Here is a 125785-nt window from a genome sequence, read left to right as displayed (position 1 = left end):
CGGGCAGATTGTGAACCCCAAGGGCAGAGACCTTGTCTCAGCCTGCACGGCTCCGTCCTCACTGGGCAAAGATCTGATAGTACCAATTAACGTCAACAAGGCTTCCTCGCCGCCTGGGCCTGTCCCGAGGCTTTGTTAATTAATACCTCTATGGTCCCCTGGGTCCCTGGAATGAGAGGTTTGGGAGTCCTGGAGAAACCGACTGGTTTCATCCAAAAGGATCTTTCTTCCCCAGCATGAATACGGAGACTGGGGCTGGCATCGGCGGTGGCATGGGAAGTGGGATCTAGAACAGTAACAGCTAACATTTACTACACTCACTACACGGCAGACGCTGGCCCAGATGCTTTAAATATGGCATCCCACTTAATACCCACTTGCACCCCAGGAGATAGGAACTTTACAGAGGGGCACCCTGAGATTGGTCCGGGGTTCTGTCCAAGGTCCACCTCTAGTGTGGCAGAATGCAGGACTGCAGCCGGGCCATCTGACTCCAAAGTCTAGGCACCTGCTCCTGCTCTCCAGGGCCGTCTGGACTTACACCCCCTGGGCCCCCACCCCAGCCACGGCCTCTTGCCCAGGGCCAGGCGTTCACTCTCTACTGGGTCCCACAGAGGGGCTGGCAGAGGGAGATGTCCATGCTGCCTCAGCGCTTGGATCCCTCTCTCCCAGCTGTGACTTTGGACCTGATCTTGGGCTCCCTGTTCCCGCAAAGGGCAGGCCACAGGGGGGTGGGGTAGGGCAGGGACAAGCCCTTCCCCTCTTCGGGGTCAAGAGCCTAGAGGAGAATCAACACCCTGTGCCCTCCTGGACAGCACTGGCCTCTCTACTGGGGAGATGACTCCCACCTCCCAGAAGAGCAACGGGGTGGGGGTGGGGGGTGGGTTAAGCTGGCTGGGGCATTATCCACACGGCCAAAGTCTTGCCCTCGGGAGCCTGTCTCCGGCATGACTATGGGGCAACTTTGAGCTGACTTCAGATTTCTAGGAACTAGAGAGAGTGTCTCTGGATCGTTGGTGGTATCACTCAGCCTCCCCCCAGATTTCTGGCTCGTGTAAATGTGGGCAAATGCTGTAGCCCCGGAATGGGTAGTATACTGCATGGGCTGTGGTCTACACTGGCTCGACGGCTTTCTAGCTGTGTGGCCTCGGATAAGGGACCAACCTCTAAGACTTAGAGCCTCAGTTCTTCGTCAGTAAAAGGGGCATAATAACTCCTATGTCATCGGGTTGGGGTGAGGATTAAATGAAGTTCCGTGTGCAATGCCCCTGACTTCCACGCACACCTCTGCCTCTTGGTCAGGGCCGGGCGTTCACCTCCACAGTCGGGCTGGCATCCAAGGTCCTGGGCAGAGGGGAAAGTCCACAGAGTGGGAGGTCCTGGCTGCACAGAGATGTCGGATAAGAGCCACGCAAGGGGTGGCAGTCTTGCTGTAGGTGTGTCAGCCGTTGGCAACCTCGCCTCATATGTATTCATTAGGGACAACGGAGGGCAATTCGGGGTGACGCTTATAGACCCCAATCAGAGGCACCGAAATCCAGAAAGAACCCCAGGGCATCTCTGGCACTCCTGCTTGCACTTCAGCTCTCCCAGTTCCCCTCCTCCTCTCCCCTCCTCCCTCAGGCCGGCTTCCAGCACCCCCTCCCTCCTCCTCCCTGCTGTCCACATCTGGATTTAACTAGGAACAACAGGCTTTCTGTGAATGCCTCCACCTTCCCCTGCCCTGCCGTCCTCTAGTTCAGAACTTTGGTTCTCACGGGGCGGGGGTGGGGCGGGGGCGGGGTGGTGGATGTGGGGAGAAGGGGTCAGGGAAAGCCCAGAGATCTCTCTTCCCAAACCTCTAGTGTTGGGGTGAAACCCGTACAAGGCCTCCACCCCTCCCCGTTGTCCTGACTCTTAGCCATTCCCGGGGTTGGTCGGGGTTCACCGAGGTGCCTGGGGCGCTAGCTCGAAGCTGGAGCTGGCAGTCTGCAGGCACAAGAAAGGGACTTCAGTCCCCCAGCCTCCACCTTAATCCCAGGCCAGGGAGCACGGCCACCCCTCCCAGCCAGAGAAGTCCCGCTGGGCTCCTGGAGGCCAGGCAGTAAATTGGAATGCAGCAGTCACAGTTGAAGGCAGCTGTAACTCTCATTAAAGTGACATCAACCCCACCGCAGGAGGATGCTGTAAATCCAGGGAAAGGGGGCATTCATCCAGGGAGAACCACAGAAGCAAAGGAAAAAAAACCATAAATAGAGGAGACGTGGTGTCTGGAACTAATGACAGGGCCCCGCCCAAGGCCTCCGAACTGGGGGTGGGGAGGTACCCCAGGCTCAAGGAGTGGGGTGGAGGTCTCGAGGCAGGCCCTGAGCCTGGCGAAGTGTAAGGGCACAGCCAAAGCCCTCCCTCTGGTTGATTCTCCTCTGCCCTTTCTGCCCAGTCTCGGGCTGGGCCTGGGGCTGGGAGCAGGGTTGGCTTACGTCCCTGCGGGAACCGCGGGGGACAGATCTCACTGTTCACGGGCCTTCTCAAGGGTAAGAGGAGCAGCTGGCCTAGGCCATTAGAATTATTTTATGGGGGAAATAAGCTGTGGGTCAAACTCTGGGCTTAAAGCTGGGCACCGGGTTTCAAATCCTGACTCGGCTACTTGGTGTAGATCTTGGGAGAGTGAGGGCATCTTTGGAAGCCTATGCTTTTCATCAGAAGGACGGAAACGGGGCGGGGGGGGGCGCGGGGGGCACCTGGGTGGCTCAGTCGGTTGAGCGTCCAACTCCAGCTCAGGTCATGATCTCGAGGTCCGTGAGTTCGAGCCCCACATAGGGCTCACTGCTGTCACTGCAGAGCCCGCTTTGGATCCTCTGTCCCCCTCTCTCCGCCCCTCCCCTGCTTGCACTGTCTCTCTCAAAAATAAACATTAAAAAAAAAGAGAGAAAGAAAGGAAAATGGAAACGGCCACCGTACCACACAGGCTTGGTGGAGGCGGGGTCTGGCAGTCTGAAGACACTGTTTGGCCAATGACTAAATGAATCGACAAATCCCTGTAACCACGGAGGCTGGGATTTCTTTCGGATCGATTCCCTTCTGCCTGAGTCTGGTTCGGCCAGTGATTTGTTGAGACCCCTCGGGCGAGTTGCTAACTTTGGTTTTTTTTTTTTTTTTCCCCAGGGCTTTGGGTGTTTCCCCCTAGCATATGAAGCCACTTCGAGATCAGGAGGTTGACTTTGGGGTGGGTGGTAGTGTAAACAGTAGAAGCATGACCCCTTTGTCGGGGTCTGTGGAACAGCCCAGGTCTCAAGGGCCCGATGAATAGTGGGCTTCATTCCAGAACCTTCCTCTGGATTCCCTCCTCACCACCTCCACCAAGATCCTCTGCTGGGAGGCCACACTCGCCTTTGCTCCGTAGACCAGCAGTCAGTGGTGCTGGCGGCCGCTCTATTCTGAGGAAAGGTCAAGGCCACCATGCTCTCTTGAAGGTTGAATGCAGGAGAAAGAGCGGGCCGGAGAAAAGTGGGCATGTTCTTCTTTCCCATGCATCAGAATCACCTGGAGGGCCCATTAAATGGCAGAGGGGGTGGGAGAATTCTACCACCAGAATTCTGTTCCGGCAGGTCTGGGGTGGGTCCCAACAAGTGCATTTCTAAGCAGTTCTCAGGAGGCTGATGCTCAGGAGCCTCTCAGGAGGCTCAGGTCAACCCCCAGATGCCAGTGCGCACGCCTCCAAGTCACCCGGGAGCCTCGGGGACCAGCGTTCACAGGGTGCACAGAGAGCTGGGCTGAGGCCGTAGTGGAACACCAGTGCTGTGCCTTCGACGAGCTCCCCGGGCCATCGAGGGCACCGGTGTGGACGTTCAGTTTCCTTGGAGGGCCTCCCTCATTCCCTCCCACCAAAAAGGGTTAGTGGGAAAGGGGGTGAGGAGAGAAAAAAGCAGGGATTACATCGGGCATGGTGGTCTGGACAACAGGCTTCCGAAATGCCCAGAAATGACGCCGGGCTTGGTGAAGGAAGGATGATTCACGTCTGTGGAGAGCCAGACAGACACGGAGGGGCACAGGCAGTCCTGCCGATTTAAAGGACACTTCTGGGGTGCATCTCCCTCCAGGGAGAGAGGCTGATGATGGATGGATGTGGCAGCTGAGGCTTCTGAAGTGTCAGGAGTGGGGGTGGGGTGGGGGAGTGGGCCAGGAGGGCCACCTGCTTCGCCAGCAGGACACAAGGCACTCACAGGAAGCACCCCAGGGCACCGCATCTGCCATTTGCTGCCCGGGCACCCCCACACCTGTCCTTCAACCTCTTGACAAAGCCAGGCCCGCGTCCGAACCCCCCCTCCGAGGACAGCGCCCAGGGGCTCGGGACTCGCTGTCTGCACACCAAACGCACTTCGGATCCTGTAAGCAGCTGCTTTCCCACCAGGCTTTGGAGCAGAGCCTTCCAGGCCCTCTGGGGGGCGCCGCGGCGATGGCGATCGAGTTTCCTCACCTCACCAAGTGACACGTTTTGTGCCTCCAGCAGGGAGGGGGGGGGACTTAGGGCATCGTGTGCTCCCACAACTCCAAAAGGAGGGCAGAGAGGTTACTGGATTCTACTTAAAAATGAGAAAAATGGGGCGCCTGGGTGACTCAGTCCGTTAAGGGTCCAGCTCTTGGTTTTGGCTCAAGTCAGGATCTCACGGTTTGTGGGATCGAGCCCCACATTGGGCTCTGTGATGACAGCACATAGCCTGCTTGGGATTCTCTCTCTCCCCCCACCCCCCGGCCCTCTCTCACTGCCCCTCCCTCCCTACCACCCCCCTCAGAGAGAGACAGAGAGGCAGAGAGAATGAGAGACAGAATCCCAACTGTGAGATCATGACCTGAGCCTAGATCAAGAGTAGGATGCTTAACTGACTGAGCCACCCAGGCACCCCAATAAATAAGCTTTTTAAAAAATGAGAAAAATGAGCATAAAAGAAATGAAAGAACTTGTCCAAAGCTGCATATCTAAGTAAGAATTTGGGCCCAAACAGGAAGGGCAGGCCTCTCGTTCCCAGTCGGCCTCTCTGCTACAGGGAATTTAACTCCCTCTTGTCACTGGCATCAGGCTTGGGGTAGGAGGAGAGAAACGAGAGGCCGTAATAGTGGGTGGTGGGGCACAGGGCCCAGAGCCCCCTTCAGGAGGGAGGCCCTCGTTGGGAGGCTCGCAGCTCCGTCCCTGAAGGACCACCTCAGCTGGAGCGAGCTCTGTTGCCCAAGGTTGTGTCCCCTCCTGAGGTGGGCGGTGGGCTAGTTTCCATCCGACTCCAGATAGACATGAGGTACAAGGCCGGCCCCCTTGCCTCAGGGCAGGGGCATCTCTGTGGGCCCCCCAGCTCCAGAGTGCCCGCTGGCTTGGCCCAGGCTTTGGCTGCCACTGTGTCCCCCAATCCCCTTTCCACCAATCTCCTTCTGTCCCCCACAGGGGTTCATCCCAACAGCACCCCCATAAGTCATGAAAATCTCTTAGAGCGTGTTTCCCGGAAACTTCAGGCAGAAGCGGAAGGGAGCTGACATCAGCAGGATGCTTCTTGTTTCTTTTTTCTTTTCTTTTTTTAGATCGTCTCATTTAATGTAATAAATCTACGACATGAATGTTTTTGCTCTTTTATTGTTGAGGAAAGGTTAAAGAAGTTGTCAAGGGCCGCCTGGGTGGCTCAGTCAGTTAAGTGTCTGACTTCGGCTCAGGGCTTGATTGAACTCACGATCATGAACTCGGCGTTCGTGAGTTCAAGCCCCGTGTTGGGCTCTGTGCTGACAGCTCAGAGCCTGGAGCCGGCTTCAGATTCTGCCTCTCTGTCTCTGTCTCTGTCTCTCTCTCAAAAATAAATAAACATTAAAAAAAAAAAAAAAAGTTGTCAAGACCGAATAGTATCTGGCAAAGCTGAGGCCCCTGCCTGGACTCCCGGGGCCTGATGTGGTTGTAGTCGGGGAGAAAAGGGAAGTTCAAGGTCAGTTTGCTGTCGCAGCAGCAAACCCTGTCTTACAGATTTTCCCTTAGGCCCCCCCCCCCCCAGCGCCCCGGGCATTCTGGAGATGACAATGGAAAGACTTCTGTGTCTTGAGGCCTGGAACCAGGTCTAGAGGGAGGCCTTATGCTAGACCGTCCCCCCAGGGGTGGAGCAGCGGACAGCACCCAGTTCTGATGGGTTTTCTGAGCATGACTAAGCCTCCGCATCCGTTTGGAAAGTGGCTCATTTGAGCCTGCCCTGGCCCCTGAAGATTCAGAATACATATTTACAGTTCACGTAAGTAGCAACGAAAGTAACCCTTTTATTTTACAGTTCACGTAAGTAGCAACGAAAGTAACCCTTTTATCTTTTCCTCTTCATCGGGTCCTTCCACTGTGAACTCGAGCTGCAGAAGACGCAACCTTCCCCCGGAAGGTTAAGAGCCAGGTGTCTGAAAGCGACACCTGCCGCATACACCCCGAGGAATTAGAAATCTCTGTTCCTTAACACAGCCAGAAACTCCTCTGGCCTCAGTAATGAGATGGGGGCCTTGAAATGAAATGGCAGCCCCCGGGTCAGGCGCTGCTGGGGCATGAGGTTGGCCTTTGCCCAGAAAGGAACCAGCTGCGGGCCTTGGTTTCCTCACCTGGTGGAGAATGTCCTTTCAGCCACAGGGGAGGCACATCTGTGACTGCTGTCTTTTTCTTTTCCGTTCTGTTTAAAAAAAAAAGCCTTTGTGAGAAAAAGCCTGTGGTTCCGTCTGTTTTCTCTGAGTGGTTTGTTAGTTGAGGTGTTTGCGTGCTGAGCAACGCGCACTCTTATTTTCCTCCTTAGCAAAACATTAATTATCTCACCCGGTAACCTTTCTCTCGGGGATTTTTTCATTACCACCCCCCAAGCTGTGGGGGCACCGAGCAATTTCTGGATTTCCCATCATCTCTGCAAGCTGACTGCAGTGTCTAAGGAGACAGCTGTCCCACTTGGCTGGGTGCAGGACCTCCTACGTGCCCCAAGAACACCCGGTGATGGCCGCTCTCGCGGCGCTGCTCATGCTGGGTGGGAACCCTCTGTTTACATCGCTCATCACCCACGAGGCTGTGAACATACTCACTTTTTTTTTTTTTTTTAACTTAAATTCAAGTTAGTTAACTTACAGTGTAGTCTTGGTTTCAGGAGTGATTCAGATCTTACGTATGACACCCAGGGCTCATCCTGAGAAGTGCCCTACTTTTTTTTTTAAAATTTTTTAAAATATTTATTTTTGAGAGAGAGAGAGAGAGAGAGAGAGAGAGAGAGCAAGTGAGCAGGAGAAGGGCAGAGAGAGAGGGAGACACAGAATCCAAAGCAGGCTCCAGGCTCTGAGCTGTCAGCACAGAGCCCGATGTGGGGCTCGAACTCACAAACCGCAAGATCGTGGCCTGAGCTGAAGTTGGACGCTTAAGTGACTGAGCCACCCAGGAGCCCCAAGAGTGCCCTCCTTAATGCAACACACTCACTTCTGTATTCCCAGCCCCCCAGATCAGTGCCTGGCATGCTGTGGTGGCCCTAAGAAGGTCTGCTGCAGAATCAGGTGAATGAATGAAACACGAGACTGTACCGCATGAGTTGCTGGGGTCACAAATGAGCCTCCCTGTGGCACCCCACAGCCCGCGTCTCTTGCCTCTCTGTATAAGCAGGAGTTGGGGTCCTTTGCTGTTCCTGGCACTCGGTGAGTCCCATCCTCTGTGCCTGCCTGCGGCCATTCTCAGCTGCCAGCCAGCCGGAGCATTCACTCGGGAGCCCGAGGCCTCTTCCCCAGCCTCCCTTTGGATGGAAGAGAGAATTCAGGCCCCGGAGTCTGGGGATGGAGGGACCAGGGAATAACTGCGGAGCCTGGCAATGACTTGCCATCAGCTCCTTCTCTCCCGGTTTAAAGATTAGGCACCTAAGGCCCAGAGAGCTGGCTGTCAGGTTCAAGGTTACCTAGCTGGGGGGGTGACAGAGCTGGCACTCAGGCCTAGCAGTTGTGAGACACAAGAGCCTCCTTAATCCTGAGTGTGGGGCCTTTCTGGTCCCTCCTGCTGCCGCTTCCCCTGCCGCCGGGAGGAGGGAATGGCTGGCCTCTTTTCCCATGTGCGCAGCGCAAACTCCTGTTTCCAGCCTCATTTGATCCCTGAGCCTTCCCTCTGAAGGGGGCCGACTGGTGACGGTTGCCTCCGTTTTGCAGATGAGGAAATTGTGGTGCAGAAAGCCGGGGTAACCGGCCCAAGAAAGCAGAGCTGGCCAGTGGCCGAGGCGGGGCTGACGTTCGGTTCTCAGAGTCTGGAGCTTGTGCCCCTACCGCCATCCTGTCCAGGAGCCCGAGGCACCTGACTCAACCTGGCTCCAGTGGAGACGTGAGACTCTGCCCTGCTCCAGCAGGGCTCCCGGGAGTTGAGACCAGAACCCAGGATCCTGCCTCCACCCAGGGGCTCTTCCTGCTCTAGGACTGGAGTCTTCAGATGGCTCCATTTGGGATGGTGGGTCTTATCAGGGGGCTTGGCACATGCCATACAGCAGGCTGGGGTGCCAACAATTCTGCAGAGTGCCCACCTGTACGTCCAGGCCTTCTTGCAAGGTGTTTGCTGAGATAAAACCTCCCTCCAATGGGAGAAAGCCTAAAAAGGGACCCCCTGCCCCCCTCGCAGCATCCTACTGTGGGGAAAGTGGGCGGGTAGTCAATCTCACAAAAGGACACTCTTTCAGCCCCCACCTACCCTCTGGCCTTGAAATCGCCTGTGAGCTATTCCCCAGCAGCAGAGACACTGGGTGCTGGCTTAGTCCACACTCAGAAGGGGGAAAAGGGGGGGCTCCCAGGACAGGGTGACTGATAAGGCACTTCCCTTTTGGGGCATGCTGGGCCCGCACTCCTCATGTGTTCTAGATAAAGGCGCCCACGTGGCTGTTGCACATAAATGTGTTTTCTCCAAGATAATAGGACTTCTGCCTCATAACTTGCCTCCATCTAAGGTTGGTTCTTGCTGGCTGGTCTCAGGGTGAAGCTAAGGAGAGGAGACTTACCTGAGTTTATCTTGCTTATTGACGATCTGCTTCTGTCTGTCCCACCCCTACAATGTAAACCGTAATGCTATGATAGGTTTGCGTATAAACGAATGCTAAAGGTCATGTACTTGAATCCTGTTACTATATAGTTTAGCTATTGACTGGCTACTCCTAAAACCCAGATGCCCCACAGTCAAAGGAATTTTGCACTTTCAGTAGCTGGTTCCGGGGCCTGTTGGTCTGTTCACATCAGTGGTTCCCCATTAGGGGAGTCGTCTGAGTCCACATTTGTCAGCCTGTGCCTCAGAGCTTGGCCCCAACTTCCTCCTGCCAGGCTGACCTCCATGTCGCTATGCCCTGCACTTTAGGCTCTCTCCTTCCCTTCCCCCCTTCCTCCCCTCCTTCCTCCCTTCCTCCCTTCCTCCCTTCCTCCCTTCCTTCCTCCCTTCCACTATTTAAAGAGCTCCAGACCTTAAGTGCAGTGGACCTGTTTTCACTTAGCCTACGTGACATGGGTGGAGCCAGAGAAAAACAGATATGCAAATAAGCAAGGTAGGGGCACCTCAGTCGGTTAAGGGGTTAAGCATCCCACTCTTGATTTCGGCTCAGGTCACAATCTCACACAGTCTCACGGTTCCTGAGATACAGTCCGCTTAGGCTCCGGGCTGACAGCAGGAAGCCTGCTTGGGATTCTCTCTCTCCCTCCCCTCTCTCTCTGCCCCTCCCCCGCCCCCCCCCCCCGGAAAGAAATGAATTTTAAAAAATGAAAAATAAAAAACCACGCAAGGGAAATTCAGGTAAGTGCGGTGAATACAATGAAAAGTGTGATGTGGGGTGGGCGTGAGCCCGAATTCTCTGCCCTACCCCCAAGACCCGCACAGGTAAGTGTTGCCCAGGAAGCCCAGCCCACATTCACCTCTGGAGTGAGCACCCTTTGGCGGGGGCAGACAGTGGCTTTCCCTACGGTCCGAGTCCCATCCCGCAGCCGAGCTCTAAGCTTCCCAAGGGTAGAGAGCGTGTCTCCTCCAGTTCTGTGCCCTCTCACTTGCCCAGCACATGCCAGGCACAGAGGAACTGCTGCGTCAATGTGCAAGGGTCTCTCCTAGCTCAGAGCAAAGAGCAAACAGGGCCCAGCCCCCAGGTCACTGGCTGAGAAGAGAGCCCCTTCTATGCCCTGGAGAGGGACTGTAAGGGGCGTAGTTGAATGGGAAATTTCATCCCTGGGGGTGGGGGATTTAAACCAATCCCAAGTAATTGTCCGACAGGAACAAGTCGAGTTTGTTTAAACGTTTCAATAGTTTGCCTTGATGCACCCAAGAAGAGTATCATGCCTGTTTCTTGGCTTGGAAAGGTCTGGAACTGTGTACGGGGGCGGGGGTAAATGGACTTGGAGGCAGAGGAGGGGGTGGGTGTGTGGGATCTCTGCGTGGTGGGGTGGGTGTTCATTTTGCCAGAGCATATCGTTGGGTCTGTGTGCGGTGGGGCGTTGGTGTGGGATCTGTGACCGTGCCTGAAATACTGGCATAGGACGAGTGTGTGTGACGATGGAGGGTGTGTGGTTAGACGTGTGGGTGACAGCGTAGTGGTGGCTCGTGTCCATGTGTATGTGAAGTGTCCCCCTTGGTGTGCTGCCAGTGCTGTGGAGGGTATGGACGTGTGCTAGAGTGATCTTCCAGAAGGCAGCGAGGCACGTGCCCAGGGCCCCTTGCGTGAAGGATTCCGCACGCTCACAGAGAAAGGGCCAGGGAGAGGTGGAGCAGTGGTGGTCTGGGCTCTTGGGGGCCCTGGAAGCTGGGACTTCACCCTCCTGGGTGGTAGCTGGGGCTTTATTAAGAATTAGAAGCCACCAGAGAGAGCCCTTCCTGCTCCGCTGGCCCTTGGGGGGACACCCTGGCCTCTTCAGCTTTCCTTTGATTTATGATCCCTTCGTTTCAAAGCCCTATCCTCAAACACCATCCCCAGTTTTTACGCTCCTACCCAGAGCAGACACCAAAACATTTCTGTTTCCTCTGGAAAAATCCTGGGAGGTCTGTTTATGGCTGCCGCAGAGCAGCACACATCTGCGCGCGGTTTAGCTGGGACAGCTGGAAACTCAGGATCTGGAATTTTCTGGAATTCAGACCGCACTGGCGCTTCCCCGCTTCCCCACAACTGTCACACCGCAGTGAGTTCTTGTGCCCAGAGGCAGCCCTCTGCTGGTCCCTGGACGCCCACGCCCACGTATGCGGATACACTCTTGGACCCAACATTTCAGTTAACGCACGGAGGCGGGACAGGGATGCCCAAGCACGCAGGCATTGCTGGCACTTTCTGAGAACAACCTCAAGCACAGCTTCCCCAGGGTACAGAGACCCACTGACACACGTAGGCTGGCACCCCCTGGGACCCGTCCACACGTATAACTCCTCAGACGTGCGGGACAACACATGCTGACTCACAACTCCCACACGAGGACGTGCGAGGCACCCAGAAGGTGTGATTCACCTTCAGCCACCTACAGAATCCCACCCTGAGCCAGTCTGCTTCAGGCAGCACCTGTCCTTCCAGGTAACAGGATAGGCCCGCCCTCCCCTGGAAGGGTCAGGTACTTTCCAGCCCGGGAATGCCCAGGCTTCCCCATCCTCTGCGCCTTCCCTCACAGAGGCTGCCCCTCACCTCTTCTTTGGCTCTGGGCACCCTGGATCGCCTATTCCTTGGGTCTCCCTGGGCTGCCCTCGGCACCCACGTGCCTCGGGCCTCAGCCATCTCCTTGCAAAGGGCGCTTGGATTTCATGTTGCTCTGACACCGGACTCTCCCGGCCTATCTCTCTAGGGCTGACCGGGCCAGGCACAGGCCACCCTCCCAGGTCCCAGGGCTCGGGCCATCTGGGCAGGCAGGGCCTCCAGGCTGTTGGGAGTCCTGGAGGCAGGACTGGGAACAGGGAAGGGGGCAGTGCTCCAGGAGCTGGCTGGGGAGGCAGAGGAAGGTCACTGTGTCCTGGGAGCCATAATGAGATGTGCCAGGCGGGGCTGAGACAGGGGGCAGCGCCCAGCCGTGCAGGGGTTGACCTGGGCTGGCGAGGAAGGGGCCAGCCGGTCCTGCTGCTGGGGCTTCAGACTGTTCTCAGACACAGGCCTCGAGGAGAGCTGGGAGCGGGGCCCGGACTGAGAGGGGCCACCATTCCTGGTGAGGGCCCGCAGAGCTGCCTGTCTCCTGCAGACTCCTCAGTCTCCTGTGACTCTGGCCCCTCTTCTCTGTTTTTGCTTCCGATGCAGCCTACCCAGGCACCCCGGTGGGCTGGCCTGGGACTGAAGCGCCTCCCCAGTGTCCCCACCCACCGCGTGCCCCCTCTGTAGGGCAGAGCAGGGGACCTGACCGGAGCTCTTGCGTTCCTGCATGCCTAGATCTCTCCAGAAGCTCCATGGGTTCTGGGGCCACTCATTTCAGCAGCCCTCCCCCTCCCCCTCCGCGCGCCAGAAGCGTCCCCATTGCCGACCCCTCCTCCTGCCCCTTTCATTCTTTCGGGCCTGTTCTCGAATCTGCAGTTGCTTCCTCTTCTCCCTTAGCCAAACCAGGCCTCCCAGATTCCAGCAAAGCTTCCCCGGAATTTGCTCTTTAGGGCAGATGGGGGTGGGGAAGGGGGGCAGGCAGAGGAAGAAGGAGAGGGTAAGTGGGAAATAGAAAGTGGAAAGAAGCAAAAAGAACTGACTTTCACTCGGGCCCAGGAGGGGAGGTGGGGCCGGTTTAGTGCAGTGGCAGGATGCCCAGCGACTGGGTGGCCAGGGGAGCAGGTGCGGAGGGAGCAGAGAAGGAGCTATGCTCCCCGAGCCCCCCTTGCCTTGCTGGGCAAGGCTGCGTTCTAAGGCCGCACCTGGCCCACATGAGGACAAGACCTATGAACTCAGCCTCTCCAGCAATGTGTCCCAAACTCTTGATTGTCTCAAGCAAGACCAGGATGCCCTAGGGCTCCCAGTGTGGGGACCCCTGGGCCTGGGGCGCTCTTTCACCCCCTCCATCTGTACACAGGGCTGTGGTGGTGCCTCCACGTCCAAAGAAACGTCCAGCCTCGTGGGCCTTCCCAGTCCCCCTTGGAGCCCTCCCTCTGCCTACAAGGGCAGGCTGTCCACAGACCCCACTCTTCGGTTCCTGCTAGCACTTCCCGGACGGCCCTTCTCAGCGTCCTGTCTGTATTCTACAGATAATCATGGAGTTCTCTAACCTAATCATGGGTTAGAAACCCCCTCAGAACTCCGATGGAAGCCTCAAGCTATTCTCCCCCTTCCCTCCCCCCCCCCACATTGTTTCATATTTGGGAGATAGGGGACAGTTTCTTTAAGGCTTTTGCATCTCAATTTCTTAATTGCAAATGGGAGCTTGCATTTAACCCCTCCCCACCGGGAGGACACTTGTGAGGTCTGCATCTGCTGAGCACCCAGCCCAGTGCCCGGATAACAGCAGGAAGCTAAACATTAATTCCCTTCTCCTTCTCCCCGCCTTTTATTCTTCCAACACTAAGCCAGAGGAGAGCAAGCCTACCCTATTGCCCTGGGACAAAGGAATGATGGCTTGGATTCAAGGGCAAAGTACAGGAGTTTTTGATTAACTCAGGAACACCATGGACTTCCAGCTGCTGTAGGGGTGGGGAAGGGAGGGGGAGGTTGCTGGTGGGGGAATGTAGGAAAGACAGTGGGAAACTCAGAAATCCACAGGGGACCGGAAGGCAGGAAATGCTGAGGCCAGGGCCTTCTCCAGCCTGGAAATGAATGTCACAGCCAGGAGCAGAGTGCTCTGAGGCCCTGCAGGAGCCCACCCGGGGCCTGTCCCTGAGCCTCTTTGAGAAGGCCTTGAATACCTTCTCTCCTCTGCTCCTGTCTCCCACCCCCATTCCTGAATGCATCAGAAGACTTTCTTTCTGGAGCAAGGTCATCCTGGCTTTGGAGGGGAGGGGCTGCTCACCAGGTTAGGTCAGGGCTCCTGTGGACCAGAGACCTGAGGGCACTGGGTGGGGGGTGGGGTGGGGAGGGGCCCAGAGCTCAGAGAGCACAGCACTCCCTGAAGAACCCCAGCGTGCTTACACCCCATCTGATCCATCAGGGAGCCCCTCCTCCGCTTCCAGGCCAAAGGACTGTCATCCAGCCCCAGGGAGAAGGCCAACTCTGTCGTGTCCTTGACACCCAATATTCCACACGGTGGCCTTCCTGATTTCTATCTTGAATCCTTCCCGCAAATCCAGTGGGCTTCTTCTGGTTTCAAGGAGTTATTCATGATATCAAGTAGGCAGTTTGTGTTCCCCCTGAGGATCAACCAAATTTGGGGAAGATGCTAGGCCGCCGGTCTCCACCCCCTTCCACCAACTGGAGGCCCTCCCTGCCTCCTCCCCACCCGGCCACATGGGAAAATCCCCAGTGAGCCCTTCCAGCCCTGTGAACGAGGCCACGATTCAAAGGCAGTGGGCAAGAAGGAGACCACATAGAGCAGCCAGAAAGAACCAGCCCTTTGTGCTAGACTGGGGTCCGTGGGGGGATGAGTGCATTTTTGGCGTATTGAGAAAGATTTCTTTTTTATAATGAGCAGGGGAGGGGAGGGAGGGAGGGAGGGAGGGAGGGACGGAGAGGCCCAAGGCAAGACTTGGGAGAAGAGAAGTGAGGAGGGGCGGAAGGAAGGCCGGCAGGGACGGTACCAGAGCGCGTGAAGCCAAGGGCCAGAAATGCAGACAGAGGGAGGAAAAGGGCAGCCCTTGGGACCGATGCGAATGGTGCATGGCGCCTGGATAGAGGTCCGCCGAAGAGAAAGGTGGTGATTTGTGTGGAGGCGGGGGAGGCGGGGCGGTGTGACATGAAAATGCCAAGAAAGGATTTGACTTCGTTGTACACGTGGGAAACCAGACTCAAGAGGGACGCCAGGTGACACCAGCCAGGCCGACTGAGCTCTTGGAGACACTGGGCGGCTGTGCTGAGTGCTTCGCCAGCAGCCCCTCATGGAATCCTGGAGACCAGCAAAGGAGGCTGTCACTGTCCCCTCCTTACGGGGGCAGAGCCGGAGGCCCGGAGAATGAGGCTGCGTGCCGATCCCTGATCCAACGTCAGCCAGCTCAGAAGCCCTGGGCGGCTGGACCCACAGAGCCGGCGGCGGCTGCTGGGGGGACACGGTACGAGCCAGGGGGAGACAGAAAACACAGGGGCGCCAGCCGATCGTGCCTAGAGACCGCTCCTGGTCCCAAGACAGTAAACATACGCCAACTGTAAAGCCAAGCCTGGGTCCCTCCTTGAGGGTCAGTTCAGAAGGTCCCACACAGCGTGGATAGAACACACCGCCTTCCTCCCGCCTGCCAGCCTTTCCCTCCCACTGGACTCCTTTTGAGAAGAGACCGAGGCTGTTTTGCTTTCTTCAAATGCTCTGTGCCCCCCAGGGCCTACGAAACACCTCTCCCCCTCAGTTCTCTGGAGAGCAGACAGGAATGAGGGTCCTCGGAAGCCCCGCCCCCGTGGCCCCACCGGCTCACGGCCTCTGGTTTTCCCTCTGCTCGCTTGTTGTAACTGCCAGTCCTGTTTACACATTCGTCTCACCCAGGGACCGCCTTTGCTGGCCTCTGAGAGCCGGCCACCTGGCCCTGTGCGGGACACAGCTGAACGATGGTCCAGGCAGTGTGCAAATACTCGGGTTGATGCATTCACAGACATTTTTAGAGCACACACGTGGTTGGTACTCGGAGCGTGGAAGGAGTTGGAGAGCGAGGCACAGCCCCTATTGTCATAGCGCCCGGCCTAGCTCTGGAGGCGGATGAGTGAAACAGTAATTAGCTGCAGGGTCATGGGGATGATTGCAGGGGTCTTAGGGGTTGAGGAGCCTTAGGAGTGGCAAGTCCCTGCGGGCTTCCCGGAGGAGGTGGGGACAGACAGCCTCTTGACAAAAGAGAGGATCTCAACTCTATCAAATTCTGGAGGATTCTGGTTTGCTATTCCCCTTTCCTGGCCTTACCACTCATTAGAAAACACAACAGCCTATTCATTTGTTAATTTATTTGCAAAAATCCTTATTGCCTGCTAATACGTGTCAGGCACAGTGCTGTGCTGGTGTCTGGGAAGCTCCCAGACCAGGGAGGGAGCAGACAAGTGGGCAGGCCATGATGCCACAGAGACCACCGTGGAGTCCAGGCCAGGGTGGCCCTGGCATTAACCCTCCCTCCCATGGCCATTTACAGAGGACAGGGGGCAAGTAAGCATGGGATCTTCGACCCCTCCTCGGCTCTCAGCCTCCAAAGCCCTGTCCTGGCTCTGACCAGCCTGGTCCCTTCAGGAGGGAGGGGCTTACCGTCTGGGGGTGACTGCTCGGTGGGGGCTGGGCTGTCGGCTGTCCCCTAAGAAAGTGGGAACAGTGCACCTTTCCTCCCAGGCTGTGTGTGTGTGGAAGGTCTGGATGCTGGTTCCCTCGCGTCCCTAGCTTTCCTGCAGGCAGGTGCGCCCTTGGGAGGTAAGTAAAGGCAGTCTTGGTGCTCAGAAAGTCTCTCCTACACTTCCCTGTCTCCTTCCTCCTCCTTCCAGCTTCCTGTCTCCCCCTCCTCCTCATTCATCCATCCCTCTCCCCCTTACCTTTCCCCTGCTCCTCCACCTCCCCCCGCCCTCCCCCTACCCTCCCCCTTTCATCTTCTCCCTCCTCCTTCTCCTCCTCCTCCTCCTGCTTTGCTCCCAGGAGCTAATTGCTTGAGGGGTGAAGACCAGGTCGACTCGTGAAAATTCGGGTCCATTGCCATGGTGATGCTAATTCAAGCTGAGTTCAAAGGAAATTGTTCCACTTAAAACTAACAAGCTGGAGCTGGGGCCCCAGGAAGGACCAGTGCCAGGAGGAGCAGCCCCGAGCCCAGAAAAATAGGAAAAACAAACCCTTTGCGAGCTTCTCCCCCACACTCCTTCTGGGTCCTGCACACCCGCCTGCGGCCTCCGGACCGGCCCAAGCCCCAGGAAACCCGAGAGGTCACTGCAGGGAGCGCCCTGCCTCAGGTCCAGGCCGCCCCAGCTACCTGGGAAGCCCTCCCATAAAGTCCTTACACAATCTCCCTCAGCCTGTGGTTCCGGGGCTTAACCACCCTGGCCCTCGGAGAGTTCTTTGCCCATCACACGAGCTCCTCCCACTGCTTTCTAATAAGCAGGGTTTGGAAAGTACCAGGAGTAAAGTAACAGGTCCTCCGAAGTGCATGCTCCAGGCTAGAACTGTTCCAACACTCCATGTCTATGAACACACGACCCGCTGGCTGCGGGTGGTATTATGGCCCCTACTTTCTGGGTGTCCAGGGATGAGAAAGCTTGCAGGGGGAGAACCACTCAGAGCTCGTTCTGAACTCAGCTAGTTCTGGCTGATTTAAGGATTGCCACTGAAGGCCTTGAACTGGGGGGTGAGGCTTACACAATAAAGAGGGGGAGGTGTTGGTTCCAAATTACCAACGAGTAACCTTCTGGGCTTTCACTCAGTCCTTCTTCCCCGGTCCCCAAACATGATGCCTGCACCTCCTTCCCTGCCAGCTCATGTCCCTCTCGGTCTGGTGGCCTTGTGCATGTTTCTTCTTTACTCTAAGGGCACGAAGCATGTCTTGTTTGCCTGTAGCACCGGACTGGCCCAGAGTGGGGTCCGGCTGGCTGTCCTCTCCCTGTCAGAATGCAGAATTGGAAACCCAGCCTCTTGGGAGGGGGATGGTGCATTGAGGTCCACCAGGTGAAGGGAACCCAAGCCCCCTGGGTTGAGGTCCACCAGGTGAAGGGAACCCAAGCCCCCTGGGTTGAGGTCCACCAGGTGAAGGGAACAGAATTGAAGACCTGTTGCATTAGGAGCCTTCCCTGGAGGACTCTGCAGTTCTAGTCCATTGGCAGGGGCCAACACCAGGATCCTGTCCTTGGCAATGCCCACCTCTCTACTCTGACCTTCCAGAAGACCTCCCTCCCTTGCCCAACCCTTAGATGTTTTCCTTCACCCTAAACTATCTAGTGACCCTTCCACATATTAAAGAGATACTGGTTGACCAGGAGCAGAAATTCCTTGAAGGCAAAGCCCGTGTGAGTGCTGGTGACACCAGGCACAGGGTCAAGAAGCTTGTAGGACGGCCTCCTATTTAAAAGAATGAGTAACCTGGGGTCTGGCTGCCCTCTGGGGGAAGGATACAGGGGTTAGAAGGCTTTAGATCTGCTCTCTCTTCAGATGTGCTGGGAAACCTCGGGAAGCCTCCTTACCTCTTTGTTCCTCGGTGTCTTCAAGTGTAACAAAAGGATGCCCATCCCTGAGCCACCTCACCGTCCCACCCATGGGAAGAGGAGAGTCATGACTATAAATGTGTGGTAGCATCCCACCAGCATCCAGACCAGCACACCCCCCCGGGGGTGGGTGTGGGGGGCTGTGGTGGCGAGTTGAGAATCATGTCTGGCCTGTGGCCCGCTTACACTCTCTGGGAAGACCTCCCCACCCCACCCCCTAACTGTCCTGAAAGGAGAGTTCAGCGCCTGTGGATCACTGAGGCAAAATCCAGGCAGGAGGGAGGAAGTGAGTCAGCATGGGGGCTGGAGAAGGCCCAGGGCCAGGCTTGCACTGGCTTTGTACTCCACTCCCGTGCCTTTCATCCCAGCATCTCAAAGCCCCTTTCAAGCTACAGCAGCCCTGGGAGTTGGGTCATTATCTCAATTAACAGGAGAAAGCTGGGGCCCAAGCCTAGTGGAGGCAACTTTCCCTTGAATGAGGCCTTGACTCAGTGCCCAGCGAACCCAGGACCTCCTAAGCCTAGGCTTCTGCCTCAGGCTCTGGGCTGCAGGGGGTGTTGTAGAAGGAAGCAAGAGCTGGGCTGATTTCCCCTTGCCTGTCCCTTCCACGAAGAGAGGGCTGAAGTCCTGCATGAGGACTCACAGGCTGTTTGCAGGGCTGGACTCTCCCAGGGCACAGGGCGGTGGGCGACCCCTCCCGTCTTTGTTGCGAGTGACGAATGTGCGTAGTTGTGCTTTTCCAAGTGGGAGAGATGGGGGACGGGGTGGGTGCACAGCAGTCATCAGAGAATCTGGGACTAGGCTCAGCCGCCTTGGGGGAAGATCTTTCATCCTGGGGAAAACATGACTAAAGCCCCAGGCCTTGGGGACCCCAGGCTGTTGTGGCCGGTTGACCCCACTGAGTTTCTCCAGCCTGTCGCTGTTAGAGCATTCTTTGCAGCAAATCAACCGATGCTTGTCGAGGGTCTTGTGCATCCTGCCTGAGACAAACCGATCAGAGTCTCCACTCAGCTGTGCAATCCTGGGTAATCGGTTTAACCTCTCTGAACTTCAACTGCCTCACAGGTTCCTTGGCTCCGTGTCTGGGATGCAGGAGATCCCAGCCCTAGTAATATTGCAAGGAGAATTGTAGAGCACGGGGGCTGGCAGGAATCTTCCCTGCAGGAACCAAGCACAGAGAGATGATGTGGAATGCTCCAGGCCACACAGCCAGGAGTAGAACCGAGGTGTCAAGGGGAAGCCTTCGAAGGGCGTCCGTTCCTGCCCTTCCAGGCTTGGAGGAGGCAGCTTGCCCGCCTGCTGACTCAGGCTGAAGAAAGGCTGAGCTGTTGATCTCGGCAGGCTAGAATAGGAGAGGGAGTGTGAGGGTGGGGTGTCGTGGGGAAGCCGGGGGCAGAGGAGAGTCCAGGATGTTTCACAAGGAAGGGGTGGGGAGGGAGGGTCCATTTTAATGAGGCAGCAGAAGAGGAGAGGGGCCGGCTCCCTGGACAGAGGCTGCCCGCCCCCATGATGCTGGGCCACGCTGCAGGGATCAAAGCTGCCCTGGGCATCGTTCTCTGGGAACGGTGCAAGAATGCTGGGCCCGCTAACGCCTGAGCTTCTCACGGGCCCTGCTTGATGGCACTGCCTTGGGTTCTCTCATACCCAGCCCATTGCCTTCTCTACGCCTCCAGCTCGGGTTGCTGACTCATCCACTGGGTGGAGGTCCAGGGGCGCCTGTGGCTGCAGACCATCCATCTCATCGACGCCAAACTTCCCTCCCTGGCCCTTGGTGTCTTCCTGGCCTCAGCACGACCACCTCCTCCCTTTGACCTTGAGCATGGCTCTGGACTCAGCCAACCTTGTTTGGCTCGGTAACCTCAGCGTCTGCCCCTCAGTTTCGCCTTTGGCCTTTGCTTAGGCCTGCGATATGAGGACAGCGGGCCCGGCCCTTCCCCTACCCTGGACCTTTTCAAATCTTCATTCCAGATGGACTCCTCCCAAGTCCCGCCATTGGCCTCCCGTGTGTGAGCCTTCTTTCTCTAGGCTTCTGTGTCTGCGGTGGGCCACAGGGAGGACAGCTGGGGCCAGGAGGCTCAGGGCTGTCTTAGGTTTGCCCATCCGGGGAGAGCTGGCTTTGGTTCTGGCCCGGGGGGCTGGGGGTGAGAGCAGGAAGAAACATGGCGGCAGAAAGGCAGCTGGGAGAGTCCTCTTGCCAAGTCTGGAGGACACATTAGGGTGGGGATGGGAGGAAAGGATTCTCAAGAGGGAGGGGAGCTGGGCTCGGTAACAAAATCGTAAGGAGAAAAGAATTTGAACTTTTTTCTGGGGTTTGTGAATTCTGGAGAATGGTTTCTTTGCTATGACTTCTTAGACTTATCTGAAGTTCTCAAACATTTTCCCATTAGGGCCTCCCAGTCTCTCTCTGCTCAAATTCCCCTACTCCCCTTCTCCTCCAGCCTCTGGCTCAACATTTTTCTTGAGCCTTTTGCAGTCTTTGGATGGGCATAACATCCCACACTTTGCAGATGAAAAAAAACAGAGCCTTAGAACGATCTGGTGACTTACTTACAGACTCACAGGCAGTAATGTTAGAGCTGGGTAACTGACCAGGTCCACTTGGCTCGGAAGCTTATGCTCATTCCATTACACCCTCATACAGATGTGCAGGGTGTGTGTGTGTGTGTGTGTGTGTGTGTGTGTGTGTGTGTGCATGCGCGTGCTTTCCATGTCGGAGTATGTGTGGTTTCCCAGAAATCCTTAGAAAATTGTTTACTGGTCTCTTCTTCCTCCTTCCCTTCCTCTCTTCCTTCCTTCCTCCTCCTTCTTCTCTCCTTCTCTTTCCTTCCTCCGTTCTCTCCCTTTAGATGGTGTAATGGGGTCTCTTTGTTCATGGCCTGGTTTCTTTCTAGGCATTAGAAAATCAGAAATGCTGGAATTTGCTTCTCTGCAGCTTCAGGACACCCAGCACCCAGCCCCCAGCACCCAGCCCAGCCTCAGGAAGTGGGAAGTGCTTTTGTAACGCTTCCCGGGCACATTAGCAGTCTTAGCACGCATAGCGGCTTCTAGGTGGAAACATAACATTTTTGAAAAGGGTAAAGTGGAGAAAGCAGGAGGGTCAGGAGGCCTGTGTTCCATTCTTGACTTGGTCTTTTACCAATTATATGACCTTCGGCAAGTCTCTGAATTTCAGTTGCTTTTTCCTTAACTGTGCTTTAGGGATAACAATACTATCAACCTCCCAGGAGTTGAACGAGAAAAGATAATGCACATTAACACGCTTGGTAAACTGTAGAGGGTCAAGTTATTCGTACATATCCACCAGGGGAATAAGGGATGCCCGGATGCATTTCCCCCCTAGCATCCCAGTGGTGATATTACGGGACCAGTATATTCTCCATAGCCCAGAGATAGGATCTGGGCTATTCTCCATCCTCAGAGTTAGGATCTAGCTGGATGGACCATTCTAGATGATAATTCTTATTATGGCAGAATGAACTACCCGGTGGCCGTGACATCTTTCATCAAGGGGGTATTAGAAATTAGAACAAATCTAATTAGTCATTGTAGATGCTGAGAACACTTAACAACTGATGTGGTAACGCTTCGACTGTAAGCCAAGCTCAGGAATGAGTGATGCTTTCTTAGGTAAATTAATGCTGGAGTTACTGTTTTATAAGGGCAGGGTCAAAGACAAGCTAAGAGGAAAAATAGCCCTTCGTCCTATGAGACCAGACCGTGTTGGTTCTGGGAAAAGAACAAGTGCTCATCAGGACTGGAGACATGTTTGCTTCTTGGCTAATGAGGACACTGGCCACAGCTCCCCCATGGGAGATCCACTAGCAACTGTTGCCAAGAGGAGAGTCTCCATGAGCATCTGGCTAAATTCTAGGCCATAAACACGACGGCTTTCTGTGGGGAGGGAAGGAGTAGGTCCTTGAAGGACACTGGTCCTTGACTTGATGGAAGGGACTCTAGGGAAAGAATGGAAAATTGAGAGACAAAGAGATCTGGAGGAGAAGGGGACAGAGCTGTGTCTCAAGGCCAGTGACCGTTGCGCCGCCTTTCTTTGTTGGTGCTTGGAAACTAACAAGTTAACTTTCCCCCAATGTTGTGTTGCTGTTAAGCTCTACCCTGAGTGACACAAACAAATTAACTTCGCACATCTCCACTTTAGTTCTCTGTTTGACCCGAGACACACTCTCTGGGAAGAAGGTATTGAGAAAAGGACAGAACTCTTTCTCCATTTTCTCGCAGGGGATTTTGCTGAGAAATCTGGAGGACCACGAGCTCCTGGTGGGTCACCAAGTAGAGTCACCATGGTTACTGGCAGTGGAAGATGATTCCAAGAGCCAGTAGTGTTGGAGATGACCGCCCCGCCCTACTCATTCAGTGGAGAGAGCGCATTCCCTGATGGCTGCTCACAGACTGGAAAGGAGTAACTTCTGAGAAGCCTGAGTACCATCATATGCTCAGTCTAGATACAAATATTCCTGAATACTCGCTCTAGCCGCAGATAGTTGGATTGGAAACAGGCCCAATAGGTCACCTTGCCCCTATATAACTTTTGATATATAATTGTCCTACTGTCTTATATAGTAAGATATCCCTATATCTCCAGGGATCATGAGACTATGTATTCTTTCACTCATCCATCCATCCATCCATCCATCCATTCCATCCATCCATCCATCCATCTATCCATCCATCCTTTATAAAGATGACTAAGAGAAAGATCCTTTCCTTTAAGAATCATGGTATAGTCTTTTCAGAGGCCCCGATGCCTAACTAACAGGAGTAATTTCTAATCTCTAATCTAGATATCTAACATGATCTAATGTATAAATTCTAATGTCTAACTTCACGTCTTTGCGTTGTAAGTAAAGTCATTCACTCATTCACTTCTGCACAAATTCATCCTACAAATATTTTTGCCTGTGTCCTCTGCTCAGAGTGTATTTATTGGCAGGCGCCCCTCTGTTTTGGACATCCTGCCTACCTTTCAAGCTCACCAGGTACATTCCAAGACTGGGAAGTGAGCCGGCATTAAAAATGTGGTCAAGAAAAGCTCAGTTGTGACTCTACATACATTCAGACAAAATGGAGCGCTCACAATTCCTTCTGTGTCAGGATCTCAGAATACCTAAGAACACGATCATTTCCAAGAGGGAGCAAGTGTGTGTTGAGGGTTTCATCCAACTGGCATAGGGCAGGTATAGGACAACTAATCATTGGCCTTGAAACGTTTTCCAAAGGAGCAGGTAAGCAAGGTTGGCCTTTCTGCCTCTGTCTGAACCTGCCCCCCAGCCCTTCCCTTGGGTTCCTAACTCCCCTCCCCTTGGATCCTCTCAGCTTCCACACCTTCCTCTCGAAGTGTAGGGGGTGGAGAGAGGTGGGCTGAGGAGTGGGACAGGAATACCCCTGGAACCTTCAGTCTCTCTCCATTCATCAAAGGGGGGCTAGCCGGTTGCTGGAAGGAGTGGGGGGGTGGGGAAGAGAGGGAGAGTGCTCTTTGGGCTGGGAAAGATCCAGAACTCTCATTAATGTCTGACACCTCCAATAAAAGCTGCATATTCCCCAAAAGCGAGTTTTGAAAATCTTAGACTCTTTGAAGCTTGGTGTTTAACTGCCACTCCTTCCAGCAGTTAATAGGAAACCAAGCCCCTTGGCTTGCTCCCACGGCTCCTACCTGGGGCGACCTTGCTCCTCCAAGCATTTGAGGTCCTCGTAGGCCTCTTGCAGCTGGGCACGGAAGGGAGTCCTTGTTCCTCACAGAATGAAGGGTGGCTGAGGTGGAAACACCCTTATGGGCTGGCGTGGGTCAGAGCAGGTGGAAAGGAAGCGGGGGGAAAACTTCGGGAAATTGGAAGGGGGAAGATGAGGGATGCGGCCGAGCCCAAGCAGCTATTTTTCCAGACTGGCTTTCCCTCCCTTCATTTCACTGAAAAAGTAGCACATCTCCAATTGCTAAAATAGGCATGTACTTAAGGGTAAGTCCTCTGTTACCTCACACCATCTGTCTCCCAACTGGGAAGCAACTACGATTAACGGCTGTGTTGTGTATCATTCCGAAACGTTCTGTGCTTTATTTGCATCTCCTTTTGGCGTGTGTGGGAAACAGGAACATATTATACGCGTACCTTTCCACGTATGATTTGTTCTTAACAGCGTATCTTACAGATCTTCCTGCACATCGATTTCACTTATATATACGTATATTCATTTATATACACATATACATCTACTTCATTCTTTGCCTGGTATTATATAGTATGCATGCGCCCTGATGCATTTACCCCGTCCCCTAAGGACAGTCTTCAGTTATTGCAAAGCTGTATGGACAGCCCTCTGCACACACGTCTGTGCAAATCTAACCGAGGGTAGATTTGCAGAGGAGGCACTGTCATGTCAGAGATATACACCTTAGGGTGATGGGCATGGCTCAGGCTGTTTTCTGGCTGGCCAAGATAATATCCAAAATGGTGGGAGAATTGGTTGTCAACCCTCCTTCCGTCCCCCTTCCCCGTCTGGGATACCAAGCGGGGATAATTCATCTCTGGCTTTGGGATGCAGGAAGAGAGAGCTGTTTCGTTTTTGTTTTTGTTTTCCAGAATGGCCCATCGCCCTCAAGATGTTTGCTTGGGCTGCGCCCTACTGGCTTCCCCTGAGCAGAGCGGCACTGGAGAGGGAATCGGGCTGTCAGGTGGGTTCCTCCTCAGAGGGGAACCACTAGCTGGCCTGCTTCCAGGGAGCTCCGTGGGCTTCCGGGCTCTGTTCACCAAACTGCAATAATGCCGAGATCTTTTGCGTGGTGGATCTAATTTTTCAAAGCCTTTTGTAGCCAACATTTCATTCCATTCCAGCTGTGAGGGAGGCCAAACAGGTATTGTTGGTTCCGGGAGGAAAGGACACCCAGAGAGGCCGTGTGAGGGAGTGTGGTCAGGAAGAGGGTTGGGATACTAGGGTTCAGGTCCGGCACTGAGTGGTTAGCTGTGTGGTCTTGGCCTCTGTGGAAGCTTTTGGACAGGATGGTCTCCGAGCTCCTCACCATCAAGGATATGGGTGGATTACTGTCTAAGGTCTGCAGTTAGCTTGGGGGCAAGATGGCTACTCACATTTCGCTGGGCCACATGGTGGTTCACCCATCACACAGTGGCTCCTGGCTGGTACCTCATGTTGATGTGGCTTCTGTAGAAAGAGCAGAGGGTCTCTTTCTCCTGTGAGTGATAGCACATCCTCTCAGACGCCTCAGGGGGTGGGTACTGTGGGGCCCGTGAAGAGGGGCCCTGTACTGCAGGCAGGAAGGCACAGCAGGGGCGGAAGCTGATGCAATCGGTCCAGGCTGCGAGGGAAGAGGCCCCACCCGGACCCTTTCAGAGGCACCGTGGGGAGAGCCCCCTTCCCCATTAAAGCCCCTATAATTCATGCCATCTGCCCCCTATAAAACCAACCAATCTCCAGAGTCTGATTCTCCAGATGGCCTTGGGACCTAATCAAAGCCAGACCCACTCTCTGGCCTCTTCCTCTCCTACTGGTCTGTTAATAGCCTTCAGCCATCCAGCTCCAGGCCCCCCCTTAACCCCTTCGTCCCTGCCTTCCTCTGGCCCCCCGATCTCTGTTCTGCTGCCCTTTCAAACCACTGGACTGCGGTCACATGGAGGGAGCCATTTCGAAGCCAAATGTGATTCTTTGGGCGAGTTGGCTAGGTTGGGATCAGGAGGCCCGGGCTTCTCCCCCGTGGCCACCGGTGACATGCTGTGTGGCTTGTGGGGCCTCAGTTTCCCTATCTTTGGCAACCAACATTTAAATTGTAATAACAAGCTTACATCATGTTTTTCACCTACTTAACCTCATTTGATCCTCCAAAAGGAGAGAACTATGCGTCTTCTAATTACCCTCCCAGGGAGAACTTCAGGAGAACACAGGTGGTGGAGACTAGAAAGCAAAACCGAGGCCACCAGTTACTCCGTCAGACTGGGCAGGGGTCGCCAAAGCAGGTGGCAGGAGCCTCTCTCCAGGCCGGTCAAGGCCCACCATGGGGAGGGTGCAGGATTTCCTGAAAAAATCCGATCCTTGAGCTGCTGACCGGAACCTGAGGAGGTCACCAACTACCCAGGGGTCCACAGGATGCGGGCCCACCCAGAAAGTGACGCGCCCTCCAGGCCACTCAGCTCCACCCGGCAAGGTGGGGGTGTGGGTGGCACAGACCTTGTGCTCATAACAGTCAAGACCAAACAGGGGTGGGGGGCGCCGGTGGGGGGGAGGGGGATGGATATGCTAACCAGGAGCACGAAGGATTTAGGCCAGACCCATGGAGGGCAGTGTCAAAGTCAGCCTGGGCCCCGCCTGGGTGGCTGGTTGAGCAAGGGCGTGGAGACACCCTGTGGTCAGAAGGAGGAACCACAGTCCCGTTCCCTTTGGAAGGTGGCGGGGACAAAATAGGAAGGAGGCTTATTTGAGCTCACGCCTGTGCCAGGCAGGTACTTGGAAAGAGAGCTCATCTGCTCACCACAGCAGCTCAGGCAGGTACTTGGAAAGAGAGCTCATCTGCTCACCACAGCAGCTCTGGGAGGTAGCTATCCCAACGCCTCCTTCAGCGTGGGACTGTCCACCTTATAGCTCCGCGACTCACCAGCTGCGTGATCTCGGCAGCTTGCGCAACCCCTTGGATCTCGGTTTTCTCACCTGCGACACGGGAGACTTCGGAGGGTTGCCGCAGGGGTGAGGGCAGGGTGCTTATCCCGGCATCTGGCACGCACGAAAGGCCAAAGCCAGGCTGGCCATTTGTAGAGGGGTTCCGTCATGCCCACTGTCACGCAGCCAGGAAGGACTTACACAGCAGGGGTCGAATCCAGGTTTCTGCCACTCCGCCCCACAAAAAGCAGCAGAGCTGGGACTGTGGAGTGTTTGTTCTAGGTTTATTCCTGAGATGAAGTGGGTAGGAGCTAGAGCTCATTTGGGGTGGGGGGTGGGGGTGGGGGTGGTGGGCAAGAGAGCTGATTGGCCACACCTGGCTTCCTGACCAGCCCAACTCAGGCCACTGAGGCAGAACCAGAGGTGGGAAGAGGTGGGTTACCAGCCCTCCTCTTTCCCTTCTCGGCCACTTCCCCTATATTCCCCCAGGACCAGGTGCCTGGCACAGGTGTGGGGTGTCTCCCTTGCATTTTATTATTTTATTTTAGAGAGAGCAAGAGTGAGAGAGACAGTGCGAGAACAGGGTAGACGGGTAGAGGGAAAGAGAGAAAGAGTCATAAGCAGGCTTCACGCTCAGTGTGGAACCCGACTCAGGGCTCGATCCCACGACCCTGGGATCATGACCCAAGCCGAAATCAAGAGTCGGACGTTTGACTGACTGAGCCACCCAGGCGCCCCTCTCCTTTCCATTTTATTTATTTATTTTTTTTTAATTTTTTTTTCTTTTTCAACGTTTTTTTATTTATTTTTGGGACAGAGAGAGACATAGCATGAACGGGGGAGGGGCAGAGAGAGAGGGAGACACAGAATCGGAAACAGGCTCCAGGCTCCGAGCCGTCCATCAGCCCAGAGCCTGACGCGGGGCTCGAACACACGGACCGCGAGATCGTGACCTGGCTGAAGTCGGACGCTTAACCGACTGCGCCACCCAGGCGCCCCTCTCCTTTCCATTTTAAAGAGGAGATCGATCATAGGCTTGGCCAATTCAAGTGACCTGGGCAAGATGGGACGGGCACAGGGCAGAGCTGAGACAGGGCCGTGACTACCTTTTCATCCCTGAGCTCAGGCACTGCTCCAACTACCCTATCTCCAGGCTGGGGCTTGGGTACGCCGTGTGCTTCCTCCGAGGCCATCCTCCAGGCCCTCCCGATCCTACCTGGACGCCGGCAGCAGGCTCCTAATGGCACTCCTTCCTCACCCACCTTTCTTCCCCACTGTTCCGGGCTCTCCAAGGAGGATCACCAGGGGATCGTTCGTGCGGTGGGGTGAGCGTAGGCTTGTGCAGCTGTGAACCCTTCTGATGCCTGAGCTGTGTTCGGGAGAACCGCCCCTGCTGTCACCCCTTGTTTTCTCTTTCCCCGCAGCCAGGGGTTGTGTCCTGCTTCGATTCAAGGCCCCGGGGTGTGGTCGTGGCTTGGTTGGGCTGGGATCCTGTCCCCAAGAGCCACGGTGGAACCTCACCTCGAAACATGCTAGAGCCATTCCCAGGAGCCCAAGCCCCCGGGCCAGTGTCTCAGCACACAGGTCCCAGCTGCCTCCCTGGCTCCCCACTGCTGGGACCCTTCAGTCTGACATCGGCAGGGCCGGTCCGAGTATAGGCGTGTTCCTGCGTGTCTGTAATGGATAAGGGGTTCAAGGACGTGGCCACAGCACGCCTGGCGGCTCAGCCCAATGGGTCACTCCTGGCGCTGGTCAGGCAGAAGCTGTGGGACATCAGATTGGCATCTGGTGGCCAGGCTCCTGGACCTCAAGTCTGATGTTCAAGAGCACTTTCTCTCCTCAGCTTTATGACAACCTTTCCTGGGCCCAGGGCAAGGGAAGAGCATAAAGATCAGGTCTTCATCACCTCTCAGGTCAGAGCGTGAGGAGTGAGCTAACGCCAGCAGGAGGGATTGTAGTTGGATTCCAGGAGAGACTTCCTGGGTGGAAGATGGATCCCTGGTGGCACAGAAGCCATCATTGCCTGGGCCACATTCCGTGATAGAAGGTAAAGGAAGGGACTGTTTCCCGGGGTGCTCAGATGACCACTCAGAGGCTGGTCCCGTCGACGATCATGTCCTCATGGACGCTGTGGCCACAGCGGGCAACCCAGGCTTTGCTTCGTCCTCGGCTCTTACATGTCCTGGACACATCGCAGCCGTTCTCGGTTTCAACCCGTGTAGCCAGTGGGTCTCCCCAGGTTCTTGTCTGCTCTGCCCACGTGCCCTGACCACGGACTTGCTGAGAGCATCGATTCGGGCCGAGAGCTGGCTGTGCAGGGCGAGCTGGGTTGGGTTGGACGAGGGTGAGGTTTCTGTTCACCCTTCCAGGGGCTCGGCACACGAGACGCTGCTTCAACAGCGACCCTGAGTACTATCTCAGAGCCAGGCAAAGACAGCCATTCCCACGCTGCAGTGCTGGGGGGCTCTGTAGGGGTGGGTCTGGTCAGTCACGGTGGGTGGGCTCTCTGCCCTGAAGCTGCCTAGTTAGAGCCCATGAAGCTCAGGGAATCTCCCATGAGAAGCACATTTTATCTATCCGGGTCCCCTGCACCTGCTCACTTCTATAGCTGCAAGATGTGGGGCAGGTGGCCTCCCTGGGCTCCAGATTTCTCATCAGGAAAATGAAAATGATAAACGCACACCCCCCACCCTTGCAGAGGGTACTTGTGGCATTAAATGAGTACATCCGGTCACTCAGCAAGGCTTTCCAGTCCTGCTCTGTGCCAGGCAGTGGTTGGTGTTAGGGATGGGAAATGAACCCATGCCCTGCGGTGCCTGCCTGCAAAGAGGGGGAGGAGACCCAGGGCAGGGACACAGACCCAGAGACAGAAACCAAGATACATTTCCCTGATGAGGCTGGGCATAGAGCCCCGAACAAAGCACACCACCAGCGGATATTAACTAGCTGGACTGCCGTTTAGAACGAGCACCGCCTTTATCTTTCTGGTTACCTGGCTGGACGGTGGATTTCGCAACAGCCCCTTTGCGTCCTTGGTCAGGTTGGTCTCCCCTCCCCCTCCTCCCATGCTGGACAGAACCTATGGAGCTCAGGCCCCTGCCACCCCCGGATGCTCACTAGAAACCTAAACCAGGTCCCCCATTGGCCGGCTGCGGGTGCCCGAGGGCACACATAAAGCCCATTCCAGCGCTGGGCATGAAACAGGACTTTGTGCGGGGGGGCGGGGGGGGGGGACGGGGGAGCAGCCATCAAAGCCCAGCAGGCCCGGGCAGGTCTGGGAGGCTGAGAGCCTGGGCCTCGCTGCCTTCCCACCGCTCCCACCTCCAGCCGCCTCCGCCGCCGCACTGGTTCGGTCTCGCCGCACGGGGGCGCCCGCCCGCGCACCTCTGCCCCCTCCGCTTGCGTCCTTCCCAAGTTCCACTTCACGGATGGGGATAAACACTACTTCGCAGCGCTTTACCGCTTTCGGAAGCAAGTTCACTCGAGTTACTCATTTAATGTGCATCACAGACCGAGGAGGTATTAGGATGGCTCAGGGGTGCTGACCGGTCCAAGGACCGCATTCATTCAATGAGCATCTGCTGCGTGCCAAGCTCTGAGGATGCAGGCTGTGAACCGTCTTAGGGTCTTTACCCCAGGAGAAAGGACTTGGGTCTTTTCCCCGAGAGAAATGGGAAGCCATGAAGGGATTTCGGTTGGGCAGGCATGTGAAAGAAGGAGGCTATGGCCAGCTAAAATTTATGTTTCAGAAAGGTCCCTCTGGCTGCTGCATGGAGAATGAATTGGACAGGGCATGAGACACTGTGGGGAGTGCAGCAGGAGGCTCTTGAGAAGTCCAGGGTGGTGACGGGGACAGATGCAATGCCCAGAATGACATACGTATGTGGGATTCGGCCCTTGGTCCAGCCCCTCCTCATTTCTTGTACCCACCTTAAGCCACCGTGTGCCTGGCTGGACTACATGTCAGGCCTTCTTCAAAAGGGTACCCACAGTACCGTGTGTGTGTGTGTGGGGGGGGGTATCACTGAAATTTGTAGTCTGTCCATTGTTTTCACATTCTGAAGCTTGATTCTGTCAGTACACCTGGAGGCAATGGATCTCCAGGAAATTGATTCGTGATAAACAAGCAGGAGACTGAAATAGAAAGCATAATAACAATGCAGTTTGCACTATTTTCACAGGTTGTAAGGCATCCTCACATCATATTTGGCAGACTCAAATATTGAGGGGACACACACACACACACACACAGCTGTACAAAGAAAGTTATTACTGTAATGAAGGTAAAGCAGGTGCCGTCTTGGGGTCTACCAAATATGCTGCTTCTCTGGGATGCTGATTAAGTTTTTAGGTTTCTCTGTGAGCTTGTATTCAGAACACATGTTGGTTCATCCATCGTTGTAAAGTGTCACCGGGAAGTCCTTAGTGAGGCCCAGTGAATTCCCCCTACCCTCCCACAGAACATGCTTCTCTAGTGCCTGAAATATCCCTGTTCTCCCCCAGGAGAAATATGGTAGGTCTCCTCCAGGAACTGTTGGATCTCATGGAAACATCTGTCCCTTCTTTTTCGGCCTTCCTGCCACTCCACCCCTTCTTGAGGACCACAGTGTTGAACTTGTCAAAACACACATAAAATGAAATAGAAAATCAAAGTAGTCCTATACCTATCCGGTACCTTGGATTTGTGCTACGAAACTTCATCAAGGAGATTCCAGGCCTGGATGATTTCACTGTTGGGTTTATCAAACATTTAAGGAAGAAATAATACCAACACTACACATAGTCTTTCAGAAAACAGAGTGAAGCAGGAATATTCCTCAAGTCTTGTCAGGGTCGCACATAACCTGGCGACCCAAATTTGACAAAGACGAGAAAACTATATGTCACTGTCTCTCATAAATATATATACAAAAACCTTTAACAAAATACTTACAAGTTGAATCCAACTATACATATATAAGTGGATAGACAGTGTATTAACAAAATATTCACAAATTCAATCCAATAATATGTAAAACATATCTGACTATACGAGGTTTATCCATTTCATATTTGTAGATCAATTGTTATAACCCACCTCATTTACAGAGCCAAGGAGAAAATTCATTTGATTATCTCAATGAATGCACAAAAAGCATTCGACAAAATCCCACCTGTTCATGACAAAGACTCTCAGTAAACGAGGAAAATAAGAGACTTTCTCAATCTGATACAGAGCATTATGTGAAACCTATAGCTAATGTCATCTTTCCTGGTAAAGGACTGAACGCTTTCCCCATAACATCAGGTTGTCTACTTGCATTAGTTCTATTCAACACCGTACTGGAAATCATAGTCAATGCAATAAGGCAAGAAAAAGAAATTAAAAAAAAAAAACACAAATTTGGGGTAGGAAGAAGTAAAACGCGTTGTTTTCACAGATGCCATAAGAGTTTACATGGATAAAAACCTTACTAGAACTCATAAGTGAATTTAGCAAGGTTGAAAGCTACAAGGTCAATATAAACATGTGGATTGTGATTCTACATCCTAGCAGCAGACAATTGGAAAATGAAAAATTCTATTTGCAATAGTATTATAGATAACAAAATACTTAGGAAAGTATTTTGACCAAAGATACGCAAGAACTGTGCACTGAGAATTACAAAACATTGCTGAGGGAAGTTAAAGAAGACCTAAAAAAATGAAGAGAAATATAATATTTGTTAAGACCCAATATTGACAATATGTCAGTTTTGCCAAGTTAATCCCTAGATTTTAATGTAATTCCCATCATAATCCGAGAAGGCTTTGGTGGTAACATTTTATAGGCTTATGCTGAAATTTATATGGAAGTTCAAAAGAAACAAAATAATCTTGAAAAAGAAAAACAAAGCTCAAGAATTTATAGTAGATCACTGTAAAACTTACTATAAAGCTGTGGCGATCAAAGCCTTGTTGTATTGGCATAAGGATAGACAAGTAGATCAATGGAACACAACAGAGGTTCTAGAAATAGACTTGTACTTACACAGTTAATTGATTTTGGATGGAGGTTACCAAGGCAATTCTATAGAGAAAAGAAAACCTTTCAGCAAATGGTATTGAAACAACTGGGCATCTTTGTCTAGACAAAAAAATAAGCTTTGACTCCTGAACCTTATATCACATATAAAAAAATTAGAGTCTGTTGGAACATAGACCTAAATATAGCAGTTAGAGTTATAAAGTTTTTTATTTTATTTTATTTTATTTTATTTTATTTTATTTTAGAGAGAGAGTGAGCATGAGTTGGGGAGAGGGGGGAGAGAGAGAGAGAGAGAGAGAGAGAGAGACAGAGAGAGAGAATCCCAAGCTGTCTCCACGCTCAGCACGTAGCCGTAGGCAGGGCTCGATCCCGTGACCCTGGGATCATGACTGGAGCTAAAATCAAGAGTCAGAGGCTCAAGTGACTGAGCCACCCAAGTGCCCCTAAAGTTTATTTATTTATTTAACGTTTATTTATTTTTGAGACAGAGAGAGACAGAGCATGAATGGGGGAGGGTCAGAGAGAGGGAGACACAGAATCTGAAGCAGGCTCCAGGCTCTGAGCTGTCAGCACAGAGCCTGACGCGGGGCTCGAACTCACGGACCGCCAGATCGTGACCTGAGCCAAAGTCGGACGCTTAACCGACTGAGCCACCCAGGCGCCCCCCTAAAGTATTTTTAAAGCAAGCATAGGAGAGAATATTTTTGAAATCCAAAGGTAGGCAAAGAAGTCTCAAACAGGACCCAAAAGTCAATAACCATAAACAAAAAAATAATAAATTAGTCTTCATTAAAAAAACAAAACAAAACAAAAAACCCACGGAAAACAACTAAACCCAAACTGTGTTCATCACGAAACACTTCCGCTTTCAGCTTGGTGATCGGCGTCACAGACACCTGACACCTTAGACAACCAGAGAACTGGACAAAATATATAGTAAATATTTCTTAGATATTAGACAACAGTCAGCACAGGGCCGTGATTCCTGAGAGAAGGGAGACAAATGAAGTGAAGTTTCATTTCCTGGAGGCAGTTTCCAGGTCACAGAACAGAGGGAGAGAGAGGCTAAATAGAGGCCGGTGGCCTCATCGAATTGAGGAGAAAGTGACTGGAGTTCAGGGGAGCCAAGGACTTGCAGGCGACATGCCAAAGAGGAGGAAGCTACACAGAAAGAGAGAGCTCTGGAGGTCTGCAGAGGGGCCCCTTCCGTCTTTGGCTACGGATCCATAATGTGTGGGAGGAAAGGGCCCCAAGCTAGGGAAAGGATCACCAGAAAGGAGGGAGCCGAACAATTTCTGGAGCCCACACAGAACTTGGAACTTGTACTCTCTCCGGCCAGAGTGGAGAGACCTTACCATAATGGGACGTTGGGTAAAATGCTCAGAAGGGTATGGCCTTAGGAGTGGGGCTAAATTAACTCCGGTCTAAACGCTGCTGTGGGTCCACTTTAATGAAGCTTAAACACAAGGCTTAAAAGGCTCCAACTGATTACAGGTCACTTAACTGTGCACCGGGATAAAGTGTAGCACTACTTAAAAGCGTGCAACAAAAACCACCACCCATCACATAAAATTTACAATGCCTAGCATTTCATAAAAATTTCTAAGCATAAAATGAATTAGGAAAATGCAACCCACAAGCAGGAGATAAATCAACCAATAGAGAAACATACATAATAAAATTAGCAAACAAGGGTGTTAAAAGAGGTATCGTAAAGAGGCTGCCCAGGTTCCAGAGGGAGGAGGAAGACACGAACATAATGTGAGAGAGGTGGATAATATTTAAAAAACCCACATGGAACTTCCAGAGATGAAAATATCTGAATATCTAGTATGTGGAATAAAAAATAGATCAGAAGGGATGACTGACAAGTTGGATACTAAAGAGGATCAATGAACTTGAAGATTCAGCAGTATCCATTGTTCAAAATGAAGCTCAGAGAGAAACACTGGGAAAATATGAACAGAGCTTCAGTATCTGTCGAACAATGTCAAGCCGTCTCATATGTGTGGAATTAGCATTCCATAAGGGGGCAGGAAGAAAACCAAGAAATTCATGACTAAAATGTTTCCAGATTTGATAAAAAGTGTGAGACCACAGATAAACCACCCCCCCCCCGCAACCATGAACCCAAGTAGAATAAAACTAAGAAAAATGACATCAAGGCACGTGAACAAACTAGGAATAGAAGGAAATTTACACAATCTTCAACAAAGGATGTCCGCAAAAAACCTACAGCTAGCATCGTACTTGGTGAGAGGTTGAATGTTTTCCCTCTTAGATCGGGAACAAGGGAAGGATGGGATATCTGTCATAACTATTTCTCACCTTCCCCCGTTTTATTGAGATACAATTGACATATAACATTATATTAGTTTAAGGTGTACAAAATAATGATTTGGTAAATATAAATATTGCAAAATGATTACCACAATAAGTTTAGTTGACATCCATCACCTCATATAGTTATAATTTTTTTCCTGTGATGAGAACTATCTACTTTCTTAGCAATTTTCAAATATACAACACAGCATTATTACCTAAAATTTTTAAAATTAACTAAAAATTTTTTTTTGTTAACGTTTATTTATTTTTGACACAAAGAGAGACAGAGCATGAGTGGGGGGAGGGCAGAGAGAGACAGGGAGACACAGAATCCAAAGCAGGCTCCAGGCTCTGAGCTGTCAGCATAGAGCCCGACGCGGGGCTCAAACCCACAAATCCTTGAGATCATGACATGAGCCAAAGTCGGATGCCTAATCGACTGAGCCACTCAGGTGCCCCCTTTTTAAACTTTATTTTTGAGAGAGAGACAGAGTGCAGGTGCAGGAGGGGCAGAGGGAGAGGAAGACACAGAATCGGAAGCAGGCTCCGGGCTCTGAGCTGTCAGCACAGAGCTCGATGCAGGGCTCGAATGCACCAACTGCAAGATCATGACCTGAGCTGAAGTCAGACGCTCAGCCAACTGAGCCACCCAGGCGCCCCAACAGCACGGTATTATTAACTATGGTCACCATGCTGTGCATTCCATTGCCAGTGCTTACTAGTACTATAAGTGGAAGTTTTACCTTTTGACCACTTTCACCCATGCTTTTATAACTTTTTCTTTAACAGTGTGCTAGAAGTCTTAGCCACTGCAAAAATTTAAGAAAAGGAAAGAAAGTGTAGGTTGTTTTGAAGGGAGGAGTCAATATGATTATCCGTTTAGGAAAATCTTAAGGAACTCATAAAAAATCGAGGATACTAGAACTAATAAGTGAGGTTAGCAGGTTGCAGCATCGAAGTGTAATTTACAAAAATTAATGATTTTCTATTAGAAATTAACAACTAGAAATTTAAGTTAAAATAACATTTATAACAGCATAAAAACATGAAGTATTTAGGGACAAATTAGCAAAAGTTATATAGTACACTGAGAAGTACAAGATACTGCTGGCAGAAATTAAAGCTCTAAAAAGAGAAATTAAAGATCTAAATAACATGCATGGACAGAAGACTTGATATGGGTAACAAGTCCTTCTTCCAAGTTGATCTACGGATTTAACGTACTCCCGGTCAAAATCCCAGCAGGTACGTTGAGAAATTGACAAGCTGATTCTAAAATGCATATGGAAATGCAAAGGACTAGAATAACTAAAAACAAAACACAAAACGAAAAACAAAACACGTGAAAAACAAATAACAAGGTTGGAGAAATTACTACCTGGTTTCAAGACTTATAGTAAAATTTCAGTAAGACAGTGTAGTGTGGTATGGAGTAGAACATTTAGACCAGTGGAACAGAATAGAGAGTCCAGAAATATATTACCCATAGATGATTAATTGATTTTTCACAAAGATGCCAAGGTAATTCAATGGGAGAAATAGGACAGTCTTCTCAACAAATCGTCCTGGAACAACTGAAAATCTAAAAACTAAAAGCAACGAAACAAAACAAAACAAAACCTTGTCTCATACCATAGACAACAATTAACTTGAAATGGTGGGTCAGAGATTTAAACTCTTTTTGATCTTGGGTTAGCCAAGATTTTTTTAGATAGGACACAGAAAGCACAATCCCTACAAGAAAAAAAAAAATCAATAGATTTGATTTATCAACATGAAATTTTTTTTGCTCTTTAAATGACACAGCTAGGGCGCCTGCATGGCTCAGTTGGTTAAGCATCTAGCTTCGGCTCAGGTCATGATCTCACGGTTCGCGGGTTCGAGCCCCGCGTCGGGCTCTGTGCTGACAGCTCGGAGCCTGGAGCCTGCTTCGGATTCTGTCTCGCTCTCTGCCCCTCCCCACTCACACTCTCTGTCTGTCTCTCGGTCTGTCTCTCTCTCTCAAAATTAAATAAACATTAAAGAAATTTAAAAAATAAAGTTAAACATATTCTTACTGTATGACCCAACAAACCTACTCCTAGGTATTTACCCAGGGGAAATAAAAATAAAGACACAAAGACATTTATGTAAGTATTCATAGCAGCTTTACCTATATCAGCTGCAAATGCAAATACTTAACTGCCCATCAAGGGGTGAATGGATAAAAAAATTGTGGATTATCCATGCAATGGATACTACTCATCAATAAAAAGGAACTTAAAAAATTTTTTAAAGATTTTATTTTATTTATTTTATGTTTTAAATGTTTATGTTTGAGAGAGCATGAGTGGGGGAGGGGCAGAGAGGGAGGGAGACAGAGGATCCGAAGGATCTGACAGGGCAGAGCCTGATGCAGGGCTTGAACTCACAAACCCTGAGACCATGACCTAAGCTGAAGTCGGAAGCTTAACCAACTGAGCCACCTAGGTGCCCCGAGATTTTATTTCCAAGTAATCCCTATACCCAACATGGGACTCAAACCCACAACCTAAGATCAAGGGTCACATGCTCCACCACTGAGCCAGCCAGGTGCCCCAAGAGGAACTTTTATTTATTTATTTATTTATTTATTTATTTATTCATTCATTCATTCATTCATTCATTCATGAGAGACAGCTCGAGTGGGGGAGAGAGGCAGAGGATGAGTGAGTGAGAGAGAGAGAGAGAGAGAGAGAGAGAGAGAGAGAATCTAAAGCAGGCTCCAAGCTCAGTGACGAGCTCAATGTAGGGCTCAATCCCATGACTCTAGGATCATGACCTGAACCGAAATCGAGTTGAACACTCAACCGATTGAGCCACCAAGTGCCCCAAGAACTTACATAGGCAACGACACGGATAAATCTCGAAGGCATTACACTGAAAGAAGCCAGACGTAAATGATTACATAGTGCCAGATTCTATTTATATGAAATTCTAGAAAAGGCAGAGCTATAGTGTGAAAAAGCAGATTGGTGATTTGCAGGGGCGAGGGGTATGGGATTCACTACAAAGGAGCACGAGGGAACGTTTTGGAGTTCTACACCCTGCTTCTCATGGTGGTTACAGAACTTCACACTTTTGTTAAAAACTCAATGAATTGTTCACTGAAATTAGTGAATCTTATGTGAATTATGCCTCGATAAATCTGACAAAAGGACACCATTAAGAAAACTAATAGGCAGGCCATAGATTTGGAATAAATATTCAGAAGACATATATCTGATCAAGGACTTGTTACCAGAATATACAAAGAGCTCCTATGATTCAATAATAAAAAGACAAACAACTCCATTAAAAACAGGCAAAAGGCTCGAACAGGTGCTTCAGAAAAAAAGACATGTGAATGCCCACGAGCATATGAAACATTGCTTGACATCCTTGGGCATTACCGCGATGCACATTACACACCCACTAGCACGGCTAAATTTTAAAAGCCTCACAAACACCAAACATGGACAAGGCCGTGGACCAGCTGGGATGCACGCACATTGCCCGTGGGAATGCGAAAGAGTGCAATCTCTCTGGAAAAACTTTTGACGGTTTTTTCTAAAGCTCCACATACGCCCACCCTTCAGGTAATTCCCACTTTTAAGAAGTCGTCGGCTTGTCTGATCCCTCTGGAGGCTGAGCAGGACGGGCTGAGTCAACGCCAGCCTCCTCATGCCACCATCACCGGTTTAGTCAAACCAAAAGGAGAAACGAACAGTAGCTTCCGGCAGTGACAAATGAACAAGGTTGGAGCTGAGGACCTCAAGTTGCTTGCTTTTTCCCTGTCGACCAGATGACTGGACCTGTCTCTACTATCTACGTATGCAGCTTGGGGTTTTTAATTACGTTTATCTCAAGATGTCTCTTTATGTGTTTACTTTAACATTTTTTTGGTTAATGTTTATTTATTTTTGAGCGAGGAAGAGAGAAACAGAGCACGAGTTGGGGAGGGGTAGAGAGAGAGAGGGAGACACGGAATCGGAAGCAGGCTCCGGGCTCTGAGCTGTCAGCACAGAGCCCCATGCGGGGCCTGAACTCACAGACTGTGAGATCATGACCTGAGCCAAAATCGGATGCTGACTGAGCCACCCAGGCGCTCTTGTGCTTACTTTCTAAAAATCTTTATTTATTTATTTTGAGAGGGAGAGAGAGCATGTGTGGGCATGTGCAGGGGGAGGGCAGAGACGGAGGGAGAGAGAGAGAATCCCAAGCAGTCTCTGTGCTGCCAGGGCAGAGCCTGACGTGGGGCTCGATCTTACGAACCGTGAGCTCAGGACCTGAGCACAAATCAAGAGTTGGATGCTTAACCTACTGAGCCACCCAGGCGCCCCTGTGTGTGTGTGTGTGTGTGTGTGTGTGTGTGTGTGTGTTTAAAGCCTGGGCTTTCTCAATACCTCTTTAAAGGTTTTTTTTTTTTTTTTAATTTTTTAATGTTTATTTTTGAGAAAGAGAGACAGAGTGTGAGTGGAGGAGAGGCACAGAGAGAGGGAGACACCGAATCTGAAGTAGGATCCAGGCTCTGACCTGTCAGCACAGAGCCTGACCGGGGGCTCAAACTCACAGACCGTGAGATCATGACCTGAGCTGAAGTCAGAGGCTTAACCGACTGAACCACCCAGGTGCCCTGCTCTTTAAAGGTTTTTAAATCATTTTATATCTGGTGAAGTTGAGATTTTTTTAAGAACCTCACTTTTAACTGGTAATAATAGTTTACAATTTGATTTTAAAAAAAAGCCAACAGCAAACACCTGTCAATAAAGACCTTAAGTAATAATAACATAAAGAGATTAGTTTGGGGTGAGACTGACGGGGAACGAACAGGAGAGAATTTTCCAGTGAGATATGGTAAAGTACCATATTATGACAGGGATGTGGGTGAGTTGGGTAAAAGATGTATCAACATCTTACGGTGAATATTTGTACATTTCAACGCATGCAAATTTTTCTAAAAACCAGTAATGTCAATAATAAAAGTTGAGTGGGCGAAAACATAGTGAAAATACAGAGAACGGCACAGCTTGGTAATTGTTGAAGTGGGGCGATGGGTATATAGGGATCTCAATTATACTGTTATGTTTACACTGTGTGCTTTTGAAGGTCCCCGTAATAGGAAGTGAAAGAAAAGGAAGGAAAAGGGTAATTACACCTCGCGGAGCTGCTGTGCGGGCCTGGGAGACAGTGCTGGGGAAGGGGTTTTGTAGGCTGGGAAGTACGTTTTGACGTTGGCTTTCTCCGCCGGATCCGCCTCCCTCCCCTTCTGGAATCTGCGCTCTCGCTCTCTCGCTCTCTCGGGGGCTTGCTCTCTGTGCTGCATTCTTGTTCCGCTTCGTCCTTACTGCTGCTCTCCGTCCAGTTCCCCTTTCTTACCCGCCTAGCTGCCTCCTGGGTCAGGGTGTTGTCTTGACCCTGTGGCTACGCAGCAGGCAGCCTGCTCCCTGCAACAGGACGGACGGGCTGCCTTTGCCCTGACATGTCTCCTCACCGGGCCTCCCTGAAAACTGTCAGATTTGAGGGGAATCTGAGCCGCGTTCCCAGCGCTGCGCCCCAGTGCACCTCCTCTCTGGGTCCGCCCTGCCCCACCCCGCCCTCCGTCGGGGTGACTTGCCTCATTCATGACTGTTGTCAGCATCTCAGCCCTTGTGGCCCTGATTGTTCTTGCCACGAACCAGCTGAGCGCCTGGCACCGTTCCGGAAACCTCAGGCTCCAGGGCAGGCCCCACAAGACACCTACAGTCTGCTCTCTCTCTTTTTTCCTGCTCTAACCATCCCTTAACTCAGCAGGTATTTACTGGGCACCCGCTGCGTGCTGGGCACCGAGTTAGACACTGGTGGCCGTAGAGACGGGCTGGCGGCGGACGTGGAGGAACAGATGGCTACTGTACGGTGTGACAAGGACAGCCACCGGGGAACCAGGAGGAGCTGGGGAGGCACAGGGAGGGGAGGCACAGGGAGGGGACGCCCAGCCTGGACCCGGGGTAGCAGGGCTCAAGAAGCGGTTCTCAGAGGAAATGCCGACGAAGCTAAGATCCAGAGACGGCGGCATACGGCAAAGACACAGCATGTGAAACAGCCCCAGAGTGAGACCTCAGGGGCAGGGCCTTCTGGAAACTGCAGACAGTTCTGTCTGGGCAGACTCTGAGGGTGCAAGGCGGGCCCGGCCGGGAGATGAGGCCCGGAGGTCAGCACCCCTGCCAGAAGCGGCCATACCCAGCCGGCCTGCGCACCCCTTCCCCAGGGCACTGTGCTTCTGCCCAGATCGGTGGGGGGGACTCCCCTGGAACAGAGCAGGACTGGAGTAGGGTGATGCTGAGCTGGCACCTGGGTGCTCCTCCTCTACATCCTCCCCTCACCAGCCCTCCCTCCAGAGAGCCCTCAGGCTGGGCAGTGACTCAGGCAGAGCCTGCCTCACCTTCTCCCCTGGGACTTACACCTCTGTGGGGCCGGGCAGCCTCCTCTGCCCCCTGTGCCTTTCGGGGAGTGCTCTGGCTCTGGGTCTGGTTGTGGCCCTGTGGCTGGTTGCAGTCCCGGTCCCGGTCCTGCTTGGGGCTCTGGATTCTGGGTCTGGGTCTAGTTCTGGCTGTGGCTCCTGCTAGAAGTCAGAGTGTATTCTGGGTGGGCGGTCTGGGCCCTAGTTCCGGTGAGGCCATCCACAGCAGATTCTGGCTTCCTGGCCTCCTCCTGGGGAGGGTCCTCCCCCACCCCTGAGCCAGGGGCAGCCGTGCAGGGGAGCAGGCACGGAGGGAATTGACCTCACAGAGGTAACCGTGAGACTCTAAAATCAGTTCGCGTGCTTAGCTTGGCAGGAAGAAATTAACCGTATGGTTGAAGGGGTTAGAATCCGCAGTCCGATTACATGGAGTTCAAAACCCAGTTCTGCTGCTTATTAACCGCGTGACCTTGGGCAGGTTACTTAACCTCTCTGTGCCTCAGTTTCCTCCTCTGCAACACGGGGAGAATGAAAGCAGCCGCTTTGTAAGATTATGGGAGTATCGAGGGAGATAATCCACCTAAGGGTTGAGCCTAGGGCCTGCGGCATGGTACATGTTTAGTGAATAATGATAGTAATGCTATTTGTTAATATTATCCTGTCCGATTCCTCTGGTGGACAGGTGAGTGACCCTTGTTTGCCATCTGCCGGGGGGTGTCACAGGGATTTATTGCCTCCCTCTGTGGGGATCAGAGAGCTGCAGACTGGGGGAGGGGGCGACGCCCATCATCCTCAGTTCTTTGGGGAGATGTTCAGGTTTGGCACCTGGGATGTCTTCACGAGTACTTCTCAGTCTTCATTCCCTCGTCACTAAGACGGGGACAATGTTATCTTACGGGTTGGTAGTGAAGTTCAGCGGTGTGGCATGGATAGACTCAGCACCGGGCTGAGTCCCAGCTCTGCTGTGTGACCGTGGCAAGTTGCTTCACCTCTCTGGGCTTCTGTGTTCTGTCTCCTCATCCGAACCATGCACCACATTCCAGGGAGAGTTGTGAAATCAGGGCTAACCTACTGTGGGCAGAGAGCCCACAGTAAAAAATAGTGGCTAGTATTGTCTTTCTGATGACAGAGTTGGGGAAGAAGCTTAGGGGTCCAGGAGGGAAGTGGACGTACGCGCATGTCCCTTGGGAGAGAGCGTTGCCTGCTGCAGCCTCAGGATGAGAAGTGCATTCTATTCCCCTTGAGGTCCTTCTGAGATGTTAGCACTGTCAGAACCCGAGCAGGTTCACGTTTAATCTGCGTGGGAGGGATGGGAAGGCAGGTGCCTCCCGAGGTCCCGGGAGCAGCCTAGGGCACAGGTGTCTTTCCGTGCCGGTCCCTGCTCTGCGGGGCTTGAGCTGACTGACCCCTCCTAACCTCTGGGCCAGCCTCCCCACACCTGTTGGGTCTGCTCTCAGGTTTTCCTCTTTCCTCCTAGTGTTCACCATTCTGGGGGAAATGACTTTCTAGAAATCGGACAGCAGGGAGGAAACTCGGGGGTCACCCAATCCATTGCCAACCACAAGGCAGGTCTGAAAATCACCTTCCCAAACCCCAAACCCTCTACAGGAGTAGATGTTATCTCAGGTGAGACAGACACTCTGCTGGCCGACTCCCGTCCCCCCAGCTGTGCTGCGAGCCTGTCCCCTCCTGTTTGCCCTCTGGAGAAGGGGAGAAGAGCTGGCCGGTGCCTACATCCAAATAACCCTCCTTGGTTAAGAAGGGTGTTATTAAACCACCCCTTCTCCAGGCTAAATAATCCCAGCGCTCTTCACCCTTTCCTCTCCGGTTGTGTTTTCCAAGTCTTTAATTATTTTCACTGCCCTTCTCTGTGGGCTGCAGCCCTATAATCATAGAATTTCAGAGCTGGAAGGTACCTGGCAGATGCATGGAACAGAGCCAGGTGCAAGGCCTCGCCCCACCCAGGCCGGGGGCGGGAAGGAAGCCCAGCTGTCCCCTAGATAATTTCCCCTTCCTTATTCTTCCTCCCACAGAGGAAAGCCCTGCTCGTTTTCCCTTAAAGCGATACATTAAACAAAAACCTTGTCGAGCAGTTTTTGTGAGCTGTGCTCCTTGTGGACATTTTCACCATTGTTACCTCCTTAATCTCTCAACAGTCCTGCCAAGGAGCTATGATTCGTCTCATTTTGTAGGCCCAGAACCGGGCTCCAGGGGATTAAGTAACTTGCCAGATTCACACACCAAGAAAGTTCCAAGCCTCCTCCGCCCAAACTCCCTCCGGCATGTTACTGGCACCCCAACCCGGCTGCACCCGCAGGCCCTTAGGGAGGCGCCCCTCTCATGAAGAGCCTGTCAACCCCACCCCCCCCCCCCCCCCGGGGGACCAGAGCTGGGCCGCAGCAGGAATCGGCCAGGGTTTCATAGAGAACCAGAACCTACAGGATATATATTTATGTAAATAGATTCATTTCAAGGAATTGGCTCATGCCATCGTGGGGGCTGGTAAATCCAAAATCCAGAGGGCGGGCTGGCAGGTCGGAGACTCAGGCTGGAGCTGAGGGTATGGTTTTGAGGCAGAATTTCCCATTTCTCCAGGAAACTTCAGTTTTTACCTTTCAGGGCTTTCAACCGATTCAGTGAGGCCCAGCCACATTATAGAGGATAATCTTCACTTAAAGTCAACTGGCTGTAGATATTAACCACGTCTACAAAATCCCTTCACAGCAGCCCCTGGATTAGTGTTTGATTAAATAACTGGGTATTATAGCTTTGCCAAGTTGACACATGAAACTAATCATCACCCCCTCCTTTATGGGTGTTTATGGGGAGCCACGGGGAGAAGCCAGCCTGATCCAAAGGGCCTTTTCCACGGAGTCCCAGGCAAGTGCCAAGCGAGGGAACTTGGGGATGGCGGATCCCTCTGTGAACCTCTTCATTTTGAAGGTGTCCTAGGTCAGGGTTATGCCGCCAGATCCAGACCTCACCGCTTGCCCCTGGGGAGGCCCCTCCTTGCTTCTGCTTACTTGAGAGCTACAGTTAAGGCCCAGTGTCTGTTCAGGGGGGGAGGAAAGGGGACGTTCTAGAGTAGGAGGAAGGGTAAGAACACTGTTGCTTGAGCCCTGAGGACCCAGTCGGCCAAGGGCCCTTGAAGGAGGGGACAGTGTCGTATTTTCTCTGCGCCCCAGGCTGAGACCATGGCTCACTGTGTGCTACGAGTGTCTGTTCCTTCCCCTTCTATTTCCCTCCCAGGTGGAGGCCTGAAACAGCCTAGGCAGGTAGAAATCAGTCCTGGTTTTAAAGTTGTTGTTATTGTTGCTGTCTTTCTTGTTTTCCTCTTCCTTCTCCTCTTTTTTTTTTTTTTTTTCAATTTGAGAGAGAGAGCGAGAGAGAGGGAGAGAGAGAGAATCCCAGTGCAGACCCTTCCTCGGGGCTCAGTGCCACGACCCTGGGATCACGACCTCAGCTGAAATCAAGAGTCAGATGCTCAATTGACTGAGCCACCCAGGCACTCCTAGAGAGTTCTTCTTTAAAAAAAAAAAAAAAAAAATTTTTTTTAACATTTATTTTTGAGACAGAGAGAGACAAAGCATGAGTGGGGAGAGGCAGAGAGAGGAGACACAGAATCTGAAACAGGCTCCGAGCTGTCAGCACAGAGCCTGACATGGGGCTCAAACTCACGAACTGTGAGATCATAACCTGAGCCGAAGTCGGACACCCAACCGACTGAGCCACCCAGGCGCCCCTAGAGAGTTCTTAATATACAATCTAAACCCCTCCAACTTCAGGATAAACCCCCTACTATTAGGCTAGCAGACACGAGAAAATGAGACTTGAGGAGTTTTCTATAAAGTTTTGAACCACCACAGCCTTCCTGCTGTTATCTACAGCTAGAGGCGCTCCCAAAGGACACAGATGCCGAGCGGCCAAAAGAACCACAGGACCGCCGGGGCTGGACCAGAGCTGCCCCCTCACGGATGCCACGGTCCCTCATCTCGGCCTTTGCTGAGCTGGAGGCTCAGTTCCTCATCTGCGGCTGAAACGTATAGACTAAGTTAGACTCAGAGGGAAAAACAGAGAGTATCTAAGACTGCGGTGAGCTGCCCCGGAGCTTGATGCGGATGGCCGAAGGAGGTGGAGGCAGCTTTTCGCTCGCCAGTCTTCCGGAGGACGTTTCGAGACAGAGTCTTGCTCAGAGGCAGCGGCTCCCTCCCAGCCCTGGGGTTTCAAGGAAGCCGGAGGAGTTTTAACTCCTCGTAAGGGGTTTCCTCTTTCATCTGAAGGTGACTGGTGAGGGAGTCAGGTGTTACCAGGCCCCAGCTGTGGGTGGGGGAGGCTGCTCCACCCGTTGAACCCAGGGAGGCTTCTTAGGAGGGGAACGGCTTTGAGATGCCTCATGAAAGAAGGCCAGGAGGCAGCTTGGGGTTGGCCAGTAGGTGGGCGTGGGAGAAAGGGACTCGGTGGGGGCTGGCTGGGCCTGCCTCATCTGAAGAGACGGACTTCACCCCAGCTCCATAAGGATGCTTCTCTGGAGGCCACACCTGCCTGCTTTTCTTCCTCCCAAACCTGCAAAGGCTAGAGGAGGGGCTGCAGCCGAATTCCACCCTCACCTGGTGTAGGGAGAGATGTTGCAGCAGGAGGGCTTTAAGCTAGGCTGGGGGGTGAACAGGATGAGACGGGAGATGACTGACTGAGGGGGCTCCCGGGATCCCTTTCTTCCCAGGCCTTTAAAAATCAAGAGCTCCCTTTGTAGCCAGCCCCCACTCCCAAGCCGCAGGGGTGGATGCATCGGCCTTTGGGGGCTTTTTTGCCAGTTTGCACGTGACACATAGGCCCTGCAGGTTATCAGGAAATGTGTTTTCTTGGGACTTGGGCAACTGGGTTCAGAGTTGCAGAGGGGTGGGACCTCGGGCAGGTGGGGTCGGGTGTGTTTAGGCCCTTTGGTGGGCACAGAGGGCAGAGCTGGAGCAAGGGGTCTGGGGGGGGGGGTTCTGGGGACGATCACTCCCCATGGAGGGTCCTCAGTGTCCATCCCAGACCTCAGCACTCGAGCGGGTAGAAATCCTTGCCTCTCTGGTTCAGCCCCACCGGCCGATGGGCTTGGGGAAGTGTGTGAAGGCTGCAACCAGTCCGGGAAGGACAACTCCTTCTTTGACTTCTTCCCCTGAGAATGTCTTTTCAGCCCCTGGATTCTGGGGACCCCCAGGAGACCCTACTGTCCACCAGGCATTTGTAGGGAGCAGTCCCCCAAGGAAGGGAGGGGTCTGGGACCCCTGCTCAGGGGGACCAAAAAGCCAGTCCCCCAGCATCGACTGAGAATTGAACCAAATAAATCTCCTTGGAGCCACGTCAAACGCTGCCTCGGGCTGGCCGGGGAGGGTGCCCCTGTGCACGGGGAGTGGGGAAGTGAGCCACACTCAGCCTGCTGGGAGGCACAGGCCTCTCTCAGCGTGTCCTGGGCTTTTCTCCTCCGGGCTTCCCCGAGCCACTCACACAGATGTCTCTCATTCGCCGTTCACACCGAATTCAAACAATTGACTCACTGGTCTGTTTTCTTAACAGACTGGCTGTAAGCTTCCCAACAGCGAGGTCTGGGACTCTCATTCATGTCTGTGTGATCAGTCCCTGTTCAGAGCCTGGCACATGGAAGAATTTTCGAGAAATCTGTGTGAATGAGTGAATAATTGGCGACATTGGGTGGTCCGAGCTAAATGCCTCTAGCAGGAGAGACAGGGATGTTCCAGGAGCTCAGGGGAGGGAGCCATCCCTGAGGACCAGCAGTAGAGGGAAAGGCTCGCGGAAGAGATAAATTAGCCTTGTCTTCCATTGCCTTGAAATCCCTTGAACCTGTCTTCCTCCCCCAGGACAATTGAGAGCGGCATTCTCCAGCATCCGTCTTTCTATCTTCCCTCCTGCAGTCAATTTATCTACTTCAATCACCCACCAATCCTCTGTGATATGCTGGAACCGGCTCATACTGGCTTGGGAGCCAATAGCGTGCCTCTGTTCCCAGAACACCTTGTGTTGGTAGCTTGGAATCGGCCAGGGTGGGAGAAACCGGCAAATGCCACAAATCGGTGCTTTGTCACCCTGGAGGAGCCAGGGCTAAAGTTTGTCAGTCCACTTACCTACCCACTACCTACCCTCCTCCTTCCTTTCTTCCTTCCTCTTACCTCTCTGCTTCCCACCTATCTTCCTTCTTCCCCTTTCTTTTCAATTATTGTATCCAATGTGCCAACTATCTACTCATCCCTCCCACCTACCCATCCATCCACTGTCCGCCCATCCATCCATCCATCCATCCAACCACCCACCCACCCACCCATCCACAAGCATCTACTCTGTGTTGACCTGTTCCCAAGGCTCAAAATCTTTGCCTAGACTCCTAGAAGACAGGTGCATGAGTTCTAAGGAATAGCAGACACCCACTAGCATGGCACCCCCAGTTCAGCCAACACTGATGTTGGATCCATAACCGGAATGCTTGGGTGCTCCTCTTCTCCTCCTTGCCCTCCCTGCTCGTTCTTCTCCATAGGCCGTTCTCACAGGGTGGGGGAGTCACTATCAGGGGAAGAGGGACGGACGTGTCCCCACCCAACAGTCCCGTACTGCTCTTTCTCTACCTCTCCCTCCAAGCCTCAAGCAAAAGCCCAGGGGAATTGGGCCCGACTTTTTGAGAAACGGTTCTCCACCCCAGAAGGCCCAATGAGCTAGCTAACTTACCGGTGAGTAAAAACAAGAGGGGGTTTAGTAGGGCTTGGGAACGGAGACATCAGGTAAGAAGAAAGCCCCTCATGAAGCCAGCTCTCTCCATCTCCAACACTACCCCCCACCTCTTCTTTTTAAAAACAATTTTTTTTAACATTTATTTATTATTGAGAGACAGAGACAGAGCATGAGCAGGGGAGGGGCCGAGAGACGGGGAGACACAGAATCTGAAGCAGGCTCCGGGCTCTGAGCTGTCAGCACAGAGCCCGACGCGGGGCTCGAACTCACAGACTGTGAGATCACTACCTGAGCCAAAGTCGGATGCCCAACCAATTGAGCCACCCAAGCGCCCCAACATTAAAAACATTTTTTTTTTTTTTTACAAAAGGATGAGTACATGTCAATAAATCTCCACACTATTGGCTCCCAAGCCAGTACGATCTCGCACAAACCGCGAGATCGTGACCTGAGCCGAGGTCGGACGCTCAACCGACAGAGCCACCCAGGCGCCCCTACCCCCCACCTCTTCTTAAAACTCTGGCTGCTTTGTGAAAAGCTTGTCTCTGCTCTTGCTCCCAGGGGCTGTTATTGCAAAGGATTAGCTGTTCAGCCTAGTGAGCCAAAGGGGCAGGGCCCCCAGAACTTGACCTGGATTGTAGGGAAAGGAAGGGAAACCCACTCCCCTCCACACAGCCCAGACCCTGCCACCCCCACCACACTCACCTGCCGCCACGCCCCGTCCCGTCCAGCCTCGGCGAAGTACAGCCCTTTCCTCGATGGGGGTGTTGGCTTCCCAGGACCGTGGCAATGGGTTGCAGCCAGAGGTGACCCGAGAGCATGTCTTGGCAGGAGCTGAGGGTCCCCAGTGTTCCTGCAGGTGGTCAGAGAGAGAAGGTGGTGGCAGTCATCTTTCTCAGTTTGCTCCCTGAGGTCTGTATTTATATGACGGTCATACTCAAACAGCTCCCTTCTGAGACTGAGTTTCACCCCTCACTGGCCTCTTTTCGGAGGATATTTTCTGTGGCCTGGCCCAGAAGGGGCAGGCAGATTTTTTTTTTTTTTTTTTTTTTTTTTTTTTTTTTTTTTCTGAGCCATACAACAAAACTGCTGTGGAGACAGGAGGGTGAAGGGTTTGGGGCCTAGGGCCTCAGCCACCCGGCCTGCCGCTGCTTGCACCCCCCTCATGACTGTTACTCTGTGTCTTAGTCCACACAGGTTCTGACCTGCTCTGGTAGCAATAACATAAGGGCCAACAAATACCATACGATTTCGCTCCTATGTGGAGTTTAAGAAACAAAACAAACGAGCAGAGGAGAGAAAAAAAAAAAAAAGAAGAAGAAGGCAGAGACCAAGAAACAGACTCTTAAGGAAAGAAAGTACTGGTTACCAGAGGGGAGGTGGGGGGGGGGATGGAAATAGGTGACGGGGACTAAGGAGTGCACTTGGTTTGATGGGCACTGGGTGATGAATGGAATTGTCAGATCACTCTGCTGTACACCCGCAGCTAATATCGCACTACTTGTTAACTCTGCTGGAATTAAAATACAAAACTCCATAAAAAAATAACTATTAAAAAACATGAAAAAAAGAATACCAGTGGGGGGGGGTAGAAATAACGTAAGGGCCGCGTGCATCTCGTTCGGGCTGCTAGGATAGGCACGACTTCTAGAGGTCATCTTCCACTGAGACGTTCAGGCGGCTCCGTGACACCCCGGCTGAAGAAGGAACATCGGCAGCTCAGAGGCCTTGGGTTCGAATCTCGACTCTGCCACTTGACGTAGGCCAGCGAATCATCTTCTTAGAACTTCCGTTTTCTCACCTATTAAATAGGGTCATTGGGGTGCTCTGGGTGGCTCAGTTGGTTAAGCGTCCCATTTTGGCTCCGGTCATGATTTCACGGTTCATGAGTTCGAGCCCCGCGTCAGGCTCTGCGCTTCGGATCCTCTGTCTCCCTCTCTCTCTGCTCCCCCACCCCCCCCCACTCTCTCTCTCTCTCGAAAATAAATGAACACGGATAAATAAATGAAAAAAGGATCATCGAACAGGTCATGGTGGGGTTGAAACGAGCTCATGTAGGCGATATACCTGGGTCGATGCCTGGAAGTTGGCAAGTGGGGTTCAGTAATCAGTAGCCACTTCGCTGCCCATCCTACAGTCCACCTTTCCCCTTAAGGTGAGAAGCAAGTTCGCCGTCCCAGGGTGGGGAGTCTCTCCTCTGAAATCCGGCAAATTACAAGGCTATTTGGCTTGTGTGACCCAATTAATAGCCCTCTGTCTCGCGGGCCTCTGCAGACACCTCACCTTTCGCCCCAGGCGCCCCTTTGGCTCAGCAAAGCCCGCCCACCTGCGACGACAGAGGCCCCCCCACTTCCTCGGGAGAAGACGGTGCTGCGTCGGAAGGAAGCAGGCCGTGTGCCTGCTGAGCTGTGGAAGATAATTAAACCAGGGGAGGAAAAAGAAAACAAAAACCCAGGTCCTTTAGAAATCAGGTTAGGTATGAATGTGCAGGGCGTGGCCCCCTGTATAATTAGCCGCTCTGCTGGCTCTGGGAGCTGCCTGCTCCTCCTGGGCCCGTTGTGTCAGGCTTGGGCCTGCTGCCCCTCCTCTCCCTCCGCTCCTCCTCCTCCCCCTCCTCCTCCTCCCCCTCCCCTGTTCCCTATAGGTGTTTCTCTGGGCTCTGCCGTCTGTCCCACTCCCCTCCGAGACGCCGGCCCGAGAGGTCACCCACCTGCAGCCCCAGCGAGTCCCAAACACGCCTGCCCAGTGACCCGCCATGGAAGCCGCGGATGCCTCCAGAAGCAACGGGGCCAGCCCGGAAGCCAGGGATGCCCGCAGCCCGCCGGGGCCCAACGGCGCCCTGGAGAACGGGGCCAAGGGCGAAGGCCAGGATGCCAAGACCACCAATGGGCACGGCGGGGAGGCGGCCGAGGGCAAGAGCCTGGGCGGCGCCCCGAAACCGGGGGAGGGCAAGAGCGCCCTGTTCTCGGGGAATGAGTGGCGGCGGCCCATCATCCAGTTTGTCGAGTCCGTGGACGACAAGGGCTCCAGCTACTTCAGCATGGACTCCGGGGACGGCAAGAGGTCCCCCTACGCCGGGCTCCAGCTGGGGGCCGCCAGGAAGCAGCCCGTCTCCTTCGCCGAGAAGGGGGAGCTGCGCAAGTCTATCTTCTCGGAGCCCCGAAAGCCCACGGTGTCCATCGTGGAGCCCGGGGAGGCCCGGCGCAACAGCTACCCCCGGGCCGACGGCGGCCTCCTCCTGCGCTCCAAGTCGGGCTCCGAGGAGGTCCTGTGTGACTCGTGCATCGGCAACAAGCAGAAGGCCGTCAAGTCCTGCCTGGTGTGCCAGGCGTCCTTCTGCGAGCTGCACCTCAAGCCCCACCTGGAGGGCGCCGCCTTCCGCGACCACCAGCTGCTCGAGCCCATCCGGGACTTCGAGGCCCGGAAGTGTCCCCTGCACGGCAAGACCATGGAGCTCTTCTGCCAGACCGACCAGACCTGCATCTGTTACCTCTGCATGTTCCAGGAGCACAAGAACCACAGCACGGTGACGGTGGAAGAGGCCAAGGCCGAGAAGGAGGTAATTTGCTGGGGCCTCTTCTGCGCTGGGGGCTCCCAGGGTTTGGGCCTCGAGTCTCGTCGGTCCCTGGCTCTCTCAGGATACGTTTCTTGCCCCTCTGCGCCTGCAGGCTGGGGGGGCAGAGGCAGTTCCCTCATGCTCTGAGGCCTCTGGAGACAGGGGCACTGCCTGGATGAGCAAACGGAGGGGCAGGAATGACTGAGGGCCTGACCAAGGTCATAGGATAAATTCAAGTCTGATCAGAGAATCAGTGCTCAATCCTGAGCTCTGCCTGGCTGGGGCGATTCTTTTTTTTTTTTTTAAATTTTTTTAATTTGAGGACCCCTGGGGCAGGGGTGATGGGGGAGGGGGAGGGCATTTGGGGGCCACTTAAACGTTCTTTTCTTCTGGCTTTAGAGCTTGCATTTGCAGTACGGAGGCTTCTTGTTGTTTATCTGATCCCCGGGCCGGTCTCTTGCCGTCCCCAGTGGCCTCCTTTGTCCTTCTCTCAGCTGGGCCAGTCCTGCGTGCTTTGTGTGGTTGCGTGTGCACGTGCCTATGCTTGTAGGTGGACACTACTTGGCGAGGGTTGGAGTCTGCGTGTGGGCGGGATGTACGTATATATGCGTGTGTGATATGTGCGTGTGGGTGTTTAGTGCATATGTTTGTGTAGGTGATGCGTAAGTGTTTGCATGGGTTCTGTCGACGTGATTGCGTCTGGGCTTCCACGGGGAGGAGCAGAGGCGTGTGGAGGCTTGTGAATGTGCTACACCTGGGGAAGGTGTTCTGGGCCAAAGGCTCAGCTGTGGTTGCTGCCCCTAGCCCCGTGGATGCTGCGTCCTGCTCTCTTGTAACACCAACACGGCGGGTGGCCGTGGACAGCCTCCCCCCCGGCGTGAACCTCCTGGTGCTCAATGTGGGGGACTTGACCTTCCTCAACAGCTTCTGTGACCATCCAGATGGGGCAGCCCGGGACTCCTCCCTGCTCAGCCTTCCTGACCTAGAGTTGGCCGATTACTGTCTTCCTGCACCCCTGGTGCCCACAGCCCTGGGCAGAGAGAGACGGGTTACAAATGAGGAAAGACCCAAAGATCCTTTTCAGAGGCCTCGTTTAGCCCAGGGAGGTGTTTCCTGTTTCCCGACGCCCCGGACCCCAGCCTGGCTTCAAGCCTCACGCTGGGAGACGGGGCTGGGGCGGAGCCGTGGAACCCGTCCTTTGGGAGCTTACCTGGGGAACCACAACAGAGCAAGGGCATCATCCTCATCCACTGCAACCGAAACCCTGCAGAGGGTTCTGGGAGGCCTGACCGAGGTCCAGCCCTGGGGTTTGCCTCTCGTTAGCCGTTGGACTGTGGACAAGTCCCTACCGCTCTCTCAGTCCTGGTTTTTCCATGTGTGAAACCAAGGTGTTGGACTAGACTGGTGATTTTCAAATTCCCCCATGGAGTCCTAGGATTCTTGGAGATGTCTTTGACACCTCCCCGACAAGGAGGGGGGCAGATATTGGTGCCAAGAAGGCAGGGGCTTCCGGCTCCCACTTCTACAAGCAGAATACATTCTTATTTATCTGTTTTATACGTAGGGTTTGCCCGCAAAGTGTGTCTGAAACAAAAGTATCACCTAAGAAAAGTCCAAGTGCCCCTGGAGGACTCGAGGGTCTTGGTCAGCCCTCTGTGGAGGCGCCAGAAACTCAGAGTTCACCTTCCAGTGCTTGGGGCTGCCGCAGGACTCAGAGACACAGCCCTCGCCCTTGAGGGCTCACGATGTAGGTCAGGAGGCAGAGCTCAGACGCACAAACAAGCCTGGGGAACATCCGCCCAGTTACACAGAAGCAGCCGTAGATCAACATCAACTTGTAGAGGGCGGAATGCCAGGCCAGCTGGACTGTAGCAGTCTCCTCTGTCTCCTCCTTCACCTTGCAGACGGGGACACATGCCCAGGGAGAGGAAGGGATCTGTGCCAGCATGTAGAGGAAGAAGCCCCCTGATTCTCTTCCAAGATTTGAGAGCAACTGAGAGGCAGGGCATTGAGGGGATGGGATCCAGGATACGTGTGCTTTACAGGGGCTTTCAGAGGAAAATGTCTGATCCGCCGGAGTGACTAACGGTGGGAACTTCAGACAGCGTGTGTGTGCGTGTGCACGAGCGTGCACCAGCAGCCAAGGGGGTAGGCAGGGAGTGGTGCGGGCCAGCCGGGAGGCTGAGCTGGAGCACGGCTGTTTGTCTAGGCCTGGCTTTGCTGGAATGTCAGACGTGGGGACGTTGGCACAGAGCGGGGTTAGTGGGTTGATTGATTGAAATGAATAAGCGTGTCAATCCTGGCGTCCTTTGGAGGCATCCCCTGCAGACCCAAACGTCAACCCACACACAGGTTTTTTTTGCAAGGAGCCCCGTCCAGAACCTGTTCTGCAGGCCGGCTGGTGAAGGCCCAGGTGAGGTCATCTTAGAGCTACCTTGAATGGTTGCATTAGGCTGCAAAGGACACCCAGGGCTGTGGGGGTGCTCATCTCCTGGGTTTCAACTCTCCCTGGAGCCTCTGAGCGGAGGCAGTATTGGGGAAAAGGCCACTTGATGCGGAAGCATGACAGTCCTTCCTCTGGTGGATCCAAGACCAGAATGTTCTAGTCCCGCTCCACAGATGTCCTCCGGTCTGCCCTCCTGCCTCTGGACGGGCTGGAGTAGGCCGATGAGATTACATTGCACATATCCCTCCTTTTCTGTGTCTCAAGGCCCGCCTCCTGCCTTATCCCAAGTCCCTCCCGCTGCATCGACACCGGAGGGAGGACTCCTCCTGGCCCATGGCTGTCTGCTCGAGGGTGACCTGCCTGGCCTCTGCACCACCAGCTGCGTGGCCCTGGCGTGGGTCTGGCCTGGGCTCTGGGTCGGCAGCCTGGAGAGGCATGAATGGGGGAGCACTCGCCTGTGGGTGCCGAGGGGAAGCAGTTTATCCTGTGAACTATTTGGAGATGGGAAGAAAGGGACCGGCAGGTGGCAGGAGACGCATCCGTTTTTATGGACACATCTATGCACCAGATGTTTACATGTTAGTCCTGACAACAGCCCCACAGGGTATGGGCTTTTGCATCTATTTTATAGATGAAGACAGGGGCTTGAAGGTGCTAAGAGACTTACCTGAAGTCACAGTGCAGAGCGGCAAAGCTGGGGTTCGGACTGTTCCGGTGACTGTTTGCTCGCTACCATTTTTCAAAACAAAGTTTATTTATTTTGAGAGAGAGCGCAGGAGTGTGCGAGCGACAGGGTGAGAGGGAGACAGAGATTCCCAAGCAGGCTCCATGCTGCCATCACAGAGCCCGACCCAGGGCTCAAACCCACAAACTGTGAGATCAAGACCCGAACCGAAACCAAGAGTCAGGTGTTTAACCGACTGGGCCACCCAGGTGCCCCTCTAGTATTTTAAACTTTGTTTTCAGGTGATGGCAGGCCTTCCGGGGGGGGGGGGGGGCACTGGGCCCAGTGGCTCCCAACAGCCATCCTTAGGTTGGAGTCACCTGGCGGGTGAATCATGACACTGCTCCCTGGGCCTTTCCCTGGGAGGTTCTGGTTCAGGGGTTTGAGGCCTGGGATCTTGTATTTTAAGTCTCCCTTGGGGATTCTAACGTGGAACCAGGTTGGGAGTCAGGGATCACGTCCAACATCACCAGGAGGAAACTGAGGCCTGGACAGGCGGGCCGACGTTCTCAAGGGCCCGCCGCTGGTCTGGAGCCAGCCTGGGTGGTACTGTGTCTGCCCCCAGTCGCCCCTTCCCTGTCCTGACACCCGAGGAAGCAGAAGGGACAGTGAGCCTCAGTGAGACAGACTAATGCTGGGCTGTTTGACATCTGGGTGGAAATGGGGAAATCCATCCAGCATTTCAGATCCTTATCCAGATAATTACCATTTGTCTGAGAGTACAAATTTGGCAATTAACTGGCTCATTTGGCAAATATCAGAGCCAACGGCCCGTGCGGTCAAATCAAGCCAGAAGAGGATCACAGCCTCCTCGCCCCCTTCCCTGGGGGCATGCAGGTCACGTGTCCAGGTGAGCGCTCGCTCGGGTGTGTCTGAGGGCCCCATCGGATGGAGGCACCGGCTGCTGTGCCATCACTCTGCTCTCAGGGAGACCTCTGGTCCCCCAAGGCCAGAAGGATTTGCAGGCGGGGTGGCTTACCCAGTGCCCATCCCGGGCAACAGAGCGGGAGGCAACCAGACGAGTGTAGGAGAAGGGAACAAAGGAGGCATTTAGGGACAGGCCTGGGCAGGGTGGAGGGAATGAACCGGGAGTAGGAGGAAGTGATGAGGAAGGTGCAGACAGCGATGGAGGGGTGGGGAGCTGAGGCCCCAGCAGCAGGACCGAAGGGGAAGGACGCTGTCCCCGAAGATGCGGAGAAGAGGCTGCAGGTGAAGGGGCCACATACTACGACCTGAGTCCTTTGTTGTATCTTGGCCGCAGCCGCTTTCTAGTTGTGGGAACTCGGGCAAGGTACGTCATCTTCTTAGGCCTTCGTTTCTGAATCTGTGAAATGGGGTGACACCAGGTTAAAGGAGACAACGCCACACGTGTAGGTGATATTCAATAACACAGTTAAGTGTCGTTCCTCCTCCTAGTGTCGTGGGGGAACCCAGGATCGCGGAGCCTTCCTACGTTATCTTATTTCCTACATCCCGCCTTTTCCAGCTTCGTGCAGCCCTGCTAAGCGGGCAGAAACTGCCAAGGGCCACGCAGATGCTGGCTGCGTCCCCAGGGGTCTCACCCCAAACCCTCCTCTCCGAAGAGCGTAGCCCTCATCCCAGAGGCGAGCAAGGACCATTCTAGCAGCACAGGGCTCCCAGGCCAAGGGCCCTTCCCTGATCCCGCTGCGTCCTGCAAGTCTGGTCTTGCGAGGCCCCCTCCCAGCCTGTGTCCGACTTCCCCAGTGCCCCAAAGAAAGAAGGAGACTGGTCTCTCCTCCGCCCTGAGTCTCCCGCCCACTGCTGCAGACAGTGTGGCTCCACTTGTGCCCCTGCCCTCACATGTTTCCAGATCCGCCGCCTCCCCCTCCTCCCCTCTGGCTCTCCTCGCCACACCTCTCTGCCAGCCCCGCTGCCCTCTTCCCTCCTTCTCTTCCGCAGGATGGGCTTCTAGGGTCCGCCCTGGCCCCGGCTCTCCATCGTGCTAACCCCTTCCTTCTTACTCCACGGTTCTTCCACTCTCTTGGCCGGCGAATCCACGCTTGTCTGGTGAGACTTCTCCTCACCTGCAGGCCCCAGCCCGGCCTCATGTCCCCCCTTCCCGCCACAGTGGCTAGCAGGTGCTGCTGGCTGCACGTGACTCCTCTGGCCTTCACCTTCTCTGGTCATACCTTTTCCCACTGGCAAGGTCGGCCTTCCCTCATCCCCATTCTGCTTTCCCCAGGGTCCCCCGGGCTTCTGTTCCCCACGATGCAGGCCTCTGTGTGTGCACCCTTCACTGTGTATCCCAAGGCCGCACCTGCGGTCCTCACCTCTGGACACCAGCTAGGCCCCACCTGATCGCACTGTCCGCCCCCCCCCACCCCCCCACTGGCCTGTGCCCCGCTGGCCTGCTCGCCACACTGCACTCACTCTGCCAAGCCTGGCCTGAGCGAGAGCGTCCGGCACGGCTCCTGGTCCACGGAAGGTGCCCCACACAACACGATGCTGGGCCACAGGCCGGGGCTCTCTCTGTGCCGGGCACCTTCTGACAGCTTCACTGTCCTGCTCCCAGCTCTTCCCATGACCTCCTGGGGGGCAGGCCTCTTGTTGTGTCCACGGAAGATAGAGCCACCGAGGCACGGAGCACTTAAGTCGCCTGCCTGGGGGCGGCGGTAACTGGATCCAAATGTTTAGACTTGCAGTCCCGTGCTGTGGGTGGGCTCCCTGCTGGATCCCTCAGCCTCGTTCATGGGAGGGCTGCCCCTGCCCCCCACCAGCCACAGGCCCGGGGGTGGGAGTGAATGCACTTTCCTTCTCTGCTTTCCTGTCCATCAGGCCTTGTTCTGGGGGTGCCGAGGTAAGGGAGAGAGCGCCCAGCCAATTCCCTGCCTCCAGCCAGGTCAGGAAGTGGCTTCCAGCTGTCCCCTTGACCTCGGGCCTCACCCAGCAGCTCTCCCGGGATGGGCAAGGTGCCTGGCACAGACCCATTGTCCAGACTCTTGTCTCTTCCTATGACCCAGGTCCTTCCAGGCCACTGGATCTGCTCTACTCTCTGTGGCCTGGGCTCTCGGGCCCTGCATCCTCAGGGAGCGCGAAGGCTGAGTCTCCGTGTCCACAGTGGGGTCTTACTCCTTTGCTCCCCCACCGCGGTGTCTATCAGCTCCTGGCTTCTCCCCAGCCTTTTTCCAGAGACCAGGCCGGACCCTGTCCTCAACTTCCTTCATTCTTTCCTCCGGACCACCATTTTCTCTCTCTGGTAATGGCGTTTTCCACATTATGGGATTTTCAGCCCATTGCCGGTGGAGCGGATGCTTACTGAGAACTCAGAGTCTCCTTGCCATGAGGGTGCAGGAGCGTGGGCAGAGAGCGGGTGTGGGGTGGGATCAGGGGCCAGGGAGCTCCACACCTCCTGCCCCAGGCCTTCCCCATCTTCTCCACCAGCTCCCTGGCCCTCTGGGCACCCTTTCCAAGAAAGCCAGGGAAGCTGTCTCCACTACCAATCCACTCCCCTTGGGCATGTGCTGAGGGACTCCAGGTGGCCTCCTGTCGTCCGGGTGGAGCACTCTAAGTGTGACGTGTGGCGAAGTCTATACCCGGCTCAGGACTCCGTGCCAACGGAGCTCACATTCCCAGCGGTTTGTGGCCTCCTCATCTTGACTCTTCTTGTGGGTTCCTCAAAGAGGCAGCTGGAGAAAGGCTTGGAACTCTGTGTTCAAAACCCAGGGTAGTGGGGTGACCGCAAGCACCCCAAGGTATTCTCAGATGCCTTAGTCTTCCTGCCTGTTGGGTGGAGATCACCCACCAGTCTTCTGAGCTGGAAGGTGCTTTGAGAGCACTGGCAGGGGGCCCAGCAGAACAAAGAGGTGCTTCCTGGCTTGGCCTAATCGGCTTGGCCTTGGCTTCATGCCTCCCCTTTCGTCTCTGTGGTAGCTGCTTTCCAGAGAAGGCATTTCCCCAAATGGAAGGAAAGTATTATCCATACTTTCCATATCCATTAGAGCTCCCCTCCCAAGGCACCTCTCCTTGGTCCCTTTCCCAACCCACCCCAGACCCCAGCAGCCTGTGCCCTCCCCTGAGCAGGGGTCCCTGGAATCTCTGCTTGTCTTCTCTTATCCTTCCCTCCACCCCCCTATCACTGCCTCACTCACTGGTCTCCCCTTCCTCCTCCAGGGACCCTGAATAGAGGTCCCCATCCTGCCCAAACTGCAGACTGCACTCTCTTTCCTGTAAACAGGTTTATAGCTGTGCCTGTCCAGACAGGAGTCCCCGCTGGTTGCGCCTGGGCTCCTGCTTGCAACACAGGCCCCACGTCATGGCACAGAAACGTTGCACACTGTTACTGCCACGGGATACTCCCTGGGCTGGGCTGGGCTGGGCTGAGCTTGGCTGGGTCCCTTGCTCCCCCCAAGCTTGAAGGAGACAGGAGCTTTCTTCCCTCTCCCCAGTGGCCACAGGTCCATTGAAAGGAGGGGGAACCCCATAAACAAACCTCCTTCCTGCTCACTTTGGGCGGACAGACCTGGCGGAGGTTTAGTCCTTATAGAGACACAGCTGGGATGTCCAGCCCCCGAGGCCAGAGTTCATAGCAAAGTAGTGTTTGGCTTGTTGCTGGATCCCTGATGAAGGGCACAGTGCCTGGCATACCTAGGGTCCCGATGAATGTCTGCAGAATGGAGGCCAAAGGGCTGGGTGGCGAACCTTGCCCAAGCCGGCCCCCTGGATGGGTCCACTCCTGGATTCTCTGGTGCTCCTCCTCCCTGACTTCTCCAACCTTGGCTCCTTCCCTGCAGACAGAGCTGTCGCTGCAGAAGGAACAGCTGCAGCTCAAGATCATCGAGATTGAAGACGAAGCTGAGAAGTGGCAGAAAGAGAAGGACCGCATCAAGGTGGGCCGCCTCCATGCCTCAGCCTTGCCGTGGGCTCACCCCACCTGTCCCACCTGCGAGGAGCCAGGCTTGGCCCCCATCTATGCTGCACACTTCTTCTGGCTCCTCCCACCCCTCTGGCATCCCCACCAGTTCCCCTTCTAAGTCTGGGCCAGGCATTTGGGTGGGATCTTGTCCATCACCTTGTGCTCATTTGACATCATCCTAGCAAATAAAGTCCCTACATCAACCGGTCCTCCAGGGCCCTCCATTGTCTGGTCTGTCTACCAGACCACCCGGCCACCAAATGCATGACGTTGTCCTTTGACTTGTGCCAGTATGGCTGGATGTATGCCTGCCATGGTTTGAGTAACTACCAACCACAGTCCGAAATCACTGACTCTTGACCCTGGCTGCATAAACAGCCCATCAATTCACTTTCTGAATGATGTTTGGTTCTAGCTGAGTTTCATAGAGCACAGCCTGACTCATGGGGGAACTTCTGGGTCTCTGGAATCGCCCAAGGTTGGAATGATGGCTCTAGTCAACCCACCCAGGGAGGAGTCACAGATAGATAAGGAAGAATGGGCTGTAAAAAACCCTGGCCATCTCTGTCAATAGATGATGTCAATGGTGCCTTTGAATGAGATTCTTAACCAAACAGGCTTGCTGGGTTGGGGCAGTAGAAATACCCTGCCTGTCTCTGATTCTGGGTTGGGAACCTAAAGATATATCCCTCGAGGGAGTTTCTTTTTAATTACGGAAAGCCTTTTTTCTTCTCTCCTCTCACTCTGGACCCAGAGCTTCACCACCAACGAGAAGGCTATCTTGGAGCAAAACTTCCGGGACCTGGTGAGGGACCTGGAGAAACAAAAGGAAGAAGTGAGGGCTGCCCTGGAGCAGCGGGAGCAGGATGCTGTGGACCAAGTGAAGGTGATCGTGGATGCTCTAGACGAGAGGGCCAAGGTGCTGCATGAGGACAAGCAGACCAGGGAGCAGATGCAAAGCATCAGTGACTCGGTGCTATTTCTGCAGGTAACAAGGAATTCCTCCACCATTCAATCCCTCAATTCTTCCATCTGCTTTCCCAGACCTTCATCCAGCATCCATCCGTCCATCATTCATTTATCTACCACCCATGTGTCCATCCATTCACCCACCATCCATCCATCCATCCACCCACCATCCATCCATCCATCCATCCATCCATCCTCCATCCCATCTGCCCATTTACTTTTTCCATCCAAGCCATTTTCCTGTCTACTCTAAAGATGGCACACAAATATCACCTTGTACCAACTTCAGTTGATATGTACTAACGTTGCTTCGGGCTCAGTAGGAAAGAGTTCTGGGATTGATTAGCGATGCCTGCTGTGGTTGTGGGGGAGTGGCATGTAAGCGCTACCCATGTGTTGTCCTTGATCTTATCTGTGTGTCTATTCATCCACCCATCCTTCCAACTGCTAGAGTGTTTTGGGTACTACAGCATGCCCAGGACTCTGCTAGGTGCTGTGGAGAATAGAAAAGTACAAGATATGGTTTTTGCCCCCCAGGAGCTACAATCCAGCTGGGAAGATAAGATGTGTACAATTAGAGAGCAATATAGAAGAGTGTGTAATTAAATGATAAAGCATGTGGTTTGGAAGATAAGTTCTGTGGAAGCTCTGGGAAGGGCAAGCAGGCAGGAGTAATCTAAGACAGCTTTGTGGAGGAGATGGAATTTGAACTGGGTCTTGAAGGCCCAGAGAGGTTTGAGAAAGAGGAGGGACCCTCTAGTGAGGGGGAAGGGAGGGGAGAAGCACAAAGCGTGAGGCAGGCTTGAGTATGGCACGTAAAGGTGGAGGTAGTGCCATGGCTGACCCAGAACATTGTAGAAGTTCCTTGCATTTCCTTAGTGCTTTCACTCCCAAAGATGCTACAGCTTGTGTCACTCTCATAAACCCCTGTGAGGTAGGATGAAGTGTCCAGTTGTGGAAGTGGGAACCGTAGAGTCGCATATCTGACTACCAGCTCCATCAGAGCTGTTAGCCTCCGGTGGAGTTTGGTCAAACCCTTTCATTTCACGGAGGGAGAAACTTATGAGGACAAGTGTGGCTAGTTGGTAGCAGAGCTGTGTCTTGAATCCAGCGCATTTGGCTCCGGGTACTGAGTCTTCCAGCTGGACTGAGAGCCCCCTGCAGAGGAGCCCCCCCCCCCGCCCCCCACCAGCTCCCAAAGACCTAGAAAGCTAATGGCTTCTTTCCTTCCTTGGTAGGAATTCGGTGCATTGATGAGCAATTACTCCCTCCCCCCACCTCTGCCCACCTACCACGTTCTGCTGGAGGGGGAGGGCCTGGGACAGTCGCTTGGCAACTTCAAGGATGACCTACTCAATGTGTGCATGCGCCACGTTGAGAAGATGTGCAAGGCCGACCTGAGCCGCAACTTCATTGAGAGGAATCACATGGAGAACGGTAGGTCCCTCTGTGGGCAGGTCGCACGGCCACGGGCACTTTCCTCTGAGGCCAATCCCTGCTGCCCGGGCTGGCACCTAGCCAGCCAGCCCCTCATTGTTCCAAACCACCCATCCCACCCGAGGGATTCGGGGATTGTAGGCCTCCATTGAACTTGCTGCCAAGGTCATGCAGTGATTACAAGGGCCCTCAAGGGCAGCGAACGTCTGGGCACTGGCTGCACAAATGCCTCCTCTCTGTGGGTCATCCATCAAACTCAGGGATTAATTTCATTCAGGTCTACATCTGATTATGGAGCTCAATCCAACAGCTGTGTGGGAAAGCAGATGCTGCCATTTGTAAGGGCCAGACGCTAACCTGGTGGCTTTGGAGACTCCAGTAGACATGACCTAGAACCGCATCATGCTTGGAGGGAGAGCTTACCTGTCACCATGGCTACACTGAGTGGTGTTGAGCCCAGAGGCTAGACCTGGCCTAATGGGCTGGCTGGGGACAATGTGATACATGTGTCTCAGTGATTCACCAGCTCCCCTGAAGTCAGCTTCTCTTCTGAGTCATGCTGTCCCCCGCGGAGGCCAATTGAATCATCTCATAGAAAGCCTCCTCATCTGAGAAACTAGTCCATTAAGTCTTTTCTCACCAGCCCAGCCTAGTCCTTTCAGGGCCTGAAGCCAGAGCACTTTCTCCCAAGGCCCCACCCGGTGGCCCGGGCCCAACACAGGGCCTTAAGGACACTTCTGGCTCCAAACAGCCCAAAGGAAGTGAGTGGTCCCTGTCTTTTGTCTCCAGATGGAGCATGTGATTCTTTGGGGATGAGAAGGGGATAACGGCGTGCAGATGTGCTGAAGTTTAGGGGGGCATCTATATATGTTGGTGATGGTGCCATCACACGGTGACCCTGTGAAATGTGAGGGACATTCAGTCACACCTGAGGGTTCTTGAGCCGTTGCCGCAAGACGATAATTTGGCTTCAAGAGGCATTCAGATCCTGAACTCCTCCTAATGACAATGGTGATGACACTGATGGCGATGGCTAACAGTGACTGAGTACTCCCTGTGTGCTGGCCTTATGGGAGCTCTCCACTTACCGCAGCTTATTTTCCATGCTGGATGGACTGCATTTCACAGACGAGAAGGCTGAGGCTCGGAGGAGCAGCTTTCCGAAGGGCACACAGCTAAGCAGGGGATGTAGTTAGGATTCACACTCAGCTACTCAGTTTTCCACGTCTTCCCCTCCGAGAAGCTGCCGCTGCTGGTGGCTGTGCAGAGGGGTCGGGGAGCGTGACGATCACGGTCCCTGGGGTAGGACCTCGAGGGCAGAGCCCCTCATCTGAGGTCTGGCCAGACCAACGAGGGTGGCCCTGACTGGGTCAGGGTGGCCTGTGAGCCCTACCGCCCGCCCGCCCGCCGTGCCATTTCTAGGTCATGGCCGTGCTGGCCATGGCCTCTGTGCAGGTGTGGCCCGGTGCCCGGTGCAGAGTGTGCAGGGAGGCGCTGCTGATGTCAGTAGCCCTGCACCTGTGCCCGGGGCCCTGGGCCTCCACGTCGGTTCTTGGTCGCTGCTGTGTTGTTGTTGGGAGTGTCCCTGGCTAGGGCGGGGTGGCCGGGGGGAATGGGTGGGTGGCCAGTGAGTCAGACCTCCTCTCCTCCCGGATGCCAGCCTGCCCATCAGACCAGGGACTCAGCCTTGGGCCCGGAGACTAAGAAGCACCAGATCGCCTTCATCCGGGGCTTGCCATGGTGGTGGAAGGGTGGGTGGGGGCTGGGCCAACACCTAGGAGGGCCTACTGTGTGTCGGGCCCCTGCTAGGACAGGTGGTGGAGATACAGGACGGGGGTCTGAGCCTCCTCTCGTTCCTTCTCTTGCCCCGGGGAGAGGGAGAGGGAAGGGCAGAGGGAAAATAGAAGATGGGGAAGTGGCGAGAGGAAGGAATGGGGTGGGGAGGGCGAGCTTGGCTCCACAGATCTGTTTGGGTTTGGGGGTTTACTGGTGGGTGGGGGTGGGGTGGGAAGAGTCAGTGCCCCTCCCATTCAGCTCACTCCCCTCTGCGTGCCTCTGCTCAGCCAGCTGGATCCCTGGCCATGGGGGTCAGCGCGAGGACGTCCTTCCATCCCCTCGGGCCACCAACGGTGGCTGGGACGAAGTGAGGAAGCGGGGACGAGGGCTCCCACCCCAACGCTGCCCTTATGGGCCATGTGACATTGGGCAAGTGGCTTCACTTACCTCCTGAGCCGCAGTTTCCTTGTCTGTCACATGAGGGTGTACACAACCAAGAAGAAACGGAGATCGGCAGCGCCTTGTCAACTGCAAGGTGCTGTCCCTGTGGCCTTACTGCCAAGGCTCAGTCCAGGGAAGCAGATGTCCCACTGTAGAGTCTCTCTCGCCTCCTGGGAGCTCAGGAGCAGAGGGCAGGGTGTTGCCTTCTCTGAGGTCGGAGACTCTTGCCTCTCCCTGGGACAGAGGGGCTGTGGGCCGACTCAGCAGAGCCCAGGGATGCCCCCAAGGGCCGGCTTCTCCTCTCCACCTGCCCCTCTGGCGACTGACCCCTCTCCTTCCCAGGGGGCGACCACCGCTACATGAACAACTACGCTAACAGCTACACGAGCGAGTGGAGTGCGCCTGATGCCATGAAGAGATACTCCATGTACCTCACGCCCAAGGGTAAGGGAGAGACCCTGCCGTTGCGGGCCACGGGCCCGGAGACTCAGCCGGGTTCCGCCTTGGTCGAGTGACCGTCACTCGGTTTGCCTCGGGAAGTCCTGGAATATACCCACTGTCCCGGTAGAGCCTCGAACGGTGCCCTCTTTCACCCTCAGAAGCATCCGGGTTAGAGATAAGTTGCTGGCACCCTGCCCCTCATGGCTTCCCTCCCCTCCGGAGGGTCCCTGCCTCCAGTCCGAACCCTTCCTTGCCTTTCCTCCCGGAGGGTCCCCTGGCCGCTGTTTTCACCAGCGGCCGTCTGCCAGGCCTGAGCCGTGTTCTGCTCCCGCTTGAGTGTTTGTGGTCCCGTGGGCGGCTGGCTCCTCCAGAGCCATTCTGCTCCTCAAGGGCAGGGAGACCGACGGCTGGCTCCACATTGCCTCACCTCTCCCTCCCGTGCCTGCCGCCTGGCCCTCCCTCTCTGGGCCTGGACGGTCCCAGCCGGGTGGGGGTATAGGCCAGAGCCTGCCTGTCCTCGCCCGGGGCGGTAGGTAGCCTGTCGCATTCTTTTGCACTAGCAACAAACCACAGTAATGCCCGTTACGTAAGCGTGGGTGTGCCAGGCCTGTGGGCCCTCAGACAGAAGGTGTGTGAGTGGGGGTGGGGGGCGTCGGGAGAAGAATGGGGGTGTGGGGAAAGGTGGGAAAGGAGACCGGAGATGTGGGGAAGGCGCAGGGAACTGGGGAGGGGGGGGCCTCCAGGCCAGAGCGCTGATTCACACACCTCAGACACACACACACACACACACACACACACACACACACACACACACACCATGGGAAGGGCGTAGGGGATTTAGAGAGATGAGCTCAGCGGGAGAAAACTCTGCGCTCCACCCAACTTGAAAACAACACCTGGGCTCTGGCAGAGGCATGGCGAGGCAGCTGGGCACCCCGGGTGCCCCCTGCCCCACATTCCTGGTGAGGCCTGCCCCTTCCCCTCCCGGGGCTCTGTCCCAGGTCTGCCAGTGGCTGAGCTGCACTAACCAGCCTCCCCAGCGTCCCTTGCCCAAGCTGGTCCCTCTGAGGACCCCGGTGTGCATCGATCGCTCCCCTCGGCTGGCCCCTGCTGGGCTCCCCTGCTCTGTGGAAGACCGAGGAGAGTGTGGGTTCCACCGTGAGTCTGGTCGTGGGGAGGGGAGCAGAGCAGGAACAGGGGTGGAGGGAGGAGCACAGAGCTGCCAAGGGGCTGTCCCAGAGCCAGGACCTGGTGACCTTGGCCTGGTCACTGCCCCCTCTGAGAGGAGACAGATTAGGCTCAGATGCTAGGAAGCCTTTCAGCTTGTCACTGAGTCAGGCTGTGACATTTGTAGGTGGAAGAAACAGGTTCATCCGGTGTCCCCGCCCCTGCACGGAGGACAGGAGGAAGGAGGAAATTTGCCCTCCGGGAGCTCCCAGGCTCAGGGTAGAGGCAAAGGAAGGGCCAGGGAGAGTTGGCAAGGGGATGGGGAAGCAAGGCCCACCCGAGGGCCACTGGCATGAGTCTGGGGGCCCCGGGGCAGTGGGCTCGGGCAGGGAGACTTCCCGGCGGAGGTCGGCTTCCAGGCCCCCCGAGACGGGCAGTGTGCTCAGTAAAGAGGCGTGGCTGACAGAGGGCACCTGGGTGAGAGGAACCACAGGCACAGGGGTTTAGAGAAGGACCAGCAGGTGCTGGTTAGGTGGGAGGGGAGGGGCCGAAAGAAGGACCCTGGCACATATGAGGAGTGTGTTTTCTTCACCTGTGACGTGGGGGTATGAATCCCAGCCTGCCGTCCTCTCAAGATTGTGGGAACCCGAATTTGGAGGTTGCCGTGCAGTGTAAGGTCTTGTCCCCAGAAGGGGAAGCACCCGAGAGGTGTTTGCGGGCACCCGCTCACCATCTCTGGAGAGCTCTCGCTTGGCCCAGGGCCTGATGCCTGGGCCCCCTCCACGGTTGCCGTGATCCTCCTTCCTCAAGGGCGCCTCATTTCCTGGCCTCTGGGGTCTCATTCACACAGGGGACTGGCTCAGGAGGGAAGTGTTGGCTTTTCCAGCCTCTGGTGACCTTCAAAGCCCCCTGGATAGGGTGACCATACGCCCCAGTCTGTCCAGGTTTACACCTGATGTTCTTGCATACTTAATAGCCCTCCTTCCTTCTCAAGTGTCCTGGCTGGAGGGCAGATTAAGTGACTGCCTATCCTAGACCCAGAGGAGCTCGGTGGTGAAACCCAGGTCCTGAGACAGGCAATGGGGGCTGTTCGGGGACAAGGAGTCCCATATAACCCCCAAGTCAGGAGCCATGGGCCTGCCTTGAACCAGACCCACCTTTCTGCAATGATGGTTCCTGCTCGTCTGCTTCACAGGTGGGGCCAGGACATCGTACCAGCCAGGGTCCCCCAGCCGCCTCTCCAAGGAGACGAACCAGAAGAACTTCAACAATCTCTATGGCACCAAAGGTGAGAGAATGGCCCAGTGTGTAGATGGGCAGGGCCCGTGATGTGGGGCGAATGTGGGGGCTGAGGCGGGCTAGGGGCCCAGAGACAGGTGGGAGGGGGCCTGCTGAGCTCAGAGTGTGTGCGTGTGAGTGTGCGTGTGTGTGTGGGGGGGGGGCGGGTGTGACCTCATTAGTTGGGCTACGGAGAGGCAGCCGGGCACCTGGGCATCGCTGAGTCCGAACGATCTTCCTCCCCCTGAAGGGTGAGTCAGGGAGACTGGGAGCTGGGGTTAGGTGTAGAAGCTTCCCTTAGCAAGCATGGGGACACAAGGACCTGAGGGGGACCCGGTCCTTTATTGATTTGGACACTTCTGCACGGAGAAGTCACGGTGGTTAAGACAGACTAGTGTAGCTGTAAGACCCGGAGAAGGTGAACTAGGGGTGGAGACGTGGCTTCCTCTGGGAGAGCTGCCAAACACAGAGACTCCTCTGCCTGGTGCACCGAGGGCACCGTCGTGCCAGGGGTAGGGCCATGCACCCCAAGAACCCAGGTTCCGGGAGGCTCTGAGGTGCGTGCCAGCCATGTGCAGGGAAGGAGGGGATTGGGGCATCTCCACCAGAACCCCCACCTCGGATGTGGCACCGGGAGGTCTGAAGAGGTGAGGAAGGGGGTGGGGGACCTCTTCGGTGAGGACATGGGCCCTCAGAGATCTGGCGGGTTGGAGGGTCAAGGGCACCCGTGGACAGGGCACTGGCCAGGCCTCTGTGTCGGGACTGGGTTCACACAGTTACGACCACATGCATGGTAGACGGTGCGCTCCCAGGCAGACGCTGGGTCTGTCCGGCTCACTGCTGCAAACCTGGAGGGGGGAGCTCAGCAAACACGAGTTGAAAGAGAGGAGGAGTGGAGAGTGGACAGAAGAGTTGCAAGAGTGTTAGGAGTGGATCCAAACAAGTGGATGAAAGGGTGTGGGCCTCTGGCCCCTCGGAGCTCTGGGTGGGTCTGCTCCCCAGGGGCCATGCTGGAGAGCCCTCCTGAGGTCCCCTTGGCAGGGGCTCACGGTGGGGTGGGCAGGCGGCCCCAGCCATCTCTGACCACCAAGCCCCAACGTCAGCCCCAGGCAGGCAGCTGTGGGAGAGGACCACCAGGGAGGGGGCTGTCCGGACTGCTGAGAGGGAGGGCCCGGGACGGCTGCGTCGTCCATGGGGGGCTCTGAAGCCCCAGACTTGAGCATCCCCATGGTGCTCCTGCCGTTCTTTCCGTGCCCTCCCCGCTGCCTCTCCTCCTCTAGACTACGGGGCATACTTCCAAACGGACACTTGTCCCCCTGTTCAACTTGGCAAGCAGAGTTTCAGGAGTAGCATCAGCCGTTTCCGTCCCCGGGTGTTCGCATGTGTTTGTATTTATTTGTTCTTTCGTTCATTCCTCCATCAACCATACAAGGAAATCTTCTAGGAACCGGGCTCAGTGCCAGGTGCTGCGCGTGATGCTGGGCCAGACAGGCCTGCCCCCTGGCCCCATGGAGCCCGGGGGGGGACACAGACGATGAAACTTGCCATTAGGACCCAGGGGGACGAGGGGTGCAGGGTGACGTGAAGCCTGGGGCCGAGGCACACGCAGATTTGGGGGAGTGACAGGGAAGCTGACGTCAGAAGATCCAACATATTTGTTGAGGATGGGGAGCAGGTCGAGTGTCTGTGCCTGGGGCGCTGGGGGAGCTCAGGGGTAGCTTGGATGGAGGGTGGAGTGTTGGAGAGGAGAGAAGGGAGGTGAAGCCGGGAGGTGGAGGTGCCGGTGAGTGTGGGGGCGGGCGGCCCAGGAAAGTGCTGTGCACTGATTGAGGACTTGGCACCTGAGTCCCGGCCTTGAGGTTGGGCAGGGACGTGCAGACACCTTGTGGTTTAGCACGAGTTTGATGGCAGGAAGGATTGGCAGGAAGCGGGTCGGGGGCTGGACAGATTGGCAGAAATGGTCTCGTCCTGCCCTCTGAGCCCCCACACGAGGCTGCACGGGGGGAGCACGGGTCTGATGCCTCTTCCCGTGTCCTGCCAGGTAACTACACCTCCAGGGTCTGGGAATACTCCTCCACCATTCAGAGCTCTGACGACCTGCCCGCCGTCCAAGGCAGCTCCTCCTTCTCCCTGAAAGGTGAGCGGTCCCCACCCTGCCCTACTTTTCCCGTCACTCGCTGAGCTCTATGCTGGTCTCTGCTCCCTCCCTCACCAGCCGCCCGCTCTGTAGGGCACAGACCCCCGGCTTGAGAGCCAGGGAGCTGCCTCCACCCGTGCCTCTGCTGTTAGAGAAGCACGGGCCACACCAGCGATGGCCACTAACGATGAGCCACATCGTCAGGACGTGACCATGCCATATCCCCACTGCCACCCCTGACATCCCCAGGGTGCTTCCGTCGGGCCTAACTTTGGAGTCCTCCCGCTGCAGAACTTGGTTCATCCGGCGACAGCCGGCCTCAGTTGACTCGAGAGCCCTGTGGCCACGTAGCAGCTGCCAACACGCTGCAGAGTCAGAGTCCTGTGAAGCCTTCTTTCGCAAAGGGAGGACTACACCACTTCTAAGGCCTCCCGAGTCTGACTCTGCTCCCCAGAATTCTTTGATGAAGCTGAGCGGTCAGTGACTCATGTCCCCTGAGGTTGGCCAGGGCCCTCGTGTCTCTTCTGAAAGGCCCCAGGGACAGCTCTGTGGACTCCGGTCTAAGCCCGTCTGTCTTCGGACAGGCATCTGGCCCGGAAGCAAGGATAAGCAGGTTGGCCAGAGTCAGGGAGGGGGAGGAGAAAGGGGCTGTGCAGGGCAGCACACCCCCAAACTGTGGCCTCCGAGGGTGGCTTTATCAGTCAGCTGTCCCTTCCGGGCTGGAATCCCAGCCTGTACCCAGGCCTGGGATTCTTGGAAGGACCAGCTCCCCTTGCTCGCCTTCCGGAGGGTCCCAGCCCGCAAGACCCCCACGGATGTCCTCTCCCCGAGTCAGGCCCAGGAAACCGGCACTTGCCCTGGCCTTGTCTGCCTCTTAGCACATCCCTCCCTGCTCTCTGGTCAAGCCTCTAGATCAGAGGCCACCAGTCAGGGAAGACAGTCACCCTCCGGTGTGATTTGGAGCTTTCAGGCTTCCCTGGATCCCCCCATTGGCCTGCAGTACCTCCCCTGTCAAAGTCTTGGCCCGAGGACAACCCCTCCTCAAATATACCGAGCCCCAGAGGAACAGCCCAGGAACATCTGTGGTCCCCTTCACACGGATCAGCCCATCCCAGCCGGTAATGGCCTTGGATGGGGGTTCTGGGCAGGTGCCTGCCTGTGTGCAAGCAGAATCCGCACACTGTGCCCCCCCAGCCCTCCCCCCCCAACCGCCGTGAGGGTGGACCCCACCTGCACCTACTCCCGCGGCCCTGGAAGGAAGCAGAGATGCTCAGCGCTGCCTGGATAAGGCTGCCAGAATAACAGCGCCCCGGGGTGAGCTGTGACTCCCTCTGGCCCCTCCTGGGACCAGGCCGTGCTGCTAATGCCTCTCTCTCTCCCAGCAGGCACTGGGAAAGTCCCCTATCAGTTCACCACCTCGGGACAGGCCACCACAGAGTTTTCCAAACCCCTGGACGGCAGTGGGCTGTTTAAAAACAATCCTGGTACCTGCCTGTTTTCCCTCCCCTTGTCTCTCCCACAGCAGGGCAGACGGGACATCCTATGGGGCTCTCTGCCAGTTCTAGAGGACCCTGGTCCCTCCTCCCCAGAGTCCCCTGGAAGAGGGATGCATCCCCGCACCCTCCCTAGCTCACCTTTTCCCTGGACTTCTGTCTGCTCTACGAGGCTGGTCTCCTGGACCACACCCCCCGGCCCCACCCCCATCCTCCCCTCTCTCATGGCTGGCATGGGTTTTTCTTTCTGGGAACTGAGAATCGAGATCTGAATCCCCCCCTCTCTCCATCTGCCACTCAGGACCCGTGGAACCCTCTCTTTCCAAGGCTTCCCCCACCCCCAGATGCGGGGAGAGACCTGGCTTCTCTGCTCTGTCTCCACCCTCTTGCGGAGGGCAGACCAAGAGAAGGGTCAGCCTGGCTGGCAGCCTGGCAGGGCTGCAGGTGGTTTCTGGGCCTGACCAGCTCATCCTCCTCTAGAGCAGCCCAGAACAGGGCTCCGGGCTGCCCCAGCCAAGGACAGACCCTGTTTATTTCTTGAGCTTCTCTAGTCCGGGTCATAGTCTGTTCTTCCCCCGGCCCTGTGGACTGTCCCAGCAGGCCGATGGCTGAGGCTGACAGTGCCTTCCACTGTTCTGTGGTCCAGAGGTCCTCCCAGATCCCACTGGGCTGAAGGGGAGTGGGGTAGGTGGGAGGATCAGGCCCGGGTAGCACCCATGTGCTCTGGGCTCCATGGGCTTGCTCTCTCAAGCCCGGACCATAGCCACCAGGCAAATTACTGCCTGTCCCTGGCCCCAGCCTCCCGCCCCGCAATAGGCCAGAGGCAGAGGAACTGGGCAGGAGGAACGTGGGGATGGGTTTCGACATCCCACAAAACCTGCGTTCACATCCCGACTGCCGCTCCCTTGGCCGTGCAGCTGGGGCCAACCGCTGAGCTCACAGAAACGGGGTGAGGCTGAAGGAGAAGCCACGTGCAAAGTCCCCACGGTGGTGACAATGGAGCCCTGTCCAGGCAGCGTGGGCAGTTGGAAAGGGCGCCTCCTGGTAGAAACCCTGGCAGGTTGTGCTCATGGGAAGAGACAGAGCCAGTGGTGTGAACCTTCAGGGTGGGTGGGGGGAAATCCTTGGGGAGTAATGTGAGCTCGACCTGGATTTGGCGGCCACACTCCCCTGCCGCCTGGCCCCACCCTCCTGGCCTGTTCCTCCTCCCTCTGTCTGGGTGCCTTTTCCCTCTGGCCAGCCTCCCCAGGGTTTTCCACTGCCCCCCCCCCCCCACAGCTGCTGCATACCTCTTGAGGGGTAGCCACACTTGGTAATGGGCTGGATGGAGCTTGGTGGTCACTTTGGAGATGGCACCCGTGTTGCTGTGGTCCTGGAGGCCCTGACTGCCCAGCCCCTCTCCCTCTGACCGGCGCCTCCTGTTTCCGCAGGCTATCCCTCCCTCATCAGGAGCCAGAGCCCCAAGACCCAGCCCCAAACTTGGAAATCTGGCAAGCAGACTTTGCTGGTGAGTAAGGGACTGCCAGGAGAGCCTGCCTGGGCATAGGTGTGTCCAGAATGGGCACTGAATGGGGCTCCCCAGGGGCAACTTCCCAGGGGAGGTGATAGGGGGATGGGGACATCTCTGGGATGGAGGGGGTAGGCGACAGTGGCCTGAATACGGACACTCAGCAAAGGGCAGTAGAGACCTAGGGCTAATAGGCAGTGGGTCTGGGTAAGCACACACTTTCTGGGCCTCAATTTTCTAATCTGTAAAGTGGGCAGACCTGGGGTTTTTTTTGGTTTTTGGTTTTTTTCATTTGGCAAATGGCTGCTGGGTGCCTGTGTTTGCTGAATGATAGCTTTGTCCTCATCAGCTCTGACAGTGTGATAGTCTCCGTCCAGGGGACAGACATCCTAGTGACGGGTCCCACTTTCCTGCGGCCATTCCCCAGCTCTGACAGCACAGAGGCCATGGGGGTTATAGTGCGGTGAGGCAGAGGCTACAGTGTTAAGAATAGAGATGTTTTGGGTCCAATAGCTAATGACCCTGAACCAGGAACTGAAAAGCCACACAAGAGGGGAGCATGACTTTGGGGGCCAGCCAGCTCATGGGATCCCAGATTCCCTCTCTGAGACTGTTGCCCCCGTTTTATAATGTAGTACTGAGAGGAAGTGACCCCTGATAACCTTTAGACCTAACCCAAGACCTAGGCAAGCAGGGGCTTCCTCCCTCGATAGGCTGTGCCCCCACCTTCTGCTGTGCATATCTCTTTCTGCTGACAGAGTCAGACAGCTGCCCTAGGGTATGGGTGGCATCAGTGGCTCTGCCGGGGACAGGGGCTCGAGTCCCTCGCTCCCTGCTGTCTTTGCATTTCGAGGTCAGAGCGTGGGGAAGTGATTTGCTCCGGGCCACGGTGACTGGGGCTGGTTTAATTGGAGAGAATCTTTTAATTTGCTGGTGAGGGGAGCTAAGTGATCGTGTGTGTAATTTGGAGCTGGGTCCAGGGGCATTGTAGCAGCAGGACTGCAAAGAGCAGATACGGGGAGAAAGAAAGAGGGTTTTTGTTCCTGGACTTGGTCCTTCCCTTCCCAACCACATACTCTCACCTCCAAGAGCCTGGGTCCCAGCAGAGAAGGCTCATTAGCACTGCTTGGCAGGTAGGGTTCTGACGTCCGCAGCTCGCACCCAGCACTGGAAGGATGCTCGTATGTACGAGGCAGGTGATCGTATGTGAAGAAGGCTGGCCTGGGGGTCAGGAGGCCTGGGGTCTGGCCCTCACCCTCTTACCGACTTGCTGTGTGACCTCATGTGAGTCCTTCTTCCTCTGGGCCACAGTTTCCACATCTGTAACGAGAGTCAGATGGCCTGGATGATCTCACAGTCCTCCCAGCTCTGATGTGCCATGACCCTGAACCAGGGAGGGGACAGGGGCAGGCTGGGAAAATGGGGACAAGCCCAGAGGCCTTGAAGCTCTGTTCCTGCCTACCCGCCACCCTGGGCTCTGAACAGGACAGCACCCTTCACTGACCTGTGGCCCATTTGCCTGACCCAGCCTTCCAGAAAGAAAGAGTTCATCCATTTGTAGGTCTATTCATGTTGCCTTGTTGCCTACCTTCGGGTCCAGGCCTATTCTGCCACTGGGGAGCTGTGTGACTTTGGCCATGCCTTTCTCCTTCCTGGGCCTCTGTCTCTTGCGTTGCTTATTTTTAAAAACTTTTTTTTTTTTTTTTACTTTTAAAGATTTTGTTTTTTAAAAGTAATCTCTGTACCCAACATGGGGCTCGAACTCAACAACCCTGAAATTAAGAGTCACGTGCTCTACCCACTGAGCCAGCCAGACGCCCCTCTTGCATTGTTTAATAAGTGGTTTAACCGAGGTCTGAGCTAAGGGCTCGGCCCCCACATTCCACAGGCCCCAGTTCTGCTCTGGACCAGACGTGGTCCAGACGTGGGCAAGGAGCTACCAGTAGATACAAGTTTCCAGGCAAGCAAGGTCAAGGGCAGGGGCTGGAAACATCCTCGGTGTCTCCTGTACCGGCATCAGTGGAGGGTGAGATGGGCTCCGTCCCTGACCCAGCTCAGGGACAGAGCCACTTCCAGAAGCCCACAGAGGGGCCGGGGGTGCTCACACAAGGCAAGCAGCAGCGAATCCCGGCCTCTTCGCTGCCGGAGGATTTCTCAGGGCCCTGGTGAGCTGATTGGGAGCAGAGTGGGGGGAGGAAAGTTGTTGCTGACTCTGTGCTGAGGACGCTTCCTGAATCCTGATGAGGGGCCAGGATGAGAGAGGCGAAGGGGCTGGGGTTGGGCAGCTGGGTGTTGACCTGCACCCTCTCTGTCAGTGGGAGTCACGCGGAGACGACAGAAGCAAATGCTTGAAGACCCAAGAGGTCATTCGGAGACACGGGTAGAATTGGGGGGCGTGCTCTGGAGCTAAAATGCTAGGGTTCAAATCCCAGCTCCCCTACTCAGCTGCTGGGTGGCCGTGGGAAGCTGCTTAGCCTCTCTGTGCCTTGATGTGTTCATGTATAAAACAAGGATGGTAATAATAACCCACTTAATTGGGTGGCTGTAAAAACCTAAACGGGACCATCTATAGAAGACCCTGGTAACAGCATAGTGCAGTTCCATAGAGGTGAAAGCGTATACAAATGGGGGCTATGGTGGGCTGGGGGGTGTTCCTGGGCCACGGAGAGAAGGTTTGATGAGGGGCTGAGGTTCTTGCTCACTTACCGACGGATGGGAATGAGCTCTCATTAGGATATGAGCCAGAGACTCTAATAATACTGGGGCCCGACCCCACTCACAAGGCAGAGAGAGCTTGCAGGCGAGGCCACAGGGCCCTAGAGTTGTGGGTTCAGGTTACTGCTGCTTCCCGCGGGGACATTAGGCTAGGGGGTCTGGCTAATAGGCTCAGCTTTCATCTGCCTCCTTTAACGACTCTTGTTTCCCCCCCTCTCCCGCAGTCTCATTACCGACCGTTCTACGTCAACAAAGGCAACGCGATGGGGTCCAACGAGGCCCCGTGAGCTCCAGACGGACAGAAACGAGGCACTGCCACCCCTGCCCTCCCCGGCTGATCCTATTCCTCTTGCCATCCTTCTCATCTGGGTGGATGGGAGCCTCCCCCCTCCTCCCCCATCAGCCATGCTCCATCCAGGCCCCTCTCCAGCGTTGGGACTTCTGATGGTCACCGTCTTTCCTGTGCTCAGAGGCCAGCCGTCACAGGGGTGGGACATAGGTGGGCCTGCCTCCCCTAACCCACCACCCTCCTCCAGGGTGGATTGCTGGGGCTCCCATGGGTGCCCACGTGGTAGCAGCCTGCCTCTCCTGCCCCCCCTGCTGTCTTGAGGCCTATTGGCCATTTCTCTCCAAGGCTCCTTCCGTGTGATGTGGTCAGTAGATGCTTGGCCAAGATAGTTGCCCATCTCCTACCCGCATGGGCTCACCTTCTTCTTCCCAGCAGCCCGGCCCTATCAGGAGACTGGCCCTAAGTGCCCTGCTCTGGTCCTGCCCACCAGTGCCCAGCCCGGAGGAGCCTGCAGGCCCTGGCCACCATGCAGGAAAAGCTCCCAGTGTCTGGCATCATCCTGGCCACTTTGGGCGTCACCATATCTACTCTGAGTCTGAAGTCCCTGGGAATGGGCTCTCCTGGCTGTTAGGATGGTCTTAGCCAAGATACTTCCCTCTTCCACCAGCTGAGATAAGCAATTTCCTCACCATGATACAATCCATCCACGAAAACAGCTACTGGCCCAGCTGCCCCAAGGGAAATGCCATTTACCTATGGAATTTTCATGGTTCTGCAACTCTGTGTCCTCTCCAGCAATGGCAAGTGAGCAGGTGGGGGGAAAGTGGGGCTGAGCTGGTAACTTGCAATTTCCACATAACTGCCGCTGTTTCCCAGGGTGCCTTCCACACTTTTCCGCACCCGTCTTCCTCCTCCCTCTGACTACCTTCCATGTCACACGCCGTCATGGGGCTCGGGGCCTGCAGAGGGGACCAAACCAGGAACGGCAAGGTGGGGCCCTTCCTCCTCTCGCTGTCCCTTCCAAGGGCCCTGAGGGTTCTGGGGAGGGGGACATTCAGCCTGGGCTTTCCCCTCCTGAATAAACCATTGATCGCCCACTTCTGTACTGAACAAGCATTTCTCGAGGGTCACCAGAGGGGCCCTCTGCTGAACACTTCCCCACCGCTGGGGGCATTGGAGTCATCTTTCCTCTTTCTTCCAGAAGACGTGGCTCCTTCAGGTCTCCCTTCTCTCCTTCCCCACCCCCCGTCAGAGTCCCTGGGGTGCAGTGCAGGAAACTGGACCTTTGTCAGGCGGGTCTCAGCTAACAGTGAACAGAAGGGAGGATGGTGGGGTAGGGTCCTGGGGTACATTGAATACCCAGAGGGCTTTGAGTGCTCTGACCGCCTCCCCTACCCCCCTGCCAGCCAGCCTATCCTGCAGTCCTTGGAGGGGATCAGGACCCAGGAGTGGCTGGAGTCGAGAGTGGCCAAGCGCTTCTCCGTGGTGGGGAGGGCTTTCTGGGCAGGGGGACCCCACGGCCAAGGCCTGGCAGGAGAACCAGTGGGCTCCTGAGGGCAGCACCATCCTGGGCTGGGGGCATGCAGGAAGGAGATGAGGCTGTCCAGGCCCTGGAAGCCCAGAGAGGCCAGGAGGGGTAGTCAGGGAAGGCTTCCTGGAAGAGGCAAGCAAGACAGGAGGAAGCATGACTTGGAAGAGAGAGGAAGAGGGTGCAAGGAAAACACGCCCTTTCCCTGATGTGGCCGGGAACCCCCACCCCCCGCCCCACCGCAAGTCTCCTTCATTCTCACTGTCCTTCCTTGTTCTCCCTACCCGAGGCCAAGGGACACCAGGGGAGCAGCTCTCTCCCCTGCCAGATAGTCAAAGTACCTAAATGAGCTACCTGCTGGTGCATCATGGAGGGACAACCCCCTTCCCTCCTCCCTCTCCCTGCCCTGCTGGGCCAGTGGCCAGACTTTCCAGAGGGGGCTCCTTAGAATCAGAAAAGGGAGGGGAGAATTGAGCCAGAAGCAGAGCACAGAGGGGAAGAGGTAAGACAGGAAAGGATGGTGAGGGGACACGGGGCATCTCGGGAGGATGTGCAGCAGTGTGAGGGAAGCTACCTACCATGGAACCAGTGTGCTGTGTCACCTCCGTGCCTTCCCTCGGGAGCCGTGAGGACGGTCTCCCCCAGGTTGGCCGCTGCTCCCCACAGCCCCTGACCACAAGCAATGCTCTTTGGAGCCCCTCCCCCAGGCCAGTAGGTCCAGCCGTGGGCACTGGGTGCCCTACAGCCTCCTGGACCTTCTTTAGGACCTGCCATCCTGTGGCTATGAGCGGGAGGAGGGTCACTCTCCTGGGCTCCAGGGATGCCCAGATTCTCTGAGAAAGGCCTTAGTCCCCCAACATTTGGGGCCCTTCCCAAAGCCACTGGCTCCAGAAGAGAGAAGGACGGGCACCCTCTGTCTCGCTGAATCCCCCGGACCCCCGTCTGTACTTGGCTGGGTCCTCACCAGGAACCTCCACCTGCAGCCTGGAGGCCGGCACAGTGGGAGGACAGCCATGTCCAGAGGCCCCGGGCCCTCTGCTGGGGCCTGGGTGGGGATGTCCCCTGAGCACCATGCTCCCCGTCACTCCCCACTGGCTCCATTACCGTGAGAGCTGTGATAATACAGTGATCAGGAGAATCCTTGCTTCCATTTCTTGAGCATGCCTCCCTCAGCATGAGTGAAACATTGGCCCCCTTGGAGGCCTCGAGAGAGGGGCTCAGGGACGTGAGTGCAGGGGAAGGGAGGTGTCTCTCCCAGAAAGGGAGAGAAAGGAGAGGATCAATGCTGTTTCCACTCTTTTTCCTCTCAGCCCCAGCCAAGTCCCTGTCCCTGCTCCCCTGTGTCTGGTCCCCGCAGGCTGTGGGCTTTAGGCAATTCTAGGCCTGCTGTGGGTAGCCTACAGGCACATGGGGGAAGGGCCACAGGGCTCTGGGCTGCGGGAGGGGGGAGGCAGAACTGGGGCTGAGCAGAGAGCCCTGGCTAGGTCGCTGGGAGTTCTCTTCCTGGCTCAGTCGCTTCTGGCTGTGTGATCTGGGACAGCTGCTTGCCCTCTCTGGGCCTGACCTTCCCCATCTACAGAAGGAGGTGGTGTTTTCACTGGATCATTCCTGAGGTCCTTTCCCAGCTGTGATAGTTTGTGAGCTAAGGATCACAGCGAGGATAGTTGGGAGGACTGGGAATCGAGCTCCGTCCCAGCGGGGGCTCCGTGACCAGGACTGGCTTGAGAACCGGGTGGATCGGATTCTCAAATCCCCGAGGCTCCCCCTACCCAGCCCAGCTTCCCCTCCTTACCTCCACGCCCTGTCAGGGCCTGGGTCCCTCCCCAACAGAAGCCTTCCCTGCTCAGAAGGGAGGGTCTGGGAGTCTCCGAGGCATCTAAGCTCTGCTCTGGGCCTGGATCTCCAGGACCTGCTGCAGTAGGGACTCCATGACGTCAGGGGTTATTCCGTTTTGTTCTAGAAGAGTGTGGCCATGTGGACAGGACTTGGAGGCTAAGGAGCAGTTCCCTGGGGGGTGGGGGGAGGTGGGGAAGGTTAACAGAAGAGTTGGGGAGGTGCCAGGCATGAGGGCATATCTGGGACACTTCTTGGGGGAGTTGACACTTGGGACTCTGAGTTTGGGCGACAGTTGGCCAGACTGCCTGAGTTAGAATCCCGGCTGCAGCATTCACCAGCTGTGTGACCTTGGCAAGCTACCCAGCCTACAAGAAGGAAGCATCTTAGATTGCCAGAACAAGAACAATGTGCAAAGCACCTGACACAGCAAGTGATCAATAACTGAGACGTGGTAATGTGGTTGTGGTCGCATTAACAACAGCAGCCAGCAGCAGCAGCAGCAGCAGCGACGACAGCATCCCAACCCCATCCTTGTTAGCTTCCGCCCTTGGACAAGGGACCAGGGGCACAGAAAGGGCGGTTTCCCTCGGCTTTCCGGGCCCAGAACCAGCCCGGCGGCTCCCTGAAGTTCTGAGACATGGCCAGCAGGTGGCAGCATTTCACTGCAGTTAAAGGGCGTTGAGCTTCCCTCCCCAGGCGGAAGGCGGCCCCCCACAGCTCTTTCTCAAGGGGAGCCCCTTTCTGCACTCCTTCTGCATGAGCTAAGCAGATCCTGCCCTAGACTGTGGGACGTGTGATTACAGGCCAGCAGTCCCCCAGCTAGGCAGGAACGAGAGGTTGCTGCTGACCCCACCGAACTCTGCCCAGCCTGGCTCTGGGGTGGGGCATGGGGAGGGTCCCCTCCGTGTGGGAGCTGCTGCCCTTGGGCTCTCCCTGCAGGCGGGCAGGCTGAGGGAGGGGGTCTGGTGGGCATGTCAGGTTCAGTTCTGCAGCCCCTGAAGCTTGAGGGGACTCTGTACAGGGCAGACCAACAGGTGAGGTGGTAAATAGAAAGGCAGAGTCCTCAAAATCGAAGGTGACAGCAAATCGAGGGGCAGAGCCCCTTGACTTCTGTCAGCCTCAGATTTCCTGCTTACCAGATGGGGAGATCTGTATCTCCCTTCTGACTGACTGTGCAGGGAGATCAGAAGGATAAGAGTTGGGGCCAGGAATGAATGTCCAGAGGGGGTGGGGACTGGGAGGCAGAGGTGGGGACCCAGCTCTTGTCTGGGCCTCCTCTTCCCACCAAACCTTCAAATCGCCTCCCAGGAGGGACCCAGGCAGTTTTATCTTTCTGAGGATTGACTATTAAGTTTGAAAACCGGCAAGGCTGAGGCTGGGAAGGGCCAAGGCAAGGAGGAGGAATCGGGGACCGGGGTCATGGGAACCACTAGACCCTCTTGCAAGAGGGGGGGAAGTGGGGGGGGGCAGGACCCCCCCCTCCCCCAGGGACTGAGAACGATGCCCTAGTCCCTGGGGGCTGTCCAGGGAGGGCAGAAGCCAGGTCAGGGAGGAAGGGAAGGTCTTTGGCTAGCTGGTGGTGAAGGAATTAATCCTAAGTGGACTGATAGTTTGTTTCCCTACTGGCTTTGGGGTGGCTTTGGGGGGCAAACTGCATTTCCGTCCTCGTGTGTAGACCCTCAATGGACCGCAAGCCTTAGCGCTGACTGGCAACATGCAGAAGGTGAATCTGTCAGAGGAAGGCACGGCCTTGACAGCCTGTCACTGAAAAGGACTCACGGTTATTCCTTGGGAGGCAAGGTTGTGGGTCTTCGATGGCTCAGGCAGGGGACCCTCCTAGGGGGCGACCTGGACCAGATGACCTGAAGCCTAGGTTTGGGTCCACCGCGCAGGCCCAGGTGACAGAGAGGGCTGGGGGTGAGGATTCAGAATGGCGGGACCCAGGGGCTTCCTCATTCATTGCCAATATTCGTGGTGCACCAAGATCTCAGCACGGGGAGACAGGAGCCTCTCTCTCTGTGGAAATTACAGCTGGTCGGGGAAGCCAAAGATAAAGTCACCGGTGAATGTGGGCTGACTTAGATGTGATAAGTGTCCTGCAGAGCACGACATATGACACACGGTGCCGTCAGGGAGCAGGGCTGGGGGAGGCGGGCTCTCCCTCTGAGGGGATCTGGGGGTGAGGATCGCCCAGCAGGGGACCTGCCTGAAAGAGTACGTTCTGCAAGTATGGGGACGGCAGGGGGCCAGCCGGCTGGGGGTGCTGAGGAGGGGACCCTGGGCAGCAGTGAGGCGGGCAGGGCCCCAGGGCACAGCGCCTCGTGGGGAATTGGGGCTTCCCGTAAATGATGGCACTGACACAGCAGGAGGGTGAGTGATCATATTAGCGCCCTAAGAAGAGGGCTCCGGGACAGGTTGGGGTGACACTGGAGTGGAGGTCCAGGCGGACAGTGGCGGTGGCCGGAGACACGGGCGGTGGGGCCGATTGTGGCGGGTGATGCTATTCCGGATGGCGGAAGAAGCAACGACGAGGGGGCTAGGCGTGCAGGGGGGGTGAGGCAGTTTGGGAAACTGGCCGAGAGCAGAGGGCCCGTGGGCAGGTGAGGCAGGTGAGGCAGGTGGGAGGTCCCAGCTGCAGGGGGAGGAGGGCCAAGGCTCAGCTGCACAGGCTCGGGGGGGGGGGGGGGGGGGGGAGGAGGTTGGGGTGGGGGTGTGGGGAGCGAGTCCTGCCATGGGGCGTGGAAGCAGGGAAGGCGCATTTGGCGACAGGGCCCCAGAGACAGCTCCTTGCCTGTCCGTCCTCCTGGGAGGCAGCATGCTGTCCTGGATCTGAATCCTGACCCCGGCAGTTAGTGGCTGGGTCAGTAGAACTAGTTACTTATTCTTCCTGGTCCTCAGTTTTCTCCTCTGTGAAGTGGGGCTGCCCCCTGGGGTTTTTGTGAGGATCAGAGGAAGGGAAACTAGGAAAGGGTCACCACGGTGACCGACACCTTGTATCACCTGGTAAATAGGTGCTCAGCGAACGGGCATGGAGGACCGGACAGAGGGAGGCCCCTCCCCATCCCCCTGCTCTTGCTGCTGGTGGAGACAGAGTCCAACCTCCCCCATCTAGGGAGGGACCTGCTTGTCCCACAAGACCACCCGACTCTGGTTCCTGGGGCCCTCCCTCCCCCGTGTCGGGCAGGCGGCCAGGGGCCCTCCCAGTCGCGTCTGGCAGGGGTGCCAAACTGTAAGAACGGAGGCTAATTCTTGTCTTCCCCGAGTGCAGGGCGGGCCACTACATGCACGGGTGGCCGAGGTAATTAATTTACACATTTCATCCTGCTTAGACTAATAAGCTTCTATATCCTCCTTCTCCACTGAGTCTGAGCCTCCGTGCCGGGCCTGCCAGAGACGTTTCACCCGGCAGTGACGAGACCAGGCTCCAAGAAAGGCGGTGAAGGGAAGCCGGTGAAGGGGGAGTAACACGGAGCGGATTCTGCTGTTTTGTTAAGAAAGGGGGAAATGCACCCGCAGATCTGCTTGGAGGTTCGAGCCTGGAGGCTTACGCCCGCCACGGGCTGCCCCGGGGGGGAGCCGAGGCCCTGCAAAGCAGGCCAGATCCTTCTCTACTTTTTGAGTCTCAAATGCTGCGAATGTATCTCATACTCAGAATTCATCGGCTGTCCACAAATCAATACGCGTGTAATGCAAACAGCCCATCTGTGTAGCCCGCGTTCGTTGGCTCCCCCGCGCGCCTGAGAACGAGGGTGCAGGAGAGTAAGTCCTGTCACTCTCTTCAAAGAGTGAGAGGTGGGGGTACGAGGCCATCCTTGAAGACCATAACCAGTGGTGACTGCAACGCCCAGAAGCCCAGGCTTGTGGGGCTCAGGGAGGAATCCGAGTGGAGTTCGGGGCTTCCTGGAGGAGGAAGGCTTGAGCCATTCTGAAGGTAGGGTAGGAGTTGACCAGATGGAGAGGAGAGGAAGACCTGGATGGAGCCGACAAGTGAGTTGCAATTCTGATTGTTAAAATGTGGGTTGCACTTGGGCCCCGGCACCCGCACCCATAACGTGGGGAGAATTTGCTGGGGGAGCCCCTACAATGATCACCAACCCCTCTCACCGGCCTGGAGTCTTTGGTGGGAGCTTAAGGATCCGGGTCTGTGCTGGCTGCAGAGACACTTTCTTGTTAGCTGAGGACACAGGGCCAGCTCCTTCCGGCTGCTTCCCCCTACTTATGGATTCCATTTGTACGCTCCGATTCCAAATCCTGCAGGATTTAATATCCACTCTGTAATCTACTGGCACCAATAGGTATTATCTAACTAAACCTTAAATTGAAAATGCTAGGCTTCCATTTTCCCCCACGCCGTCGGGAGAAGTCGGGGCTCGCTACGTCTGATGTAATTTACTCTTGTGCTAATTAAACTGTGTCACATTGCTGTCCTCGCAGGCACGAAGCTGGCTCCCACCCCCCGCCCCCCGCCACGCCTCACGATGCAGCCCCGGGGTGGACGAGGCCAGGCAGGGAATTGGGCTGGCCAATCTGGGGGCTGCAAGACTGGCCCCGCGTCTACCCCAAGTATCTCGCGCTTTAAGCCCATTTCACTTCGTGAGAGGTTAACAGTTTACTTTCTGTTAATGGGCATTCATTCATGCACGCACACACTCATTCAATCACTTGTGCATTTATTAAGCACTCACGGAAGGCATGGAAATAAAAGATGCTAGACACACAGTCAAGGCGCCTCTTACCCACCCAGCCCCCCCGACCCCCCCCGCCATTCGCCATGACGGTTCTATATGATGCCAATTCCCAGGCCACCCCAGCTCACAGAAGAACTCGAGGCGGGGAGGAGGAAGAACAGATAATGTCAAAGATGCTTTCTCTTCAGCAGACATAAAATGACGGTTTTCAAGAAATTAAGCTTATTGAGACCGTTGAAGATCCACATGCAGTGGTAATTCACATGCAGTGGATTCACGAAGGGATCCCATGTTGCCCCCGCTAACACCATCTTGCAGAACCTACGTACGATATCGCAACCCAGGATACTGGCACCGATGCGGTCCAGGCACAGAGCATTTCCTTGGTTTCCATCCTTTCCACGAGGATGTCTCCTGTTGCCCTTCTGTAGACATCCTCACCTCCCCTTCCTCCCCTTCCCTGAGGGGTTGCCCCTGATCTGTTCTCCCTTTCTTTCATTTTGTTATTTCACAATGCCAAATACGTAGTGACCTTTGCAAGTCGGCCTGAGTGACTCATGTGACGCGGCAAGGTAAGCATCACTCCACGTGTTACAGAAACGCAAGTTGAGGCCGGGGCAGTGAGGTAACGGGCAGAAGCAGGATTCAAGCCCGGTTCATCCTGAGTCCCAGACCTGGCTCGCCGTGGCCACCCTGACTTGCAGGTGGCATTGGAACCGATGACTCTCAGTGCTCCCCCTGTCAGGGGGAGTCCCCTCGGCATCCAGCACATGGCCGGAGGTCCTGGCCCTGGATTGTTGGGGGGTCTCAGTCCCAGACGCGGGAGGGAGCAGTCCCCAGCCTGTGCCTCCCAGCCTGGCTTCTCAAGGGCAGACAGAAGGGGGCCCTGCCCTGGGCCCCCTGCTGTGGTGAAGGGCTCAGGCAGGATGATTCCTGGAAACAGACCTTCCACCTTGTCCGGAGGGGCCCCAGTGGACTCAGGTGCTGTCTCCTGCCTGACATCGTGACGGGCTGGTTGCACTCCTCAGGACGGGGGGGAAGGGAGGCTCACGCCCTGAAGTCACCTCCCCCCTGCGGCTCTCTGAGTGCTCTCCAAGCCTCACATCCCGAGACTGGGTCTCATGGCCCTCTAGTCAGGTCAGACTCAGGGCCACAACTGGTCAGCTCAGAGGCAATGTCACTTGCGGAGCTAACCAAGCGTGGGATTGTTCAGATTGCTGGAAGGAGCGGCTCCCCCGTGTGCACCCCTCCCGTCTGCCAGCTGTCACCTGGGTCCTGCTCCTGCCATACCCTGACCCAGTGGCTGATGGGGGGTTACCAAGCCAGGACCCACAGCTCCCATATCACTGTAACAAGAGCTTCGTCTCTATGAGGAGGACTTAGATCCTGCTCCCTAGGGAGGGGGGTCTGGCTCTTTCTGTACCCAGTAGGGGGTGGTCATTCCCCAGACTCAGCCCTGCGGTCCCTGGGCTTGTGCCTGAGGACATGAGTTGGCCTGGGGTGGGCTGTAGACTAGGGCTGGAGATAGCAGGGGTGACCCAAGCCCCTGGGCATCAGAGTAGGGCCAGGGCCAATGGCAAGGAGGTGTGATAAGAGGCAGACAATGTCTACTCAATGCAAGAATCTTGCAGTAACTAGAACTATCCAACAGTCGAGCAGACTCCTTGGTGAGGTAGTAAGTTCCCTGGCGGTGAAGGCATTCGCTCATTCAGTCAACACACATTGATTGTCTCCCTTGGGAAGGCCATCCGCCATTGTGGCTCTCGGCTTGGAATCACTCACCTTTAGCAAGTTCTCTGTGCCCCACTTGCCTCACCTGCAAAATGGGAGTAATAACGGTCCCTCACCTGTCTCAGCAGAACCCGACCCTGCTTCCCATGATGCTCCACCACACCACCCTCCTGCTTTGTACCTGGCAACACGGCAGGGGCGACTCCCGTCAAAGCGCTCTCATTTCACCCTCGGGGCAAATGTCTGCATAAGTGGGAAGGGCTATCAGTCAGCCCAACTCACAGGCGGGCGAGAAAACAGAGTCGGGATGGGTCTCTGAACACTCAGAGCACCTGCCTCCTGTGGGCTTTAGAGCAGCCGGTGGGTGGGTCTGGGCAAGATCGAAAGTGGCTGAGGCCAGACCCCCACGCCCCTCCCCGCTCCCACGGGCAGAAGGAAACTGGAGGCTTCTCCGCCGGGGGACGGTGGCTACACATCAAAAGGGCATCACACAAGCACTCTTGATAAACAGCAGGTAGCCCCGCTCCCACTAGCTAACAGGATTAATCTAAATGCACACAGACGCAGCTGGGCAAAATCAAAACACAGAACCCGGGCTAAAGTACAGCACTTAACGGGGAGCCCTCGGAGCCTCGCGACACGTCGCCTGACTTGCTCGCCCACCACAGGGGTGAGGACGGCAGGAGGCGGCCACGTGTGATGGCTATGTGTGGCATGGAGGTCAAGGGGACCCTGGAGGGGAGCCGGGGACCGGGGAAGTCAGGCAGCCACAGAGGGGGGGTAGGGCATTCTCGGAGGGCTCAGAGTGTCAGCTGGGTGGGTACATCCTGAAAGGTGGAGGCAGCTGGCGTGCCCTGAAGAAGCGGAGAGCCCCTGAGTGCTCCTGTGACCAGCACACCCACCTGCCAAGTTCTGCCTGACGAGAGGGTCCCATCCCGGGGAACCCTACCCGAGGGCAGTCACAAAAAGAGAAGCAAGGTCTTCGGGTGGCTCTGCCTGGTGGTCTGGCCTCCTGAGCCTTATTCCGGCCTCCACGGTGAAGGAAGGGAGGGAAACTCGTTACCAGATAACTACATTCAAGCCTCACTATGACTATTATAGCCCACTTTACAGAAGAGGAAACTGAGGCAGAGTTAGCTGTCAGATCAGCCGGGACCCAGAGCCTGTGCTCCTGGCACTGCTCCAAGCTTCCTCCCAAATCATCACTTCAGTCAGAAGCAGATCTTTTGTCCTGGGCACTTGCCTTGAGCTCAAATCAGCTCCAAAGCCAAGGTCAGAGCAGAAGCTTCTAAACTTCCGGGGTCTAGATCCATGCTTCCCTCCGCTTCAGCTCAGGACACCCATCACCTTGGTGACGTCCTCTGGCTCTCTGGTGATGCTGGCTGTTGTGGGCCTGGAAGCCCCTGGGATGGGACTCCAGGGGAGAGTGAGAAAGACCATGGAAATGACTTTCTGAGTCCCTCAATCTGGGCAGGAACTGGGGGAGGGTGGTTCACCACATCCATCCCTCAGCCTCTAGTTGGCAGGCAAACCAAGGACATATCCCCCTTTCCTCAAATCTTAGGAATGAGAAAGCCAGGGTGCCTGGGTGGCTCAGTTGCTTAAGCTTCTGACTTCGGCTCAGGTCATGATCTCATGGTTCGCGGGTTCAGGCCCCGTGTCGGGCTCTCTGCTGTCAGCATAGAGCTCCTGTCTCTGCTTTCTGCTTCAGATCCTCCCTCTCTCTCCCTCTCTCTCTCTCATAAATGAACAACAACAGGGGAGGAGCCAAGGTGGCGGAACAGCATGGAAGTTTTTTAGGTGTCTCGCGTCCCCAAAATACAGCCAGACCAACACTAAACCATCCTGCACACCTAGAAAACTGGTTTGAGGAAGGACACAACAATCTGCACAACCTGAACCACACAACTCAGCAGGTACACAGCGCGGAGAGGTGAACTTGGGAAGAGAGAAGCCGCGGAGGGCAGGGAGGTGTTTTGCGTGTGGAGAGAGGATGGAGACGGGGGTGGGGGGGTGGGGGGGGGTGGGAAGGAGAATATGGGAAAAGCACCCCCCCTGCAAAAGCAGCTGGAGAGAAAGTGGAAAAGTGGAAACAGCCGCAGGGACTGAACTAAAAAGGGAGAAAGGAGAGGGTTTCAATTCCATTAAGACTATAAACGGGGAGCACAGAGTCTGAAACTCCACAGCTGGTACCTGGTGGTGCTCTGGTGGGAAGGGCGAATCCCCAGGAGCAGAGCGGGGTCCAGGGTTCAGGCCACACGGGGAGAGGTGGTTCCCCTGCTGGGAGGACACCTGGCAGAGGCTGTGTGGCTCCCCCACCCCCAAAGGCAAGGCCCCAGTGGCCCCGGGAGAACAACCACATTCACCGGTGCTGGTACAAGGTCGTTGTGGGTGAAGCCTGGTGCCGGATGAGTGTTGTGATTTTCCATAGTCCCTGAAATGCTGCTGCTACACTGTCTCGCAAACTCTTTCTGGGACGGGCTGGCCCCCGGCTGCAGTCTCTGGGCAGCAGCAGCACGGTCCTGCCAACGTTCCTGGGTGCGGCCGGCACCCGGCCATTGCTCGGTGAGACCCTCCAGCAGACGGGCAGAACGGGTCAAAGCTGCAGCTTCTCAGAAGTAAGGAGTCCGGGGGCACCTGGGTGGCTCAGTTGGTTGAGCGTCCGGCTTCAGCTCAGGTCATGATCTCACAGTCTGCGAGTTCGAGCCCCGCATCGGGCTCTGTGCTGATAGCTCAGAGCCTGGAGCCTGCTTCAGATTCTGTGTCCCCGTCTCTCTCTTTCCCTCCCCCACTCATGCTCTGTCTCTGTCAGAAATAAATAAACATTAAAAAAATTAAAAAAAAAAAAAAAGAAGTAAGGAGTCGGGAAACACGGCCGCATCTGAGACAAAACTCGGGAGGGAGGTGCTGCCTGGGGCTTGGTCACGAACCATGTAAAAGCGGGGAGTAGATGGAAGCCGAAGACAAAGGACGGGTGCGCGATTGCTGATCGGGGAGAACAGAATTCAGATACTACAGACCGGGTGGCTGGGTGACGCCATTTAACCGCTCCCGCGCATGCGCATACGCACCTACGCGCGCCACAACGATCTGCCCCAGTAAGCTAAGCAGCGCCATCTAGTGGAGAGTGGAGCCCATTACACTAAGCCCAGCCCAACTGGGCCAACCTTGTTCTTCAGGAACACAAGTCTCTCCGCCTGCTTAGTTTATGGACAATAAAGCATTTCATAGTTTGACATCTAGGGGAAAACGAAGTCATGTTTCAGTCTGTTCGCTGGTCCACCTATTCAATTTTCTTTCTTTTTTTTCTCTTTTTTGTTTCTTTTCATTTTCTTGAGTACAGAAAGAGAAAAAATTCATTTTTATTTTCAATTTCTATTAAAAACATTTTTGTTTGTTTTTTCTACTATATTTTTTACTTTTGTGTATATTTTTTCAAATTCCATTTTACTTCCATCATTTCATTTTAGTCTATTTCAGTGTATTCATTTTTTCAAATTTTCAAACAATTTTCTTTTTTTTTCTTTCCCCTTTTTTCTCTAATCTGTCAAGTCCCTTTCAACATCCAGACCAAAACACACCTACGATCTAGCATCATTTATTCAACTTCTGTGTGTGTGTGTTTTAATTTTTTAATTTTAATATTTTTTAATTTTAATTTTTTAATTTTAATTTTTAATTTGTTTTACCTCATTAATTCATTTTCTTCCTTCAAAATCATGAAATGAAGGAATTCACCCCAAAAGAAAGAGCAGGAAGAAACGACAGCCAGGAATTTAACCAACACAGATACAGGCAAGATGTCTGAACCAGAATTTAGAATCACGATAATAAGAATACTAGCTGGAGTTGAAAATAGATTAGAATCCCTTTCTGCAGAGATAAAAGAAATAAAAGCTAGTCAGGATGAACTTTAAAAAAATGCTGTAACTGAGCTGCAATCTCAAATGGATTCCACGGCTACAAGGATGGATGAGGCAGAACAGAGAATCAGTGATATAGAGGACAAATTTATGGAGAATAATGAAGCAGAAACAAAGAGGGAGATTAAGGCAAAAAAGCATGATTTAAGAATTAGAGAAATCAGTGACTCATTTAAAAGGAACAACATCAGAAACATAGGGGTCCCAGAAGAGGAAGAGAGAGAAATAGGGGTAGAAGGGTTATATGAACAAATCATAGCAGAAAACTTTCCTAACCTGGGGAAAGACGCAGACATCAAAATCCAGGACGCACAGAGGACTCCCATCAGATTCAACAAAAACTGACCATCAACAAGGCATATCATGGTCAAATTCACAAAACACTCAGGCAAGGACAGAACTATGAAAGCAGCAAGGGAAAAAAGTCCCTAACCTACAAGGGAAGACAGATCAGGTTTGCAGCAGACCTATCCACAGAAACTTGGCAGGCCAGAAAGGAGTGGCAGGATATATTCAGTGTGCTAAATCAGAAAAATATGCGGCCAAGAATTCTTTATCCAGCAAGGCTGTCATTCAAAATAGAAGGAGAGATTAAAAGTTTCCCAGACAAACAAAAATTAAAGGAGTCTGTGACCACTAAACCAGCCCTGCAAGAAATTTTAAGGGGGACTCTCTGAGGGGAGAAAAGATGAAAAAAAAACCCAACCAAACAAACAAATAAATAGAGACCAAAAGCAACAAAGACTAGAAAGGACCAGCGAACACCACTAGAAACTCCAACTCTACAAGCAACATAATGGCAATAAATTCATATCTTTCAGTGCTCACTCTAAACGTCAGTGGACTAAATGCTCCAATCAAAAGACATAGGGTAACAGAATGGATAAAAAAACAAGATCCATCTATATGCTGTTTACAAGAGACCCACTTTAGACCTAAAGACACCTTCAGATTGAAAGTAAGGGTATGGAGAACAACATGGTCAACAAAGTAAGGGTATGGAGAACAACATGATGGTCAACAAAAGAAAGGCGGAGTAGCCATACTTATATCAGACAATCTAGACTTCAAAAGACTGTATCAAGAGATGCAGAAGGGCATTATATCATAATCAAGGGGTCTATCCACCAGGAAGACCTAACAATTGTAAACATTAATGCGCCAAATGTGAAGCACCCAAACATATAAATCAATTAATCACAAACATAAAGAAACTCATTGACAGTAATACCATAATAGTAGGGGACTTCAACACCCCACTCACAGCAATGGACAGATCATCTAATCAAAAAATCAACAAGGAAACAATGGCTTTGAGTGACACACTGGACCAGAAGGACTTAACAGATATATTCAGAGCATTTCACCCTAAAGCAGAAGAATATACATTCTTCTCCAGTGCACATGGAACATTCTCCAGAAGAGATCACATACTGGGACACAAATCAGCCCTCAACAAGTACAAAAAGATCAAGATCATACTGTGCATATTTTCAGACCACAACGCTATGAAACTTGAAATCAACCACAAGAAAAAATTTGGAAAGGTAACAAATATTTGGAGACTAAAAAACACCCTACTAAAGAATGAATGGGCTAACCAAGAAGTTAAAGAGGAAATTAAAAAGTTCTTGGACACCAATGAAAATGATAATACCACAACCCCAAACCTCTGGGACGCAGCAAAGGCAGTCATAAGAGGAAAGTATATAGCAATCCAGGCCTTCCTAAAGAAGGAAGAAAGATCTCAGATACACAACCTAACCTTATGCCTTAAAGAGCTGGAAAAAGAACAGCAAATAAAATCGAAAACCAGCAGAAGACAGGAAATAATAAAGATTAGAGCAGAAATTAATGTTATCGAAACCAAAAAAAAAAAAACACAAAAAAACAAAAAAACCCCAAAAAACCAGTAGAACAGATCAATGAAGCCAGAAGCTGGTTCTTTGAAAGAATTAACAAAATTTATAAACCACTAGCCAGTTTGATCAAAAAGAAAAAGGAAAGGACCCAAATAAATAAAATCAAGAATGAAAGAGGAGAGATCGCAACAAACATAGCAGAAATAAAAACAATAATAAGAGAATATTATGAGCAATTATATGCCAATAAAATGGGCAATCTGGAAGAAATGGACAAATTCCTAGAAACATATAAACTACCAAAACTGAAACAGGAAGACAGAAAATTTGAACAGACCCATAACCAGTAAAGAAATCGAATTAGTAATAAAAAATCTCCCAAAAACCAAGAGTCCAGGGCCGGATGGCTTTCCAGGGGAATTCTACCAAACACTTAAGGAAGAGTTAACACCGATTCTCTTTAAGGTGTTCCAAAAAATAGAAATGGATGGAAAACTTCCAAACACTTTCTATGAAGCCAGCATTACCTTGATTCCAAAACCAGACAGAGACCCCACTAAAACGGTGAACTATAGGCCAATTTCCCTGATGAACATGGATGCAAAAATCCCCAACAAGATATTAGCCAACCAGATCCAACAATACATTAAAAAAATTATTCACCACAACCAACTGGGAATTATACCTGGGGTGCAGGGCTGGTTCAATATCCGCAAAACAATCAATGTGATTCATCACATCAATAAAAGAAAGGACAAGAACCATATAATCCTCTCAATAGATGCAGAGAAAGCATTTGACAAATACAGCATCCTTTCTTGATAAAAATCCTCAAGAAAGTAGGGATAGAAGGATTATACCTCAAGATCATAAAAGCCATATATGAAAGACCCAATGCTAATATCATCCTCAATGGGGAAGAACTGAGAGTTTTCCCCCTAAGGTCAGGAACAAGACAAGGATGTCCACTCTTGCCACTGTTATTTAACATAGTATTGGAAGTCTTAGCCTCTGCAATCAGACAACACAAAGAAATAAAAGGCATCCAAATCGGCCAGGAGGAGGTCAAACTTTCACTCTTCACAGATGACATGGTTCTCTATATGGAAAACCCAAAAGATTCCACCAAAAAGCTGGTAGAACTGATTCATGAATTCAGCAAAGTTGCAGGATATAAAATCAATGCACGGAAATCGGTTGCATTCCCATACACCAACAATGAAGCGACAGAAAGAGAAATCAAGGAATCGATCCCATTTACAGTTGCACCAAAACCCGTAAAATACCTAGGAATAAATCTAACCAAAGAGGTGAAAAATCTATACACTGAAAACTATAGAAATCTTATGAAAGAAAATTGAAGAAGACACACAAAAATGGAAAAAGATTCCATGCTCCTGGATAGGAAGAACAAACATTGTTAAAATGTCAATACTACCCAAAGCAGTCTACATATTCAATGCAATCCCTATCAAAATAACACCAGCATTCTTCACAGAGCTAGAACAAACAATCTTAAAATTTGTATGGAACCAGAAAAGACCCAGAATAGCCAAAGCAATCTTGAAAAAGAAAACCAAAGCAGGAGGCATCACAATCCCAGACTTCAAGCTGTACTACAAAGCTGTAATCATCAAGACAGTATGGTACTGGCACAAGAACAGACACTCAGATCAATGGAACAGAATAGAGAATGCAGAAATGGACCCACACATGTATGGCCAACTAATCTTTGACAAAGCAGGAAAGACTATCCAATGGAATAAAGACAGTCTCTTCAGCAAGTGGTGCTGGGAAAACTGGACAGCGACATGCAGAAGAATGAACCTGGACCACTTTCTTACACTATACACAAAAATAAACTCAAAATGGATGAAACACCTCAATGTAAGACAGGAAGACATCAAAATCCTCGAGGAGAAAGCAGGCAAAAACCTCTTTGATCTTGGCCGCAGCAACTTCTTACTCAACACATCTCTGGAAGCATGGGAAACAAAAGCAAAAATGAACTATTGGGACCTCATCAAAATAAAAAGCTTCTGCACAGCGAAGGAAACAGTCAGCAAAACTAAAAGGCAACCGACAGAATGGGAGAAGATATTTGCAAACGACATATCAGATAAAAGGTTAGTATCCAAAATCTGTAAAGAACTTATCAAACTCAACACCCAAAAACCAAATAATCCAGTGAAGAAATGGGCAAAAGACATGAATAGACACTTCTCCCAAGAAGACATCCAGATGGCCAACCGACAGAGGAAAAAATGTTCCACATCACTCATCATCAGGGAAATACAAATCAAACCCACAATGAGATACCACCTCACACCTATCAGAATGGCTAACATGAACAACTTAGGCAACAACAGATGTTGGCCAGGATGCGGAGAAGAAGGATCTCTTTTGCACTGATGGTGGGGATGCAACCTGGTACAGCCACTCTGGAAAACAGTATGGAGGTTCCTCAAAAAATTAAAAATAGAGCTATCCTACGACCCAGCAATTGCACTACTAGATATTTATCCAAGGGATACAGCATCCTTCAAAGGGACACATGCACCCCAATGTTTATAGCAGCGCTATCAACGATAGCCAAAGTATGGAAAGAGCCCAAATGTCCATTGATGAAGGAATGGATAAAGAAAATGTGGTATATAGATACAATGGAGTATTACTCGGCAATCAAAAAGAATGAAATCTTGTCATTTGCAACTACGTGGATGGAACTGGAGGGTATTATGCTAAGCGAAATTAGTCAGAGAAAGACAAATATCATATGACTTCACTCATGTGAGAACTTTAAGACACAGAACAGGTGAACATAAGGGAAGGGAAACAAAAATAATATAAAAACAGGGACGGGGACAAAACATAAGAGACTCTTAAATATGGAGAACAAACAGAGGGTTACTGAAGGGGGTGTGGGAGGGGGGATGGGCTAAATGGATAAGGGGCATTAAGGAATCTACTCCTGAAATCATTGTTGCACTATATGCTAACTAACTTGGATGTAAATTAAAAAAATAAAATTTTAAAAAATTTTAAAAAATAAACAACAACAAAGGAATGAGAAAGCCAATTGCTGACGTCAATTGAGCACTTACTCTGTTCTGGGAATTTGCTGAGCTCCTTGATCCATTATCTCTCCTAATGCGTCCAATGACCACAGCAGCTGGGGACTGCTTGTATTACCCCCGTTATACTGGGGAAGTAGCTGAGGCCACACCACTCGTAAGCAGCACATTTGGGAGCCAAACCTGGACCCCCAAATCCTGTGATACCTTCACCTTCCTGGGAATCAGCTTGTTTCCTGTTTCCCAGCGTCTTCAGTTGAGGCAGCGGAAAGGGAAAACGTGGGTTCTCATTCTTGCTCCCCCAAACTACGTGGTTCCGTGGCCTGGGGCAGCCCCTTTACCTCTATAAATGGAAAATTCCCGGTTTATAAAACCAGGGGAAAGATCTCTGCCTTACCTGCATTGCTGCCTTGTTGTGGGGATCAAATAAGAAAAATACACATGACTGGGGTTTTCATGCTGTGAGACGCTACATAAACATTAGTTATTATTCCACACCCCAGAGCAAGCATGTTCCTGAGCGCAGTGTGACTTTTTTGTTTTTGTTTTTGATTTTACTAACACTGTCAGGAATGATAATTGCTAATAACGATCCCATTGCTTATGTACACACCTCTGCATGGGGACCTCAATGCTTCTGGGGACACTGTCTCTGCACAGGGCCTAAGAGGAGGGGCTAGTGCTCCCCATTTTGCAGTGGGGTAAACTGAGTCCCCCAGTGAGAACAAAGAGCTGACTAAGGTCCCCAGCCCTCCAGGAGAATGTTTTAGGCTCAGAATCTGGGATTTCGAGAATCTTCTCCCTCCAGCTGTGAGGGCTCCCAGGCTGCTCCTGAGAGTGATTTATGGCAGAAATTTGCAGAGTGAGTGCTGTATCAGCGCTTCTTTCCCCTCCTAACCTTCCCACGTTGGTGTCTGCCTCCCTTTATCGGCTGCTCACCCCTGCTTCTCCCTGCCTGCTGCTCTCCTCCCACTGCTTCTCCCCTCTAGGAGTTGCCCAAGGCTGAGCTGGGCCTCATTTCAGCTCCTTTCTAGAGCTGAGCTGTCACTAGCGGCCAGGAAATTTGAGCGTGGGGTGGGCAGGTGGGGGAGAGCAGGATGAAGAAGCTCCCTCCCCTCGCCCCCACCCTACCGCCAGCCCCAGGCCCAGGCAGGCATGCTCCCTGTGGTCCCAGGTGATCTTCCACGAGGCAGGAAGGGGACCTGGAGGCAGAAAAGCCAAGTCACTTACTTGTGTTCAGTAACTGTTCAATAGCAGAGCCAACTCTGAGCCTTAGGGTCTGTGGGACCCCCCGGCCCACATGTTCCTCCATCCCCAAGGTGGTTAAAGTACAGACACCAGGGGAGTGAGCACAGCTGCCCCACTCAGGGCCACACAGAGCCCTGTGTGAAGGTCCTGGTGCTTGGCTGGGACCTCACACTGTAAGGTGTGAGTTACCGGAACCCAGACCCCAAGTCCCCCTGGGGGAACGAGCTTTTGGACGGAGGAGTAGGGAACAGGGGGCTAAAAGCAGACGTTGGGTCCTTCTTCCCAAGCTTTCATCAGGGCTGGTGAGGCAGGAGACCAAGGACTTCTGGGAAGGCAAACAGGACCAGCGAGTGGGTGCTCCTCAGGCAAATAGGCAGATCATTAAATAGTGAAAAAACAATAACAACCAAAAGCCAAATATTAAATTCATGGAAGCCAAGGATTTATTGTATTATTAACTCATTTCTTGTAACATGAAGAAACTGGAAACTCAGAGAAGTTTTTTAACCTGCCCACGGTCACACAGCTAATGGAATCAGAAAAGACAGCGGTGGGCTGGGGGCTCTCCTTTCTGTGCTTACAAGCCAGGGTGTAGACCACTTTCCGGCCAGACCCAGACTACACTCTCTCTGCTGCCCTCACCTGTTTCAGGGTCCAGAACCCAAGGACGCCTGCTCTGCCCTCAGCTTCTAAGCTGGGCGAAAACTGAGTGACCGCACTTTGGCCACCATTCGGCCTCTTGGCTGTTCAGGATGACACAGCGCTCTCCCTTCACGTCCAGGACCTGGGTGGGCCTGGGGAGGCTTGGGAGGGCCCGGCCTTGCCACCAAAACTCTCATTTCTGGGGCCCCGAAGGTCATTTGGGCCTTTTGGAGGCACTGGTGCGTAGAGAAGGAACTTGGGAGCTGAAACAGAGCCCTGGACAGTAGGGCTGTCCCCAGGGAAACCAGGTCCTACCCAGCAGGTGCACCTATGATCTTTGGGTTGCCAGCTCCTGCCTCTCAACTCTTCTCTTGGCCCTTCTCTAAGTTCTGGGACAGTAAAACACTAGTGCATTGGGCAGATAGAGCCAGACACTCTGCCTGACTCCCTGTGGCCTGATTCTCATACACTGACTCTGAGGGGGCTGGTGCTCGCAGATTGTCCATCATGCAGACGAACTTGGTGTTTATGTTGATTGGCGAGTGATTTGCAGCTAAGCTGTTGATCAACCACAGCCTATGCAACTAGGGTGCAGCTACCTCTCCACAAAGATCCGCCAAGATCCTGTTCTAAGAGGCCAGCCTAGGCAGCTTGAGGGGAATTGGTGATGGCGATGTGAGGACAGGCTTGAACTCCCTCTCATCCACAACCTTCGCCGACCTCATTGCCCTCGATTGAAACTTCCTCTGGCCCTCTCGCATTTCCCCCACCCTCCCCGACCGCAGACCAGCTACTTTTTCCTGAGGCCACCCTTGCTCGAGGACATCAGCTGCTAGGTGTCTTGGGCATCTCACCTCACCCCCGCAGCCCCAGTGTCCCCAGTTTTTGATAGGCAGCTAGCAGATCTCTCAGTGGGAAGATGGGCGATGTCTGAGAAAGTACCACACGGTCGACGGGGCACTAGGGCTGCTCAAATTGGCTCACGAGGGTCGACTGTTAAACTTCCAGTGATTTTGCAAGCTGGTTGATAAACACAGCCATTATTAAAAATTAAATTATATAAACTTACAATTAAATAAGCTATATTAAATGCAAAGGTAATAAATACTCAAAACTCATTACTAGCTCCTAATTATTTTACTCCATTTTACTATTATCTTTACGCTTGAGGTTATTTACATCAACTGTATCTGTATGTTGGAAATATTATATAATGGCTCATGGCTAAGAATCCCTTTCCAAGTCCACATTCAGTAATGTCACCTTGGTAGCTTGAAATCGGCCAGGGTGGGAGTATTCACGAGATGGAAATTGGCAAATGCTTTAAGTCAGGACTTCCTTTGATGGTTTGTTGTTTGTTTAGACTTAAACAGTGATGGGGAAAATCTTAATAATGCAGATTTAACTTACAAGTGTTTTGGGTGTGTAGCTATTACATTGTAAATGGCACAAGAAATCGAGGAAATATTCTCGCAGTAATTGAAGACTAGTAATCAGATGCGGCAAAGATGTCATTCACATCATTGACGAACAGAAGGAAGTCCCAAGGAACATCTTTGCTGGTTCACTTTCTTCTTACCCATTAATGTAAATACAAATATCAACCAACATTCATGTGGGAACTACACTCATTTGTCAATTGCAACCATACATTGGTTACAGATACAAGTTCTCCAAAAATCAACAGGAGCATTTTGTGAGAACCAATTGGTTATAGAATTTACAGTAAAGGCTATTGTGTATTTTATTAGTATTTGTTTTAAAGTTTTATTTATTTTTGAGGGAGAGAGAGAGAGAGAGAAAACACAGGCAGGGAAGGGGGAGAGAGAGAGGGAGACAGAATCGGAAGCGGGCTCCAGGCTTTGAGCTGTCAGTGCAGAGCCTGACACGGGGCTCAAACTCATGAACTGTAAGATCATGACCTGAGTTGAAGTCAGAAGTATAACCAACTGAGCCACCCAGGCAGCCCTAGTATTTGTAAAATATATGCAACATATTTTTTTATCAGTAAAATTACACACATATCATAAAATTACACACTTTTTTTTCCTGGAGAGCCAATTGTCAAACATTCACCAGCACACCACTGACTATACTTATGGAAGAGACCACTATCCCTTTCCTTTTTGTCCCCCACCTGGCTCTAGGACTTGAATGGTATCATCAGCCCTTAATGCTGCTCCAGATGTTGGGGAAGAGAATAGAACTTGACCTTCTCATCATTCTCCCCAGCTCCATTCATAAAAAGACTCTTCCTAGTTGTGCTAGGGATATCCGGGATGGGGGGGGGGGGTTGGGAGGGGACCCTAAGGACACCTTAGGGCATGTCCCTGGGCACAGAGAAGGACTCAAGACCGGAAAACACGTACTCTCCTCTGGGGGGCATCTCCGCCTGACTCCATCTGGAACCTGACCACTGACACCACGTTGGGCAGGGCCACCACCATCTCTGGTCTGGATTTTGGCAAGAGCTTCCTAACTGGTCTTCCTGCTTCTATCCTTGACCCTCTCCTCCCCCCGCCCCTACAAAAAGGGGTCAAGAGATTGCCAAAGAGATCCCTTTAAAACCCAAAGCAGATCATGTCCTCCTCTGCCGGAAGCCCTGCTATGGCTTCCCTTTCAAATCTTTCCGATGGCCCTGCACCATCCTGCCTCTGTGATGTCATCCCCATCGCCTGCCCCTCTGCCCTCTTCACCTTCACTGTGCCAGCCACACTGACCTCATTCCAATTCCTTGTGCCCACCAGGCATCTCCCCCCTTAGGGCCTTTGTACTGGCTGTTCCCTGCCTGGAGTGCTCTTCCTCCAAATACCTGCTTGGTTGACCCCTTTGCCTCCTTCAGTACCTCCCACATCTCACTCCCACTGCGACCCTCCTTGGTCACCTGCTCAGCACAACACCTGTCCCCCACCTCGCTACACCCGGTCCCCCTTACCCTAGTCAATCTTTAATTTTTTCCTCCTATCTCTCCCCTTGCAATATATTATCTAAGTTCCTTATTACATCTGCAATGGGAACTGTGTGTCCTGAGGGCAGGGATCTTGGTCCGTTTCATTCACTGATATACTCATACTCCAAAAACAGCACCTCTACAAGGCAGGTATCAGTGAATATTTTTGGAGAAATGCTTTAGGAGAGAAAGGGTAGTTTCTGAGGAAGAGTCTGTGCAAGAGAGCAGAAAACCCTTCCTTCCTTCCTTCTTTCCTTCCTTCCTTTTTTTTTTTTTTTTAATTTTAATAACACTTCCTTTCTTGATGGATGCCAGGATGGGAGGTCCCGGCCTGCCTCGGCCCAGCCTGGCTTTGTAGCTCATCTTCCCGTTCAGAGCCCGTCCAGGGCTCTGTGTGAGTCAGGATTCTCCAGAGAAACGACCAATAGGTGAAGATATAGATACATCGAAATGGAAAGAGAATTACGCCAAGGAGCTGGCCCACGTGATTATGGAGGCTGACAAGTCCCAAGATCAGGAGTGGGCCAGCTGGTGCCTCGGGGAAGCTGGTGGCGCCTTTTGGCTAGGGCTTCAGGCCCAGGAGGAGCCGATGTTTCCATTCAGATGGTAAATCCTCTCCACACATCCTCACAGACACACCCAGGATAATGTTCCACTAACTGTCTGGGCACCGCACACATGGCCCAGTCAAGTTGGCACATAGGATTGGCTCCGCGGGCCCTTTATCCGCCCCAGCCCTCACAGAGGGGAGGGAGAGCAGGACACGGGAGCCTCAGCGACAGGCCACCTTCTACCAAGCGGGCAGTGCCGCCAGTGGTGGGGCCCGTTAGCACCACTGTTTCTCTTCTCCTGCTCTCCAGGCACCGAGAACCCGGGTGACGAGGAGACGAAAGATGGCTTAGAGCAACCTTCGTGGCCTTGGCCTCGCCTCCGTGTTCGTACCTGTAACATGGACTTCATATCTCACAGCCGCGGGGCTTACGTGAGCAAATGCTTTGCCAAATATAAAGCATTTTGTGGGCCCAAGGTATGTGTCTTGCGGACTTTCTGCTCCCACTCGACTCTGGCAAATTCCTATCCCTGCCAAGGGAGGGGTTAAGCCTGCCTGCTTTATTTATTCAGTTCTCTTGTCCTAGGAGGAGCAACGAGGAGCGAGGCGTAAATAGAGCAGGTCCTTGAAAATAGCAGCAGTAACAACACATACATTTGAGAAGCTGGGCCGAGAACGGATGCTTGCTCCATCCCGAGCCCCTGGAGAGAATCATCAGATCGTTGGATTTCCCCACCCCTGTGGTGTTGCCCATGGGGAGGGACTCAACGTGGCAGATAGATATGATATCAGAGCGCTTCCTGTCTGGGGGCTGTGGAAGAACAGGTCTGTCGCAGGTGAGTTGTGTGCAGGCATACCTGGAGGCAAGGGGGTCAGTGGGGGACCCTAGCTCCTATCTGTCCAAAGCAGGCATATTCCCACTGGTGTTTCCCCACGGCCATTAGCATATCTCTTTCCCCCAGCCCTGTGCGGTTGGGAATGAGAAAACAGAAGGTACTTTCCTTTCTAGGTCTCCTTTCTGACTCCTCCATCCAGGCACTGGCTGAGCCAAAGTTCAGGTAGAAACTTGTCCGGCTGGATTGCCAAGATTGCCAAGGCCATCTGCTGTCAAGGTGTGACAGCTGTTTGACAAGATGGAGGATGGATGCCTCCGTCATGATCGTGGGTGCCAAGGGGCACGGGGCGTTTCGGCGCAGGGGCCTATCAGGGAGACGTGTGACCGAGGGGAAGCTTGCGCTGGGGTGTGATGAAGTAAATATCTAGGAGACAGGAAGGCAGGCAGTCTCTGTCGTCCGGACCCTGCAGAGAGCAGAGAGCGTAGGCTCACCTCACCCTTGTCCCCTGGGAGCGTAACACCCCAGTGCCCCGTCCTTAACTACTCTGTTCCGGGGCTTCAGGTAGGGAGTGGATATGAAGCCGTTTGCTTCCGTGACATAGTCACAGTGGGGCTCGTTCATTTATTCGTTCACGTACTTAATATATATTTACCGAGAGCCTATTCTGCGCCTGGATGCTGGCACTGTTTCAGACGTGGGAATCCAAACCCTTTCGTCATAGAGCTTACGGTCTGGTTAGGGGACAACTGCATACATGTAAGTGTAAAGAGGAAAACTGGATGGATATGGGTCCGGGCCTTGAATAGGTCATTAAGTGGCTGTGTGACCTTGGGCAAGCTACTCAACGGCTCTGAACCTCAGTCTTCTCGTCTTTAAAGTCCAGACGATAAAAACACTGATTGCATATCGTTGAGAAGATCACCTGAAAGAACATGGATGGAGGACACAATAGAGTATTGGCCCGTGGTTGATGTACCCACGTGTGCATTATGACATCATGGTGACCCAATCTAAGGCTGGTCACAATTTATCCCAAGGCCCTGGGTGCTGTTTCACAATGAATCTTTTGGCCTGGTTTTGTCTTTTTTTTTTTTTTTTTAAGTTTTTATTTTAATTCCACTTAGTTAACATACAGTGCTGTGTTAGTTTCAGGTGGCCTGGTTTCATCTTAATTCTATAACCGTTAAAGCTATGCGATTAAGCATGAGGACACCCACCCACACACACACACCCACACACACACACACAAGCCATGCCAGGTCATGATTATCCCCGCTGGGTTGGGACCAAGAGAACCCAAACTTCATATTTTGCCAAAAGCTTTTACCTCTTCTCAGCCAGTTCTTTTCCACAGCAGAAGCCAAAGAGCCAAATGGCACAGTCTGAGTTTGCCAGCCACTGGCCAAGGCTCTGGCTGCTGGCACCCTGCTCTGCGGCCCATTGTGAGATCGCATCGGCTCCGCCTGGCATGGAAAAGGGGAGCTGGCGCTGCCCGGCCTGTAGGTGGGAGAGGAAGCAGGGGACGCTGGTTCTTGGCAGGCAAACCTGTTGCCGCTAAAACTTGGCACGTCTGGGTGGCTTTAGCAGTCCAGACAGAGAATTAGCACACAGCAACGCCAGTCTGGCTCCTTGGTACTGCCCATGGAAAGAGATTTCTTCCTTGGCAGGGAGCTTGGTACATCGCAGAGGTAAATTTATGCAAAGGGGGATAAAGAGAATCCCAGCAGTTCTATGCCCCCCATCATCTAGGGAGGTTCTATACGGTGCTTTTTGCCAAACGTGTGGGAAACCTACATTTTCTGAGGTTTTCCAGCAGGCGTAACGAATGCCACTTCTGAGTTCTTGGAAATTGATTACGCTGGTGATGTCTCGAGGATTTCTCCTGTCTGCTCTGGGAGCGGGGTCTCCTACTGTCCCTTGATGGGGTGTGCAAGGACTCTGCCTTCCTTGGCCAGGAGGCAGATTGCTTAGCTGGACTCCTTTCTCTCCACCTGCTGACAGATGGTGCTGGGAGACCAGCATTCCAAGATCAGCACCGCCTTTCACCAGCCACGGGATGTGGACAAGGCGTTTAGCTTCCTCGGGGCTCAGTTGCCATCGGCCCCATCTATCAATGTGAAGACTGAGGCAGTGATACGGGTGAAAGCAAACTGTACACAGATACACCTCGAACACACGCAAGACATCGGATTGTGCTCTCCACAAACAGCCTTTTCACCAGACTGGCCTCCTGTGATGTTTTCTCATTCCGCCTTATTAAAAAGCTGCTTACTCGGGTAAAACCCTCAAGAGAAGCAAGGTACCCACCCCAAGAGATCCCCACACCCCCCTCCCCCCCGGGCCCGTCTGTCTTGATCCATAGATTTCTCTGCACACGGATGCTCTCAGCCTCCTCCCAAGCCTGTCCCTGGGCAGGCACAGACTTGAGCAGGGGAAGGGAGAGCCAGAACGACTACAGAAACCAAAGATTAGGGATTCTGTTTCTATTCCTTTCTGGGTTTCCTGTTCTGAGATGGGCGAAGCAACGTGATTTATTTTTGACAAACGTATCTGCATTATGAATTATATTGGGGATGGAATTGTTACATTAAATCAAAGTTAATTTTCGACTTCTGTTCAGGGCGCCATAAATAATCAACTCCAGGGTAAGGTTATGGACTGAAGTCACCCAAATTATGCTAACGAGGTTGATTAAACTTTTGAATTCTAAGTTTCCGTAAGAATAACAATCAGTTAGCATTTACATTTCTGCCATGCCCTAGGATTTGCAGCTTTTTCTGAAGCTGCTATTAAATATAAATAATACCATTTTTTAAAGCCAAGTTGAGCCCTATGGGGCATATTTGATTCTGTTTCCTGGTGCTCGGCTCCTGCAGATGCGGTGGGGGCTTAGGCTGGAGTCTGAGGCGAGCAGAGGAAGTGGGGAGGGTGGGACAGAGGTGCCACAGGACTGTGCATTTGCATTTGCCTTGGAAGTACAAAGGGATTTTCAAGTTCTATCAGAGACAATAATTCAATTTTGCATCGGTCCATTTGGTGAGGAATGCCGGGAAGCTTTTGCCGAAAGTAGCCTTTAGAAATGCCACTCCCAGGAAACACTGGTTTCTGAGGTTTTGCACTTAGGATGAGGTACCATTTCTTAGCCTTTTCTGCTGGCATGCTGTGGGTCTGTGGGCCCATTGCATGAACTTTCTGGGCTCTGTGGTCCCTCTACAGGCTCCGGGGACCTTTTACAGGAGGCTGCTGGATTCCCTAGGGTAGCTCAAGAATGAGCAAAAGGGCCCAGTTGATTTCCAGCCTCACGTTTGGCCACCTGTTAGGAAAGCCTGCCCCAGGGATGCTCATCTCCTGACGTCTGCTTGAGGCCCAGGCAGCTGCTGTCGTAATGACAGGTCGGCTCAGAGGTTAGGCGGCTGGCTGAGTGGCTATTGTTTATCCCAGTTTCAATTTCATTGTCATGACAACCCACACAAGTCATTGTCCCAGCCGATGCCTCTGCGTGAAGGCGCGTCTGGGCTTACCCTGCCTGAAGGCGGAGGACCCATCTCTACACTTACGGGGCTGCTCCTTTCTTTGCTCCGCGTGTTCGGGGTGATCCTATTTTCTCCACCACTTACCTAGAAATCGTTTTTGAAAAGTGTCTCATTTCAACTGAATTTGGCCCGGAATGACTGGGGATGTTGCTGGGCCAGCGTTCGCTCTCCCGAGTCAGCGTTCTTGCAGGCTGTTTGGCTCCTGCGGGGTCCCCCCCACAGCTGTGGCCACTGGCGGTAGAGGGGCCATGGCCGTGGCCGTGGGTGCGAAATATGCCTGCTTCACGTTCATACCATTGGAGAGAAGGCCTCCCGAAAGTTCTGCTCCCATAACTCAGGGTGATGCGTCTCAGACTTGAAAACTGCCTTCGAGTGTCTTCCCAACTACGGGTTGCCCCTCCTAGGAAATTTCAAGAGACAGATGGCTGGTGTTTCTGTTTTGCTCTATTGCTTTGAGAAATCCTGGAGTCTGTGTGGGGCTGTTGAGATGCAAGCTCTGGATGTCAACATCGGCGAGCCTTGAAAGAATTGCCCTGGCAAAATGGGACACGTGTCTATTGAATTTCTCTTTGGGGCCTTCCCGTACTTTATGATTCTGAAAGCATACGTTCCTTTGATTTAGGGAAGGGGCCTGAAGAGGGGCTCTTCTCCCTGTTGGCTCGCTGATGATCAGTGGGGAGGAGGCTTTGGCCGGGTTTGCCCATGGCTGAGGGTTACCAGGCAGGCAGGCTTGTACTGGGAAGTCTTGTAACTTCCCCTATAGCTAGAGGACCACCTGTTGTGACCAAATTGATGGCTTATTTGCCTGAGTATAATGGTTCGGGGTATACACAACACACACACACACACACACACACACACACACATATATATATTTTAAAGATATTGTCAATTGCTTTGCCCGAAAGAGAGAGGCAGTGAGGGACTGGGTTGCTAATTAAAAGTCTCCCAATCAAAGAAGGCTGTTATAGAGACAAGTGGATCCCGTGCTGTGGGAAACAGGGAAATGCTGAGGTTAGGCACCTCTCTCGTGGTGGGGATGGGACAGGACTGAGCTGGGTGGTGGGAGAGGGCAGAAGGCAGGCAGGGGAGTGGGGGACCAGGAGCCGAGCTAAGCAAATCTGGGGCCTGGGGAGAGGAACCCTTTTAGAAGGTGGTCAGGTAGGGGGCCCAGGCCGACATGGCTGGTCAAGCCAGGAGCCAGGAATCTTAACCGATTTCACCTTCACGCACTCCCCGGATCTTTTAGAGTACTTACTCTGTGCCGGGCACTATTCTGGGTCCTCATGAGTGAGTGGTGAGTGAAACAGACATAAATTCCAACTCAACAGAGCTCCATTTTCTGGTTGGGGAGCCCAATAATAAGCAGATCATTTAAGCACCAAGTGCATCAGATGGTAAATAAGGTCTACACTAGGGGAGGGGCATAGGGAGTGTGGGGTGTTGTAATTTATTTATTTATTTATTTATTTTTAATTTTTTTTTAACGTTTATTTATTTTTGAGACAGAGAGAGACAGAGCATGAACGGGGGAGGGTCAGAGAGAGGGAGACACAGAATCTGAAACAGGCTCCAGGCTCTGAGCCGTCAGCACAGAGCCCGACGCGGGGCTCGAACTCACGGAACGTGAGATCATGACCTGAGCCGAAGTCGGACGCTTAACCGACTGAGCCACCCAGGGGCCCCGAAGGGTGTTGTCATTTAAAATAGGGTGGTCAGGGCAGGCCCTTCTGAGAAGATGATGCTTCAGTAGAGAACTGCAGGAGAGAGCCAGAGCCCTGGGGATATCTGGGAGAGGCAGACCCAGACAGAGAGAACACCAAGCATGTACCCGCAGGCCTGGTGAGCCAGGGAAATAGGGAGAAGGCCTGCTTGGCCAGAACGGGGCCACAAAGTGGGGGGAACCATAGAGGATGCTGTCTGAGAACTAACAGGCAACCACAACACCCTGGGCTTTGCAGCCACTGCAAGGGAGGTTTGACAGAGGAGAGCTCTTACAGGATCCTTCTGGGTACTGCGTTCAGAACACATTGAATTGAGATTAGGTCCTCACTCTGTCCTTGTCCCCGGACTGGAGAAGGTCTATATGATTGCCAGATTATCTGTACCCTTCTAGGATTGGAACATTTCTAGGAAAACATTGAAAAGAACATGCCCCATGTTTGTACCAATGAGGGAGGAGGCTGACTTGGCTCAATCTAGGTATGACTCCGGCCTCAATCTTCTACCCTGGCTTTAGGGGCACCCGCCATGGCCAGCTCTGATACCCAGGCTCCTGCCCTGGTCAAATTCTCCCAAGTCGCGCAGCCTCGCTTTGTGCCTTGGGGCTCCATGGCCACCTCCTTCCCCTGGCGGTGTGTCCACTCTGCCACATGGGCACTGCTGCTGGGCACAGAGGCTTAGATCACACCTCCCTCTTCTGAACTGGAAGAATCCATGCAACACCACTGTGACTAACTCAGATCGGTTTGAGGTCCAGGGCCCCCAGCCCTCTGACCTTAGACTGACTTCCATGGCCCAGCCAAGACTGGCTTGGAGCAGCCCAACCCCAGCGGTTAACAGTACCGATCGTCTCCCAGGTTTCCTTGGGAGTTTTAACCCAAGAATCCCCAGACTTGCCTATCAGATCTGAGTGCTCATTGTTTCTTCCATGGTCCAGAAAACAAGGCGTGTTGGTGCCATGCCCCAGGGTCATGGCCGCCTGTCCAGCCTCCTGTTCCATAAGAGGAAGGACAGGTCAGCCACAGGAGCCGGAACCTGTCTATCCTCATGGGGGGCTCAGGAGGTTAGCCTTGCGGGTGTCAGTGCCATGAGAGGCTGGGCCCATACGACCCAGGGTCCCGCTCTAACATTTAAAGTATCTGTGTGATGTCGCTCGTTGGTATCCGGCGAAAGGGAACTCACCCTCTTGCCCGCCAAGGATGGGTCCAGGGGTGTACTTGGGGACGCTTCTAACTGAATTTCTTCCACACCACTGACAACAAGGCTTTGTGAGTTCCCGACTGAAGACAGATCTGAGCTGGCAGAATCAAAGGAAGTGGGTTTAGGAAAGGATCCAAATTACACTGACGGAGATCCCGCTGCTCTTCCGAGCAGTCCAATACCCCCTTTTGATTGAACAGGCTTGTTATTAAAAATGCATTTAAAAAAAGGAAATCGAAAGCAAATCCCTTCAAATAAGATTTCAGCCTTGTCTCAAATCCAGGGGTTTCTTTGGAGGTACTACCTTCTCACGCTCTGTACGGAGCTGTGCTGGGAAGATCATAGCCCCCAGTCCCCCGAGGGCGATGACTCAGGAAGGCAGCTATCAGTCTGGTTCCCTGAGATGGGTGTGCAGGGTCCCTTCCTTAGTTATTTTCTGGGCTACTTACATAGGGGAGGTGGTCACTTAGACTGCGTTGAAGGTTGGTCCACCAAAATTCCCATTTCCCTGAGGGCTGAACCTCCCGCTGACGTGGAGCCTGGGACTCAGTAGTAAGTTCCTATTCACCCGCCTCAGACCTCAACCCACCCCCCTCTGGACCACTTTCACTAGGAAGCTCTTCCTTCCCGTAGTAGGGAAAACCCCCCACCTGCTTCCATATGACCTGGATTCACCCTTAATCTGCTACCCCCTGCAAGAAAGAGAAGGGGCCAGGGGGCCTGGGGGGCTTAGTCGGTTAAGCCTCTGACTCCTGATTTCTGCTCAGGTCATGATCCCAGGGTCACGGGATCAAGCCCCGCTTTGGGCACCACGCTGGGTGTGGAGGCTGCTTGGGATTCTCTCTCCTTCCCCCTCTCTTTCTGCCCCTCCCCACCCCTCAGGCACTCTCTGTCTCTGTCTCTCAACATAAGTCAATAAACATTTATGAACAAAAAGACAACAACAACAAGAGAGAAGGAGCCGGAGAGGTGTGCCAGCCAGGACAGTGTTAACTTTAATCCTACTTAATTCCAATTCCATGATGAAAGGCTCACTTTGAGACTTGATTGAGGTGAGTTTAGGTCAAATAAGAGAAGGTTTCATTCAGCCCCACAGCCATTTATTCGTCAAGCATTCAGAGCCAGGCACAGAGCTTGGGGCTGAGGGTCAGAGGTACAATACGTGGTCCCTGCCCTTTAGGGAGACAAACAGAAACAAATCGGAAGTGGCGACAATACGTGCAACCCGTTCTGAAGTCAGTGTGTGTCCAGCACCGGAGAGAACACACGAGGGGCCGCTGTAATGCCAGCGGAGGGGACACAGGGGGCCAGGGGATCACTGAAGAAACAGACTCCCGCCTTGGGTTTCAAAGGCCTGAGTAATAAACTCAGGGAAACAGAATTATGAAACTCATTACCTCCCAGAGAGATCAGTAGCAGGAACCGTAATGGATCGCGATAGGATGGGAGAAATGCACGTGGTTGTCACAGGAGGAAGCCTGCGCTGGACACCTGGAGGGGAGGGGCCGAGCCCCCGTTGCACCGGAAGGAATACTTGGCGAGACGCTCAGCGGCCCGGTGCCTTCACTTCCTCATCTGAAAAATGGGAAATAAAATAGCAATGCGTGTCCTGCCTGCCTCAGGGGGATGCTGGGAGCATCCGAAGTACCAGAGCATATGAACATGACAAAAAATGGTCAAGTGCAAGGCAAACATAAGGGTATTTTTAAGCATTTTATTTGGAAAGAATTTCAAACTCACAAAAGGTGCAAAACTAAAAATAGCGCAAAGAACAGCCACACACACTTCGCCCAGATTTACCGTATTATTTACAGTTTACTTTGTTCTAAGAACAGTGTACTTTCTCTCTCTCTTTATATATATATATATATATATATATATATATATATATGTATGTATATATATCATGCACACATAGTTTTATATGTATATATGTCATACATATTTTTTTTCTGAACCATTTGTGATTTGTGGTAAGTTACATGCATTATGGCTCTGTACCCCTAAACATTTCAGTATATGTTTCCTGAAGCTAGGGGTACTCTCTTACATGCCACAGTGTGCTTACCAACTTGATAGATGGGCATTATCTGGTCCATCACCCAGATTAGAATTTTTTTTTTTTTTTTTTTTTTTTTTTTTTGCTTGATCTATTAATAGCATTTCCCCTCCAGGACAGGTTCCAGGGGAGGCTCAGATATTGTGTTTGGTTGTCACGTCCCTTTCACTTCCTTTAATCTGAAACCTTTCCACAGCCCTTCTTTGCCTTGTGGGATATTGGCAGTTTTGAAGAATACAGTGCCCCCATTTTTGATTTTTATTTATTATCATTTATTTTTTGAGAGAGCACACGTGGGCGAGGGGCAGAGGGGCGGGGACAGAGGATCTGAAGCCGGCTCTGCGCTGACAGGCTGACGGCAACGAACCCAACCCCGTATGGGGTCCAAACTCACAACCTGCGGGATCATGACCCGAGCTGAAGTTGAACGCTCAACCCACTGAGAGGCCCGGGTGCCCCGCCCCCATTTTAAAAATAGGCTGTTTCTCATTCTGTGTTTGTGTGCCAGTTTGATTAGGCTGGGGTTGTGCATACTTGGGAACAAATCAACGTAGGCGATGCTGCATGTTTCTTGGGGTATCCCATCTGGAGGCACATAACAGCCATTTGTTCCTCACAGGTGATCTTAGTTTTGATCATCCAGTCATGTGTTGCCTGATTTCTCCACTATTAATTACCATCATTTCCCCCCACCTTTGCAGCTAGTAAGCAGTCTGGGAAGAGAAGACCATTTCTTGTCAGAATTTTCTCCTAGATTTAATATCTACTAATGATTCTTGACCGACTCAATCCATCTTTACCAATGGTTGTAAAATGCTAATCGCCCAGCTCTAATGTTCTCTCTACATTTATGTGTTTGTCCTCAACATTCTACTGTAAGCGAGAGCTGATCCACTATTGTCTATCTATCTATCTATCTATCATCCGCCTATCTATCTATCATCATCATCTAAATAAATAAATATCTATTATTGATATGGACTCATAAATTTCCATTTTTTCGGTGGTTCATAATTCATTATTCTAGCCCATTATTTTGTTGTTGTCCAAATTGTCCAGTTGGGGCCAGTGGGAGCCCCAGCATGGTGGCTCCTCTGTTCTGTGACATACCCCATCATTTTTTATTGTTGTTTTTTCTTGAGCAATTCCTTACTTTGTGGCCTAAGATGTTCTAGGCTTGTCTTGTCCCCACTCTGCTCTAGTCCTAGAATCAGCCACTTCTCTGAGAAGTCCTGGCTCCTTTTAGAGGGAAAATGGTATTAGAGACCAAGATCTGGGGGCTGGGTGTGCTCATTGCTGCCGGGGTATCTTTGCTTCTTGGCCCTTTCAGTGGTTGAGCTAGGAAATATGTGCACGAATATACAAATACACACACAAATATGCATACACATATGCACCTGCCTGGATTATGCACATGCATGTAAACATTCATACACATGCACACATTTGTAAAATCACGAGGTCACACCAATACTTGAATTATAATTCAAGTCTCTTCACACAGGGTTCTTCTTGCCTTCCCACTTTTATATTTGTATAGCCTTTTTTCCTTAGTGAGAAGCCTGTAGTTCATTCCACTACAGTAAACTAATCTCTAAAGAACTTGGGATCTGTCTGTGCTTGTGCCCCTGCTCCCCTCCTCTGCCATCCCCAACACACACACATACTCTATCCTGCCCCAGGTTAAGGGTAAATAGTGAAAAACTATTTTCATAAGTTACTTGGATTAGTTCTTTCTCTCTTTCCTCCCCCTTCAGTGCAGCTATGATTCTCACCTGAAATATAATTAGGCTCACTGGTTTCGCTCTTTCCTTTCTTCCCATCTGTATGAATTTTAATTCATTTTTGGAATTTGTAGATTATTGACATGGTTACAAAAGTCAAAATTATTTTTATTTTATTATTCTCTTAATGTCTATTTATTCTTGAGAGAGAGAGAGAGAGTCAGAGCACAAGTGGGGGAGGGGCAGAGAGAGAGGGAGATACAGAATCCGAAGCAGGTTCCAGGCTTTAAGCCATCAGCACACGGGGCTCGAACTCATGTACCTGAGATCATGACCTGAGCCGAAGTCAGACGCTCAACTGACTGAGCCCCCAGGTGCCCCAAACTATTTTTTTAAAAAAGATACACTCGGGGAGCCTGGGGGCCTCGGTCGGTTAAGTGTCCAACTTCGGCTCAGGTCATGATCTCGTGGTCTGTGGGTTCGAGCCCCGCATCAGGCTCTGTCAGGCTCTATGCTGACCGCTCAGAACCTGGAGCCTGCTTCAGAGTCTGTGTCTCCCCCTCTCTCTCTCTCTCTACCCCTCCCTTGCTCTCTCTCTCTCTCTCGCTCTCAAAACTAAATAAACATTAAAAAAAAAATTTTTTTTTAAAGATACACTCAGAGAAGTACCACTTCTTCCCATAACGCTTCCACCCGATCTGTCTCAGTCTGCTCAGGCTGCTATAACAGAATACCATGGACCAGGGGGCTTAGAAACAATAGAACTTCATTTCTCGCAGTACTGGAGGCTGGAAGTCCAAGGTCAAGGCACCGATAGGTTTTGGTGTCTGGTGAGAGCCTGCTTACTAAGCTTCATAAGCTGTGGGTCCTTTTGGCTGTGTAGTCCCCTCCATGAGGGCTCCGCCCTGATTGCCTCATCACCTCCCAAAGGCCCCACCTCCCAATACCATCCCACTGGGGATTAGGTTTCAACATGTGAAGTCAACCTCTGAGTAGACACACATGTTCCATCTGTAGCCCCATTCCTTCCTACTTCTTGTAGATAACCAACCTCATTATTTTCTGGTTTATCTGCCCTGTGTTTCTTTTGGAATCCGAAGCTGATAGATACATACGTTTTCTTATTTTCCCTTCTTTCTCATACAAAAGATAGGATTAAGAGACAAACCTAGTCGACTCTTGGAGCATGGACACAGACATGTCGGATGGATGGGGGGCTAGAGGGAGCACTGGGAGGGATGACACCCAAAGGAAAGCAGATCACCCGAGAGAATGACAGGGGGCACTCAGAACGAACTCACCTCAGAAATCCTTGTGCCACTCAATCCGTGTGCCTTCCCTCGACTGAGTGATCAGATATATTATTCTTGTTTGCAAAGTCAGAGCTGCCATTGGGGTAAGAGCAAGGGGTGATTCATTGGAGCAGTGCCTGTTCTGGCCTGGGAAAGCCCTGCCATGGCCACCAGGGATGGGGGGCCATGGTGGAGGCCTTCCCCTGACTCTGTCCAGGGGAGTGGGATTGCTGCTTGACTAACTGGATAACATTTTAGGAACCAACTTTGTGTTACTCTTTGTGCTGTTTGTGTTACTCTCCGTGCACAGCTTTGTGCTGTGTTACTCTTTGTGGTACTCCCTTTTCACTTTGCAAGAGCGACGGTACCGAGTTTCGGCTTCCCCGGTGTTGGCAAAATCATGGGCCGCGTTCCTAGTCTCTGACTTACGGCTTCACGACAGTAACAGCGGACTTGGTGGTGGCAAGATACTAGCAATAGAATGGAGTCCTAGAAGTGATGCCTCAGGGAGGCTGCTGGCCCTGAGCCTTGGGTGGTAGGTGCAGAGAACAAGGCTAGAGTGGCCCTGTGCCCACCTGGGACTTCCCTGAAAAGTCTAAGACTATATATAGCCATGACTCCCTAAAAGACCAGCCTTCCCGACACCACGCGGCTGGGGGCTTGGAGCACTGAGATCAATGGGACCACCTGTTAACTTCCTGTGGCATTCTGGTTGCACTTGGAGGGAGAATCAACACCCGCCTAGTAACAGGTGCTCAGCTCAGGGCCTGTGGGCTTGGATTCCAGGGAGCCTGACGCCCTGAGCTAGGGAGGTAGGAAATGGGGTCCAAGGCTCCTACAGCCCTCCTCACGGAGAACTTCCCGGACCCCTGTAGGAACAGCACCCCTGTCACCATCCACCTTCTGACTCTGACTTAGTTTTCCTCCTAGCAGTTTTCACTCCCCTGTTTGCCTACGTCTCTCCCATTACGACCGAGCTCCAGGAAGGCAGGGATCTCTGTTCTGTTCACTGCTGATTGTCCGTGCCTAGAATGACACTGGGCACAGAACCAATATCTTGACAGACACTTGTTGGTTGAATACAACACTGCAGCAGCCAATGATGATGCCAATGACAAAAAAGGCCTAGATCCTTTTAGCAATGCTTTTTTTTTTAATATATGAAATATTTTGCTTAATTTAAATAATATCTTTAAAATTAAAATGTATTATTCTTTAAAAAAAATTAATTGTTAATTGTTTTAAAGGTAAAGAACGATTCCGAAAGATAAAATATAACATCATTGGTACACTATAGTATGGCCTAAATTGAGCCATTTGCAAATGTTTGGGTTTTATTAAAATTCACTTATTAATTACTAGAAAATTATTTACCTAAAATATTATTATTTTTTTATTGGACTGATTGTATATATATAGTTCAGTATAAGAACATTTTTACTCTCTGTTTCTTTTCTGTACTTTATTATTATTTGTTTCATTTCATGATTATTACTGCAAATAACTTTGTTGAATATAGAAAAGGTTTTTTAAAAAAAATCCACTCTGAGGGGCGCCTGAGTGGCTCAGCCGGTTAAGCGTCCGAATTCGGCTCAGGTCATGATCTCACGGTCCGTGAGTTCGAGCCCCGCGTCGGGCTCTGTGCTGACAGCTCGGAGCCTGGAACCCGCTTCTGATTCTGGGTCTCCCTCTCTCTCTGCCCCTCCCCTGCTCATGCTCTGTCTCTCAAAAATAAACAAACATTAAAAGAAAATTAAAAATCCACTCTCAGTGTGGAATGTGTTAGGGATGCCACTGAATATACCCACAGGAAACAAGTCCTTCTTCTGATGTCCCATCTCTGGGAACAAGGACCTATGTGATGGACAGGAGGGATGTGGGGGAACCTTCTAGGGGCGGTTGAGCCCTGCCATAAAGTGGGACAGCTGGGGTGAACATATCTCTTGGGTGAAAGTTACCCTAGGATCCTGTAGTTAAGATACAGGATCAGCTGCAGTAATGTTGTACCAAAATCCAAAATAATAGTGGCTCATACCAAATAGTTTCTTTCTCCTACCACGGGGCTGGTAGAGAAAGCCAGGCCCTTTTGATTTTGCTGCTCTGGCATCCCCAGCATTGCCCTTGGTGACGGTTAATCTTATGCGCCAACTTGACTGGGCCATGGGGTGCCCAAATATTTGGTCAAATGTTATTCTGAGTATTTCTGTGCTTTTAGGGGAGCTTAGCATTTACATTGGTAGAATGAGGAAAGCAGATTGTCTTCCTATTGTGGGTGGGCCTCATCCAATCAGCTGAACGCCCAACCAGGACCAAAGGGCTGACCTTCCCTGGAAGAGGAGGCACTTCCTATACCCCTCTTCACGTGGGCCAAAGTGCCCCCTGCCCTCCCCCCCCCCCCCGCCCCAGCTCTGCCTCAGAAGGGAGAAAGGGGAGGGCAGGGTATGTACCTTTTCTACCAGCCTTGATCCATAAGTTGCCTACGTTACTTTTACGCACATCCCTTTGGCCACGGTTTCGTTGTGTGGCCACATAAAGCTGAAAGGGAGGCTGGAATTCCGGCTGTTATGTTGTTCAGCTAAAAATTCTATTACCACAGAGGCGGAGGAAAATGAATATGTAGTGACGATTGGACTTAGAAAATTCTAGAACTGGAATTTTCCTCTTTCCTACCCCTGAAGATGGTAACCCAGCAGCAGTTAATTCATGGTCCTGGAAGGGGCCCGGATATCACATTCATCCTCGGGGAAACTGCTCCAACTGTTAGAATATCCTGCCTTGGGGCTAGGGAGGAAAAGAAGGGCTAAGAAATTTGTGCAGTCTCCTTTTTTGCCCGGCTGCACCCCCAGATGGGCATTTCCCCCTCTTTTTTTAAGCAATGTGGCTGTGCTCACTTAACTCAGCCGTCTTTCATGGATGAATTAAGGGGGACGAGAGTAAGCCTGTTTCCCAAACTTGCTGTAAGACCCACTCTGGGTGTTGGTAAAAAGTGCACGTACCGATCCATCCTGGAGATCCCGCTCTTTGGTCTGGGAAAGAACCCAGGAATCTGTAGGTTTAACAAACTGCCCATGTGATTTTTAATCAGGTAAAATGGGGAAACCCTGGGCTATTTCCCCCAGCTTATCTAGAGTCTGTCCAGAACATGGAGATTTACTGCAAAGATATTCAGGACAACATTCCAGGACAGGAGCTGCGGCTTAGGCAGGAAGACGAGGTGACGTGGGGGGGGGGGGTCCAGGGTGGTTCCCCAAGGCCCCCCAAAGGCCAGCACTTCTCTTCTTTCCAGACTCTACCACCAAAAGGACTCATCTGCCTTCTCTTCTGTGGCTTCTCACTTCTCCCTCCCATGCCCATGGCTTTATTCTTTCCTTGTCCATTGACACTGCGATCCTGCCTCGATTCACAAGACTGGGTCTAGCCCCGCTCGGGGATAGCACTGTGAAATGTGGCAAGGAGAAATCTCTGGGAGATTTCTAGCCACCTTTGCCTTTCCCCGAGAACATTTACAGATAGAACTGACACCTCCCAAGACAGGTACTTCCAACACCTCACCTTTCCATAGGACCTGGCAGTTTGCAAAGTACCTTCGTGCCCATCCTCAGCCATGGAGGCATCACCACTGCTGGGTCTCTGCACCACTCGAGCCTGTGACATTCAACTTGCCACACTGCTTGTCCTCCTGCTTCCGTGAAACCTGCCTCACGGCTTCCTCTTCCTCGCAAGCCTATGAGTGAATTACGAGGCCCACCGGGCACGAGTGGAAGAGTTAATAGAAGGGACGCTTAGTCAAAGACCCTTTTACTGCACTTAGGAAGTTGACATTATGGAGTCTCCCTAGCTGTTGAGGAGGGGCTCCGAGGATCAAGGGAGGACTTTTCCTCCAGGCCTGTCAGCATCAGGCTGCCCTTCACCCTTCACATCACCCTGGGGCAGGGGTGAGGGGTGCAGCGGGGAGCCAGGTCACAAGCCGGGGCCGCCTGGGCTCTGAGTCCCGCCCTCCCAGCCGCCGTTGAGGTTGGCAACATGTAGCAGCTGCTCCTTTCTGTAGGCGAGCAGGGTGATCCGTCCTTCCCAGCCCATTAACACAGCACATGCGGAGCAAGGTTAATGGAACCGGGATGGGGCTGGCAGGAGAGGGGGAGCCCCGTGGGGACCGTGCATCCCACCTCCTGTCGCTCAGCGTACTCTCCCCTCTTCCCCGCGCTGGGCCCATTCAAGGAATGTGTCCATCTGTGCACCTCTGCTTCCAAGAGACGGAGGGGAGGAGGGGCCGAGGGATGCAGAGGCGAGGGGCCGTCTTTCTCCCGTGCTCTTACCCACGGGGCCCGGAGGGAGGGCAGCCACCAGCTCAGTTAAGGGAGTCATTAGAAGAGAAAACCCGTTTTTATGCTCACAGACAGGTTGTGTGATTGCATTGTGGGTGCAGACAGAGGCAGGCTGCAAAGCTTGGTGCACTGGGGCCTCCCTGTGTGCCAGGCAAGGACCTAGAAGGGCACAAGAGAAAGAAGGGCCACCCCTGGGTGAGTGCCATTCCCATCAGCGTGCTCCCTGGCCCCACCATTTACTCCTAAGTGGAAGGAAATGGCTCCAAAAGGTGCAGATGAGTCTGAGATCCGCCAGCAAATCAGATGCAGATTAGGTTGGAGGGAGGAGGTGAGAAGGTACCCCATCTTCGGGGAGGCTACAAGGTCAGTGGGTACAAATTGCACAGATGAAAATGACCCACTTCATAACCTGAGATCTGGGTGCGTTTTCACACCCACTGATTTGAAAACCGGCCAAAGCTGCTCAGGTGACTTTCCTTCTGAGGAAGGAAGGAGAGAGACCTCGCTCTGTGGCTCGTTAGGCAACGGAGGTGCTGCGCTGCTCCCTGCGGGCCAGGCTTCAGAGGGGAGACCCTACCAGAGTCCCGCCCTCCTCCCGTCCCGGCCACGCTCCCTCTCCCACTGGGGGACATGTGCACAGTTCATGCACACAGACAGTCGGGACAACTTGTCATGGGACAACTTGTCACGGGACAGCGTGCTCAGGTCCCCTGATGACGTGAGATGTGAGATGCTTCAGAAGCAACTCAAGTGGATGCTAGGAAGGACTTTCCGGGCACTTATGACACAGTGACTGAAGAAGTCACCCTAGCCCTTGTCCTGAGAACATTTACAAATAGGACTGTTAACTGACACCTCCCAAGATAGGTACTTCCAACACCTCACCTTTCCATAGGACCTGGCAGTTTACAAAGTACCTTCGTGCCCATCCTCATTGGTTTCTGGAAGGTAATCAGATTATAGATGTTGCAGAGGCAGGGCAATGAGGCTCAGTGGTTCAGTGACGTGGCCACGTTCACAAAGCCAGTTACCGGGGAGCTGGGACCACAGCTGAGCTCTCCCTGGACTCCATTTCTCTTCCATTTACCTTGGAGTCTGTGTCTGGTGTTGTGGGTGAAGGGCTGCTGTGGGTGCTTCTGGAAGGTCCTGCCCAGCAGAGACAATGGGAAACCAATGGCATGGCTCAGGCCGTCCCCATCCCCTTTGGGTCTTTGTTCTTAGCCCAAGACCCTCCCACCAAACTGAAGTTGAACCCAGACGGGAGAAAGGTGGGTCTGGAGCCACCACTGTCCTTCTGACACAGGAGGCTGCAAGGGCACCGGCTTCCCAGGGCAGGAGGGCACCCTCCTCCCTTCCACCCAGTTCCTGCAAGTTCTTCCTAGACTTCTTTCTTGGGCCCTTTCTCAGCAGGTGCTAAGTGGGGGAGATGGAAAAGTGTCTCCTAACTCTTGGTTCATGGGGACATTCCAGGCTGAAGGGCCTGGAGAGGTACAGCATTTGAAACCAGTGAGGTGTGGGTATATGTGCCTTTGTGTGCGTGTGTGGTTTGGGAACAAGCAACTTCTGCTTCCTAATGAAAAAATAAAAGCTTGAAAGGGATTTGTTAAATCAACTGAAAGGGGCCCCTGGGATCTCCTTCTCTCTCCTGCACAAACACTTTCCCAGCACGCAAATGAATCAGGACCCACATGGATCCGATTTCACTCAGAAACTGCACTGGTTTATAAAACCCAGACAGGAAAATTGCCAGGGGCCAAGTTTGTTTTCGTGTCTCTGTCCACACACTCCCAGAAGTTTGTCCTGGCCTCTCTACCCTCTGGGGAGATGGGGTGTTTGCATGTTCAGGTGGGAGGAGGAGGAAGAGAAGTCCCTATCGTGAAGTCTGGACCAGGTGAGCTCCTGAAAAACTGGGATTAGATGCGTTATTTATCAAGGAATGCGCGGGTCCTGCTCCCGAGACGTGGAGACTCAGCCCGGGAAACGAGGACGGATGCTCTCAGGTCCTCCAGGAAGGGGCTCAAAGGCGATGGGAGAGTATCTTTACCCTCCTTTCTGTCTCTCTGGGTCTTTCTCTTAGGGCCTGATTAACAAGACAACGTGCAGGGTGGGGCTGCCCTAGAAAATGTCCCACTGGAAAAAACCCTGGGGGTCTGCCTGGTGACCCAAAGATATGCTTTGGGGGGATGTTAGAGAAACCCAAGCTCAGCCCACACTTGGTCGTCCCGCTGAGGACTGCAGGGTAACTGCAAGTTGCCTGTGGTATAATAAAAAATACTATATGAAATAAAATAAAATAAAAACATCTGGTCCGGTCTTCGTCCGGGGTTCCTGGCAAAGAGCTCCTCCAGCCCTTGGAATCTTCCTGAGTGATAAGAGTGTCTTTTGCGTGCTGATGCCAGGACTCCAGCTGGGTTGGAATGTGTGTGTTGGGGGGGGGGGGCTACACAGCTTCAGGATGGGGCTGGTGGCCAGAAAGCCTGAGCCCGGGTTAGAGGTTTGGAACTCTAGAGAGGGACTGGAGATTGAGTTCCAATTACCAGCAGCCATTGATTTAATCAACCATGCCTCCGTAACGGAGCCTCCATAAAACCCCCTAACCAACAGGGTTTGGAGAGCTTCCGCGCTGGTGAAAATACTGATGTGCTGGGGATATGGTGCGCAGGGAGGGCGGGGGGGTTCTGCCACCCCACCCCTCCCTCATTTCTTACCCTGAGCGTCTCTTCCATCGGTCGCGTCCTTTCTAATAAAGTGGTGAACATAAATAAAGTGTTTCTCTGAGTTCTGTGAGTCGTTCTGTGGAATTATTGCACCTGAGAGGAGGCTGTGAGAACTCATGATTTACAGCCAGTCGGTCAGGACTTGTGACTCGTGTTTGGAGTGGGGGTGGTCTTGTGGGACTGAGCCCTGTGACCTGGGGGGTCTGACACTAAGTCTGGGTCGTTAGCGTCAGAATAGGATTGAATTATGGGACACAGGGTTGGTTTCAGAGAGTACAGAATTGGTCGTAGTGTGGAAAAGCCACACGTTATTTGTTGTCAGAAAGAAGACGCGGGGCGCCTGGGTGGCTCAGTCGGTTAAGCGTCCGCCTTTGGCTCAGGTCACCATCTCACGGTTCGTGGGTTCGAGCCCCGCATCGGGCTGTGTGCTGACAGCTCCAAGCCTGGAGCCTGCTTCGGATTCTGTGTCTCCCTCTTGTGCTCTGTTTTTGTCTTTCAAAAATAAAAAAATTAAAGAGAAGAAAGAAAGAAAGAAAGATGACACGGCATTGCCAGAGCCCCACTGTCCCAGGCCCCTTGTCCCCAGACGGACAGGAAACAGGACAATAATTATAGGAGATGACCAGTGAGGGTCACTGGAGACCAAAAAGGGGCCTAGTCAGACCCCGGTTTCATGTGCCAGCTGCCGACGCCCCCCATAGGGTGTCTCTCCAGGTGGCAAAGAATCTTGCAGGTGCCTGGAGCCCCCACACACTCTCTCAGTCCCACCTTCTGATGTGGGGGAGACAAGGTGTGGTGATCGTCCTCTGCCTGGAGCCTCCAGTCCTGAAAACCCTATTCCAAAGGGCTTCCAAGTTAAAGCCCAGACCATCGCGCAGCTCTCCCGGGGTCACACGGCAAATGGTGACTGTTTCTAGGCACAGATACTGTCTCCTGCTTCCCACGAAAATGCCGAAGCCACAGGCCACGCCGCCTCTCCCCTCTCTAGGGAAGCACAGAGTGGCCTGGCACCACCTCCTTTCCCCAGCTGCCTGGGTGCCCGGGTCCTCTGAAGTGAAGGCCCTCCAGAAGTGTCTGGTACCTGAAAAGAGAACCGATTGGCCCCCTGACGCCAAAGGAACACTGCAAAATCAAAATTAATAAAGGTTTGATTGCATGTCTACAAAACACGTCAACTAGTCAACTGCCACTTCACTCAACTCCCGGTTATGCTAAATTTATAATTAATGTGGAGTGTGTATGCAGCTTAAGATGATTGATACATTGTGTGGCCTCCCAAGTATCAGACTGAATTGCGCACGGAGGTCATAAAATGACCCGGTCCCCCTCCCCATCCCTGCTTCTGCATCAGAAAGCCGACAAAGGACTGGGAGGAAAAGGAGCAGGGAAGTTTCAGCAGGGGGGTGGGGTGCAGGGAGGAGCCCAGCTCTGCTCCTGTGTGAGGCTTCTGGACCACGGAAGGCAATCTAGCTCATGGCCCGCCCTTTCCATCAAACTTCAAATAACTGCCCATTCTTCCGCTAACTCAGAATGATGGCCAATCCAAACATCATTTGAGCTTGGCCGTCGGGCAGCGTCACAACCGAATGCCCCTAGGCTGGACCCCCAAGTTTGGGGGGCCCAGTCCACCTAGGAATGGCTGGGGGTGCCACTGGGGTAGTGAACGGTCCACATTTATTCAACAACCTTCAACAAACACCGGTGCCAGGCATTATGTTCAATCCGGGGGGTGCAAAGGTGAGCAAAACAGCCCCCCTTCCCTTATGGAGGGTGGTGTCTTATGGAAGCCAGAGTTGGTGCCATAACCCTTTCTCATTTGGCTCTGGAAAGCTCCCTGGGAGCAGTCAGGGCAGACGTTAGTTGAGCTTTATCTCCTTTTTCAGAAAGGCCATTGAAGGCGTCCAAGGTGGCAGCTACAGAGCCCGGACTGCCTTTCCCCACGTGCTGTTTACTCCATTAACAGGCCAGGCCTCTGGGGGATGGCCATGGGGGTGCTGTCCAGACAGCCAAGGACTGCTGTCTGAGACTGCTGGCCTTGGGACCCACTTGCAGGCTGAGCCTGCAGCCCTGCCCCCAGAGGGAGGGGACGCTGTATCCAGCAGTGGGGGGGTGGGGGGGCACGGGGGGCTGGCTGCCAGGGCCCAAGGGCTGCTCCACTGCGCTCTGCGAGCTTCTGATGTTATCTGCAACTAATCAGCTATTTATTTCAGCCAATTCATTATGTTCTCTTTGAACCGCGCTTCCTTTTCCGGAGAAAAGCTGCCCTGGAATTGGTTTGAACGTCAAGGGTGAAATGTGCTTGCGGGCTGCATTCCGGGGCCAGCTCTGCGCGCCTCGGCCGGGCCTGCTCTGTCACCGCGCCTTCAGCCGGGGACGGATGGGCAAAGCCCACGCGGCTCTGTCCCAGGAGCAAGCGTCCTGCCGGTCCTGCCTGCCAAGGTGCTAAATCAGCCCCGGCTTCGTCCCTCCTCCCCGACTGGCTATCTCCATCATCAGCATCAAAGCGTCCCGCGCTCCATCAGGGCGCTGGGCTCCGCAGCAAATCCTTTGTCTCCTGCTTCAATCCCTCCGGAGCCAGCCGCCCCGTTCAGTCACCCCCCCAGCGCCCGGCTTAGCTCTGCTCCAGCCCTCCCTGTGGGCTCTGTCAACCCCATCACCCAGCCTGATCCTGTCACCTGCTCCACCAGCCCCCCCTCTGGCCCGCAGCCACCCCAGATGAAAATCTACTTCCTGCCATCACTCAGGCTCCTCTCCCCCCCCCCCCCCCGCCCTCCCTGGCATCAGATTTTACCGCCCAGTGCGCTGGGCTGGGCCTATCCTTGCTCCTCTCTGACTCCCTGAGAGGGCAATGGGAACATGGGAGGCGGGGGAAGGGGGCTTCTCCTCCTTTTCAGCCTCCAGACTCTCCCCAGGGGCTGGCAAGGTGGGATCTCACCAAAGCAAGCTGGGAAAAGCCCCAGAGCGGCGGGTCACCCTGGCCAGAGAGTGTGGTTTCCCTGCAGGACGCTCTCTCCCTCTGAACTCCCAGCAGCTTCAACTTGGGGCTGCATCACTGTCCCAAGATGGCTGCCTCCCTGGGAATCCAGTTGCTATGGCAACAAGAAGGCGGCCGGCGGCCCCCCCCCCCCCCCACGGAGGCAAGGGGTAGGGAGCCGGAGAGTTCAGAGGGACACGAAATTCGACCACGGTGGCTGTGTTGTGCCCTCCTTCCCCCATCTCAAGGGACGTGGCCCTTCTGGAGCACAGGTGGGCAGGTGTCCCACGGCGGGCTTTGTGGCAGAAATGGCAAGGGAGCCACAGGGACGGTGCCACTGCCAGGGCAGCCTGTCATTCTGGGGGATTTGGGCGACCCGTGGGCCGTGGAGCACAGAAATAGAAGAATTATCCTCTAAGTCCGAACCCGCGATACATCTGTCTGGCAGAGCTTCCCTGTGACAGAGCTGCCAAGACCACTTTATGGGAAAGGCTTTACCCTAGAAGCTGTCAACCTCAAAGTTAGGAGCGTGCCCCAACTCCTGCCACTTCCCTAACAGCCCCTTTGGAGATGGCACTCATGAGTGGCCTACACCCTCCCTTAACCTATTTATGTTTTCAGTCTGCGACATCTCTTCGGGGAACGAGCTCCCTGAATTTATGGCCAGCTGCTCAGAGGAGCGTTCCCCTTGATCTGCTCCGTACCCAGCTGATGTGCGCGTTAAAGGAATCCCCTCGTGTTCGGTGCTTTGGGATTTGGTGAACGACTCTTCATCCTGCCCTTCCAACCCTCACGGCAGCATACACTTTAATTTCAAGGGTGAGTATTTCACCATGCCCCATGTGCTCCAGGTGACTTTACGATAGTACCTCATTTATTCCTGACGACCCCGGGAGGTGGCAATTCTAATCTGCATTTCAAAGGTGAGCCCACCGACCTGCGGAGGAGAGTTGACTTGTCCACCAGCTGGCACGAGGCAGAGGTGGGATTCCAGTAGGTCTGGCAATATGGTCGGTACTTGTCCCAGGAGGACCCAGCTACTCTCAGGAACCTGTTTGTCCTGGAAGGGCAAGAATTAAAATAAGAGACTTAATTGCCCCGGTTGAAAATAAGGAGAAGACTTCTTCCTCCTCTCCCTTTTCTTTCGGAGTTTTTTTCCTGTGTCCTTTTCAAATGTTTGGAAATCTTTATAACGGCTAGATGAGTCTCCTGCTGGTCCCAGAGCTCAGATATTTCCTCAAAGACCCAAGAGCCATCTTTTTGAAATGCAAACATCAAGAGAGAGAGGGCACATCACTCTCAGTTCCCGTGGGAAGGTAGGAGCCTAACTTTGGTGGGTGCCTTGCTCCCGTTTGCAAAACTACCTCCCGTTGCAAATTCTGCGTTTGTTTTTCCTCTGGATAAAGCCAATAAACTAACACAGATGGTCGCCCAGTTACCAGGTAAAAGCAGGATGTGTGACAAATGGCGCTATCAACACCTCTTATATGAGGATGAGTTCTCGTCGATCATGGTGTATAAACAAGGGGTATGTATGTAGATAATGGGTTGTGGCCACTTGGCTACCGAAGGGGACCAGAATAAGCCACCCCAAAGTATGCCCCTTTGGCAAGTGGATTGTTTTGAGCGGAAGGCCACAGAGGAACAGCAGATGCGGGGAAAACCTCTAAAATCAGAGCATAAATGGCTCTTTTGTCAAGAAAATTTACATTGATAAAGGAACATTCTGTCTTTGATAAGCGGTGATGCCCATCGCCTTCTGGTTTAATGCATATTCGATAAGAACACTGTTCCCTCTACCTTGGTGGAGGTTTTCTGGGTTGGGAGATTTTTTTTTTTTTATTTCACTTCCCCTACAGTCCCTTTGCCTTTCCAGTCATAGACTCCCTGTACTTTGAAGGTGTGCCTCTCACCCCTAAGACTGGATGCTCATGGATGTTCAGGTTCCCGGTCTCAGGGGGCGTGGTCTATTCTGAATTAAGCTTTGCTGGTGTGTGAACAGGTATCTGACCCCAGCGAAGGGTGATCCCTCCCTGCCTTCTTAGGTAACTGTTAGGCCATCCCACATTTGGGGGGAGGTTTTAGCAACTACTGCTTTAGCCCGCAGAGCTGCCCCCCCCCCCGCAACTGACATCACCCCTGTCTTCAAAAACCTTTGAGGTCTAAGAGGTGAAGTCACAACTTAGTCATGTACCACTCCCCCCACCAGCATAACTTCTGCCCTTCTTCCAATTTATCTCCCTATTCCTTTCTGTCCCCTGCCCCGCAGATAATCCACTCAGCCTTGCATTATTTTCAAGTGCCTTCACTCACTTCATTCCTTCTGGCTTGGAATGTATCCTCTTCGGGTCTCCACCCAGGCAAGGTCTAGGTTTTCTTCAAGAACCAGCCCACCTGCTCCTCCCCCTGCAAATATCAAAACAAGACCCCCGCCAGCACCTTCAGGCTGCGCCACGCTACGCACAGACCGCATCTCGAAGTTTTTGTCTGGTCGGTGTCCCCGGCTAGGTCTGTGACATGTCCTCTGCAACACACAGTTGTTTGAGGACGCCACCCATCTCCCTTTTGCATCACATCATCCAACTGCACCGAGCCCAGGGCCTTACCTGCCTACCCCACTCGGTGCTCAGGCAGGGCCAGCCTTGGTGACGAAGGTGGGTCCTACCATCTCAGGTGACACGTAGGCTGGTATAGGGTTTCCCAAAGGGGAGGAACTGAGAGGCTTTATGTTTGTTCCTCCTCCGCAGTTGAGGGTCACAGACTCTTTCTCAGCTAATCAGCAGGTGGAAATGTAACCATCCCGACTGGGCCACCCAGCACAAGGCCTTCCTGCTCCCCTTCTCTCTCCAGAGTAATAAACAGAGTCGTTACCAGGTGCCTCTTGCAGCCTTCTGTGCTGGCAGGTTATTTATATGCAAATTTGCCTGTCTGTGGTGGTGGAGGCTCATAAACATGATAACAGAAGCTTCTGGAGGGGCTGGGACGTGATGCAGGGTGGGGAGAGGCCCTCTAGCTTCTTAGAGGAGAGTTAATATGGGATTAGCCACAACCAATTAGATGGTATCGAACCCAAAGGGACCCAGCAGCTTAGCTAAACTGAAGATCCGGCTGAGGGAGGGGGCTGTGGCTGTCGGGAGGGCCTCAGGCACTGGCGGAGCCATCCCCCAGGAAGCCAGGCTTCGGGGCAGAGTCCCTGACCCAGGCCCCTTGGAAAGGGGCCCTGGGAGGGAGGAAGGGCACGACCCTGACCTTCACAGCAATCCTGGCATCCGTGGATGCCAGCAGGAAGCATCCCCTGCTCTGGAGGTGCAAAGGTATGACAGCCCATGCTTTCGTGCCCTGGTCCCTTCACCCCTGCTCACCTTCACCTCTGCCTGATAGACGGGGACCCATCCTCTGGAACTCCCCTGGGATGCCCTCCCCGCCCCAACAAAGCCTTGCTTAGCCTGCCCTGCTCTGAGGTCCTGTAGGACATGGCACACGTCCCCATCTGCCACTCACCACACTTTGTCTCCGGGTCTGTCCCCCATCTGGACCACAGCATCTGAAGGCTGCACATGGCATCATCCACCTTTGGCTCTCCGGTCCGCAGTACGGTGTTTGGCACAAAATAGATGCTCAGTGAACGTCTTGGGGGAAAACTGGGAAGGGAAATACAAAGAAAGCCAAAGACATTTGGACTTAAATGCTAACATTACTTGACTACGCCCCCCCCCCCAAAGTATGTCTCCTTAGCGCATGGGTTATTTAGAGCTAAAGGCCATGGAGAGCCAGCAGGTATAGGGAAAGCTCTATAACAGGGAACAGCTTTCCTTTTGTAGAGGGAATTGACATCAATC

General features: G+C 53.3%; 1 protein-coding gene and 5 long non-coding RNA genes across 11 annotated transcripts in view; 5 read left to right on the top strand and 1 right to left on the bottom strand.

Moving 5' to 3' along the window:
- Nucleotides 1-6006: 6006 nt before the first annotated feature.
- On the top strand, nucleotides 6007-8681 carry LOC122231396. Its single transcript, XR_006208616.1, has 3 exons — nucleotides 6007-6236; nucleotides 7450-7647; nucleotides 8146-8681. It is a non-coding gene; the product is annotated as an uncharacterized LOC122231396 (long non-coding RNA).
- A 13730-nt stretch (nucleotides 8682-22411) lies between these two features.
- Nucleotides 22412-24958, top strand: LOC122231397. Of its 2 annotated transcripts, XR_006208618.1 has the most exons (3): nucleotides 22412-22454; nucleotides 23128-23419; nucleotides 24770-24958. It is a non-coding gene; the product is annotated as an uncharacterized LOC122231397 (long non-coding RNA). The 2 variants fall into 2 exon arrangements; XR_006208617.1 differs by having other exon boundaries at nucleotides 22418-23419.
- A 26012-nt stretch (nucleotides 24959-50970) lies between these two features.
- TRIM29 (tripartite motif containing 29) lies at nucleotides 50971-76228 on the top strand. Its single transcript, XM_042958961.1, has 9 exons — nucleotides 50971-51842; nucleotides 59761-59856; nucleotides 60637-60870; nucleotides 62090-62288; nucleotides 64848-64949; nucleotides 67309-67401; nucleotides 69433-69528; nucleotides 72452-72528; nucleotides 75468-76228. The coding sequence occupies exons 1-9, from the start codon at nucleotides 51039-51041 to the stop codon at nucleotides 75528-75530; spliced, it is 1764 nt and encodes a 587-aa protein (XP_042814895.1). The 5' UTR covers nucleotides 50971-51038; the 3' UTR covers nucleotides 75531-76228.
- Nucleotides 73401-114507, bottom strand: LOC122231293. Of its 5 annotated transcripts, XR_006208483.1 has the most exons (6): nucleotides 114378-114507; nucleotides 108253-108430; nucleotides 106838-106952; nucleotides 83001-83147; nucleotides 76286-76491; nucleotides 73401-73848 (listed from the first exon to the last, which is right to left on the bottom strand). It is a non-coding gene; the product is annotated as an uncharacterized LOC122231293 (long non-coding RNA). The 5 variants fall into 5 exon arrangements; XR_006208485.1 differs by lacking the exons at nucleotides 73401-73848; nucleotides 76286-76491 and adding an exon at nucleotides 81192-81528; XR_006208484.1 differs by lacking the exons at nucleotides 73401-73848; nucleotides 76286-76491 and adding an exon at nucleotides 82195-82796.
- LOC122231294 lies at nucleotides 101645-102620 on the top strand. The gene is made up of 2 exons (XR_006208486.1): nucleotides 101645-102088; nucleotides 102402-102620. It is a non-coding gene; the product is annotated as an uncharacterized LOC122231294 (long non-coding RNA).
- Nucleotides 114508-122131: 7624 nt separating the features above from the next.
- LOC122231342 overlaps nucleotides 122132-125785 on the top strand; it is a 5507-nt gene continuing 1853 nt past the window's right edge. Inside the window, exons 1-2 of the long non-coding RNA XR_006208536.1 lie at nucleotides 122132-122218; nucleotides 122568-122765. This is a non-coding gene — a long non-coding RNA (uncharacterized LOC122231342). The remainder of the gene's footprint in view (nucleotides 122219-122567; nucleotides 122766-125785) is intronic.

The sequence above is a fragment of the Panthera tigris genome, chromosome D1 (genome assembly GCF_018350195.1).
Source record: "Panthera tigris isolate Pti1 chromosome D1, P.tigris_Pti1_mat1.1, whole genome shotgun sequence".
In the NCBI taxonomy this organism is placed as follows: Eukaryota; Metazoa; Chordata; class Mammalia; order Carnivora; family Felidae; genus Panthera; species Panthera tigris.
Note: the sequence above shows the minus strand (reverse complement) of the source record. Positions and strands in the feature narration are given on the sequence as shown.

Excerpts from the sequence above, each read along its gene's own strand:
- TRIM29 (XM_042958961.1), top strand. The coding sequence starts at position 51,039 with ATGGAAGCCGCGGATGCCTCCAGAAGCAACGGGGCCAGCCCGGAAGCC. Across the intron at positions 60,871-62,089 it reads ACTCGGTGCTATTTCTGCAG|GAATTCGGTGCATTGATGAG; the intron begins GTAACAAGGAAT and ends CTTCCTTGGTAG. Across the intron at positions 69,529-72,451 it reads CTCCTCCTTCTCCCTGAAAG|GCTATCCCTCCCTCATCAGG; the intron begins GTGAGCGGTCCC and ends CTGTTTCCGCAG.